The sequence below is a fragment of the Tenrec ecaudatus genome, chromosome 15 (assembly GCF_050624435.1).
Source record: "Tenrec ecaudatus isolate mTenEca1 chromosome 15, mTenEca1.hap1, whole genome shotgun sequence".
In the NCBI taxonomy this organism is placed as follows: domain Eukaryota; kingdom Metazoa; phylum Chordata; class Mammalia; order Afrosoricida; family Tenrecidae; genus Tenrec; species Tenrec ecaudatus.
The window spans coordinates 25,997,656-26,139,091 of NC_134544.1; the positions used below are offsets into that span (position 1 = coordinate 25,997,656).

General features: G+C 51.1%; 3 protein-coding genes across 9 annotated transcripts; all 3 read left to right on the forward strand.

Moving 5' to 3' along the window:
- The first annotated feature begins 6,919 nt into the window (after window positions 1–6,919).
- On the forward strand, window positions 6,920–12,849 carry CXXC1 (CXXC finger protein 1). Its single transcript, XM_075532907.1, has 15 exons — window positions 6,920–7,389; window positions 8,404–8,522; window positions 8,641–8,741; window positions 9,041–9,276; window positions 9,365–9,553; window positions 9,871–9,897; window positions 9,975–10,217; window positions 10,321–10,428; window positions 10,516–10,700; window positions 10,951–11,158; window positions 11,229–11,339; window positions 11,465–11,514; window positions 11,664–11,760; window positions 12,216–12,368; window positions 12,460–12,849. The coding sequence occupies exons 1-15, from the start codon at window positions 7,387–7,389 to the stop codon at window positions 12,604–12,606; spliced, it is 1,977 nt and encodes a 658-aa protein (XP_075389022.1). The 5' UTR covers window positions 6,920–7,386; the 3' UTR covers window positions 12,607–12,849.
- A 905-nt stretch (window positions 12,850–13,754) lies between these two features.
- Window positions 13,755–28,922, forward strand: MBD1 (methyl-CpG binding domain protein 1). 7 transcript variants are annotated; one of them, XR_012780130.1, is made up of 18 exons: window positions 13,755–13,948; window positions 15,224–15,358; window positions 19,461–19,575; window positions 19,672–19,850; window positions 19,936–20,018; window positions 20,217–20,257; window positions 20,584–20,730; window positions 20,861–20,989; window positions 21,155–21,229; window positions 21,332–21,442; window positions 21,525–21,593; window positions 22,089–22,256; window positions 22,541–22,837; window positions 23,005–23,097; window positions 23,425–23,556; window positions 23,644–23,705; window positions 26,481–26,708; window positions 28,065–28,922. XR_012780130.1 is itself a non-coding variant. In XM_075533151.1 (17 exons), exons 2-17 carry the CDS (start codon window positions 15,249–15,251, stop codon window positions 28,132–28,134), a joined length of 1,881 nt encoding a protein of 626 aa, XP_075389266.1. In that variant the 5' UTR covers window positions 13,755–13,948; window positions 15,224–15,248; the 3' UTR covers window positions 28,135–28,922. The 7 variants fall into 7 exon arrangements, 6 of the variants coding, with proteins under 6 accessions (XP_075389266.1, XP_075389263.1, XP_075389265.1 ...); XM_075533151.1 differs by lacking the exon at window positions 26,481–26,708; XM_075533148.1 differs by lacking the exon at window positions 28,065–28,922 and having other exon boundaries at window positions 26,481–27,343.
- Window positions 28,923–29,265: 343 nt separating this feature from the next.
- Window positions 29,266–65,944, forward strand: CFAP53 (cilia and flagella associated protein 53). The gene is made up of 8 exons (XM_075532637.1): window positions 29,266–29,431; window positions 40,421–40,650; window positions 43,363–43,536; window positions 47,848–48,151; window positions 51,717–51,935; window positions 59,221–59,437; window positions 62,720–62,822; window positions 65,554–65,944. The coding sequence occupies exons 1-8, from the start codon at window positions 29,363–29,365 to the stop codon at window positions 65,780–65,782; spliced, it is 1,545 nt and encodes a 514-aa protein (XP_075388752.1). The 5' UTR covers window positions 29,266–29,362; the 3' UTR covers window positions 65,783–65,944.
- The last annotated feature ends 75,492 nt before the right edge of the window (window positions 65,945–141,436 follow it).

Genomic DNA, 141,436 nt, shown 5'->3' on the forward strand with positions numbered 1-141,436 from the left:
GTGGTTTGTCAATCAGGAAGGTGAAGCAGAGAGAGTGTGGTCCTCCTCCCAGGAGGAAAAGAGGAAGTCCCCAGCATCCTCTTGGTGGGTATCACCTTGTGACCTGATTGACAGGCTAGACTCCACCCCTACATTCCATTTTAACAAGTTGACATGAAATTATGTAACTACCACAGGCTGCTAACTGCAAGGTCAGCAGTTTGAAGCTACCAGCTGCTCCATGGGAGAGAGAAGAGGCTTTCTACTTCCATAAAGATTGACAGTCTCGGAAACCCACAGGGGCAGTTCTACTCTGCCTTACAGAGTCACTATGATTTGGAATTGACTAGATGGCAATGAGTTGAGCTTTCATTTTGATAGCATATGCAAATGGAGTCCTATATTGCCTTTTGTGGCTGTTTAAACTGTTGTTCAGTTCTTTGATTTCTGAATTGATCTTCTGTCCAGTTGTTCGGAATTGAAAGCAAACTACTGAAGTCTCCAAGCATTATTGCTTTGAATTGTCATCGAGTTGCCTCTCACTCAGGGAAACCACATGGCCAACAGAATGAGCACTGTGCAGCTTCCTGAGAGTCGGTGTGCTCTTGGCCCTGTTGCACCCCCTGTGAGTTTGGAGTGACTTCCAAATCTAGGAGTTCAGCTTCCAGCACTGGACCAGACAGTATTCTGATGTGATCTACCATGTTTCTCAGATTAATTTTGGAAGGTAGATAACCAGACCTTTCTTCCTACTCTTAGTCTGGCAGCTCTGTTGAAGCCTGTTCGGTAGCATAGCAGCATGCATGCAAGCCTCTTCGACGCTTAGGCCAGCCCTGGCTGTGTTAATGAATGCAGTGGGTTCAAAGCGAGTCCTCTAGTTGAGAATAACTTAGAGTCGTGCAGGTGGTTCTAAAGTTTGGTGTAGATCTTTATTATTTGTGACCAATGAGGAGACGGGGAGAGAGCTCACCAACCATTGTCTCCCTGAGCCAAGGTTCAGGGCTCTTAGAGGGCTATGGAGAAAATGGAGGTACACCCTTTTGTTATGGTTTGGGGCAAGTGAACGCATGATTCATAAGGAGTTGAGTCATCTCTTGGCGTGGAAGCTGCTGGCGAACACCTCACTTCAGAAAGGTGTCCAGGCAGAAACCTGACAATGACCTTACCATGTGTCCGGTACCTGTTGGTTCCTTGCTATGAGTTCTTGTGTCCCGGGGTCAAGTTGAGGACAAGTAGCTCTTTGCTGCACATTCCCTTGCAGCTAATTTAAGCGGGTTCCTGGCAGGGGTTAGTAAAAACAACTTAAGAGGAAAAAGGAAGAGAAGCCAGGCAGATGTTCCCCGCCGTGGCGGGAATGGCAGCGAAGGTTAGCCGCTTTGTTTCCTGCACTGGCTATGTCTGCTATGCTCAGGACCTGAAAGTGAAGCTCTGCTGCTGCGGAGTCCTAGTGTAGCTCAGCGGCACGATTGTCCTGGCCAAGGATCCAAGCGGGGTCTCTTTCGCGGAAGGCGAGAATTCCACAGCTGCACGTCTGCTGCAGCCGCCCATGCATATAGCAAACACACTGCCTTGAAAGTACAAAACCGCAGAGAAACACTTGATTTACCACGTTTACAACCAGAAGACTTAACATAAATGGAAAAGAACAGAAGAGACAGAAATGCCACATGGTGATGATTGTGGCGTGAGCAGGGGTGTCCAGGTAAGAAGAGGGACCATCACGCAGCAGCCTTAAGTGGCTTCGCTCTGCTGGTGGGGACCACATCCTCTTTCCTATCCTGGTCCCCGAGGCCACAGGTGACACTGCCCTGCCCAGGGGACACTGACGGGCTGTTGGGTGGGCCACAGACTAGGGCTTGCCCACATGGTGTGTTTCCCCGGCCTGTGCTCCCAGTTGTGCCGCAGTCCCCTTAGGTTTGTGTCTTATCCCTGAGTTCAACTAGGGCCCACTTATGGCTCTTCACCCCACCTGTTCCGGACCTGAACCAGCAGGTGCTTGGCTCTGCAGTCTGCTTCTCCCACCATGGAGAGCAGAGGACAGTATATTTGGCAAGTGATGGGAATAGTTTTGCCTCAGACTTTTCTTATTGCAGATCTGGGGTTCCCGGATGAGGCTAAAGAGCCACCCCATGGCCAGCTGCAGATGTTGGTCAAGCCTCCTCCCCCAGACAGTGGTGGCTAAGGACAGCCTGTTTCCCTTGTTACTGGACCTGAGAATCCTGGTTCAGCTTGGGAGGAGAGACCCTGGTCTGGGGCATAGCGTTTCTATTATTGGAAACTCATCTTTCTGGAAGTGGGGTTTAGATTTGGCAAATGTCACAGGTCGATGGGCCCACGCAGGACCCAGCTTCTGGGTGGCTCCTTTCTGTGTGCTGAGCACTTGGAACCCTCGTGCTGTCTTGTTGGGCCCCCAGTTGATGCCCTGATGGAGTCAGAAAGGGCCAGGCGAGGCCCAGAGCTACCTCTGCTGTTGGACTTGTGTGGGAGGAAGGAGGGGATCTCCTGTCGTGTGACTGAGGTGCCTGTCGCCCATTGTGGTGACTCATGATGCCACACTCTCCATGGACCTCCTCTGGTACAAGACTATACAGAATCCTAAGTGTGATAGGTAGGTTTGTTGTGCCAACGTGGCCAATGAACACATGTGAGATTAGTTGAAGGGCGGAGAGATAAGTGGCTCGGTAAGCCTCGCCTTTCTTGTCTCTTGCTCTTTGATCATCGGACCAGTGTGCGGTTGCCTTGCTTGTTCTGTGCCTCCATTTGCAAGCTACGCTACCTGTGGGACACCTAACCCGTGGGCTGTGCTGCTGTAACTTGAGGTTCCTTTAAGACCTGCTTAGCCACGCTATTGGAATTTACATCTCTTAAGCTGGGGACTGTCAGACCCTGTCATCTGGCTGACTGTTGGTGACCTACCTGGCTGTTTGCTGCCTGTGCCCGGATAGCCTGAATTGCTCTACAGAGGACTACCCAGCGGCCCTCAAGACTTGGAGGACTGCCAGTGTCTCACAGCTATCTCACGGGAGTGAGTTGCACTGAGCCATTTGTACTGCTTTATAATTTAATTGTTTATTTCGTATGTTATTTATCTATATAAATATATATAATATTATTAGTGTTCTGGCTTTGTTTTTCTAGAGAACCCTGTCTAACACACTAAGTAATGTTGATTATACATAGACTAATATGCAATATAGTTACACGTTGCTTAAATGTAATGTTTCTTAGATTATATGAATACGAACAATAAAGTTGTTTTGTGAAATCCTTATTCACTGAATTTCCTTATTAGTTACAGCATTAGTAACTGAATGGAATCCCTTTTAAAAATCATACTATTTCTTTTCATCTAATTATTACTTTAGTCTCAATAAAGTTATGGAACTAGATTTAAAATGTTTAAAAATATATTTATGACCACAATATTATCCCTAAAAGAAAAGAAAATTTGACAAAATCTGCGACTGTAAAAACATAAACTACCTGAGAGGAAGCCTCACTGCACTTGGGCCATAGCGAGAGCTCTGACCAGGGCACATGACAAGGTTCAAAAAGTAAACTCCAACAGGGCTTCAGCCTCCTAGGAAGTTAGACAAACAACCCCTGAACTTAAGGAAGCACGTCCTGTTGTTATAACTTACTGCTGGGATGCCTCTATTAAAAAAAATAGTAGATTTCTGCCCATTTTATAGTCATTGTGGTGTCACCTTCTCTTACAGTGTCACCATCCTCCCTACCCACCACCCCTGTGACACCATTCCTATAACCCACACACACCATTCCTATAATCCACCAGCTACACAGGGGTTATTCTTCCCTCCCCCCTCCCCTATAAGCCAGCACAGTAGAGAGTAGAGCAGCTAACTAGGCCAGCCCCCAGAGTGTGCTGGTGAGCCAGAGATCTGCCTGGGAAGGTACCTTTCTTCAAAAGAGCCTGATGCTCAAGGCAAACATTCTTTACTCAATATTCTAGCGTACTGTTTGCTTTAACGGGATACTTTAGCGATGTCTTGGTTTAAAATGTAAAGATTATGGAAGTACCATTGTTTGGGATGCGCGTCAGGCCACAGTGGCTCCAGAAAGCCTGGATTCCATGAGAATTTGGAATTCTGTACTATGCTTCTTCCCCGTCTGAGGAGGATTTTTCTATGGAGTCTCTCATATTCAGAATGGTAGCAGGGCACTCTAGTTTTTCTGGTTTTATGGCAAAGAGAGCAATTGTTTTAGAGAAGTAAGCAGGCTCACATTCTTCTCCTATTCCCGACCCTCCCACCCCAGGGGCTGCTTACAAGCTTTTAAGGCCCCAGGCTCTATGCAACAAATTAGGAAATAGAATAGAAACACTAAACACTCTATTAAGCTAATTTAACTGGAATGTATAATGAAACCACAAACCTAAAGCTCATGGGATTTGGTTTTACATATTCAGTTTCTGCAGCTGCGCTTGCTTTTGTTTTTTCCTTTCCTACAAACATCCATCACACACCACCTGCGAATGCACCTTTTTACATGCGGATCACAGAGTGACATCAATGACAGTAACCAGCTGTACCACCATCACCCTGAATCAACGTGCACGTTCCATCACCACACACAGAAATCAGTGCTCTGGAAGCAATAGCGTCCCCTCGCCCCTCCCTCCTGCGTGAGTAAACTTTGATTTCTATACCTTTCCTTTTTCTTGAATCTTTTTTTTTAATCTAAGTGAGTTCATACAATGCTTTTCTTTTTTGTGATTAATTTATTTCCTCAACACAATGACCTTGAGTTTCAGTCATGTTTTAACTAACACGGATCAGGACAATTTTCTTTCTGGCTGGGTAGTGTTCATTCTATGTATGCCCTACGAAGGTATGCACTTACTGATTCATTCCTTGAACATGCAGGTTATTTCTATAAGGTTTACTTGGACACAAAAACAGAATCAAAGACCCAATTAACGGAGTTTTAGAAGCAGGCTTTATGGAGAAGCTGGCAGGCGGGTTCAGCAACTCAGGGTATTGAGCTATTGAAGATGCGCCTGGAAAAAATCCTGGCGGCGTTTTTATGCCCACTGCTGGCAGGCACAGCTGGGGAGGATCAAAGCTGGGGAGGATCTGCGCACACAGGTGCTTCAGAAGGTAAAAGGTCGTTAATCTTATCTATATGTCAGGGACGGGTAGAGTGGAGTGAACCTATCTTCAGAAAACATTCTGGCTCCGGGAGGAGCTGGTTCCAGGAATTTGGGGTTGAGCAGGGGAGGGGAGGTCGGTTAGGGGTCAGTCTTGAGAGCTAAGATGGAGGTGCAGGACTCAAAATGGAGTCTGTTGTGCCAAGACCGGACAATTTCCACATTTTGGCTGTTGTGAGTAACGTGGCAATGGACACTGGTTTACATATGTCTGTCTGTTTATATGGCTGTTTTCAAGACATTTGGGTTGGGTACATTCCTAGAACAATAAGAATTCTGATCAGATGATAGTTTTATTCTTTAGGACTACAAATGAAAAAAATAAAAACTTATCTTTACAGGAGAGAATATTGAGAAATATTATAAAATCAGAAAGTCAAAGTGGACCTCTGCACTCTGGCTGTTGAGGGTGGTGGGAAGTGGGTTGTCTATTTCCATCAAGGCTGTGATTGATCCTGAGGATGAGAAAAACCAGACCCAAACCATTGTAGGGCAGTGGAGTCTGACTCCAAATGGAGCACAACTCTGCTTTTCCCGTCTCCTGCCTCAATCTTTCTGGAATTTCAAGACTTTCTGTATTGATTAAGGCCATATATTGGATTCACATATCTTCTAGAAAGCCATCAAGATAGATCTGAAAATCATTAAAGAAAGTTGCTTCCGCGTGCTAAATGCCCCTCTTATTTGCCTCACTTGTTCCTTAGCGTTCCAAATAGTAATTCCTGTGACCTTGTTGGTCAACGGAGCCATCTTGAGATTGTCCTAAGATGTAAGGAACCTTGTTGTGTCTGCTTGTTCCATTGTCAACCGGTGGATCCCAATTCACAGTGACCCTACGTAGGGTTTCTGAGGAAACGTTCTCCCTGGCACAGCTGATGGGTTTGAAACGCCAGCAGTCCAACAGTGGGGCCAGGAGTCCTTGGTTGCTAATTGTCAACAATGGCATTCCCTATTATTCTGAAACCAGAGCTCATGTAAAACATCTGGGAAAATCAGGGATTGCCCAGAAGTGTGAATCTCATAATAATATATACCTTATTAGACCATATTATATAAAGGTGGTAAGGTGAGAGAGGGAGGGAGTAAAGAGGAGCTGATGTCGAAGGGCTCAAGTAGAAAGAAAATGGTTTTGAAAATGACGGTGGCAGCATCTGTACATGTTCGCTTGATGTCATTGATTTATGGATTGTTATAGTATCTGTAAGAGCAGCCAATAAAATGATTTTTTTTAAAGCATCATCTCTACGCATTTGAATTTCACATGGGATTCCTCTGACAGCTTGTGTTGCTGTCAGATTCCCTGCTGACGTCACCTTCTAGGAAAAGGTTTTCTCTCCAATTTGGGGTTGGTGAATGGGCTGGGCCACTCCAAGGCGCACACTTAAGAAAGGGACAACATTCATTGTGGTCACCCTACAACTCTGCACAGTAGAACTGGCCCAGGGGCGTTGGGAGGATGCGCATCTTTTGGAAGCCAACTGCTACAACGTCCTCCGGGGGTGGCCACGCTGACCCGCGCCCCCGGGGTACGGCCCTTTCCGTGGCTGTTGCGAAGGCATCTCGACATGTCACCAAAAGTGGTTCGTCGGAGCAGCGGCGGGCGGAGCGGCGCGAAGTCGGAGACGTCGTTCTTTTGGAACACCAGGCACCGAGCCTGCCGTCACTCCGTGCAGGCCGACGGACTGGAAAGCGACTGACTGGAGGAGGAATGAATGAAAGATGTGCCCTGGATAACGTTGCCAAAGCAACCGCTCGGCCGGAGCCCTTCCAGCAGCGTCGTACGGAACGCGCAAATATGGCGGCGCCCTTGCGTGAGGCGGGCGCGACCGGTGGCCCTGGGTCTCCTGACTGAACCCGGCTCCGAGGCGACAGCGTCTCCGGGGGGACCTCGCACAGCCGTGGCCGTATTACTTGTCGACGTCGGGCGGCCGGCGTGCGAACTCGACCGGGAAGGCGGCAGGCCCGGGCGCTGCCATGTGTCACCGGAACGTGTGGACTCGGCCGCCGTACGGACTCGGCAGTCAAGATGGTGGCCCCGAGGAACCCGGCGAGGTTGTAACCCGGAGCGCCGCGGGGCCGCCGTACGGCGCTTGCGCAACACGGTACGGTGCCCGACTGGCGCCATCCGAAGCGGAAGTGGCTGCAGGCGCCTTTGCAACGGCCGGGGTCGCCGAGTGGTTGGCGGAGCTTCTGGTGGCGCTGGCCTGGTCGCGAAGGGCTGGCCCGGGAGCGGAGCGATGGTGAGTGCGGGGCCCGGGGCGGGTTGCGGCGGCGGGGCCGGGCGGCGGGGCCGTCGGGCGCACGGGTGTCTGTGGAGAGCCGTCGCGGGGTCGGGGCCCGGGGTGGCGGGGTCTGTAGCGATCCCCCGCGGGGTTCTCGGGGCGGAACGACGTGCGTCTGAGGTGGGGTTCCTGAGGCGCGTCCGCCGCGGGTCGGTACCGGCAGGGAGGTTCGTGGGGTCCCTGCTGGTGGAGCGCCGGGATGGGGGAAGTTTGTGAGGAGCCGCGGGCCGGCCCGTCGACGGCGAGTCAAGTGCGGCCGGAGTGCTGCTCCGGGGCGAGCGCGGACTACTTTGGACAAGTTGTCAGGAGACACGGGTCCCCCAGAAGGTCGCCCTGCTCGCTCGGAGGGGCGGTGACAGACGGGGGGCGGGGGGTCCCTGGACCTGACGGGCCGACCCAGCGGCCGCATCTGGGCGTCGGGTCGCTGGGGGCAGAGGCGACTCGAGGGCACCGGGCCAGCACCGCGGCGTGTTAACGCGGCGTCGTGCGCTGCTCGAGGAGCGTCGGTCCGAGGGACCGCTGCCTGGGGCAGCGACCACGAGGGACGAGACCCTCCGTGACGCGGACGGACACCGTGGCCGCAGCAGTGGGCTCCAGCGGAACCGCAGTGGCGGGGTTGGCGCCGCAGGGTCTTTGGGTCGGAACCCGCTGGGTGGCACCTAACAATGACCAATAGCGGGGTGCTTGGGATGAGCCGTTATTGGGGGTGTGTCTGTGGATCAAGCCAGGGGGTGTCAATAGTAGGCGTGACGGGGGAGGAGGGCTGGCATAGAGGGAAGAGGGCTTTCCAGGGCTGCCGTGGAAATTCACGATGGGTCCGAACAGAGAGATCTGTGGAGCCACAGTACCGCCCCCCGCCCCCCGTGGGGAGGGATGCCCACCTGAGGACCCAGCATGGTGTGGACTGAGGGGGGCTGTGGTGCCCTGCGGGGCGTTCTCTGAGGAGCCCCGATGGGGGGGCGTGTCCCACAGGAAGGCGATGGTTCTGACCCAGAGCCACCAGATGCCGGGGAGGACAGCAGGTCGGAGAACGGGGAGAATGCGCCCATCTACTGCATCTGCCGCAAGCCCGACATCAACTGCTTCATGATGTGAGCCCGGGACAGGCGGGTGGGCTTGCCGCTGCTGCCCGGCTCGGTTAGGGTTAGGGTTAGCAGGTGGGCCGGGCCCTCACCCGCCCATCTCCACCACACGCCCCCTCCTCCGCAGCGGGTGTGACAACTGCAATGAGTGGTTCCATGGGGACTGCATCCGGATCACTGAGAAGATGGCCAAAGCCATCCGGGAGTGGTACTGTCGGGACTGCCGAGGTGAGGGCGGTGGGATGGACAGGGCAGGCAGCTGGGACTCTGAGGGGCCAGGAGGTGGGGGAGGGAGGCCACGGGGAATAATGTGTATGGGTCTGTAGTTAGTTGCAACTGGGTTTGTTGTGAGCACCGGTAAGGGGGTGTCTGGCAGGGGGACCAGCTCTGGCCCAGAACAGGAGGGTGTGGGAATGGGGCAGAAGAGAAGGAAGAGGAACCATGAGTTCTATGCCCATACAAACTTATCCCTCGCCCCCCCCACCCCGCCATGCCAAACTTCCCTGGCTCCACCCTCTACTCCACAGAGAAAGATCCCAAGCTGGAGATCCGTTACCGGCATAAGAAATCCCGGGAGCGGGACGGCAGTGAGCGAGACAGCAGTGAACCCCGGGACGAGGGTGGAGGGCGCAAGCGGCCTGCCCCAGATCCAGACCTGCAGCGCCGAGCAGGATCTGGGACAGGGGTCTCAGCCATCCTGGCTAGAGGTTCTGCATCACCCCACAAAGCCTCCCCTCAGCCTTTGGTGCCCACATCCAGCCAGGTGAGTGACTTTGGTAGTCAGGAGGGTGAGGTGTGCCCGTGAGCAGCCTTCCTGAGATCTGCTCTTGCTCCCACCCCCACCCCACCAGCATCACCAGCAGCAGCAGCAGCAGCAGCAGCAGATCAAGCGGTCAGCCCGAATGTGCGGTGAGTGCGAGGCCTGCCGGCGCACTGAGGACTGCGGCCACTGCGACTTCTGCCGGGACATGAAGAAGTTCGGGGGTCCAAACAAGATCCGGCAGAAGTGTCGGCTCCGCCAGTGCCAGCTTCGTGCCCGGGTGAGTATGGGCGCAGCTGGGCCAGATGGGTGGAGGCTTTGTGTCCAGGAGAAGTTGGCTAAGTTTAGGGATGGGTAATGCCCAAGCAGGTGGATTGGAGCCTGTCCTGTCCTGGTATTCGGGCTGGCAGGAGGTCCCCTTGGCCCTATACATTTGAGTGGGCAGGGCAAGGCCAGGTGTTTTCAGGTGGTCAGGCAGGTGGGGCAGGGCTGAACATATTTGGGTGGGTGGAATGGGGTCAGGGGAATCTGGGGGTTAGGGCAGGGCCAGCCCCCATCCACCTGGGGCTGACCTGGGCCTTCCTCCTGCCGGCACAGGAATCGTACAAGTACTTCCCTTCCTCGGTGAGTCCAGCCCCCCAGGGCGGGGTGGGGCATGTGGGCAGAGGGGTCAGGGCCAGTCCTGAGATTCTGCCCCGCAGCTCTCACCGGTGATGGCCTCAGAGTCCCTGCCACGGCCCCGCCGGCCACTGCCCACCCAACAGCAGACACAAGCGTCACAGAAGCTGGGGCGCCTCCGTGAGGATGAGGGGACTATGGTGTCATCAGTCAAGGAGCCGCCTGAAGCTATGGCCACGCCGGAGCCCCTCTCAGACGAGGACCTTCCAATGGACCCCGACCTGTACCAGGACTTCTGTGCAGCAGCCTTTGATGATCACGGCCTGGTGAGCCTGCTGGCAGGGTGGGCGTGACGGGGCAGAGAGAGGGGAGGTGGGTGGATGGAAGGAGAGTGTGGCGGACTGCTGAGCAGTGCCTGTCCGCTGGCAGCCCTGGATGAGTGACACGGAGGAGTCAGCGTTCCTGGACCCGGCCCTGCGGAAGAGGGCCGTAAAAGTGAAGCATGTCAAGCGCCGGGAGAAGAAGTCAGAGAAGAAGGTGATGGGTGAGGGGTGGGCTGGAGTCAGGGGAGACAGGGGTCAGGGACTTGGGGGGCCTCCCCCTGACACGCCTGCCGCACCACAGAAGGAGGAGCGATACAAGAGGCATCGGCAAAAGCAGAAGCACAAAGACAAATGGAAACACCCTGAGCGGCCTGATGCCAAGGACCCGGCGACGCTGCCGCAGTGCCTGGGGCCTGGCTGTGTGCGCCCTGCCCAGCCTGGCTCCAAGTACTGCTCAGATGACTGTGGCATGAAGCTGGCGGCCAAGTGAGTCATTTCAGGGGCTCAGGGGGTACAGGGAGGGGGCCCGGCCAGAGTCATCTGTTTGCCTTGCAGTCAGTGACCTACCCACCCTTAGTGTGCCCAAACGCCCGCCTGCCCATTCATCCACCACCCAGTCTCCTGTTCATTGTCCTGGCCAGTGCTCGTCGGTTGTGCCATTGAAGCACCCAGCACTCTCATTTTGTTACTTGCCACTTTCCTTGCCCACACTCCCTGGCTGCCTGGCTCTCTGCAGCCGCATCTACGAGATCCTCCCCCAGCGGATCCAGCAGTGGCAGCAGAGCCCCTGCATCGCTGAGGAGCATGGTAAGAAGCTCCTGGAGCGCATCCGCAGGGAGCAGCACAGCGCCCGCACCCGCCTGCAGGAGATGGAACGCAGGTTCCATGAGCTGGAAGCCATCATCCTACGGGCCAAGCAGCAGGCTGTGCGCGAGGATGAGGAGGTGAGCACGGCTGGACAGGTGGGCTGGGCCCGGCTTCCACCAGGCCTCATCGTCCCTTTCACCTGAACAGAGCAACGAGGGCGACAGTGATGACACTGACCTGCAGATCTTCTGTGTCTCCTGTGGGCACCCCATTAACCCGCGAGTGGCCTTGCGCCACATGGAACGCTGCTATGCCAAGGTTGGGGTGTCAGTCTGAGGGGTGGGTGTCCTGGGAACCTGGGGGGCCCGAGGGGACAGATTTGTCACCTGGTGAGAGGGCACACAGACACAACCAGGCCTTTCCTTTTGTGCTTGTCCCTCCAGTATGAGAGCCAGACGTCCTTTGGGTCCATGTACCCCACACGCATTGAGGGGTGAGTGTGGGTAACACATGGGGTCAGAGGAGGAGGGTGAAGTGGCGTCAGTGGTGGAATGTGAGTGGAGGTGGGGGGTATGTGCAGATTGGGTGGAACTGCCTCCCGAACCCCACTCCCTCCGTGTTCTCTTTCCTCCAACCTCCCAGGGCTACTCGGCTCTTCTGTGATGTCTACAATCCTCAGAGCAAGACGTACTGTAAACGGCTACAAGTGCTCTGTCCAGAACACTCACGGGACCCCAAAGTAAGGTTTCCTCTCAGTTGCCCTTGTCCTTCCCTCTTCCCTGCCTCGCTGGCCCCATTTGTTCTTTCCTTCCCATTTCCTGCCTGAACACCCTCCATTCATGCACATGTCTCCATTTTCCTGTCTCGGTGCTCCCTGCCCCTAACCTTTACCTCTTCCCCTTCTCAGACCACCCTCCCCTCCATTTTCCCTTCTCCAGTCCCACTCACCTTCTCCCTGCTCGACTTCACAGTCCCTCCCGCTGCCCCACTGAACCAGTTCTGGTCTTGCCCTCTGGTGATGGTCTTCCAGCCCTTCCTGTCTCCACCTGCATTTCTCCTTGTCCCTTTCCCCTCCATTTTCCTCCACTGCCTGCTGGCCTCCCTTCATCACTTCCCTCTCTGGACCTCCTTCACTACTCCCCTTCCCACCGTTCATGCAGCCTCGCCACCCTCCACCCCCTGGCCTTCCTGCAGGTGCCAGCCGATGAGGTATGTGGGTGCCCGCTGGTCCGAGATGTGTTTGAGCTCACCGGTGACTTCTGCCGCCTGCCCAAGCGGCAGTGCAATCGCCATTACTGCTGGGAGAAGCTGCGTCGTGCTGAAGTGGACCTGGAGCGAGTGCGCGTGGTGGGTCTCGACTTGGGGCGTGGCTATGGCAGTGGGCAGGCTGGGCTCCAGCGCTCCCACTCACGACCCCATCCATCTATTTCCTGGACAGTGGTACAAGCTGGATGAGCTGTTTGAGCAGGAGCGTAATGTCCGCACAGCCATGACAAACCGAGCAGGGCTGCTGGCCTTGATGCTGCACCAGACGATTCAGCACGACCCACTCACTACCGACCTGCGTTCCAGTGCTGACCGCTGAGCCACACCTGCCCAGGCCCCTCACACCTGCATTCCTCCTCCACTCAGCCGTTGGAGGGTTCCTCACGTTTCCTGTGCCCTGTGGCCAGCTATCATTGGGCCACCATTGGAGGGTCTCAGAATTTCCTTGTCCCTGTCTATCCCCTGGTCTCTCTGTCCTCTGCGCCTGGGTGGGACTGTAGAGTAAGGGGTTACCTCCTCCCTCCTTGGGTTTTGTTAATAAAATTTGGAGAAAAACAGACAATTTTGGATGACTGCCCCACTTGTCTTTCTGGCAACACCTGTGCTGTGAGCCACCTGGGAAGATGCACTTGGGAGGATGTAGTTGGCCTCCAGGCAGTGGGTTTCTGGTTTCACATCTGTGCTGTGAACATGTGACTCCACATGGCACCCAGCCTCTCGGTTGAGGACGGGGCATATAGTTGGCATGTGCTCCGTGTGGGAGTAAGAGTCTCCAGACCACAGGTATCTTGTAAGGGACACAGGCCTCCTTTTCGTTCTTGCAGCAGGTGCATGAAGCACGTTCCATCGGGGCTCCGAACCCCAGCCCTGCCCCAGGAGTTGTCGGGAATACTCAGCCCCACCACCACGGGGTGGATGCTTCCCTGCACAGTGACCCTGCTCTTCCCGCTATTACCTGCTGCCCCACACCACCCCTTTCCCAGCTGCCTTGGCTTCTGCTACTGAAGCCTGGAAGTGGAGTACAGGACACAAAGGCTCTGGGGCAGGTGGCCAGAGGGACACCAGCTTAGGCCCTGACACTGCCCTCCGCCCCATGTCTGCGGGAGCCGGACGAAGGGAGCTGAGAGCGGAGGCTCTAACAGGTCTGGCAAAGCCTCCTGAAAAGGAAGGTACGCAAGCGCATCCAGTGTTTGCTTATGCCCGCCCCCACGCCTTGGCCCTGGATTGCGCAGGCGTAACCCCACTTGCCCACGCCCCCCCTTAGTTTGAGCTCAGACTGCGCAGGTGCCCAGTAATTCCCTTAGGCTGAGCGCGCAGCGCTTCCTCGTCGGGGCGCAGGCGCAACTTGTTCTCGACCTGCGCGCGCAATGGTGGAGCCTAGACACGCAGGCGCGGGAGTTTTCCCACTAAGGGCACCCCGGCCGGAGCATTAATGCGCAGGCGCCCCGGCAGGGGCGGTGCCCAAGAGGGCAGGCAGCGGATTTCCGGTTCCGGAAGTAACGAACGGCTGCGGCGGCGGCGGCGGCGGCGGCGACAGCTCCCGCTTCGGAGGGGAGACTGCGGAGGAGGAAGAGTAGGACAAGGCAAAGGGGGCAGGCGGGCCACAAGTCATGGGTCCGCGTTTTTAGAGCGGCGGAAGCTATCGGCCCGTCGCGGAACAGGTGAGACTGCCCTGGGAATGGAAGTGGGGCGCGTCCAGGCGGGGACTGGAGAGGAACTGGGACTCCAGAGCTGACGGGGGAGAACGAAGGGCCCTCAGCTCAGACCGAAGATGAAGGAATGGCGGCGTCGGGATGCTCAGAGGCAGGACTAGGGCCGTTCAGGACGAGGACGGTGAGGGACGGACGGGGCTTGGAACCCTGGCAGGCAGGAGTGTCGTGATCTTAGCCGAGGAGCGAGAAGAATGGGGCGTTCAGAATGCTGAAGCGGAGAATGAGGGACCTTGAGGCCAACGACGGAGAGAAATGGGGGTGTTGACATGTTTGGAAAGGAAGAGTGGGTTGCTTGTCTGGAGGACGAGGAGGAACGGGGCGGGGGGGTCAGGCGCTGACGCACATGACATTTCTAGGTGAGGACAGAATGCTGAAGAGAGTAGTCAGTCTCTCAGGCTGAGAAGGGGAGGAATGGAAGATGGGTAGGTGGGAGAAGAGTCGAGTGATTTATTTTTGCAATGGAGATTGGGGGGAAACTGGGTCAGACACTGAGAGGGAAAATAGTGGGGTGGAGGGCCTCTTGGGCCGCAGAAGGGGAGGAATGGGGGCCGTGGATGTTCAGGGTGAGGATATGGAGGAATTAGGGGCACTGGGGAAGTAAAAGCTGTCACACAGGTTGCAGAATGTGAGGACAACAGGCAGAGGGAACAGCGGGAGACTTGAAACAACAAAGAACAAAAATTGAGGGCTCAGAAGTGGGCAAAGAGGAAGAGATGGTCAGAACAGTGAGGGGACTTGGTGCCAGCAGGAGGGGAGCGGGGCTTCAGTGGGCTGTGCACGGCCTGCTGGTTTGGAGGATTGGACTGCTGGAGGACTCCAACTGACAAAGGGAAGGAATGGGATCCTTAGGGCAACGCCAAGGAGTGTTTCCTGGGTCAGGAATTCGGAGGTGTGAGAAGCAGTGAGGGGAAAGATGGAAAAGTTGGTTGCCAGTGGAGAAAAACACTGGCCTCTCATGTTGAGACTAGGAAGCCATGCTTACAGGAATGGCCGTCTTTGGTCAACGATGACGAGAGGAGTAAGGGAAGCTAACAGGTCAGGAATGAGAATCGACAGGGAGCTCCTGGATTCAAGACGGACAGGGTGGGAGCGGGGTCAGGCTCATGGCAGGGTTGCCTGCGGCAGGTCCTGAGTGGTTTTCAAGAACATTGGGGCTGTGTGTGGCCCAGGGCATAACACCTCCTTCTAGTGCCTCAGTCACTCCAATTCCCCATTGTCTCACAGGCCACTGTCGGTGCCCGTGGCCCCCATGGCTGAGGAATGGCTGGACTGCCCAGCCCTGGGCCCTGGCTGGAAGCGGCGAGAGGTCTTTCGCAAGTCAGGGGCTACCTGTGGACGCTCAGACACTTACTACCAGAGGTACTGTGGGTGGGTTGTGGGCAGAGGCTGAGACGGAACGGAGCCTGGTGAGCAGTGGGGTGGGCTTAAAATCAGGCATGTAAAAAGGTGTGTATTTATTGTGTGTGTATTTTAGGATGTATGAGCGATATGGAAAATAAAGTATATGTAGTCTTTTTGAATCTTTTTGTCTCTAAGTTATGAGTTTTATAGAGGAATGTGGTAAGATTACAAATATGGTGTGCAGTATTTATTAATACTTCTATTTCTATATAAGGTTTTCTTTTACTTGCTTTTATGTTTATTTATAGCTAAGCCCTCATTTATATTTAGTTGCTCGTTTAGTCACATACTTAAGTATTCTTGAGGTACAATGATTAAGCCCTTCCTCTGCCACCAAAAGGTTAGTGGTTCAAACCTAGCGGTTGCTCTCTGGGAGAAAAAGAGGTGACAGTTTTCTCATGTGAGGATTATGGCCTAGGAAACCCTGTGAGGCAGTTCTCTGTCTTACAAGGTCATGGCACATAAGCCCACACAGATGGGTAAATACTTCACTATGAGCAAAACGTTGATAGTTTTAGTCACCAGAAAAAGTGGGCCTGGCGTCCTGCTTCTCCCACAAGCCCCAGCCTCGAAACCTGTGCAGAGGCTAGCATTGCTCTGCACACGTGGCGCTGCTATGAGTTGAACTGGACTCGATGGCAACGAACAGTAACACAGCTTCCAAAGATAGTAGACTGAAATGTGACTGTCAAGGACCACGGACATGTTGAGCCAACTGCCACGCTCACCAAAAAAATGATGTGACTTGACACAGGCACTGGCTAGATTAATGCATAGAGCACATAGAGAACAGACAGGGAATGATTGATCTCACAGGTGGGCACTGGTTTCCCTAAGGCCAGCGACTCTTACTCCACAGCTCCAGGGTTGGTGCTTTGCAAGCACCACTCTTCCAGGCTGCAAACAAGGGACTTCCTTCCCTGCCCAGCTCTCGCTGGCTGCCGCAGCGTTGACTGACACATGGTGATGCCAGCCACGTGCAACCGAATAGAATGTGGCCTCTTTGGGCCCGGTCTTCCTGGTGACTAGTCTACCACTGTGTACTGTGAGTGCCTCTGACCCAGGAGGCCTAGCTGTTAGCTCGCCATCTGTTGTGATTGGCAAATGGAATCTCCTTGACTAATGACTTTTTCACAGGGAGCCCTGATGCCGTAGTGGGTTTCCATAGTGGACTGCTACCCACAGGTCAGCAGTTTGAAACCACCAGCTGGGCCGCGAAAGGAAGGTGAAGCTTTCTTCTCCTGTAAAGACCCACGGGCTGATTCTGCTCTGCCCTCTAGGTTTCTGCAAATCAGAATGGACTCGATGACATTGGAGTTTGAGTAGAATGGAAATACTTGGAAGTAAATCACCTGACCACCTTGTGTGGCACGGCTGGTATTTGAAAACACGAGTGGCTGATGCTAGAACACACAAAGGACCACAGTGTAACAAACTGACAGATGGGTGGTCTGGGCGTGGACTGAAGTAGCCTGATGGTTGGCCCGGTGCCATCTGATGCACATAAGTACTGTCTTGAATGAGCGGTTTCCGTGATAAGGAAGGGGAAGGAGAAGGTGGGCTAGAGGAAGGCCTGGTATCTAACCTTATCAGAGAGATTCCAGACCCAGTCCTCTGCTTAGAGGCTCTCATCTTCCCAGGGATAGACTGCTCTCCCAAAGAGGAGGCATTGAGATTTCGCCCTTAGGGATAAGACAACAGGTGGGCGAAGAGCAGTTTTGTGAATGCTCTTAGAAGATGGGAGTCCTGCGTCTGACATAGATAATCTCCTTTTTGCAACAATAGCAGTTCCAGAATCATGTCATTTCTGTGCTGGTTCTCCTCATGCTGGCTCCCACAGAGTAGGCTAAATGGCCCCTGCATGTGCAGCGGGTGTGCTACAGAAGAAGCCTCAGTGTAGGGCGACCCATCTTCCATCGTACGCAGCATCTGTGCCTTCCCTGTCTGGAAGGAGAGCCTGCACACAATCCAAAGGCTCACAGACATGATATTGTCCATTACAAGTACTGCACTGTTCCCATATCAATGTGTTATTTAAGTCTGTGTTCCTGTTTATTTACATGTCACACCTTTTCGTATCGTGTCTTGTACCAATGGGGTCTGTTCTGACTTCTGAAGCCCGTGCTGACATAAGGCAGATTCCTTTCTTTCCCCTCATGTCATTGCCTTTTATTATCACTATTTTTGTAAATCCATCTTAATCCGTCTTTGGGGTTGGAAGCATTACATCCGAATTGACAGGAGGATTTCAGTGTGTACATCAGAGTACACAGAAGTCTCTCCTGACACTGCCGGAGAGTTGGTTGATCTTGACATTTTCCCAGTTGCAGTCATAACCACTTGTGGAAGGGTCTGGGCCATGCGAATTACCCTGGGGCATGGGGATGGCCTTTCTAGTCAGAAAGTTATTAAGAGTTCTCTGCACAGTCCTTTCTTCTTATCCAGTGATACCTAGGTTGTTGAACGGCTCCCAGCTCTTAACTCTACTCCTGGAACAGCAACGTTAAAAAAAAAAAATCTACGTGGTGTTCCTAACGTTGTTTGATAGTTTAACCGAAAAGCCAACTTGAAAACACCTGTGCGGGCCGAGGGTGAAAACACCTGTGGAGGCTGAGCTTGAGGCACGCGTCTCGCTTTGCAGTGGACACAGGGGATGCTTCAGTCTCAGCGTCGCTCTCGCTCAGGCGACAGATAGATGCTTGTGTTCATGTACTGAAACATTGGTCGTACTTGATTTGCATCAAATATCAAGTGTGGCCCAAAGAAAGTGATACCACCAGTACAGCTATGAGAAAAACTGAACCGCAGCAGAGTTAAAGAAGGCACCGCGAAATGTTATTCAAGCCACTGCTTGCCTGCTGATCTGGTGATTGAACGCTACATGGCTAAGTTGACATTAATGTATTAGGGGGGGGGGCGGCTATTAAAGCAGCTAATGTACCAAAAGGTGTGAAATTGTTAACCACAACACAAAACCCAAACCACCTAAGAAGTTGAAAAGTTGTTATACTATCTGTAAGAACTTCTAATAAAATGATTTTAAAAAGAGAAGTTACTGTTAGTTGGGATAAAGCAGAAACAGCTCCATGGAGAGCGTGTATCTGAGTCAGTGGTCTGTGCCGGAAGGCCAAAAGCCTCCACAGTGACTGAAAGTCCTGGAAAAATGAATTTGTAAGTGTAATTGTTGAGGCTCAGAACCAATTTGCTTTTCCATTTCTTATGGGGGAAAATGTGTTCAGTTCTAGAATTTTTTGGTATTTTGAACCCAAATTTGGAACAAACTTGAGTTCAACAACCAAGGTATCACTGTCTCACACTAACCGCTTCCTGCTTCCATAATCTGCTTATTCACATAAGTAAAGCAGTCAGTGTTTGAGTCTGTTTGACTATTTAAAAAAACCCCAATTCTTTTACTGTAATTTAAAAAAACTTTTCTCCTTCATCTTCCATATCACATTCTTCACCATTTCCTCCTCCAAAATCTCTGAAATCCTGATCTGTCAGTTCCTCTCTCTGGTGATTTAGAAGCCGTTCCACACTGAAGTTGACTTCTGAATTCAGTATTCCTCCCCGTGGATGGTTTTCCCCCCACTGTTTCCTTTATCATACCATCCCAGGCAAGTGCTTGGAATGTGTTTGTGTGACTCGGCATGTCTTTCCCACAGTGCCTTCGCTTCCTCCCAGGGAGCACCCCCGTTCCAGAGACACTGAGCATCTGCACATGGACGTATAGGGCAGGTGATAACGTGGCACACAGCACTGTGATAAGGATGTCAGAGAACGGGTGGTCACCCGTGCAGCCAGTGGGAGCTTGACTGCACTACGGGGGGGCTGCTCGCCCGTGTATTCACGTCCAGAACCTGCTTATTCCTCTGTAGATACTGGTACTTGTGTTCACATTCCATGTTCCGACTACTCGGGATTATTGAGAGCTGGGCCCCAGGATGCCTCCTGTATCCAGCCAGCTCTGCAGGCCTGTGCTCCAACCCTTGTGGAACGTTGTCTGGGTGGAGTGGTGGTGGGTCACTTTGGGTGGTAACCCTCTCTGGTCCAACCCCAGCCCCACAGGAGACCGGATCCGGAGCAAAGTTGAGCTGACTCGTTACCTGGGCCCCGCATGTGATCTCACCCTCTTCGACTTCAAGCGAGGGGTCCTATGCTATCTGAACCCCAAGGTACTGCCATGATGCGAAGTGTGTAGGCAGGAGGGGCTGTGCCGGCTACCTCCCCTCCCACTCGCTAACCTACAATCTGTCTTCCCTCCTTTCCAGGCCCAGGCTCTGGCTGCTCCTGGCAGAAAGCGGAAGAAGCCTGTGAGGCCAGTCAAAGCTCAGCCGTGTCCCTTGGTGCCCGATAGGGCTGAGGCTACCAAGGAGACCCCTCGGGAAGAGACCAAGACCAAGACGCACACTGACACTGATGCAGCCCCAGCGTCACTCCCTGCACCTGGGTGAGTGTCAGCCTGGGGCGAGCCAAGGGGGAGGGGAGTGGACTGGGACCCATTCCAGGCCCCAGGCCCACTTTTCTTGTTCCAGGTGCTGCGAGAACTGTGGCATCCGCTTCTCAGTAGATGTTACCAGGAGGCAGCGGCTCAAAACACTGTGCAAGGACTGTCGAGGTGAGCAGTGCCCAGGAGGACAGGAGCTGCTGCAGGCCAGTGTCAGGCAACGGGGGCTGCACTTCTGTCCTTGGAGGTTGAGGGGCTAGTCTGAAGTACAGCCCGAGGCAGGGTGTGGGGGTTTTGATGCCACGGCGGTGGGTGAGGTCAGGTGTTTGATGTTCCCTGTCTACTCTCTGCCCTTCCTCCTCCCTGCAGCTCGGAGAATCGCCTTCAACCGAGAGCAGAGAATGTTTAAAGTAAGCACAACCCCTCCTCACTGGCATGTGGTGGGGGGAGCAAAATGGGATGATGGGTCCACAGAGGGGGTCCCTTTATTAGGGAACAAGCTCTGGGCCAGCAGAGCAGGTGGCGGTGTGTCAGCAGATGAAGTGGTGGCATCCAGTTAGGAATGAGTAAATGGAGCGAGGAGGCTAATTGGTGGGGGGACGGGGCGTGGAGGGGTGGTTGGCGCTGCAGGCACGCTGGTGGAGGCTAAAGTGGGGTCAGCAGATGTCCTGTATGAGCAGGGCTCCTTGGCACTCTGCCTGGATCCATGATCTCATCCCTACCCCTGTGCTGGCAGCGTGTGGGCTGTGGGGAGTGCACGGCCTGCCAGGTGACCGAGGACTGCGGGACCTGCTCCACCTGCCTCCTCCAGTTGCCCCACGAAGTGGCCTCTGGGCTGTTCTGCAAATGTGAGCAGAGACGCTGCCTCCGGATTGTGGAAAAGGTGAGTTGGGCACAGGCTGGTAGGGTGGACCTAAGGCTGGCCGGTGCCCATCTCAGCCCTGGTCCTTCGACCCCCGCCTGGGCCCCTGCCCTCGTGCTCCTGGCCCTCACGCCTGCGGCCCAACCCACAGAGCCGAGGGTGTGGAGTGTGCCGGGGCTGTCAGACCCGAGAAGACTGTGGCCGCTGCCAAGTCTGCCTCCGCCCACCCCGCCCAGGGCTCCGGCGCCAGTGGCGGTGTGTCCAGCGGCGCTGCCTGCGGGTGAGTGAGCCAGCGGGGCGGGCCAGGTGGGAGCTTAGTCCACAGGTAAAGCTGGTGCTGGTGCTGGTACTGCTGCCTCCCTCTCTGGTCTTGCCCACCTCATGTCTCCTTTCTCTCCCACCCCATGCTCACCTCCCGGCCCTACCTACCGCCCCTTTCTGCCAGCACCTTGCTCACCGCCTCCGGCGCCACCATCAGCGAGGTCAGCGACGGGCTCCCTTGGCTGTGGCTCCCCCTACTGTGAGTGTCCACCCTTGTTCCACCCTCTGCCACTGTGCCCCGTGCATACTTTGTGTAATCCCCACCACCAAGCCCAAATCACTCTCTCTGGTTCTCTTTCAGGGCAAGCTTGCTCGTCGCAAAGGAGGCCGTGATCCCAAGATAGCAGCAGCCCGGCGGCGCCCCCAAACCCAGCCATTGCCACCGCCACCCCTCCTGCAGGCCATAGAGCTGGTGAGCCTCTGAGGGGCAGGGGAAAGACCTGACAGGAACCTTACTCAGTACAACCCTGACCCCACCCCATTTGCCTCTGCAGCACCCCAGAGCCCTGGCCCCCTCGTCACCTGCTGAGTTCATCTATTACTGTGTAGACGAGGACGAGCTAGTGAGTGGCCCTGCCCCACCCAGACCCGCTAAGCCTAGGCTCGTCCAGGGGACTCGTTAACCCCAAAGAAACTCAACCAGGGGGCACCAAGGCATAGTGCAAGGGCCTGTGTGGAGTGAGCTGAGTGGGGCACTGACCTGGGACAGCAGGCAGGGAGAGTGCCAAGGACTGATGTGCCAGTGCAGACTGGGCGACTGCGGGAGCAGCCGACACTGGGATGGGGCTCTTGGCTGAGCAGGCACAGTGGTGGGAGCCCAGAGGGGCAGCAGAGTCGCAGGGGCGTTCAGGGAGACTGGCGGAGCAGATGCAGTTCTGGTGGTGGCTAGCCTGGCCCGGCTAGAACCCTGCTGGAGTGCTGCTGTGACTGGGCTGCGGGCGCAGGCTGGATTGATTGCTCTTCCAGAGGTTTCGTGGGAGACCCTGGGAGCAGGCCTATCACCAGGTACTGAGTGTGTTCTCTGCGAGGCCTACTGACGGCTCCACTTCCCCCTCCAGCAGCCTTACACGAACCGGCGGCAGAACCGCAAGTGTGGGTCCTGTACAGCCTGCTTGAGGCGGACAGATTGTGGCCGCTGCGACTTCTGCTGTGACAAACCCAAATTCGGAGGCAGCAACCAGAAGCGCCAGAAGTGCCGTTGGCGCCAGTGCCTGCAGTTTGCCATGGTGGGTGGAACCAGCGGGGGCTGCTGGGCAGGAGGAGGGCTGGATCTTCTGTGCCTGGGGGTTGGGTAGCCTGCTGCTGCGGGGAGGGGGCTGGGCAGGTAAAGTGTGGCTGCAGGCCCACAGATCAAGTGCTGGGGCATGTGGGCGCTAGGTGACGCTGGCAGAGACTAGCAGACTTGTAGGTAAGCTGAGGCTGCACTGAAATTAATGGGGTTCACTTGAGACCTTGTGCTGGGCAGCATAGGTGTGACCAGGTTGCCACAGTACCCTATCTTTGCATGCAGAAGCGACTGCTGCCCAGTGTCTGCGCAGGCCCCGAGGAAGGAGCCGAGCTGCTCCCACCCTGCCGTCGTCGCAGAAAGCCAGTCTCTGCCCGCCGGCCCCGGCTAGGGCCCACTCTGAAGTCCCCCTTGACCATGGCCATGTCCTGCCCAGGCCAGGCCCAGGCACCAGTGAAGCAGGAGGCAGGCGGTAGCTTTGTGCTGCCCCCACCTGGCACAGACCTTGTGTTCCTGCGGGAGGGCGCAGGCAGCCCTGTGCCAGTGCCTGGCCCTGCCTCTTCCACGGAAGCCCCCTTGCAGGTGAGCACTTCCATCACCTTACCCTGCCTTTCAGGACCCCATGCTGCCTTTTGTCATGTAGCTGGGGCCAAGGCAACTGCACAGCCTTCCCCCCCGCCCCCCACAGTGCCTGGGGGTGAGGGGACGGGTCCTGGGCTCTGCCTAAGTTGATTGTGGTCTCGCCACAGGTGAAGCAGGAAAAGGTAGATGCCCAAGACGACTGGACTTCGGGCCCCGCTGTTCTGATTTCACCTGTCCTTCGGCCTGGCTGTCCCAGCAAGGTGGGGGGTCAGTGTGGGTGGTGGGTGAACGTACTAATGGGAGCTGGGTGGAGTGGGGATTGAGTGGAGCCCCGCTGCAGAACTCTCCCACCTGTCTGACAGACGCCCCCCCCCCCCTTCCCAGACAACTAGCCTTGCCCGCTTTGCTGCCTGCTGAGAGCAATGGAGATCTTTGAGGAATGGTAATGAGGGCGGTGTATAGGCAGAGAGCTGGCCTGTCTGCTGCACGGTGATGGCGGCGGGATCAGTGGGCATGTGGACGGTTGGCTGACGGCGACTATGAGCCAGCCCTGCCCATCTGACTCCATCCGTTTCCCACTTTCCTAGACAGGAGACCCAATCCTGCAGCGGGTCAAGCAGGAGCCACGTGACCCGGAAGAAGACAGGGAAGAGAGCCGGAATGACTCTGCCTCCGACTCGGCCATAGAGGAGGAGGCAGGAGGGGCTGGCACGCCCGTGGTCAGTGCTGGGGAGCCCCCACCTTGCCCTAGTCCTGCCCGAGCCCCACACCAGCCTCACTGACCCATGCTGCTAATTCTTCCCCAGATCACGGAGATTTTCAGCCTGGGTGGAAGCCGCTTCCGGGATACAGCGGTCTGGTTGCCAAGGTGTGCTCCGCACAGTGAGGGGTGGGGTGGGGTGGGTGCCCGCCAGACATGGGCCCTGGCTCAGATATAGCAGGGTACAGTGGGCGGTAGGGGCCCCTCAGGCTGGTCATGAACATTGAGGGGGCTCTCCAGAATCCTAGAACCTTCTCCTGGGGCCCAGCCTAAGAGACTCCAGGTGGGAGGGGTGGGAGGACTTGGTGCCCTGCTATGAGATCGGAAAGAAAAAGGAAGGTTCGGCAAGCTCGAGCCCCAGCCATAAGAACACGCCCAGGGCTCGGGCCTCTCACATTTTTACTGGAGTCAGTGTCTTTGGGTGAGATGCCCCTTGGTGGTGGTGGGAGTGGGTGGGGGAGCTGTCACAGGAAAAGTACAAGGCCAAGAGGTGGGATGGGCAGAAGCACTAGGTCCCAAGCTGGACAGGCAGCCTGGGACCTGCCAGCTGGGCCTGTCGGGGGTGGTGCCTCCTACAGGCTGCTCACAGGCCCTGCCCTACACCTTCGACTCAAATCAGCATGGACGGTCGGCTTGTGCAGGTGGCTTCCTTTGAGAGCCCATAAACTAGTTTGTACAGCCCTCCTCTCCCCGCCTCCCCGTGGACCCAGCAGTGACGGTGGTCAACCCTGTTAGGTGCAACCTTTATAGGACATAAGATTCCCACTCACAGGGAGCTTGTCATCTAGTGTGGGACAGACACACTGCCTATGCATGATATGTACTGCACATACCAGTGGAGGTGGTGGTGGTGTATCCTACATTGGCTGCAGAACAGAAAGCAGAGCGAGCAAGGAGCCCTAGCAGAAGGACGGGGTTTGTGTGGCTCCATTTTGCGTATAGTAACCCTCATTCAGTTTGCAGACCCACCCCCGTCTCCAGGCCCAGCAGTTTAAAAGTCTGAAGCTAGAAAGCAGTAGACTAGAGGCCTCTGCGGACTAGGGCTGAGAGGTACCTTTTCTGACTGCCTTTATGAGCCAAGAAACATCTGGTGAGGTGCTAGGCCAGAGGGTGGCTTCCAGAGTTTATGGGGGAGTCAGTGGGAATGGGGGAGCCCTGCCAGTAAACTAGAGGGGCAGGGCTCGGCCTTGTGGACGAAGGAAGTGGTGGTGGTGGGTAGGTGGGACAGAAGGTGTTCGCTTCCTCTAGAGCCGAGTCTGCTCACAAGGTATGTACCTAGGGGTTGGGGAAGGTGACAGAGTCCAAGCCTCCACAAAACTGTTCAGACCCGGTAGCCAGTTGGAGGATTTGATAAGACTTCTGGAGCCAACTGGGTCATGTCACACAATTGTTTCCTTAGGGAGCTGGCAGCTGAAAATGTCAGCCAGGAAAGAATGACTTTGGTGGACTCCGCCTTTGGGTCTGTTCCACCTCTGGTCCCAATTTGGTTCATCTGCAAAAGAGTCTTCTAGGAGGTCTTTGATTTTGCCCAGTTTTACAGATGACAGCTGACAGAGAATCACGTGTTCAGTGTCTAACAGCTAATGATGGTAGAGCCTCTACTCACACCCAAGCTGTTGATACCTGGTTGTCAGCAACTCTGCTCCATTGTGATCCCATCCCCAGTACAGTATTGGTCTCATAGTAGGACAGCAACGGAAGTCCTCAGTGACCTTGAAAGCACCGGGAAAGTCACAGGGAGGCCCAAACAGATTTGGTCCAAAGCTGTTCACCCACCTCAAGGAAAAGCAAAAACTCAGGGAAAGCAAAAACTCAGCACCCCCAGTGAGGACAAACTTTCATTCTCTAGTCTTGTCTAGGGTGAGGTATAGCGCCCCTCGATCATTCCAGTGTGCCCGGCACTGTCACCCACTGTGTGTGATGAGCCCTTGCACTGCCTTCCGCTCCTCTCAGGGTTTGGGTGGGATGGCAAGACTGTGGTCACCTTGTCGGAGCAGCTGTGTGACCAGAGGTGGGGGCCTTCCTCATCTGGTGGTGGTAGACAGCAGTCCTCTGACCCTGAAGGGCAACCATCCTTACTGGCTGCTGCCTGGTTTGCTGTCCCCTCTTCCCCCCTCCTGACTCTCAGTAGTCTTCAGAGCCAAGACTTGCATCCTGTGGACCCTGTGTCCCAATCACTTGCCCACTGTTCCCCTAAGACCTTCAAGTTTGGTTTCTGTTCACAGCTTACATGTTTACTGGAAGGCTGGCTTTTCTGCTTTGAGTCCTTGCCCTACGGCCTGTCTTGGCACTGCCTTGTCTCACTTAATTGCTTCATTCCTAAAAAGCCAAGGCCTGCCCTTGTTACTCAGCCAACTTTATGGTGCTGGTGCCCAGAGGAATGCTGTGTATGATTCTGCGTCCAGGCTGTGCCCTGACTCATGCAGTGGGGACCAGCATTTCCTAGGTTGCATTCACACGGCCCAGTTCTTGCCACCCTCTGCTCCTGCCCCTGCCCAACTAACCTAGTTCAGCCCAGCTCTAGACTGCTTAATCTGATACTGCTTTGCTCACCTAAGGATCTGACCCCAGCACTGGCATTCAGGTAACCTTGACATCTCTGTTCTAAATTACAATCTCTTGATGGGTCCTGACCTAAGAGCTACAAGTCTGGTCACCATGTGTCATTCACGGTGCAACCGAAAAGGCAGAACCCATGTATTCTAAGGGACTTCATATAGGGTTGACCACAGGCAACGTATTGACCATAGGCAGTTATGGAAACGGGTAGAAAGGCTGTGGTCTCCGAGTCTAGTGCTGCAGCTCGAAGCCTGCCGGGCAGGGAGTTGGGAAGGGAAGATGGATATAAAGTGTGGGCAAGCAAGAACATACTGGAGTTCCCAGGCAGGAGATGGAGGCCCCGGGCTGGAGCTGGAGCCCCCGAGGATGGCCTGGAGCCCGTGGCGGCCTTCCACCACCCCCAGCTTCGATGATCCGACTGTCCTGCAGAAGCACCTGGTGCCCTTCATCACAGACCTAGCCGTGCAACTGGCCCTGGAAGTGGAGCAGCGGAAGCAAGACCCAGGACTGATGGAGCAGCTGCAGGCCTGGCTGCTGCTCCGAGGCACCAAGGTGAGCCAGCGGATGCATGACCACCTGTGTGAACGGCAGCCATGCCTAGTGCCTGCAGCCCTCTGGGGCTAAAAACAGTACACCGCTGTGGCGCTCCCACCCACCTGCCACTGTCTTGTGGCCAGTCCTGGCTGGAAGCATGTAGGGAAAGGAGTTCTGGTGACTTGTGCCCAAGCCACCCACCTGCCATGCATCCGCACCCCAGGGTCACACTGCTCACCTGCGGACCACTGGATCAAACTCCGTTGCTGCAAATTCGAACGTGAAGACCACAGGCTTCATGGTGGGGCCAGCGAGTACTGATTTTCTGCCAAGCCCACCCACCCCGAAAAACCTGCTGGTTGGTCTCTGCCCCTGTCACGCCGTTGATGGAATATTGAGGACCTGGCCCGAGGTAGACTGCACTCAATACTGGGAGAAGAGAGCCGCCTTACCCAGGCCCCTTCATTAAAGGCATCGGGATGTAACTCCAACGAATGGATTTTCAACTTTCTCATGGAATTGAGTGGTGAAGATTTTGAATTCAGGAAATTCAGAAGGATGATGTGAACCTTGCTGGGGAACAACAGGGATTGGGAATCGTTTAAACCGTTTCTGTCTCTAGCTGTTCTATTTTTAAATCATTTAAAACCGCGTTTTGTTGTCCCCGTCCTGATTTATATACTTAGTGCTTTCTCTGAGCGGGTGTTGGTGACCGCCTCTGAGAGCCGGGGTCTGGCGGCGAGGCCCAAGCCCCATTCTCTGCTGACCCTCGGACTTGGGGAAGGACCTCGGGGCAGTCGCTCCTCCCGCCTCCCGGATTGGCTGCGGCTGCGGCTGCGAGGGCGCCTCCTCCCTGGGCCCTTGTGCCTTCCGGGGCGCCCGCCAGGGGGCGCCCGCGGGACCTGCCGGGAGTCCGGCCGGGCTCAGGCCCCTGGCCTCCGCTGCCCTGCCCTGCCCTGCCCTGCGCTGCCCTGCCCGGGGTGTGGCCTGAGCGCCTGCCTGTGACGTTTGTCCTGGGCCGCCCAAGGGAAGGCGGCCACTTGGAAGAGCAAGAAACAGGTTGAACCGAAGTTCAGCTCCCAGCCACGCCCAGGGCGACACAGGGACGTCCGGGTGCTGCCTCCAAAACCGACACCACCTTCCGGGATGCGAGCACTCGACCCCAAGTTCACTCGGCTCCCTAGCCAAGCACTAGGTGGAAGGCATTAGTCCTGGCTCTGCTTTGCCCCAGGGGGGGTGGCTCCGCCCCACACCAGCCACCCCGGGCGCCCCAGGGACGCCAAAATCCTGGAGCTGCCCCCCCCCCGCGCCCCCTCAGGACTGCGTCGGGGACCAGGGCGACAGTCTAACGGCTTTCTCTCTTGTTTGTTTCAGGCTACGTAAATTCTTAGCAGTAAATGAGAAGGAGTATTTTACCGAACTGCAATTGAAAGAAGAAGCATAGGAGAGGGGGGAAAATAACACAAAATGAGAGAATTATTAAGAGAGATTATTAGAAGAGAAGACATTATCTTATGGCTCAAACGCTGAACCAGCCATTCAGGAAATGGAATTTAAATCCCGAAAGGAACCACTTAAAAAAAATCGGAAGTGGACGGAGTACCGATTACCAAGGAAAGCCCCTTCACAGTAAATGGCAGCCTTAAGTGGGTCTTCACACCGGGTCTTTATTTCACGTCAGTGGTTGATGTAATGCTGTTGGTTTGGTTTCGGTTATTTTTCCTTGTTTTCTGTGCCCTGGTGCCCTCTGCCCGCCCCTCCTTTAGAATGGGAGTACCAAAGTTAGGTGTTAACTGCCACCTTGCTCTTGACTGGAAATACAGGTGTACTGAGGGCCCTACCTGCGTCCCCCGATCCGTGTTGGCGACCCCCTGCCTAGGATCCTAGTCCTCAGGGCCCGTTTGCCTGGACTTTGTTGTGCCCTGCTCCTGGTCCACGGTGGCCCTCAGCTTTCAGACCCTGGGTCTTGTCTGTGCCCCGTGGTCGGATGACTGCCCCATCTGCCCTTTTGCTATGCCCTCTCATCCCGAGGCTGAGCTCTGCATCCTGCCCAGCGCTGTAGAAAGAATTCCTACCAATTAAACTTATTGTTGCTGGGCTGGGCTGGGCTGCAAAGCACTTAAGCACTCAGCCTTGTCTTAGCTGTACACTGAAGACCTGCTGTTCCTTGTCCCCGAAGCGCTTGTGAGGCTCCAAGATTTTATGTATGAAAATACCTGGTAAATGGTAAAGAACTACACAAACAAGGTTGTCCTGTGCAGATTATTGCCGGCATCGAGATCAACCTGCTACACGCCACCCGTTTAACCTTCCTACAGAACGTCCATGAAGCTATTAGGATCCAAGTACGAAGTACAAAGTCAATCGGAACTAAGTAGACCTCCGCCTTCTCTTCGGGTTAAGGGAGCTGGGGCTTTCGCTTTGTTGTCCTGCCATGGTGGGTGGACAGGCGAGGGCAGCCCAGGCTTGGCAATGGGCCAGGCGAGGCCCCTGCAGATCTCTGCTCCCCTCCAGAGGAAGTCGCCCTCCCAGGCAACTCTGGTCCCCATGGTGACGGAATCAACTTCCGCCCAGCCTCCCGCCTTGGCCCCTCACCCCGCGAAGCGCACCCGGCTAGGCCTCAGGGCAGGTCTTCGCGGTGGACGCTGTCCCCATCCTGAGCGGATTTGAGAATGTACAGCCAGCGGTTTGGCGTTGTGCCTCGGGAGATTAAGGGCCCCACCCCCAGAGTATTGCTCGTGGTAAGCGGCTGGGGGTGGGGTGGACCGGGGGTGTGGGGAGAGGCCACCGCTCCCCCCAACACCGTTCCCCCAGGGCCCCTTACGGGAAGCGGTGCCTGATGCCATCGGGTGGCCGTTTTAAAAATGTCTTTTTTGGCCGGTTTTCACTTTTTTGTATGAATCAGGTGAGGGGTGCAGAACAGATCATTTTTATATTCAATAATTTATCAGACATCCCAATAGGGCAAGGGTTGACTTTTGAAAGGAGCAAAGATGAGGACCGCCGGTCACCTTTCTTTCCCACCCCACTGGGACCTGCCCGCCAGCCGTGTATTTAGATCCTGTTTTGGGGAAACGACCAACTTGGGATCATGGAGGCTCTGAGTTTCCTAGACACAGACCGGTTTGTCTCCTCATACTGTGTGCCCTCCTTAAGGGCACTGGGGCGGGAGGCAGGCTGGCAACTGCAGCTGTGATCCAGCTGCGAGGCTGGCGGCACATCTGGTCTGTGGAAAGCGGGCTGGGCTGGTAAAGGGGCTGTGGGTTTTCTGTTTGGTGCCTGCTTCACTCAATCAAGAGGGTGACAGGGCAGCAATGGCCTCACAGGCAGGCCTGGAAAGAACACTCTTGGTTGCTGGGAAGGCAGGGCCCGAATAGGGATAGGGAAGAGACTTCTTGCTGCAAAATTTGAGGATTCCACGAATCCTGCCTAGAACGCCAGACATAGGTAGAGGCAGGTCTTCCCACAGTTTGGAATGCCTTCATACCTCCAAAGCCGTCCCGAGGGGCCAGGAAGACCCCCTTGCATCCCAGGTGTTTGCAGAGGTACTGTGCAAAGCACCGGGAAGACATGGCAGTGGGGGTATGCGGAGCTTATGGTCTAAGTGCAGAGGCAACCTCCTCATGCATAAAACCAGCAAAAGTTAGCACCATAGATTGAGGCCAAACTGCACCATTGTGGTTGAGCCAATTCTGACAGTGCATGGCAGCCTCTCATGCTTCAGAGCAGAGCTCCGAGGTCACTGGGGTTTCTCGGCTGTCATCTACACACATACAGCCAGGCCCTGCTTCCGTGGCTGTCCTGGTTCCACCTCCAAGCTTTGGATTAGTAACTGGGCCACCCAGGGACCCAGCACAGCAGGTAGTGGTGCCCTGTACTGCCTGTGAAGGAGCGCCTCCTCACTGAGCAGCTAACTCCAAGGTCCGCAGTTAAACCCATGGGGGAAAGGAATGCAGAGAGACTGGAGGGACAGCTACGGGCTGCTTGGGGTTTTGTATCCAAACACAAGGGTTGAGGGGCTGGGCCACTGATTGAGTTCCAATACTTGTGATGGGCTCATATAGAAATGGAAGAAAACAAAATTGCTAGCGGGACAGCAGGCCTATGCGTGGCTTTGAATAGGAGAGAAGCGGGTGCAGATGTGGAGCCTGGATACTTCTTCCAGGTTAAGGACATTCAGAGTGTTCTATCTGGAGGTGTGGGAAACCAGAGGAGCAGCTGGTGGGGAACTGCTGAGGACTCCAATTAGTTAAACGCACACACAGTCCTGTTAGAAGGACATTGACTCTGCTTGTTCTTCATTGTCTCCAAAAGACGACGGAACCTGCTCAAGGTCACACAGTTATTAAGGCGGAGAGGTCAGAATCAAAACCAGGTTGTTAGACATAGGCTCCCAAAACGATTTGGCCATCAAGCAGTCAATAATATAACTATATCGCCACACCCCTTAAGCAATTAAAAGCTCTTGTGCTCTAGCCCATAAGCCAGGATAAAGTGTAGGTATCTGCCCTAGTAGCGCCCCACTGGATGGTTCCAGGACCCCCTCACCCCGGGCCCCTCCCTCCCACCCCCACCCCAGGGGAACGGTATCACCCACTGTGGGTGACTATGTAATATATGTAAGGCATTGTTCTTCAGTGTATTAAACAGTGGCCCTAGCAGCGAGAACGTGACACAATGCAGTAACAAACCCTTTGAAGACACAAGGTAGTTCCTCCATTCCTTGTTGTGGAGTGGCAGTGTCTGCTGAGGCAGCCACGCCGTGCCTGGCTTTGGAATCCTTGAAAGCTGCCTAGAACCCTGCGTTGAGGTGACGATATTTTGGATACCTTAACCGATAATATCTTCTAAAATTAATTTCCTGTGTTTTACTTTTCTTAAGGTAGCTGTTAGAAAATTCTCAGTGACCTTATTAGGCAATGCCTTGATGGCTTCACCCAGATCATAGCGGCACCTCCCAAACTCAAAGGGCCACAGCGGGATGCCCCAAACCTCACAGCACTTCCTGGCTCCCTGGATATTCCTGACTATGCTGTTTCCTTCTCTCTCCCAACCTCGTGCCATTTGTAAAACATGGTGTTGCAGAGACAACTGACTTCCAAGTCTCTAAGTGCACCAAGGGGAGGGAGAATCACGATCAGCAGCCTCCAACTTTACCAGCTCTGCCACCAGCCACCAGCGGCCCCTCCCACAGCGCTCTCTACTTCTCTGCTAGGTTGGGCCATTTGTTCCTGTGACCACACAGAACTCACAGACTACACTCATAGTTACGGGGTTTATGAGGAAAGTCACAGTTTACACTTCAGGTCCAGCAAGGCTCAGGGCACCGTTCTTGAATCAGGGCAGCGTCTTCTCAATGGTGCCCCACAAGCAGGCCCCCGTTAGCTTTCTACTCCTTGGCCTGGCCTCTGCTCAGTTTAAACTCTTTGAGCTCTGCAGACAAAAGCCCAGAAGCACTCCACTGCATCAGGACGCCTTAGCACAAAGCCACTCAACTCTAGCGCCGTGGGTTGGCAAGCTCCAGGAATAAGCTTCCTGTCACCAACAAACCTCCTACCTGAAGACAGTCAACTTCTTGTTCCATGGGTTGGCAATCCTAGTTCCACCAAGAAGCGCCCAGAGGCACCGTACTCCCCCAACCACCCTCCTGCCCCAAGGCACGCAGCTTTCTCACTTTGTGGGCTGGGAAGCTCACTGCTCTGTCTCTTGCTGGTCTCTTGGTTCAGGGCTGCTACCCTTAATCTGCTGCTGCTGCTGCTGCTGCTGCTGCTGCTGCTGCTGCTGCTGCTGTTTGCCAGCTCTCAGGCCCCAGTGTTACAGCTCTCTGCCTGCTGCATCTAGAAGGTTACCATCACAGGGCCCTTGGACCCAAAGGACACACTGCACTCAAGCAAGGATGTGATTTCAGGAAGGCAGTGACTTGAGTCCCAACCTCTAGTAAGATTGTGATTCAGATACCTCTGCCCTGAATTCTGCCTTATTAACACAACACAGACAACTCATTCCAAAATGGCAGTATGACTACAAGCATGCTGCTGTGGTCACACACCACCGTGTCAGTGACGGACGGCTCATAACAACCTTGTGTACAAGAGAGCGCAACGCAGTCTGGTCCTGCCCCTTCATCACAGTGGTAATGTTGGAGCCGCTGTGGCAATCCATCTCATCGAGGATCTACCTGTTTTTCACGGACCCTTTACCAAGCGTGCCGTCCTTTTTGCAGGCCCTGGTCTCTCCTGGTAGCATGTCCAAAGTAGGCGAGACAAAGTCTTGCCTCGCTTCTGAGGAGCATTCTGGCTGTACTTCTTCCAAGACAGAATTGTTTGTTCTCTTGGCAGGCCAAGGTACTTTCAATATTCTTCTCCAGCCCCATAACTCTAATGCTTCGATTCTCCTTCCGTCTTTCTTAGTCAAGGCCCAGCTTTTCAAGGGCATGTGAGGTCACTGAAAATACCAGGGCTTGAGTCGGGGGCACCAGAGGCCTCAAGGTAACGTCTTTGCTTTTCAACACTCCAAAGAGGTCTTCTGCAGCAGATCTTCCCAGTGCAACACACATTTTGATCTCCTGACTGCTGCTTCCACAAGCACGGGCTGTGGCTGCAAGCTAGATGAAAACCTTGACAACATCAATCTTTGCTCCATCTGTCCTAATGTCTCCTAGTGGTCCAGTTGTGGGGGTTTCTTTTCATTGACTTGTAGCGCCTACTAAAGGCTGCAGTCCTTGAACTTCATCAGCAAGTACTTCAAGTTCTCCCCACTTGCAGCAAGCAAGGTGGGGCCATCTGCATGTTGAAGGTTGTTGTTGATAAGCTCTCTTCCCAGCGTGATGCCTCATTCATCTCCATATAAGCCAATTTCTTGAATTATTTTCGCAGCACACGTATTGGATACTCCGGTGAGGAGACACAACCCGCGGGCACACCTTTCTTGAGTTTAAACCATGCAGTATTCCCCTGTTCTGCTCACCCAGCTGCCTCTCGAGGTTGCAAATGAACACATGAAGGGTTCTGGAAGTCCCATTCTTCCCAAGGCTGTCCAGTCTGTTGTGGTCCACACAGCTGAATCCCTTTGCATAATCAATAAAAACACCTGTAAACCGCTCTGTGGTACTTTCTGCTTTCAGGCAAGGTCCACCTGCCTCAGCAAAGGCATCCTTGTTCCAAGTCCTCTTCTGCATCTGACCTGAACCTCTGGCAGCGCCTTGTCAATGTCCTGCTGTAACCTTTGTTGGTTACGGCGAAATTTTACTTGCGTGTGGTATTACTGATACTAATGGTATTGTTCTCTGATCTGAGCATTCTGTTGGGTCATCTTTCTTTGGAATGGATACAGATATAGAATCTCTAACCATCAGTCGGCCAAACAACTGTCTTCCAAATTTTCTGGGCACAGATGAGTGAATACTTCGAGTGCTTCATCAGCTTGTTGAAACATGTCAAATGGCGTTCCATCAATTCCTGAAGACGTAGGTTTTTTTGGACTAATGCCTCCAGTCCAGCTTGGACTTGGTAGTTCCTCCCGTGCCATTGGTTCTTAGCAGCATAGAAATTAGGATTTACAACATAGAGTACTGACAGCAAACACAACTGGAGGATAATCTCATGACACTGAGAACTGGAGCTTATCCAAATGGACTTTGTGTGTGTGTGTGGGGGGGGGGGAGCAATATCATCCATAGCTGCGACCTTATGTTTAAAAGAATGAAACATCCCCATCATCATCATCAATAGTACGTTTGACTCCTTTATTGCAGCTACCGTGTGACAGTCACCTCATTGAGTGTGTTCCTCAGTTTCATTGGCGCGCTACCCTAGCAAACATGACATCCTTTTGTAGTGGTTGTTCTATTGGGATGATGGGTCTCATCAAGTCCCAGTCTCACCTCATTTGCTTCTAAGTAACATCATGCTTGTGCTTTTTAAAGACTGATCTCTTCGTGGGTTTGGTAGCCCACAGTATGCATATTCTGTACTCTGTGCCGGAACCACGGTCTGGACACAGTCATTTTTCATCATTTATCCGTCTTCCGAATGCACCCGGGGCCATTGAAAAGACCATGGCTTCGATCAGATGTGCCTGAGTCACCATAGTGATGTATTTGCTTTTTTGAAACTTTTAAAGGTCTTTTGCAGCAGATTTGCCTCATGCAATATACATCATTTGATTTCATGACTGCTTCCTTTGTGGAGTTTGATTGTTGATCCAAGCAGCATGAAATCGCTGACAATTTCAATTTCCCGCCATTTATTGCGATGTGTATTGGTACAGGTGTGAGCATTATCCCTTCTTTCAGTCATGTGTGGTTCACATCGAAGGTTGAAGTCTTTGATCTTCAAGCGTTAAGCGCTTCGAGTCATCTTCACTCTTGACAAGCACGGTAGTGTCTTCTGTATGCCACACGCTATGAATGAGCTTTCCGCCAATCCTGACGCCTTGCTCTTCTTCAGAGTCTGGTTTCTTGGATAATTAAGACTGATTAAGTGGGCAGAAAAGGTGCAACCTTGCCACCGATTTTTCCAGTTTTGAACCACCCAGTAGCCCCTGGTTCTTTTTAAATGACTTTCTCTTGGTCTAGGTACAGCTTCCAAATGAGCCCAATTATTGTGCTGAAAACTCCCATTCTTTGCCATGTTATCCGTAATTTGTTATGATCCACACAGCTGAACACCCCCAAGACCTGACTGATAAAACCCGGGTTAACTTCTTTGCGGTACTCTCTGCTTTTTTACAAAGATACGTCAAATCATAGCAACGAGTCTCTCATGACACGTGTCTTCATGAATCCAGATGGCGCTTTTGACAGTTCTTTGTTAATGTAGAGTTGCAGCCACTGAAAGATTATCTTCAGAATTTTGCTAGCATAGGATATTACTGATAATTAATGATTTCCGCATCTCTCTTTATCACCTTTCATTGGACTAGACAAAGCGATGGGTTTCTTTCAGTTCATGGATCAGGTAGGTAGCTGTCTTCCAAAAGCCTTGATAAATACATGTAAATGTTTTCAGCGTTACCTTTGTTGGTTGGAGCATCTCAGGTGCTGTCTCACCCGTTTCTGGAGACTTGTTTTTCTCTGGGGCCTTTTGTGAAATTTGAGTGTTTTCCTTTGGTAGCAGCTGTACTTGACCGTGTGCTACCTTTTGAAGTGGTTGAACGCTGACCAGTTCTCATTAGTACTGTGACTCTCTTTTGATGCCTGCATCAGGGAGCTTTTAACCCCATAGACTCTCAGTATTGCAACATCTGTCAGGCTTGGGCTTTCTGTTCTCTTGGCATGAGGAATGCCGATCGATCGTGTGCCTTCCTTTTGCTTTCAGACTCCAGGTCTTTGTCACCTTTTATCAAAGTACTTCACCTTGTAGTCTTCTCAAGCCATCCTTGGAAAGCTGCTGTTCAGCTAGTTTACGTTGTCATTCCTTTGGCTGGATTTTTCCATCTGTGTTTGAGCACAAGTTTCGGAGTCTCTTATGGCATCTACTTTGGTATTTTCCTTCCTTCCCGTCATTTTAATGATTTCTCTGATATGTCCTTTATGCCATCCCACAGTTATTCTGGATTTTCATCAGTGTGGTTTGGGGTGTCAACTCTATTTTTGAAATGGTCTTTAAATCCAGGGGAGATGTATTCAAGGTTGCAATCTGGCCCATGGAGATTTGCTTTGAATTTTTTCAGCTTCAACTTTAACTTGTTCACGAGCAGTTGGTCCCTGACTTTGTCTTGATGAATGCTTTTGAGCATCTCTGTGGTCTCCTTCTTGACTTGAACTTACCTATGAGCAGGAGCGTTGTTTTACTTATTGTCTGCTTCCAAAAAATGTAGCTTTTATTACAGAGGGAGGTCAACATGTAGTCATCAATCATGCTGTTTGGGAAAGAAATGCATTTCTGATGACTAAGAATCCAATCATGTAGTCTTGGGTAGTGGTTATCCATCACTAAGGCTTTATTTTCCAACTACTGATCCCTCTTCTTTGTTTCCAACTTTGCATCCTGGTTCCCAGGAGTTATTAATAAATCTCGATGCAGGGTCCATCCATTTCAGACTACAGCATTTTAAAAATACCTTCAGTGACTTCATCTTCGGCATTGGGGGTTGACGCATGAATTTGAATAGCTGTAATTTTGGCTGGTCTTCCTTGTAGGTGCATGGGCATTAAGCATGGCATTTCAGGAGAGCTCTTGAAATACTTTTTTGAATGTTGAACTCAATGCTGTCCATCCTCAAATGTCTGTTCCCAGCACAGTAGACCATACGATTGTTGGATTCAAAATGCTAAATTCCTATCCACTTCAGCACACTAATACCTAGGCTATTGATCTTCACGTGTTCCATTTCACTTTTGATCACTTCCAGTCTTCCTCAATTCCTACTTTGTATATTCCATGTTCTGGTTATTACTGGATGCTTGCTTCTCCTTTTAAGTGATCCACATCAGCAAACTGAAGCATCATTCGCGTTGACTCTACTTTGAGGAGACAGCTCTTCCCAGTTGTATTTTACGTGTCTTTTAACCTGAGGGGCTTACCTGCAGTACCATCTTGAAGTACTATGCTGGTCATGATAAATTAATATCTATACGTCTGCAAGGAAATCCAGTCAATACAACTACTATTCAAATTTATGTGTCAACCACTAAAACTAGTGATGAAGGACTTGAAGAACTCTGCCAATGTCTTCAGTCTGAAATTGATCAAACATGAAACCAAGCTGTATTGATAATTATTGTCCATTGGAAAGGTGGGAACAGGAAGGGATTCGCCGATCGAAATCACTTCCATTGAGTCAATTCTGACTCATCATGATCCTATAGGACAGAGCAGAACTGCCTCTGTGGGTTTTAAGACTATAACTTTTTATGGGAGTAGAAAACCTTATCTTTCTCCCTCTGGATGGCTGTTGGTTTTGCACTGCCAACCTTGTGATTAGTTGCACAATGTGTGACCACTACACCACCAGGACTCCAGAGGAAGGGACAGTAGCTGGGAAATCTGACCTTGGTCACAGAAATGACACTGGAGAGCACGTGATAGAATTTTGAAAGACCAACAATGTATGCATAGTAAATACATTTTTTAACCATACAAGCAGTGATTACATATGTCAACTTCACCAGATGGGATACCCAGGAATCAAATTGACTCTTATCTGTGGAAAGAGATGATGGAGAAGCTCAATTTAACAGCAAAAATTAGGCTAGAGGCTGACTGGAACAGACCATCAACTGCTCATACGTAAGTTGAAGTTGAAGAAGAGTCCATCTCAATGATAGTTTTGACTCACTGACCATTCATGACAGATGGCATGATCAGCTGTGTGATTATCGACATTATACAAATAGCAAGGTGTATGTCAGAAAAGATTCAAACTTACTCTTGGCTGAAGAATAGCTAAAGCAGCTGTAAGAAATGATGAGGTCAAGAGAGAGCCGAAGAGAAGATGTCACAGGACAGCTCAAAAGACAAAGTCGGGGAGTAATAGTGAAAGATGCAGACCTGGAGTTAGAAAACCAGAAAGCAAGAGCATGTTCAGCGTATCTCAAGCTGAAAAAACTGAGGGGAGAAAATCCAAGCTTTGAGTTGTAATATTGAAATATCTTATGGGGCAAAATATTGAATTGCGTCATCAAAAGAAGATGGAAGGAATACACAGAGTCACTACATGCAAAAGAACTAGTCTACATTCCACTATTTCAGAAGGCAGCATAGGAGCACGAACCAATTGTAGTAAAGGAAGGAGTTCAAGCAGCACTCAGTGCAGCTTCAAGCCGCAGGAATTGATGTAACACCAATGGAAATGTTTCAGTAAACTGGAAACACCCATTCATCTATGCCTAACCTATTGAAAGAGATCCTTAATTGTATCCATTCCAAAGAAAGGTGGCCCAGCAGAATGCTCGAATTATGCAGTCAAATATCACATGCAAGTAAAATTTTGCTGAATATCATCCAGCAATGGTTGCAGCAGTACACTGACAGAGAGCAGACAGAAAGTCAAGCCAGATTCAGAAGAGGCTGTCGAATGAGAGATATCATTGCTAAGATCAAAGAAAGCATCGTTTGCCTCCGAGTAGCACAAACCAGAATGACGTTTACTTGTGTTTTATTGACGATGCAAAGATGTTTGACTGTGTGGAGTATAACAAACCAGGGACAGCAATGAGAAGAATGGGAATTCCAGAATATTTCATTGTGCTTCTGTAAAACTTGTACGTGGGCCAGGACACAGTCATTCAAATAGAACGAGGACATAATGAGTAGTCTAAAATCAGGAAAGGCATGTATCAGGGTGTATCATTGCACTAATTCAATCTAATAAGGTGAGGAGGTGTTCTACATGGAAAAGAAAGAGAAAGGCACCAGGATTGGAGAAAGGCTGATTAACAACCTGCAGTGTGCAGATGACACAACCCTGTAAGGAGGGCTTGAAGGTACTTGCTGATGAAGATCAAGGATTGCAGCCTTCTGTATAGACTACCATTCAAAGTAAGAAAACCAAGATTCCCGCAACGGGACCAATAGATAAAACTATGATAAATGGAGAAAAGATTGAAGATGTCAAGGATTTCAACGTGGTTAGATCTCCGGTCACCGGTCACTGCTCATGGAAGCAGCAGGTAAGAGGTCAAAAGACGCATTAAAGTGCTGGTGAGCAAGGATGTCCCTTTGAGCAGTCCGGTGCGCTTGACAAACACATGACAAGCCATGGTATCTTGGACCACCTCTTATGCATGTGGAAGTTGGGCATGGAATAAGGAAGACTGAAGAAGGCGGAGAATATTGAAGGTACCATCTACAGACAAACACGTCTGGCTTGGAAGAAGTACAGCCAGAATTCTCCTTAGAAACAAGGATGGTAAGATTATCTCATATAATTTGGACATGTTATTAGGAGAGACCAATCTCTGGAAATGATGTCACGCTTGGTCAAGTAGAAAGGCAGAGTGACACAGAGGAAGACCCTTGATGAGATGGGGTGACACGGTGGCTGAAACATCAGGCTCAAGCATGACAATTGTGGGGATGGCACGAGACTGGGCAGTGTTTTCATTCTGTTGTACACGGGTCACTATGAGTTAAAAAAAAGAGAGATTTGACATCCCCTATCAACAATATATATACATGTTTGTCTATATTATGTATATATACAAAATATATTGCATACATAATACATATTACACATATGCACACACTGATGGGGCCATGGTTAAAGTACTTGGCTGGTAACTAAAAGGTCACACCCTTCAAACCCACTAGCTGCTTGGCTGGAGAGAGCTATGTCAACGTGCTTCCGTGTTCACAGCCGTGAAAACCTTTGGGGGCAGTTCTACCCTATCTTCCAAGGATGCTTTGAGTTGGAGTCGATTCAATGGCAGTGGTTTAATTTGGAGGGGTGTGTGTGTATACAGATATACACACACATTTGCGCACATATGCACACATGAATGGGGCTTCAAAAAGTTCATGGAAAAACGGACTTAAAAGATAAGTGAATTTCCCACAAAATCTTAGACACCCCCATGTACTACGTACTTAGATAGTATTTCCTTTTCCTGAAAGTATTTTGATGAGGGCTGTTATGTTGTCTACACCTGACAAAGAGTATTTAGTTTGAAGGTGACAAGTTCAAGGTCAGGATCCAGAAGACCTCTGCTTTACTTAAGAGTATCGGTGGAGGTCATGTTGAATTGAAAATATACAATTGATTTGCGGCTTGTGATTCTCTTTTTTCAGAGAGCCAAGCCACCCAGACGCCAAGGGCTTGACCGACGTCTGGAGAAAATTCGACAGAGCCACGCAGAGCATCAGGCTATCCTCGCTTCCTTGAAGACAACTGAGCAGAATTGCTTGAAAGCTGAGTGGAACCATCACAATGACCGCAAGTTTTTCAACAGCCTTGTGCGGGCCAAAATCAAGGATGCCATGCAAGAGTGTGTCATCGACACGGAAGCACGGCGGAATAAGTAAGACTCAAACACCTGGCAACCCAGACTGTTGAAAGCGTCCAAAAGAGATGAGTCCTTCCAAGGTCAAGTGAATTTCTCTAGGAGGAACCATGGCTGAGACAGGTGTTCCTACCAAATCAGTGTTGGTTTCAGCTGCCATCAAGTCAGCTCCCATGCTCGCCTGCCCAGCCCTGCGCCATCCCCGAGGTCAATTGTGGGTTGGACCATTGGGTCCCATTAGGTTTTCATTGGCTGATCTTCAGAAGTAGATTGCTAGACTTTCCTCCTAGTCCACCTTAGCTATCAGTGTCCCTGAAACCTGCTCGGCATCACAGCTACATGACAGGCAGGTGGTGGGGCCTTGTCCAGGAACCAAACCCAGGTCACCCATGTAAAAGGAAACGATGCTGCTGCTAGACTCCCAGTGACACATACCAAATAAATAGCTATTGCTTGATATTTGTACTCGTGTTCTGTTGGCAAACTTAAGTATCCATTGATTCATAATCTGTTCAATTAAATCTATATGCTTCACTTATGTTTAGACGATCCTACGAAAGCATGCATGGCTAAAATCAGGCTCTTCATCGCTATTAATGACAGTCACTGTCTTTTTAAAGTACTTCTTTGTTGCTTTAAAACAACAACAAAAACCCCTCTTGACCATGAATCGAATGAAGGCGGCTTATGGGGCACCCAGATGACCGGCTTTACAGCCAACAATTCTTACCCATTTGATTGCACTGCTTCAGACCGCTTACCTCCCGTCCTTCCTGCTCCCATTCCTCCTCCGCTTTTATGGCCTCTTCTGAGCTCCGCCCGCCCTCGGGTCAGCGCTGTCCGTTTCATCTCGAATGGCTGATTAGTCTAACCTCAGGAGTGTCATTGGTCTCCGGAGAGACATAAAAAACCCAAACCAAACTCACTGCCATCGAGTCGACGCCGACTCATGACGACTCTACAGGACAGGTGCAATTGCCCCAATGCATTTCTGAGACTAGTTCTCACTTTGTAGCCACCACCACTCCACCCCCCAAAAAACATTATCAGGAGCTCTCCCAGATATCACACCATTCCATAGTTCAATCACATCAAGCAGAATTGCACAATTACTGCGACAGTAATCAGCTTCAAGCATTTCCTTCCTTCTTGAGCCCCTTGATAATCAGCAGCCATCCTCCCCAGAAACCCTGATTCTGCTTATTGTTTCTGTAGGCTCATCAGTCCTGGGAGGCTGGAATTCTTAATGGGAGTAGAAGCCGTCATTCTCCCGTGGAAAGGCTGGTGATTTCAAACTGCTTGCAGTTAATTAGCATCCCAACTCGTAACCACTGTGCTGCCAGGGCCCCTTGTTGACTAGTGTCAATTATAGTTGAGTGTTTGGCTTAAAAATTGAGCTCGGGGGAACAGCTCACTTCCAGACCTGAAGGATGACTAAGGGCCATACATACATTGTCTTGGGGTCCTCACCAGTCTCTAACCCACCGGGAAGCCTGGTCATTGTTATGATTTTGAGTTTTGGTTTACATTTTTCTCCACTCTGCCCTGGAACTCCTAATGTGATCCCTTTGGGGAAGTGGTAGCCGGGCACCATCTAGTTCTTCTGGTCTCAGGGTCCTGAAGACTGATGTATGCACGGGCCCTCAGGCCATGGAACTGATTAATTGCTTCCGCATGCCTTGGATTTTGATCAGTTGTCTTCCCTCTGGATGGTGGCACTTTAGACGGCTGCTCTCATGCTTTAAGACCCCAGCGGCTACTCACCAACGTAGGATGGAGCACACCGTCTTTATGAGCATGTTGTGCCAGCTGACATTAGGGCCCCCCGAGGCCATGATCCTGAGCTCCCCAGGCCCTGTGGCCCTCCCCTCGTGTTTGGTAATGCTAAGAAATTCCCATAACTTGGTCCCAGGAGCTCCACTACATTCATGGATATATTTACAGCAAAGGTAAATACACATGTCAAGCCTATGTGTGTGTGTGTGTGTGTGTGTAATCCCGCCCTTCTGTGCTCATACAGTCTACGTACACATCAACTTCTATTTCGTGGTTGCTGCCGGGTGGCGTATATCACAGTGCTTGCCACTGTTGCCCTGGCCTCATGCACTCCTCCAGTGTTTCCCGCTCCCTCCATTATTTTTTCCTCCCTTCCAGTGGCTTTACACTTCCTTCCCTTTTACCCCATTTATCTGCCCTCAAGGCAAAGACTTACCTTACTTTTCCTTCCACCCCTGGTAGCCATTCTAGAATTTTTGGAGGGGAAGGGGGGTCTGAATATCCTTTCTTAACGCTTTATAACAGCGGTCTCATGCATTATTTTTGTTTTTGTGATTGACTAATTTCACTCCGCGTAAGGTCCCCCGGGGTCATCCGGGCTGCACCGTGTCCCACAGATTCACCCCTGCCCTTCAACACTGCACAGAGTTGCGCTGGATGTACACCCTCTCGCTGGGGTTACCATCCCCCCGACTGATGGGCGTTTTAGGTAGTCGATCCCAAAATTTCAGACCCCCAACACTATTCAACAAGTAGCATGTAGAACGTGGTCTTTGTGGACTGAGTTCCCGATGGCAACTTGTCTTCTTTTACACGGAACTGAAGTGCATCTCCTCCTCCTCATGGACTTTATGCTTAGATGTATCGGAGGGGGAATCGGACAGAATCGAAGCCAGCTAGTGACCTGGGCCCGTGGCTGCACGGCTCCAGTTTCTCATCCTCTTTCTGCTGCAGGCTCCGAGAACTTCTGGCCTGCGAAGAGAACGAGTACGCGATGGAAATGCGATCGAGAGAGGAAACCGTCGAGGCGAAGAAAGAGAGGATGAGAGAGCAAACCAGACTGCTGAAAGAGCAGAAAGAGAAAGAGAAGGAGAAGTTTGTGGCTGAGAAGCTTGACCAGCAGTTCAGGTAACGAAGTCAGAAACACACAGAATCTGACAGGGAACTGGTGGTCTAAAATGAATGTAAAACACTAATTTATAGGGAATGTTCTCCTCAAGTGGAGGAGGGGTGTTCGTCTGAGCTTTCTAGAGAAACGAAACCAGGGACACGTTATGTATTAGAAAATGCTTTCTATCAAGAAAGGAGTTCCTATCAAAAAGCCTACCAGGAGAGTCCAATTCAAGGCCTTAGTTCTGATGCTAAGCCAGAGTCCTCTTCAGACACACACAGGTGTTGCTGGACGAAGCAGAAAGGAAGAGCAGTCAGAGGAAACCAGCCTCTGACAACCACAGGGTCTGTAGGTGCAATTGAACAGCAATGATATATAAAGATCATAGTAAAATCATAGACAGTAGGAGGGATAGGAGAGAGAGTAAATTTAAGGAGTCAGGCACATTTCCCGGTAGCTTGCTCACCTCAGCCCCTGTTGGTGGTCCCCGTGGAGTTGGGAGAAGAGAGGAGGAGAGAGAGTGGGTATATTTCTAATCAAGGCTTATATACACTTAGGGGCATGCAAGCCCCCCCCCCCAACTCTGATTATAGGTAACCCCACCTCTGTCACAGGAAGGGGCTGTCCAATAGGTATGCACGTGACAGGGAGGGGATGAGTTAGGGTGTACACGCAATAGGAAGGGGAGGGACATGTGACAAGATGGACGGATCCTAGATTCAAGATGGCAGACTAACTTTGGTCATCCTTGAGTTGGCTTGACCTTGTCTCTGGACTCTCCTTCAGGGAAACAATCCATCATCCTTATCAGCAGGGAGTGGGCCGCACATATGGTGGGAGAGACAATAGGGTCTGATTGCCCCAGATGGCTGATACCCTCTGATGGCTAATACCTCTAAGCAGCTGACCTCCCGTGCGTTAGCAAGCAGCTTCCTAGGCGAGACATACAATATGGGGGACAACCTGGGGAAAAACATTTCTGTATCCCACAAAATGGTATACTGGAAGATCACAGGCCAGTGGGCGCAGAGTCCTGTGGATCCAAGGTCCGCAGGAAAGTCGCAGGGCACCACAGCGCCCAGGGTCAGCAGGCCGCATGAGCTGTCAACCCCACAGCCAGACATGTGGTCTCTCTTACAAAAAGGCCACACCTCCAGAGGCATCACCAGGTTACCACCTGATTGATGAGATAGGCTCCACCCTTACCTCCACACAAGCACCACTAAGTTGACATAAAAATCTAAGCGTCACCAAGGGAATAAGTATGTAGTAGGTGGAGGTTTAAGTCGTAGTAATTGGACATGTTTTGAAGCGTGCAAATGCTTCATGGGTCATGCTCTATCTAGTGTTCTGGACTTGCCTACTAATTAGAAGGACAGGACCAAGGGGGATTTGGCTCCTGAATTCTGAGGCTCAACTTCCAGTCTTGCTGTGTCCCGGAAGTGACTTGAGAGCTCCGCCCCAGGGAGTTTTGGGTAGAGTGGGGCTCTCCTCTCCTGCTGCTGTGGTCCCCACCTGGCCCTGCAGGACCTGCGCTAGGGTCCTGGTTCTTCATCCTGGCCTGCTGTTCTTATCCTTGGTTCCTGATCACCGAGGTTGAGATGCCTCTTTGCTTCCGTAGAGAAGCCAACCCAACCCCCAGGCCCATGGTGACCTTCCGGTTGGTTTCAGATCCTTGGGCTTCAACGAGTTCCGACAAATCCCTGGTTGTCTCCATCAGTGCTTTTCCTCTTGATTGTGCCTTCCTGGGACACCTGATCTCAACCTGATGCCCTGAAAAGCTGTGTTGAGGGACCCAAGGAGGGGGGGGGTCCTCTGTGGTTGAGTTCCCAGCTGCTTAACTGAAAAGTCAGCAACTCACACTCACCAGCTGCCTCACGGAAGAAAGATGTGGCCATCGGATCCCAGCCTTGAAACCCCAGGGGCGGTTCTCCTCCACCATCGGGGTGGCCACAGGTCAGAACACACCGGAATGCCACGGGCTTGCTTTGGGTGCATTATTATGACTGCAGAGGAGACAGGAGCCCCTGGCGATGTAGTGGTCACGCACAGGGCTGTGATCCTCAAGGCCCAGCTGTTCCGAGGGAGAAAGACGGGGCTTTCTACACCCGTCAACAGTGTCATCTCGGAAGCTCCTAGGGGCAGTTCCACCTTGTCCTGTAGGTCTCTGTGTGTCGGCACGGACATTGTGGCAGTGAGTGAAAGGAGGCAGAAGAAAGAGGAATGGGTCCCCGACATTTTACAAGGGGATTAAGGATTCGGTGGGAATGGACCCCACATGCACAACCAAAGAGGGCTCCTAGTGACGCCACGGTTAAAGTGCTAGGCAGCGATCGGAAAATTTCCAACCTCCAGCTGCTTCTGGGAGAAACGATGTGGCAGCCCGCCTCCCTCCGGTTTACAGCCTGGGGACCTTGATGAGGTGGCTCTGTCTGTCCTCCTGGGTCGTTATGAGTTGAAAACAACTCAGCAACAGTGTATTTTGGTTTGGGCGTGATCAAGGAAACTTCCAAGGGGACCTCACTGAACAAGCCCTGAACGAGGGTGCCCGTGTTGAGTGTTTTTTGAGGTCAGCAGGTCTTCAACTCTTGTTGATAAAACCCTGTCTGTTAAAAAAAAGTCAAAGTACCTATCCAGCAATATGACCCATCATGAAATCTATGCCATTTCTACCATAGCCTGTAAATTATGAAATATTATAAAAATTAAAATCAAAAGGGGATGAGGTAAGAAATAAACATCAAATATTTTCTCCCGACTCCCCCCCCCCCAAAGCCTAGACAAGCCCATGGAGCAGTTCTGCACTGAGTCAAATGGACCCCATGCCCCTCCGCACCCCGCAACCTCCTCCCTGCACCCTAATGAGTGACCTGCGTGCTCAACCTTGGGGACTGGTGATTTAGGGGTGCTCACTGTAATCAGGAAGCATGAAGAGACATAAAAAGGTGGGTGGAGTGATTGGAGGCAAGCCAAATGCGGTGGCAACTTGGCAATAAAAGAAATGTGCTTCAGCATGACAAACCAAAGCATTTCTCTGCTTGTTTTCAAATAAAATCCTTACAGAGCACCTGTGTCCCAGCTGCTAGAGTGGCATCTGACAAATGCCTCAGAGGAATTAAAACTTAGGTTCACACAAAAACCTGGACCCAAATGATGAGCTCTAATTTAGATCTGATAACCCCCAAACTAGAAGCACCCCAAATGCACTTCCATAAGTGGATGGTTTAAACAAACTGGCATGTGTACGCACGGCATGGGATGTCACTCAGCATGGAATCAAAGGGAAGGACGATGGATGGTCCTGGAGGGCATACCAAAGGCTATAACCCACCTCCAAAGAGCCCTCCGATTCCATGTCGACCGCATTCTCCAAATGGCCAACTTCTAGAACCAGAGAAGCGAGCAGTGGTTGCCAGGCGTTAGGAAGAATAATAGTTGCCATTTACTGAACCCTGGTGGCAAATTGGTCATGTATTGGATTGCATTCACATGGTTGGCTCTTCTAAACCACCAGCCCGCTCCTTGGGAGAAAGATGAGGCTTTCTGCGCCTGTAAACGTTACTGTCTCAGAAACTCAGATGGGCAGTGCTACCCAGTTTTCAAGTGTGATTAGCTCTCAAAGGAGCATTGGTGGGTGCAGTGGTTAAGGCTCCTGGTTCCGAACCCAAAGGTGTGGAGCCACTCCAGGGAGAAAGGAGTGGCGGTTCGCTTCATAAATATTTCTCTGGAAAAACAAGCAAACCAACCAACCTCAAACTAGCAAAAAATCAACTCACAGCCATGAGTCGTCAATGCTGACTCCTGGCGACCCCGTGAGACAGGGCAGAACTGCTCCGGTGGGTTTCTGAGACTGTGGCTCTTCATGGGATTGTAAAGAGCCTTATCTTTCTCCCACTTGGCAGTTTCAAACTGTTGACCTTGCATTTAGCAGCAAGATCGCCTGATGCATCACCGGCCTCCACCACCGGGGCCCCTGGGCAGTCCTGTGGAGATGGTTCTACTCTCTAGGGCCCCTCCGCATCAGAATCCACTCGATGGCAGTGTACCAGAATTTACTCGGCCGGAACGTTCTCTCTGATCTCCACCAGGACCTTGACGGGCCTTGGCAAGGAAACGGGCTCACAGAGGGTGAGACCTTGACCCAAGGTCCCACAGGAAACCGCCAAGGAGGACAGGAAGCTCCCTCTCTGCTCAGGCGTTGCACCTGGCAACTGCGGATGATGGGCAGATCTGTGACCAAGAGCCGTGTCTCCGGGAAGCCTGGGTTTGCATTTTTTATTATTATTATTTTTTCGGCCTTCTGCTGAGTTCAGGTCCTTCCCTTCCAGGGAGAGCTGCGAAGAGCTCCGCGCGCAGTTGTTCAGGCGCCACCAGAAGCAGGTGTGTGAGGAGCGGCAAGCGCAGGTGGCTTTGAACCAGGAGAGGCGGCGGCGGGAGCTAGTGGAGGAGCAGATGTTCGCCAGGCTCTGGGAGGAGGACCGGCTGGCCAAGGAGCAGCGCGCGGCGCAGGAGGCGCAGCGGCACCGGGAGCGGGTGGACGGCACGCGCCTGGGGCTCCACGCGCAGATCAGCGCCCTGCAGGCGCAGCGGCAGGCGGAGCGGCGGCTGCAGGAGGAAGAGGCGCGCCAATTGGTGGGCCTCCCCAAATCTGTTCCCGGTCCCCGCCCCCCGCCCCCGCCCCGCGTTTCCACGCCTGACAGCAACCCCCAGACTGGATTTCTCACCATTCTCCCCCAGGGCACCTCTCAAGCACACGCCTCAATAATTGCCTGCCTAAGGACGGTTCTTTAAATAATGCATTTGTTAGGCGTGGGGTGGACCCAGAGAGGTTCTCTTTCTCATCTAAACTCAGCGTCAAATTTCCATCAGTGCCAAAATTATTGTATTTTTACATCAGGACCCAAACTTGGACTGATGGCTGATAAGTCTGTTGGGGCGTGGGGGTGGGGGTGGGGTCTCACTGCCACCGTCAATTCGGACTCAGAGTGACCCTGCAGGACAGGGTAGAACTAACTGCCCCTGCGGGTTTCCAGACTGACTCTTGAGAGGGTAGAGAGCCCCTTCTTTCTCCGAAGTGGGGCTGGTTAAGTGCCACGACTTCTTTTTTAACGTTAAGTGGGCGAAGGTTTATTTACAGAGCAGATCTGTTTTCCATCAGCGATCGGTACACATTTTGTTACCGCTCCCTGATGGCAGGCCCCACACTGCCACATCACGATCCCACTTCCACTCTGGGTTTCCAGTCTCATCCCTCCGTCTCCCCTAACCTTCCTGCACTTGGCCCGTGGGTAAATGCCACCCCTTCCGATCAAGCCGACATTTGATGGCAGCAGCCCCGTGTGACAGCCTACAACGGCCTCACAGTGTCTTCTAGGCGGTCATCTTGTCTTCACGGATATACTGACTTTTGTTGTTTGAAGTACAGACAGCATACCATAGACCAACTCAACAGTTTCTACATGTGTGACTGAGCCACACCGACCACATCCTCTGATTGTCCCTTTCCCTGAGCTGCTCCTGCCCAGTCGCCAGTCCCGGCAATTTTCTCCCACGGAGCCAGTGGGGTTGGGGAGCTTAGCAATGAGTGCTTAACTGGGGTGTCCCAGGGTGCCTTCTTGTGGGAATAAACCAAACCCATGGCTGCTGAGTCAGTTCTGACTCAGAACAAGCTGATACAGCACAGACCCGACCCCTAGCCTTTCCAAGGCTGCCACCTGCCCGTGAACAGACAGTCTCATTTTTCTGCCAATGACCGGCTGGTGCGTATGAAACATTACCTTCTGGTGAGTGGCTGAGTGCTTAAATCATTGAACCACCAGGCCCCCTTCTTTTAGAAGTCTAAACTCCCACTGCCATCCCGTCACTTCTGACTCAGAGCAGTAGGGTAGGACTGCTCCCTTTGAGTTTCTGAGACTAACTCTTTGCAGGATGATGTGGTAGACTGGGTGGGCTAGAGAAACAAATCCAGGGAGACTCGTGTGTGGATAAGAGAGAGCTTTATAGACAAGAGCAATTGAATATTGAGAAAACATCCCAGCCCAGTCCAGATCAAGCCCATAAGCCCGATATTTGTCCCTATGTCTGATACCAATCTATAAAGTCTTCTTCAGACTCATGAAACACATGCAATAACACTGAATGCAGGAAGATCACAGACCAGTGGGTGGTGAGACTTGTGGATCCAGTGGTAAGTATCGCAGTGCTGGCAGGGGTCTCCACGTGGTTCCTCCAGCTCTGAGGTTTCTGTCTGCATCAGGGAAGCTTCATGTGGCTTCTTGTTAGAAATGCCTTGCAGGGAGTAAGCCTTGTCAGTAGTCTCTAAGGGAGTGAACAGCGAGAGAGTGTGTGTCTCCCTCCTGCAGGGAGGAATTACAGGAGTTCCCAGAATCCTCAGGAGAAGGCCACGCCCACACAGAGGCCTCACTGGCTATATCCTGACTGACAGGCTAGACTCCACCCCTACACTCTTAATCCTCAAATTGACCCCAGATTACATAACTACCACATGGGAGTAGAAATCCTCCTCTTTCCCCCAAAGAGAGGCTGATGGTTTTGAACTACTGACCTCATGGTTAGCAGCCCAACCACCTGCATTCCAAGGGTTCCTCTTTTAGGGGCAGTGGCTGTTTAACTCATCACTCAAACCCGGGCACGTTTGAAAGTTAAAGAGGTGAGCCCTGTTGGCTTTGTGGGTTAAGAGTTGGACTGCTAACCTCAGATAGGACAGAAGTTCAAACCCACCAGCCTCTCCTTGAGAAAATGACGAGGCTAACTGCTCCCGTAAAGATTCGGTTTCAGAAAACATCACGGAGTAGTTCTACTCTGTCACTTACTGTCACTGTGAGTCAGAATTGATTTGAGAGTAGCATTTTTTTTCCCTATGACTTAATTCATCATGTCAGCAGCAAAGCAGACTTGACGTCATCAATTTGATTCTGACTCATAACGGGTATGAAATCAGAGCTGTCCTGGCCAAATCAAGAATGTAGGCCTCTGCTTTGAACAGTTCTCCTCCACGCCCCCGCCCCGCCCGTTTCAGATCCGTGGCTGTAGTCAGCCCTACAGTAAGGAGCCCTGCTGGTATAGTGAGCTACGTCTTGGGTTGCAAACTTCAAGGTAAGCAGTTCAAACCTACCAGCAGCTCCACAAGAGAAAGATGAGGCTTTCTGTTCCCTGAAAGAGTTACAGCGTCAAAATCCCAAGGGGGCAGCTCTGCTCTATCCTGCAGGGTTGCCGAGTCAGAATCCACTGAGTAGTAATGAGTTAGATGAGCTGCTGTTGTCAGCCTCGTATGTAAGAGTCCAGCCAGGGCCACGGCCCTACCACTTTGAATACGCGCAGCCTGTGGATGGCAACTGCTCTCATGCTTGATCCCCACGGCTTTTCCTTACATACTGAAGCACGCTCTCACCTGTAGGATCCCACTTGGTCAGGTAGACCCTCAAGGAAGGATTTCCTGCCCCAGGGCATGAATGCAAAAAGCCAGCAGGTCACTTCCCTCTCACCAGCCAGCAATCACGGTCACCACGGCTATGGTGCATCTCAGTGAAACCAAGTCACATGGGGGAGTGTGTCCCTGTCTCACTGGGCCTGAGCCATCGGGTCCCCTGACTGGGAAAGCACTCTGCACCCACAAGGACTCAGCTGCCCCCGGGAGGAGATCTAATGCCTGTCCTTACACCACACTCAGATTTCCCACCAGACCTATAATATCCAGGAGTCTTGGCACCCCAGTTGACGCTGCCAAGGAATTAAGCTAGCCAGGAGGGTCAGGAAGAAAACAAAACGGAAGGAGTGGTGGACTATTCTTAAAGAAAAGTGCACATTTCCAATGTTAAACTCTTATAAAATCTGGGAGGCCAGTGCCCCCAAGTGTTGAGAGTAGTGGGAGGTAATGAGGACAGGGACTAAAGGTGATTCCTCTCTGTACTTTTCTGCATTTTTGAACTCACAAGTATTAATGACTTTATCAACACAAGCACACAAGCAAGAGAACCGTTTCCACATTGCCTTAATCGCTGACTTGGCAATAAAGTCAAGATTTATGAATCTTCTTAATAGCCTCTCTAAATCCAGCTTTGGGTGTGCGCGCACGCAAGCAGCTTTTTTCCCCATCTCTTAAATGAGATACTTTAACCTACTTGTTTTATCTACTTGTTCTGAGGCCTGATCTTCATTCATTTTGGTTCTGCCTCAGGAAATCGATACCGCGGAGGCGAAACTTGAGAAAGAGCAGGAGAAACTAAAGAAACTGGAGTCAAGGCGGGAGATGAGGAACCTTCTGCAGAAAGCCCTTCAGGAGAAGGCGGGGCACATGCAGCAGGAGGAGAGAGCAGAGCAGGACTTGAACATGAAGCTCATGCAAAGGGCCCTGCAAGGCTTACAGGGAGAGATTGAGAAAAAGAAGCAAAAGAAGGTAAGCAAAAGAAGCAAAAAATAAACTCACTTGGCAGAAGGAAAAAAAAAAGAAGGCAGGCATTTCGTGGTGTCCAAGATGCCTTGTGGGAGACAGCTGCAGGTGGAGTGAGCTGGGGTGGCGACAGCAGCCCAGCAAACTTAGCATCGGCATTGTCTGGGAGGTGACCAGGAACAGAGCGCATGGACTTCAACCCAGGTGCAGAATCTCCTCACCTCCTCACCTCCTTGCCAGGGCTTGTTAGGACAAGCTCCCCCAGGCGATTCTGATGCGCTGCTGTTCCCTAAACTGGTTGGTGCCAACACTGTAACAGCACAGTGGGTCACACCACGGGGAGCGATTCAGAATGCCTGGCTGTTGGGGAGACACCCTTGGCATTTGAGTTGCATCTTGAAAGATATGTAAACGTTGGTAAGGCAAAGGGAGTAGAAGGAGTCTTTCCCTCCAGTCAGCTGCGTTGCCTTGGGATTTCTGTGGGATGTTAAAAGAGTTGTGCTTCCCTAAAAAAGCTTTCTTAAAATACTCCTCCTCTCTAAGGTAATTATAGATCCACACACAACTGTCAGCAGTAAGACAGAGCAATCCCATGTAGCCTGTGTTCCGCCTGTTTCTCCCCATGGCAACACTTTGCAAGCCTGTAGTCCCCAGCACCACCAGACCATTGGCGTGGAGACAGTCGAGATACAGGACATGCCATCTCCTTTTCATCACCACAAGGACCCTCTCAGCGCCCTCTCGTAGCCACACCCACCCCGTCCTGCCCTCTTCCTCTCCTAAGGAGACACTGGCTTTTTTGTTAGTCCAGTCATCAGTTGATGTTTATTTCCATTGGTTTCCTCCTTCTGACTGACATGAGTAATGCTGCTATAAATATTCATGTACGTTTTGTGTGGGCCTGTGTCCTTATTTCTCCTGACTATATACCTAGGAATGGGATCTGGCATATGGTAGCTGTATGCTTATGCTTTTATGGAATTTTCACACTGTTTGTCCAAATGGCTGAACCGCTTCACATTCTCACTTGCAGTGTGTGAGAATTCCGATTTCTCCACATGCTCACCATCCCTTGTCATAATTGGTCTTTTAAAAAAAAAATTTTTTTCTTTTTAATCCTTTTATTGGGAGCTCTTACAGATAAAACAGTTCATAGTTCCATCACCTCAAGCAGTATTGTACAATTGCTACCACAATCAGTTTCAAAACATTTTCTTTCTTCTTGATATCAACTCCCCTTTAGCCCTTCCCACCCACCCCCAGGAACCCTTATTTATTTTTTCATATCTCACATATCCAGTATATCCCATAGAGTGGGGTTATACCATCATCAATGTTATCAGCTGCCTATATCCTCCTCCCTCCCCTCTTCCTGTACCCTCAGGGAGCCATTACTCCTGTTACTGTTTGTGAAGGGTTATCTATCTCTGTTTTCATGTACCAAATAATTTTAAATATACAAATGAACATATGCAAATCTAACATGATTAATGAGGTAAAACAAATAAATACCATAATAGGAGAACTAGAGGATAATTATGTGTTTCAACAGTGCGATGCCACATCCCTGATGTATCATTCCTTCTGTGTGGCCCTTCTGAGAGGGACTGCCCAATTATTTTTCAGCTGGGTTTTTGGGTCTTCACTACATCCACGCCCATCACACCGATTTGGTTGCTTGCTTTTGAATGTCTGATACCTCTTCCCATTGACACTCCATGATCACACAGGCTGGTGTGTGTCTTCCACGTGGGCTTTGTTGCTTCTCTTCTAGATGGCTGCTTGTTTAATTATAAGCCTTTAAGACCCCAGATGGTGTATCTTTTAATAGCCTGGCACCATCAGCTTTCTCCCCACATTTGCTTATGCACCCATTTTGTCTTGAGCAATCGTGACAGAAGGTGAGTATCATACAATGCCATATTATAAGAACAAACCATCTTGTACTGAGGTAAGATTTAAGTAGAGGTCCAAAGTCCATCTGCTTCCTTGTTCCAATTATATATATATATATATATATATACAAAATCACATAAATGTATATATTTACATGTATGCACATGTATTCTTCTTTCCTCTTTTTCTTTTTTCCCTCCTGTCCCACTATCATGTTTACCCATCGGTCACCTCTATGTAATTCTCTCAAATACAATTAGTTTGATCAAACATGCCCAGAAAAGCTACATCCTCCTCACCATCAATTCTAGTACCCTTACTATTCCCCTGTACCAGACGTCATTGGCTCACCGCTCCCCTCCCTCCGCCTCCTCCCCTCCCATGCCACCCCCAGTCATTGTCTCCGTGAGATGGCCTATCTCGTAGAGATGAGCCCCATGAAGGAACCCACAGATAGTCACCAGTCTAACTGGGATCCGACAGAGCAGATGGCTCTCTCTGTGAAACAGTGAGAGGGACATGTTACGAGCCATCAGTCCAGCCCCCATTTCTTTCGGTCCCTGTTTCTATCCTGGTCCTGCTTACCCAGCAACCCGTACTCCCTTTGAGATCCTGGTCTTCCTGGAGGGTGTGAAGTGTGTCTTGGGGAGGTTTGGCTGTCTCCCCCAACCCCTGCCAATGACTAATAACATGGGGGCATCTTTTCATGTGCTTATTAACCCTTTGCATATCTGTTGGGGTGGGAGGGTCCCCAACACTTAAATGGGTCCTCAGGAGTGACTTCATGATTGAAGAAAATGTTAGACAGACAGACAGCGGGGCACAGGGGTTCCTTGCCCCATGTTAGGACTGAGAGCGGAACGTGGGTCTGTATAGTGGGGATTATAGAGCTTCCATAAGGCATGTATGTCATACAGCTAATATCAGACATACTCAATAGGCAATATCATACGCAGGTAACATAAGATGAGGAAGCAATAAGATGAGTCAGTGTCTTGATCTAGTGCTAGTTGACGTCAAACCCCCCCCCCTGCCCCGAGCCCTCCCCAGGAGGCTGGTACGTTTATTATGGTGGGTTGGCTATAGAACCTGATTGCTTTTATCTACAGAAAACATTTAGGTATTGTGAAGTAGCCAGACACGGAAATGATTCATCTTACATGGTAGCTCCTTTATGGGGGGATTATTGGAGGGACTGTGTCCAGTCATGAGAATGTATATTAAGATTTACTTACGTATATCTCATATGAGAGTCTTCCCCCACCAGCACTGGCTTTCCAGACCCATGACTGCATGGATGATTTAGCTGTGTTACACTCTCATCCAGTTCCTCAGTTTATCACACATGTTGTTCTTGGAGAATGTCTAGTGAAATCCTTTGCCATGTAAAGACTGGATTGGAGGCCTTTTTATTACTGAGTGATGAATTCTTTATAGATTACCGTATATACTCGAGTATAAGCCGACCCGAATATCAGCCGAGGCACCTACTTTTACCACAAAAAACTGCATTAAAAATGTGCTGGAAAAAACTTGGCTTATCCTTGAGTATATATGGTGTATATATAGGTAGATACCTTATTGGTTGTATGATTTGACAATATTTCCTTCCATTTTTGTCTTAGTTATCTAGTGTTCTATAGCAGACATACCACAAGTGGGTACTTTGTGGGAGGATTGATGTCTGAATTCAGGGTGTGGAACCTAGGGGAGGGCTTTCATCGCTGGCTCTGGAGGATGGGTTTTACCTTGTGTGAGCCTCTGCACCTGGGCAGTCTTCATAGATCTGGCATCTCTCCTCTTCGTTTTCTTTTTGCCAGTTGGCCTTGATCTCGTATACCCCAAAGGAGATTGACTCAAGGGACACCCTACACTCACTCTCCCTCATTGACATCCAAAGACAACCCTTTCCCCAGCAGGACCCTCCCCACAGGCACAGAGGGGAGGCTTTAAAGCATGTGTTTTAGTGGGGGAAACAATTTCAATCCATGACACATCCCGGATTGTGGGGTGTCTCTTCACTTTCTTGTGGGTGTCCTTCAGAGCATCCCTTACTTTTTCATTTTCCGTAGTTTTATTGACATGTCACTCACATCTCATGGGACTCAATAGTCCGATCGTCTTCAAAGGAGCTGTACAGCCATGGCCACCATCACTCTTAGACCATGTTCCTCTTCCTCCTTGAAGGATCTCCTTTTGTTGGTGAAGTCCATCTGATCTCCTTGTTCCTTTCTTTTTTGTTTTGTTACAGTTATTGATCTTTTTTCTTTTGTTGCTCATGCTTCTGGTACCTTATGTAAGAAATCAATGTCCACTCCAAGGACATGAAGATGTTTTCCTATGTTTTCTTGTTAGAGTTTTCACAGTTCTGTCTCTTACACTCAAGAGCAGGGGTCCTCAAACTTTTTAAACAGGGGGCTAGGTCACTGTCCCTCAGACCTGTTGGAGGGTCGGACTGTAGTTAAAAAACAAAAACAAAAAACTATGAACAAATTCCTATGCACACTGCACATATCTTATTTTGAAGTAAAAAAACAAAACTGGGCAAAAACACCCGGCAGGCTTGATAAATGTCCTTGGTGGGCCGCATGTGGCCCGCGGGCCGTAGTTTGAGGACGCCTGCTCAAGAGAGTTGGTCCATATTGAAATACTTTTGTATGTGATTAGGAGGGAAGGGCTCAGCTTCATGCTTTTGCATGTGGTTCTCGAGTAGTTTCAACACCGTTTGTTGAAGAGCTTAACATTTCCAAATTGAATTGCCTTGGCATTCTCCTCCCCAGAAACCCAGCCTGCCAGGCCCCTTAATATATAAGACCAGACAGTGGTCGGTGCGAGATATGAAAATAATACTAATTTATAATCTACAAGGGGTCATGCGGGTTGGGGGGAGGGGGAAGAGGAGCTGATACCAAGGGCTCAATAGAAAGTAACTGTCTAGAAAAGAATGATGGCAACATATGTACAAATATGCCTGACGCAATTGATGTATGGATTGTAATAAGCATTGTAAGAGTCCTCAATAAAATGATAAAAAAGGACTCACCCTTGTCATATATATATGACTAAAGGATTCGTCTGTGTACACTCTCTTACCATCCTCTGCTCCCCGCAGGTTAATCTACTACATTTTCTGTCTCAGAATTGGACTTAGTCATTTCCCCCCAGGAGTCCTGGTTCTTTTTAGGTGGAAATGACATTTAATAAAAACTACAACCTGTGTCTTAGGTGTTAGATTGCTACTGAGTCTCTACTGCTCTTAGATAGAATTACAGAATCTTTTCCCAATCCCCTAAAGAGGAAAGTCATTAGTTTATATTGATATTTTAAATCAAACGAAAGATTATAGGGGTATGTTTTCCAGTTAATTTCCCCCTCTTTTACTGTATTGAGAAATCAATGTTAACCATATTAACATTAGCGCTTATTAGCTCTGTCTGGTTTAACAGTCCCAGCAGTCCCCTGGTAAGGACGATGGCTTATATACTGTGCATAGTTATGAAGCCGCCCTGTGTACACTGTGGTATTCCAAATTCAAATACAGCGGCTTGTAATAACAAGGGAACACCCCTTTGCAATGGTCACTACTCAGTGTCATGGTCACTACTGGATTACTATCGAGCCCTGGGGACATCGTGGGCTATGTGCTTACCCAAGGTCAGCACTTTGAAACCACCAGCTGCCCCTGGGGAGACAGAGAAGTCTCTCTACTCCCGTGAAGAGTTTAGTCTCCGAAACCCACAGGGGCAGTTCTGCCCTGTCCTACAGGGCTGCTGTGAGTGGAGAGTGGAATGGTCTCGATGGCGGTGACAGGGGCGATGATTCTAGTGCCTTCTGGCCACAGGGGAGAGCAGGCACCAGCACACGTTTTGTGAGGGCCCAGATGGCGAGTGTCTTAGGTATCTCGGGCCAGGTGATCCCTGCTGTAACTGCTCAGTTCACCACAGTGGCAGGAGAGCCAAACGAGTTGGGGACCTTTCCTTCAAACTTCATGCACAAGAAGGACAGGCGATCAGCCAGACGGGCTCCCATGTTGGAGGCTCATGCTGTCTAGAAGCCATTCTGGGGGTGCAGCTACCCCCGCAGACTTTACTAGATCCACCTCAAATCTATGATGGCTCAGAAGAGCTCTGATTAAACAAAAAAAAAGGACCAGAACAAACAAACCCAATACCATGAAGGACAGAGAACCAACTAAACACACCTGTGCTTCAAAGCAGCCACCCTCAACCCTAGCTGCCCACTGGAATGACCTGGGGAACGGAACCCCAACACCGAACCCGGTGACATCCTTTCTAACCCGCAGTGGCCCCTACGACACAGCAGCGTCGTCCCTGGGATTTCCACGGCTGGACAGCTTTCTCTCACAGAGAGGCTTCCAACTGCTTTCAGCTAGCAGCCGAGTGCTTAATCACGGTGCCACCAGGGCTCTGGGGAAGCCAGGAAGTAGAATTTCAGGGGACAGGCCCAGCCAGCAGTACTTTTTAAAGCTCCCCAGGTGATTCTGAAACGTAGCTAAGATTAAGAATCGCTGTTACAAGACACAGTAATGATTTACAAGCCATCCAGGTTACAAATCCGAGGTGTCTAACTGTGTCTCCAGGAATGTGTAGGGTAGGCAGGGCAGGCGCACATGATACCAAACCTAATTTCCATGCCGGACGTGGCTCAACGAGTCTCGATGATTCCAAAGATGCACGTGCAGCACACAAAGGTGGAAGTGAGAGAATTTGTGGAGAGTAGGCGTTGGCTCCACGCTGGCAAATGTCTGTCTCATGAAAGGGCAAGGATGGTGTGGTGGATGTGCATTGAGTTGCTCACGGCCAGGCCAGCAGTTTGAAACCACCAGCTGCTCCAGGAGGAGAAAACCGCGGCTTTCTACTTATATAAAGAGTTACAATCTCAGAAACCCACAGGGTCTCTGTGGGTCGGGAGTGAGTTTTGGGTGAAGAGTTGTCCGTGAAGTCAGAGGTAAGCGGAGACTGCTTTAATTTTGTGTGATCTAGTATTTCGTCCACCTAAGTTAAAATCCACAAAAAGAAAGCTATACAACTACAGGTTATCTGGGAACTGCTTTGAGATGCATCTTGAGAAAGTGTTGGAATTAGTTTATTTGTAACATGCACTAGAGAACATTTCAAACAGAAACAAAGACGAGTACAGCACACCCCCTTTCAGCCCCCAATATGCCCATAACCTAGCTTGAAAGACCATCATTAGCTTATGGCGAATCTTGTTTCATCTGTAGCCTCACCCATTCCCCACCCCCATATGAATCATCGTATTTCACATGCAAATGTTATAGCACAAAAAGGTTAAGACTTGTTTTAAAACTTGCCCTCCATTCATGATCACACTTAAAATGTTAACGCTGTGAATTCATCTTTGCATTCTCTAGAAAGAGATGATAAGGGAGCAGAAGATGTACAAGGAGTATTTGGCACAGCGACGTGAGGAAGAGAAAGCTCAAGAGAAAGAACTGGACCGACTGGTAGAGGAAGAGAAAGCAAAGAAGTTGATGGAGAGGGACAAGGAGCTGAAACTCGAAAAGGAAGCCAGGCAACAACTTGCGGATGAGGTCATGTGTACCAGAAAACTCCAAGTTCAAGAGAAATGTAAGGAACGCAATACAGTTTTACTACTGTCTGGTCTTCAATCCATTTAAAGAGCAACCGCAACATGCCTTAGTTATCCAGGGCTGCGGTGACACCAATACCACCACTGGTGACTTTCACAAACACATTTCGATTCTCCCAGTTAGGAGGCCAGCAGTTCAAACTCGGGGCCCAGCTCTGTGGTGGGGGTTGCTAGGAGCTATCGAGTCTGTTCCAACTCAGACACAACAGAATGAACACTGCTTGGCCCTGCCCCATCCTCACCATGATTCTTAGACTTGAGCCTGTGGTTGCAACCACCGTGTCAGTCCATCTTGTCCACAACCTTTCTCAGTTCCCACTGCCTCTTGACTTTACCCAGCATGCAGTCCTTCTCCAGGGACTGGTCTCTCCTGACAGCATGTCCAAATTATATGAGTCGAAGTCTTGTCATCCTTGCGTCTAAGGATCATTATGGCTGTACTTCTTCCAAGACAGATTTGTTTGAGCCTTAGGCAGTCTACAGCACTTTCAATATTCTGGACCAGCATCATAATTCAAACGCACCAATTCTTCTTCAGTCTTCCTTATACAGTGTCCAACATACCTATGAGGTGATTGAAAATACCATGGTGTGGGTCAGGCGCACCTTCCCCCTCAAAGTAACCCGCCCCAGGGCAAAGCTGGAGGAGGGTCCTTGCCTTTTATGAGCTTCTCCTCCTAGGTGGTCTTCACAGGGCTTGCCATCTCTCTCCACCTCTGCTTGCTTGTTCAATCTCTTTCATGTCTCAATGGAGATGAACCTTGACACACCTTCATGAACCCTGTCCATTAACATAACAAAAACCCACTCCCCAATGGGGTTATAGCCAAGGGCCCAGGGGTCATTATTTTAGGGGATACAATTGAAGCCATCTTAGCCCTACATGTGAAACACCATGAGGGATCCCAGGGACAAGCTCTCTGCTTTTGAAGATCGCGACTCAGCACCTGAAGATGTTCCTATCCCAGTAGGTCCTGAGCAGCCAAAAGGGCATGTTCCCAAGGCTAAAGGGACAGGTTTCCTTTGAATTGTCTTCATGCCTTAATGGCTACAAGAGAAAATGAGAAGAGGAGGCACAAACTCTCACTCCTCCCTCCTCCCTGTTACCTGTCCCTCATCCACAGGCTGCTTCATACCTTTGCTCAGGTGGTATTCTCTGCTTATGATGCTCATGACACTTTAGACATTCTTGGGAAGCCCTCAGAGCTCCCCCAACTCAAAGTCAATCCTTGATCCAGAGCTTCCAGGGGTCTGGCTCACATCTCTGTCTTAGCACACCATTGGACTTCCTCAGCCTCCCACAGAGCTGGGTGATACAAGGAAATGTTTGCTAAGTGTGTGAACTGCCACCTTCTGACTCCTACCATTTCCATGAACTAGAGAGGCAATGGATGGATAGACAGATAGACATACTGTCCATCTCACCAGGTCCCATGAGATTTTATCCACATCCTGACATTCCATTGGCTAATTCTCTCCCCCAAGAATCATAACAGCCACTAAAACTCTCGAGCCACTGTTAGGCAAAATGATTAGAAACTGTGAAGATAGTAATTGGCTGAAAAGTGAGAAAAATGTTGAGAAATTAGAAATATATTAAACCATTTATTATTAAGAAAACTACTTCGACCGCACTAGCACTACCCAGGAATAACTACTATTCACAACTTGGTGTGTTTCCTGTGTGTATATACATAGACGGGAGAAAGACAAGGCTTTATCTTTCAGTCAACAGTCTCAGAAACCCACAGGCACAGTTCTACTGTCCTACAGGGTGGCTATGAGTCAGAATCGACTCAACGGCAGTGAATTTGTTTATATATATGAAATTATACATATATAAATTTTCCTCACCAATTAGGATTATGTTGTATATTATTTCATAGTTCTCTTTTTCATTTGTCATAAGCATTTTCTTGAGTTATTTGGTTTTAATGGGAATCCATTATAAAAATAGATGATCATTTATTCTATTTAAATACTATGAATGGGCCTTCAGATTACAGGAGTCCTTGTTGAAGGACAGGATTCCAAGTCAATGGCTCCATCATAAGTCGGTTCTGATGTCCATTGGACACCTTTGAAGTTGTCTTGATTTTTGCATTCCTTGTAAGTATCTTTAGAAATGTGGTCTTTCTTAGTCTCTGGGGTTAGAAACCTTACCTGTAGACACCTGAGGATGAGGCCGTCAGCATGTTGCATGTCGTACAAGTTCACAAACAAAAGGTGGTTGCAAACACAGTTCAACATCACTTGACTACAGTATACGCTGGGGACAACCTAGATTTCCAATAAGTCCACTATAATTTGATGACAAAAAAGGTTTATTGGCATATAACTCACATATGAAATTTATTATTATTATTTTAGCATTACAGATTAATATCACTGCTCATAGATTCTTATTTCCAGACTCATCTCTGGCTCAAAAAAGAAGAAAAGTCACTGCCACTCAGCTGATTTTGACTCCCATCCCTGGGTGTTTCAGATAAATTCCTATAAATGGATCTGGGGACCAATGCTATGTATATTTCAAGTGGATATTTGGCCCATGGTATTCTTTGGTATACTTTCTGTTTCATGCCTGTGCCTTTTGTTTTGATACTTAAGGAACCACAAGGTCAGTAGTTTGAAGCCATCAGCCACTCTAAGGGAGAAAGATAAGGCTTTCTAATCCCACAAAGAATGACAGTCTCAGAAACCCACAGGGGCAGTTCTACCCTGTCCTATAAGGTCGCCATAAGTTGGAAATGACTCCGTGGCCGTGAGCTGACTTTGTTTGGTTTTGAGCTTTGTTTCACAATAAATAAACTCTTGTATTGACCTGACCAGCAGCAGAACTGTTGAGCCCAAGGAAGGGGAAGGTGAGTCCTGTTTGAACAGCACAGTGATGACGTGGTATTAAAAGGCTGACTGTAGATTTTCAGTTACACAATGGATATATGTATGGCTTGTGATAAGAGCTGTAAGAGTTCCCAATAGAACTAAACCAAAAAAAAGTTGGAAATAGAAAAAACAAAAGAGCCACATCAGTGTAGATCTACATAAGCAAGCCGGAGCCCCTCCTCGAGGATGACAACCCCTTCTATGTGACTGACGTGCATACGAATCAGCCCAGGGAGTCCCAGCCCTGCCTTTCTAAGGACAATATGGCTTTGCTGCCCACACGGTGCTAGCAAGTCCTATATAAAGGCAGAACGAGTCCGCCATGATTAAAACAGATGGGATATTTGGCAAGTGATTGGCTTTACCTTCCTCAGTGCAACGGCAAGAAAAGGAGCAGGAGGAGCGGGCCCTGGAGCTGGAGCGCATCAAGGAGGGCCTCCGAGAGCTGAACCGGGAGGACCGGGAGAACTTTGCCAGGTAAGGTTTGACTCTCTGCATCATCATGCGCTGCCGAACTAAAGGGAGCTCTATGGCTTGTTGCCATCTCCAGAGACGGCGTGCGCTGATTCGTGCCTCGTGCACATTCATTGGCATCCACATTGCTCTCTTCCTTCTGGACCTTCAAAGCGGCCTATAAAATTCCATATAAAATAGGCAGCGACCCTACGTGCTAACGAAATGACAAGAAGAGCTTTTTTTTTTAATTGCAAAAAAGGTAGGGTGGACAGTTGGTTAGATGAGCTTATCAGTACTGAATTCCATGCACATGTCCCCAAGAGGACTGTCCCTTTGCTGGGAAATGTGAATGCTCTGGACACTAGGAAATAAACACCAGCACTTTCACCTGACAGACCCCTGGGCTGGGATCAGCAAGGGCCCCCTGGGGCATCCTGCTCAGGTGCAGGTGGACAAAGCAGGCTGAGACAGCATCCCTGCAGTTTTTCATGGCCGCTAACGGGGCCTTCTCATAGACGCTCACGGCTCCCCGTTCAGGTGGCCAGGGCAATGGAGAGAGAGGGCCTGGCTCCTCTAGTGGCCAGCCCATCCCCTGAGTCACCCAGACGAGAGCTCTTTTTTTTCTAGAATGTGTACTGTTTATGTGCCTGAGCCTGCTGTCAACCTGGAGGCACTGCCAGGGACATCTGGCCTGCCCGACTTGCTCTCTGCTCTGACCTCTGCTCCAGACGTCCGAGGTCTTCCCCACAATGAAGGCCTTTCCTTCTCCTGGGTCTTGTGTTTTCAGTGACAGCCTACCCAGCCGCGTGCCCATGCAATGGCTTCTACACAAATCACTCAGTGGCACGGCCTGCGACCTCCTTCGCAATGCGGGGACCTTCTACTTGTTTTGTTCTGGACGATCCACTTCCAGTCAGCTAGTTTCCTGGCCCTTCCTTGTCATGTTCCCAATGGTCCGTTGTTGGGTATTTGAAGAGGACCTAACTAGCAACCGCTCTTTCTTGCCCCACTACTCAGTCATCTGAGAAATCAGAAGCTTAAAAGGGTTACTTATTGCTGGCTCATCAAAGAGCCCGCAACTTATGACTGAAGACACTGTCCCGTGGGTCTGCGGACAGACAGAGCTGAGCCGGACAGCTCTTCCTTGGAGGAATCTCTGTGGTGGTTGAGGTCAGATGTGGGCTCGGGGCTAGAGAACTAAGATACTTAGTCACACAGCGGGCAGTTCATGCTGGCGGTGGCCAGGGATCTCTCTGGTATTGTCGACTGAAACTCCTACACATTGCCTCTCCACATGGCTTGGGCTTCACACGGTATGGTGGCTGTTTCTCAATAGGACGCTTTCTAAGAAACAGGAAGAAGCTGCCAGGCCTAAGAGCTACATCCAGTACTGGGCATAGAATCACTGCCGCCACCTTCTATTGTGCATGAAACAGTCACAAGGCCTGTCCAGGGGCAAGGGCGAAATAAGCCCCTGCTCTTGATGGGGTTGGAAGGGAAGGAGCCATGGTTGTGCTCTCAGGCAAGTGCTGAACTGCTAACCACAAGATCAGAGGTTCAAACTCATCTCCCACTCCAAGGGAGAAAAGGAGTCAAGTGCGAAAAAGAGACTACCTGAAAAAGAGACTACCTGCCCCCAGGAAGATTCACAGCCTCAGAAGCCCTCCCGAGGCACTATGAATTGGAATTGATTTGACGGTAGTGGATTTCGGAGGTCTGTATCGGAGGGGAGCAAGTTCATTTTGCAGAAACATATATGAGAAGGGAGATATTGTGGGGACCATCTTTGGAAAACACCGTCTGCTATGGAGGGGTAGCCACACCTTCGTCTTTATTTCTGATAAAAGTTGAAATTAAAATGTGGCCCGTGTCTTAAAAATGTGGTTTATATATGTGCAGGAGGCTGGGCGTGTTAAGACTGAGCAGAACGTAACAAACTGATCCCCCAAGTCACCGTAGTACCCCACCGCTGTAGACCTCCCCTGCGGGGTCATGGCCCTTGGGTTGAGAGCGGAGGGGGAAACGGGCATGTTTTTGCCAAGAGGGAAAACGAAACTAGACTGGCCAGGCCTGTTCATTCTTTTCAGTTTTACCAAAGACCCGCCCCTTCTTCCTTCCCTGGGGCAGTGGGCAGGGAACGGAGCGAGGCCAAGGGTACCCATCATGAATACCACGAGCAGGAAAGATGGACTCCCGCATTTGCTCTAAGATTGTCTTAATTATTACTGTGTAAGAAGCACATGTGACAGAAAGATAGGGCTTTCTACTCCCACAACGGGTGCCAGGCTCGGAAACTCAGGAGGGTGAGGGCAGCTCTACCCTGTCCTTTAGGGTCGCTATGAGTTGTCATTGACTCGAGGGTAGTGAGTTTGGAATTAGTTGGAGGAAACACAGATTTGGATTTTTCACCCATTTTGTTTCCAGGACTCCTTCCAATTTTGAATTTGACTTTAAAAGTATATATGCAAACCATCATACCTTCCCTCTCCTCCACCCCACTGCATGTCCAGGCAATCCTGACTCATAGCAAGGATATGGACAAAGTAGAGCTGTCCCTGTGGGTTTCTGAGCCTGTAACTCTTTATGGAAGCCTCCTCTTTCTCTCTGTGGAGCAGCTGGTGGTTATGAACCCCCAACCCTGTGGTTAGCAGACCAACGCATAACCCACTGCGCCACCTGGGGTCCTTGTGCCACTCTGTGTAAATCTGACGTCTTGGCTCACTTTGCACTTTGCCCTTCTCTGCTGCCGCAGGCGCTGCTGTTTAGCGCAGGAGTACAGGGAGCAGCTGCGCATGCAGATGGAGGCCCAGCAGCGGGCCCGGGAAGCCCAGAAGGAAGAGGAGCGCCGAGAGTTTGAAGCCGGCGTCCAGGCCAACCAGGCGTGCAAGGACAAGATCCAGGAGCTCCTGACCAGCCAGCCGGCGGCGCCGACGAACGTTCACCCCATGCGCAGAAGGTGCCCTGCTAAGCTTCCGCCATAGCCGCTCCTTGCTCCCCAAGCGGGGTGCTCCGACTGGTCCCCGTGAACTGCGACCGACTTCCTGCTCCGCGTGCGCCTCCGGACCCGCTCAGCGTTTGCATGCTGTCTGTGTCTTTGTGAAAACACGAGACTGGCGTGCCCTTGGAAAATAAAAGAGTATTTTGTTGAAGGAATCACTGGAAATAAAACAAAGTATTTTTGTTGAAGGAATCACTGCGCTTTGTGAAATGGAGTCCGCCTGGCCTCTCGTGGGAAAATAAGCAGCAGACACAGCTGTTTTAGTAATCTGGTAAAGGAAGGACAGGGCAGTCATTTCACACCCAGGAGAGGGGTGCTGGGAAAGGGAGGGGGATTGAGGCGTGTTGGGCTCCTAACAACGAAGTCAGCAGTTCGAAACCACCAGCTACACCGTAGGAGAACAACTAGGCTTTCTACTCCCGTGAAGAGTGACCGCCGGGGAAACCGTGGGGGCAGTTCTTCACTGGCCTCTGTGGTCCAGATGAGTGGGAGCCCACTCAGTGGCCTCCAGTCTGCATTTGCAGTCCCATCATGCATTGCCCGGTCTACCATTCTTAGCCACGCCTGCCTGCCTTGTCTCCCAATGCACCTCAACTGAAACCACACTAAGTCAGCATTTTGATGGGCATGGGGGCTGGGGTGAAAGTAGGGCTGGAGGAGTTGGGGTCTTCTTGTGATTGAAAGTCAAACCCCAAACCACACTCACTGCCATCAAGTCGGTCTGGCTCATGGGGACCCCACAGAGGCAGAACTTCTGCCCCCTTTCCTCCTTCTGAGTCTGGTCTAAAACTCACTTCCATTGGGTTGATTTCAACTCACAGCAACCCTATAGGACTAGACAGGAGTAGAAGCCTCATCTTTCTCCCGAGGAGCGGTTGGTGGTTTGAAACTGCTGATCTTGTGGTTAGCAGCCCAACTGGCAATCCACTACACCACCTGGGCTTCCTTAGCAGCTCTGCAGCAAACTTACTGCCATCGAGTTGATGCTGACTCATGGCAACCCTGCAGGACAGGGTAGAAACTTCCCTTGTGGGTTTCTCAGACTTGTAACTATTTACTGGAGTAGAAGCTTCTTCCTCCCGAGGATCGGCTGGTAGTTTTGAACTGGTGACCTTGCAATTAGCAGCCCAACAAGTAACCCCCACACTACCAGGGATCCTTCAGCAGCCCAGTCCCTTGCAAAACACAAACTTATTTTCCTCATGTCGATTCCAACTCACAGTCACCCTATAGGGCAGGGTATAACTGCCCCTGTGTGGGGGCTCCAGCCCCACCGTCTAACGGAACTGTGGAGCGACACAGGCAATGAAAGAAGACAGAAAGGGGGGGGGGGCTCAGGGATTGACAGAGCGGCTGCAGCAATGGCCTCAAGCATGGAAGCAATAGCGAGGAATGCGCAGGGCGGGCAGTGTTTCCTTCTGTTGTGCATAAGGTCGCTATGGGTCAGAACCAACTCGATGGCACCTAACAACAACAACAACAACAACAACAACAGAAACAGGCCAAGCTAACTTTTGGTGTTAGAAATCAGGTGAGAGATTACCCTTGGATGAGCCCTGGTAGCATAATGGTTACATGTTAGGTTGCTAGCTGCAAGCTCAGCAGTTCAAAACCACCAGCCACTCTGTGGGAGAAATATGGGGCCTTCTACTCCCTTAAAAATTTAGTCTCACAACGCAGATGCATCAGAAAATGTGGCGAAGAAAGCTGATGGTGCCCGGCTATCAAAAGATATAGCATCTTGGGTCTTAAAGGCTTGAAGGTAAACAAATGGCTATCTAGCTTACAAGCAACAAAGCCCACATGGAAGAAGCACACCAGCCTGTGATCACGAAGTGTCAAAGGGACCAGGTATCAGGCATCATCAGAGCAAAAAATCATATCATTGTGAAAGAGGGGGAGTGTGGAGTGGGGACCCAAAGCCCATCTGTAGGCAATTGGACATCCCCTTACCGAAGGGTCCAGGGGAGGAGATGGAGCCAGTCAGAGTGCAGTGTAGCAACGATGAAACATAAAACTTTCCTCTAGTTCCTAAATGCTTCTGTCCCCCTACCCCTACTATCAAGATCCCAATTCTACCTTACAAATCTGGCTAGACCAGAGGATGTACACTGGTACAGATAGGAACTGGAAACACAGGGAATCCAGGGCGGATGATCCCTTCAGGACCAGTGGTGAGAGTGGCGATACAGGTAGGGTTGAGGAAGGGTGGGGTGGAAAGGGGGAACGGATTATAAGTATCTACATATAACCTTTTCCCTCAGGGATGGACAACAGAAAAGTGGGTGACGGGAGATGTCGGACAGGGCAAGATATGACAATAATAATTTATAAATTATCAAGGGTTCATGAGAGGGGAGAGTGTGGAGGGAGGGGAAAAATGAGGAGTTGATGCCAGGGACTTAAGTGGAGAGCAAATGCTTTGAAAATGATTAGGGCAATGAATGTACAAATGTGCCTCAGTCAATTGATGTATGTATGGATTGTGATAAGAGTATGAGCCCTTAATAAAATGATTAAAAAATTAGTCTAAAAAAATTACTCTCAGGAACTCAACAGGGGCAGTTAGACCCTGTCCTACAGAGTCACTATTAGTCAAAATCTTCTAGATGGCAATGATTTTTTGTTTTGTTTTTGGTTGATAGGGAGGGTGACTAGGAATGGGGTTGTGTGACAATTATAGTATCAACTTGGCTGGACCAGGATCGACAGCGGTTTGGCAGCTGAGGCCTTGTAATCGCCCAAGATGTGATTTACTGTGGGTGGCCAGTCCGTTGTAAGATTAGGGTAGCGTGCAACTCCCTGACTGCAGTCTTAGCTCTGCTGCAATTGAACATTCTCCTCAGGGGGTGGCCCAGTTCCTATATAAATAGATGATGTGGAAAAGCTTTGCGTTTGCGAAACCTGGCTCTGGTGTGTGGCTTGTTGATCTCCAGTTCTTTGAACTTGAGCCAGCAGCCTGCCGCAGTTCTGGCTGATCCCAGGATCCATCTGTGGCCCGCCATCTGCCATCTGATCTGTTGACCTTGGATGTATTCACCCCTCCAGTTACAAACCTGACCAGCTGACTGTAGATTTATCCACCCCCGTAGCCTGTGTAGTTCCTCAGCCCCCAAAGCTGAGTCAGGAGAAGCCTCCAGCTTAACATCTGATCTGTGGGCTCGAGACGGGCTTGGACTTTGCTGTTGCTACAGCTGCGTGAGCCGTTTTCTTGATAGGACTTCCTTCCTGTTCGTTTTCAAATTGTTGACACCAGCTCAGGCGTCCCTGGTCAGCTCCAAGTGTACTTTTCCTCCTTGGATGACTTCTCAGAACAGTGTTTAGATCTGAGGGGTAAGGAAACGAGGGTTTTCCAGGCCGCGACCCTTCTGTGTCTCTTCATTTAATTTTCTTCGTTTCCTTGGTTTGGGGTTGTTGTTGTTTTTGCAGAATGTAACACATACGAAGAAAGCATGCCTACATATCATAGGCACGCAGCCCATTGCATCAGCACTGTCAGCATTGTCATGGTGTCCCCGTAAGCCCCGGGTAAGTGGCTCTCTCTTCTTCTCACCCCTAGCCTATTTCCTTCCGTGTGCCCCCACTCCCCTTCCCACCGACCCCTAACACCGGGGACAAGGAGCCTTCTGAGTGCTGACACTGCTCTGTTCTCTTGAATTGAGCGGTGATTATTTAGTGTGCTCACTTTGTAAAAATTCCTCAAGCTGTGACCGTAGGATTTGTGTATTTTTCTGTGCATGTACTCCCATTAAGAATTTCCTTAAAAAAAAAAATCAACCTTCCAGGAATAGCTACCCATTGGTCAACACTCTGGCTTTGTCCATTAAGTCTAGTACTTGGAGGCCACTGGTGGCATTGTGGTTAAAGGCCGGGCTGCCAACCACAAGGTCAGCAGTTTGAAATCCGTAGGGGGCAGTCCTACTCTGCCTTCTAGGGTCCCTGTGAGTCAAGAGTAACCCACTGGCAGTGCCCTGGCCATTGTGTGTTTCTCATGTCTAAGGAGCCCTGAAGGTAAGTGCTGAACTGCTAACTGCAAGGCTGGAGGTTCATACCCCCCTGCCACTTCTTAGGAGACAGATGAGGGTGTCTGTTCCCATGAAGAGTACAGCCTGGGAAACCCTGTGTAACAGCGGTTCTCAACCTGTGGGTCGAGACCCCTTTGGGGGTCGAATGTCCCTTTCACAGGGATTGCCTGATTCAAAACAGTAGCCAAATTACAGTGATGTGGCAGCAACGAAAATAATTTTATGGTTGCAGGGGGGCGGGGGGGGGCAGTCACCACAACATGAGGAACTGTATTAAAGGGTCTTGGCATTAGGAAGGTGGAGAAGCGCTGTGTATAGGGTCTCCAAGAATTGGGAGGATTTTTAACAATTTGTCCCGCGGCATTTTTAAAAAGTCCCGAATTTTGGAAAGACTGCACGACAAGCTAGGGTATACGTTTTTCAGCTACCATGTGGGTATTTTGCCAGGATATGAGTTTTATCAACGGTGTCCCGCTGGTGTCCCGCTTTACCAATGTTAAAATCTGGTCACCGCACGCAGGGGGCTTGCTGGCGGTCTGCTGTCATGCTGTTTGTTATCGGGGTACACACCACCCACGTGCCCAGCAAACACTCCAGAACCTGCGTCCTCGCTCTCCCTCTAGCGGCCACGCCCCGCATCGCCCGGTTGGTATTAAAGCCGGGAGCTCAGGACAGAATGGGCGCGGACCGGACGGGGCGCACAGCGCCAGAGCGGTGCGCTTCATGGGATGCTGATCCCACGGGAGGATGCGCTGTGCCAGTGTGTCACGTGGGCACAGTGATGAAGTCAGCAAGGCTTGTCCTCCTCCAGCCCGACCTGCTGGCTACAGTTTCAGCAAGGCAATGCTAGTCTGCAGTCCCTGGTGGTATAAAAAGGGTTAACCCGGTCAGCAGTTAGCCAAAGGGTTGAAGATCTGAGCTCATCCTGAGGTGCCTCGGGAGAAAAGTCTGGCAATTGACTTCCAAATGATCAGGCCTTGGAAACCTTAGGGCCGCAGCTCTGCTACAGCAGCTGGGCATTGGTTGGCCATTTCCATTCACTCAGAGAACAAGGCGCTCTCTCTTTCTCACCTGTGCGCTATAAGACATGACCGACTACGGGGTGCTATTAACGGAAACCTGACAAGGCCTCTACTTGGTCAACGCTTCGTTGGCAGTTCATGTGAACGGCCTCGTCTCCACAGAACGAGCCCAGGTGGCTCACTGAGTAAGCGCTCGGTGCTATCAGAATGGTGGGCAGGTTGAACACAGCACTGGCTTCAAGGGCGAGGAGACATGGAGTTTGCCTAATTAATTACAGCCAAGAAAGCCCCAGGGGGCCCTGCTGCTATGTCGGGCAGGGTTGCTATGAGTCCGAATGGGCTCGAAGGAGCGGTGTGACAACATCCATTCAGAAGCCTCCGGAGAGTCCCCTCCGACATCGACCAGGGATCAGGCCGAGTGGATGGCAACGTATGTACAAACATGGCCGATACAATTGATGTGTGGGATGTTATCAGAGCTGTAAGAGCCCCAGATAAAATGATTAAAAAAACCAAAGTGGACCAATGCAGATGGAGTTAGGCTAAAATTCAACACCTCATCATTTTGTTCTCCCTTTCGATCCATTTTAAGGTTGTCTTACATTTTATCATTTTTTCTACTATCTTTTCCACTGCTTTATTTTGTCGGGTTTTTTTGTTTTGCATTTTCTTTTTTGTATGTTTTGTTCTATATGAAATCCAGGGTAGGTAAATCTATACAGACAGTAACTAGATACATAGTGATTAATCCAGTTGTTTGTTTGTTTTTTTGAGAGTGAGTCAGTGAGAGTGAGAGAGTGAGTCAGTGAGAGAGTGAGTGAGTGAGTGAGAGAGTGAGTGAGAAAGTGAGTGAGAGTGAGTCAGTGAGAGTGAGAGAATGAGTCAGTGAGAGAGTGAGTGAGTGAGAAAGTGAGCCAGTGAGAGAGTGGATGAGTGAGTGAGAGAGTGAGTGAGAAAGTGAGTGAGAGTGAGTCAGTGAGAGTGAGAGAGTGAGCCAGTGAGAGAGTGGGTGAGTGAGTGAGAGAGTGAGTGAGAAAGTGAGTGAGAGTGAGTCAGTGAGAGTGAGAGAGTGAGCCAGTGAGAGAGTGGGTGAGTGAGTGAGAGTGAGTGAGAGAGAAAGTAATCCAGTTATTTATTATGATTAGCTCCCCATTTTCAATGGGGAGGTTGGGGGAAATGGGCAGCTGATAATGATGAGTGAAAGAAAGAAGGCAACATTCCAAACTGCATCTTGGTGATGACGGCACAACTCTCTTGAGTATGTTTCCAGCACTGGGCCATATGATGTGTCAATAAAACGATTAAAATCGTGTGTTCTTTTAGTCAATCTGACTTTTTCCTTATTTCAGGCGGACCCTTTTCTTTCAGTCATTATTAAAAGGAGAAATACCCACTATACCTTGTATAGTGCTTACCCCACGGAGCGTGACCGCTGTCCTTTGACTACTTATGTGTCATTTACTCATTCAGTCCTTATGGCAACTGTCTGAGGGAAATACTGGTAACATCGCATCCATTTCTCAGCTGAGGAAACTGAGGCGGGGAAGGTTAAAATGCTAAGGCCTGGCGCTGGTATTTGAGCCCAGTCAGGGCTTACACGTGTAGTCATCTGCTCTGCTACCTCTCTCCCCAAGTACTAAAGGTACGATAAATGAATTATTGACTTAAAATAAACACCCATATTTTACTCTGTTTTCCAAATGAAGGCACGGAAACTCTAAACTCAGTGCCATGGAGGCCATTCTGACTCGTGGGGACTCTGTGGGGCAGAGTAGAACTGCCCCTGTGCCGCTGCCAGGGCGACAGGGGCCCACAGTCTCACAGTTCTCCTGCAGAGCGCTTGACGGATTTGAACCAATGACCTTGCTCAAGGCATAGTCCACCGGGGTTCCCTGAAGAAATGGAAACCCCTCAAAATGTACTTCTTGGTCTAGCACATCACTCTTGCTTACCAAAATCAAATTTGTTATGTAAACGCTCAGTTAACCAGCATGCCCTTTAAGGCTTGCTCTTCAGGCAACGCATAAAACCCAAACCAAACCCATTGCCGTCGGGTCGATTTGACTCCTAACGAGCTCATAGCACAGGGCAGGGTTTCCAATGCCACCTTCTCTATGGAGCAAACTGCACATTCCCTCCCGTGGAGGGGCTGGCGGGTTCTTACTGCGAGCCTTTTGGGTGAGCGACTGAGCACTTTAACCACTGTGCCACCAAGACTCTTAGGATATCTGTATCCTAAGCTATATGATGATGCTGTTTTCACTTCATTCCTATCACGTTATAGTCTCCGCCCAAACCTTTCTGTCTGCTAGCATCACATTTTGGCATAAATTCATCAAGTACACTTACACATGTGCATTTCATAAGTTACACACGGGCACGGATGCTTCTCCTATAAATCATCCTTCTAATATTTTGAGTACCCTGGACATGCTGGGCAAACAGCTTCCGAGACTACAGATGACTATTTCATCTGATAAAAGATTTTCTCCTTATGCAGGAAAGCTCAGGCGACCCCTGGAAAGCATCTTTTATCACACGGAGTGCAGGGCACAATAAAAAGGCTTGCCTCCATGTATGACCCCTGGGCAAGGACGCCGGGGCCTCCCAGTGCCTGCAAATGCCAATTATTTTCCAGAACATTCTTCTCTATAGAAGATCCGGTTAGAGGCTGAGGGCTGTTGGCCTAGTGCTCCCGAGCAGGGTGATGAGGGACTCTGATTTGGAATGACTTGGTGCATGTAGTTCTTGGACAGTTCTGTGCTTGGTTCTTGCCCCATGCTCCCATGAGCAGCCGTGTGACCTTGGGAAGGACTCTTTCGGATTCAGCTTTCTTGTCTAACACTTGAGAGGGCATCTCGTCTGTTTTGAGTCCCCTGAATTCATTGATGTGAGAGCAGGAAGAGTGGGTGGGAAATGTAGCACAGGGAGGAGGACCCAACATAAGAATGTGTTCTATGGAGTGGTCGCCCCTGTGGGCGAATGGGCTTCATTCCACTGGAAGGTCCCTGAGGAACTTGTAGGACGCCTGTCCGGTCTGCACAGATGGACCTCAGAGCTCGTCCGCGCTCCCTCCAGACCACTGTGGTAAAGGGAGACACCTCCTCCCAAGGAGTGACTCATGGATTCGAACGGCTGACCTTTTTGTGAGCAGCACTCTTTTCCTGGCACTTCCGACTTCCCGGTTGGGTTCTTAGTTCATTCCCAAGGCCACAGAGAACTCAGAGAGAGTACTCTAGATCAGTGGTTCTCAACCTTTACAATGCCGCCACCCTTTCATACAGTTCCTCATGTTGTGGTGACCCCCCCTCCCCCCAACCATAAAGTTATTTTCATTGCTACTTCATCACTGTCATTTTGCTACTGTTATGAATCAGGCAGCCCCTGTGAAAGGGTCATTTGACCCCCAAATGGGTCTCGGCCCACAGGTTGAGAACTGCTGCTCCAGATTATAGAGGTAACTAGCAGGCTATTTCAGGTTCAAACTAGCCCATGCAACTTTTGGCAAAATTGAATATCAAATGAAAACATCTGGAGAAGTGAACTGAGAAACTGCTTTCTGTCCCTTTTGGTGACTTCCATCCAGGCTGAAGTTTAGCAGAGGCTTGGCAATAGTTTTCCATGTGGTGATGGTATAGGTTGGTCTGAGGAGTAATTAAACCAAAGAGACCATTATCCCAAAGTAAAATTGTGACTTACCCTTCATGGATCTCCAAGTTGAACAGTTTTGCCTGGAAGATTTATATCCTCCCTCAAGGTGGGTCAATTGTCCTTTCCGTCCATTCTTCAGGATCCCTTTCACTGTAGGATACTATCACGTCTCTCTTTGGCCTTCACCATGGTCTGATGTCAGACTCATTGCTATCTCCCGAGGGTGTATCATCTTCCAGCTGACTACTAGATAGCTGAAAGTCACTAGGACAATCAGACAATATACCTGCTCATAATTCATGCAAACGTTCTGCACTGCAGAGATGCGGCATTTTTCAAACTTGTGCCGTGCTTATAGGGGCAGAGAAAGTCAGAAGTTGCTCAGGTCACATCTCTGGGGATGCAGCTCAGGTAAAAGGCACATCGAGCAGAGAGGAGAAGTGGGGAGAGCTGAATTCAGAGACAGGCATTGAAGTGCCTTGGCTCATTTTGAGCCTGTGCGCTTCTTGGATTCTTAGCTTAAACTAAGAGAACCAAGAATCTGACCTAAAATGCTCCTATAAAGACCTATATTGCTTTCAGGATTGAAAAACTGCATAAACAAATATAAGCACAACAGGTGTTAACTAGTATTCAGTCAGCAAATTGTTAAGGTTTTGTGTCAATTTGGCTGGGCCAGGATTTTCAGTGGTTTTCCAGGTAACACCTAGTAATCTCCCATGACCTGACTTGAATAATTTAATCACACCACTCCATTGCAAGAAGATTGTGATGGGATTCAAAATCCCTACTCATATGGAATCCCAGATGCAGTCAATTAAAAGGAAGTTTCCTTGGGGGTGTGTCTTACTTCCTGTGATAGTTAGGTTTATTGGGCCAACTGGGCTTCCATAGGAACATGTGGGTGGGGTTTAATCAGGGCTCAGCTTCTTCAGAGGGCAAAGAGATAAATGGCTTTCCAAGGTGGTACCCTTATGGCGTTCTCTCTGGTCATTGGACCAGTGTGCTGCTGCTTGAACTAGTTCTTTGCCTCAACCGTGTGCTGCACTGCTTTGGGCTGAGCCAACCTGTGGATCGTGTTGCTCCTTTGAGACCTGCGTCACCACACTGCTGGTGGATCTTGTTGACGTGGTACATTGCTGGACTGGAGCTTGAGACTATCGGGGCTGCTTCGCTAAGCTCCTTCACTACTAACTTGCTGCCCCACCCTGCTGTCTGCTGCCTAAAAGCTGACTCTACCCATCTTGCCTGACTCTGCTGTCTGCTTCCTTGAGTGTCAGCCCAAGTGAGTTAAAGGACCTTCAGTATATTAACGGTTTCACAAAAGTAAGTTGATCTGAGACCTCTGTACTGCTGTGTGGACTAATTATTCCTTCTCCCTGTATAAATATGACACATATATATACATACATACATACATATATACATAAGTGTTCTAGTTTTGTTTCTCTAGAGAACCCTGCCTATCACATTTCTGATATAAGTAGACTCTGGGGAAATGCTTGGTTGCCTTTTTTCTTTTTTGTCATTGATATATACTTCTAAAAATTATTCTTAATCATTTTATTGGGGGGGTTCTTACAAATCTTATAACAATCCATCATTCAATTATACTAAGCACACTTGGCTTGGTAGCTTTTTGCTAAGTCTGGACCAGCATCTGGCTCAATGACCATTTGAACCAATGGCCTGCCATATTGCCTGCCAATCCTAGCAGTTATCAGTGACCTTCACCTAAAGTGCTAAATTTGGATTCATGTATCTGCAGGTACAAACCTGACCTGTGAACTTGGAGCCTGCCTGAGCTTGTGCCTGTCCATCTCTACAATATTATGAGCCATTTCTTGATATAAATTTATCTCTGTGTATGCATATGTAAGCATTGCTGGTTTAGTTTTCTAGAGAACCCAGTGTAAGACAATTAGGGAATTAACAGCTTACAACTCAGATCTGGAAGGACTCAAGATATAGTTATTTAATTGGGGATGCTTCTTTTTAGCCATGGCCTCAGGTTAGCTTCTCTTTGGCCCTCAGCCTGGCCTCTCTCCTGCTGAAATTAGTGTTACAAAGCTCTTTAACTCTACCAGTAGTGGCCGAGAGGCACCCTGCTCCACCTGAAAGCCTTCTGCACTAAGATTTTCCACTCCATGGACTGGGAAGCTCACTAGATAATCTCTTATGGAGCCCCTGGTTCCGCTGCCTCTGCTGCCACTCTTTCTCTGCCTCTGTTTCCTGTCTCTCCTCCTCTCTCTGGTGTTACTGCTCTCTTGTTCTGTGTTCTAGGTGTAGGAGTCTTCCGGCACAGGGGCCCTGGCTCCAAAGTATGTGCTTCCCGCCTGACTCTTCTCCTCGATGGTAGCCCCATTCTTCTCCCATTTCACCTCTGGTATGGTTCGTTTCCAGCCTAGAAGCTTGGCACAACTGACAAATCCCCTCATTAGGGCTTCATCTACCTTATTTGCATGGCTCCATCCTCACAAGGATACCAGGAGCCCTAGTTGCATGATCAGTAGCTGTCCAATCTCCTTGGTGGGCTACACAAACTTCATTTGCATACTTCCACCGAATCGCTTAGTGGTATTTACAAGACTGTGGCTGGAGAGTTGTATGAAGGACTCCACTGCACTATGAGCCACAGCATAAAGACACTTTACATGTAGTCACAACCTGGTGGTTCAATGGTGACGGCTTACAGTGCCCTTGTATGCCATGGGGAAAAAGATGGGGCTTTCTACTCCCATGAAGAGTTACAGTCTTGAAAACCCTCAGGGGCAGTTCTACCCTGCACTATAGGGTCGCTGTGAGTCGGCATTGAGTCAGTGGCACTGAGTTTGGTTTTGACCATGGTTGTGATCCATGGAATTTTAGGGACCACAGACTCTACATCCCAGCAGCCCCTAGGCTAAGGTGACCAGATTTTAACATTGCTAAAGTGGGACACCATTGGCCGGACTGGAGGTCAGGGGGTGGTTCTTGATAAAAAATTTGGTCTATATGGAACAACAAAAATTTTCATAGAATGCAAAAACAGTATTGTAATATTTTAAAAATTTCAACTAAGTACAATGTACAAATATAATACATTAAATTTATGTATAGTATTATTTTATTCTTTGGCATATTTCTCATCTGAGTGAATATTTTTAGTAGTTTGCTGTCGTTGTTTAAAAGGTCATGAAAATTTTCACAAGAATTTGTTAAATTATATTTCACACATAAAATGGCTTCAAAAGTCTCAACACTTACTTGTGATTTTTCTGATGTCCACACTTTATTTACCATAGAAAAAAACGCATTCAGTCCCAGCATTAGTTCCTGCTAAGAACAGAACGTATTCCACAATGTTTAGTGAATTATAGTATGGAACATGATTTGTTTCAAAATAATGAAATATTTCTAACCATTTGTTCTCTATTGTGATTTTTGCTGATGCCCAAGATTTAACCCTTTCCTTATCAATATATATTTTAAATAATGATACCTCATTAAAAAGATCATTTTCAGAAATATTACTACATGGGAAATTTTGAGTAATATGATTGAATGATTTTTGCACATCATTCCAATTAAGTTCTTGTTTTAATGTAACCCAATGAAAATGTTCAATATCATTGTAATGTACTGTCCACTCTTCTAAGTAATCTATACAGTTACTATAGAACTTTTTAATGTGATTCGTGATATATGCACAATTTACTGCACCTTGTTCTTCTAGCTGGCTTATACTATTACGGATAGTTAACGGAAGAAAATTATTTTCTATCTGCTCTTGACACTGAATTGTTAAATTATTAACTTCATTTGCTATTTCGATTACTGAAATTTTGTTACCTTCAATATGTTTTATAACATTTTGAAAACGAGCTGCTTGATTGTGTACAAACTCTAGCCAAATTTTTGAAGATTCTTTTTCAAAAAACTCTTCGAAAATTCTAGGATACTTATCCTGTGATAGAAAGTAGGATTTCAAAGGATTGTATATTTTCAAAATTCTTTCCATAGTTGCCAAAAGAGCTAACCAGCGCATTTTACTATATCTAAGTATTTTCTGATATTTGACTTCCGCAGTTTCATAAAATTCTTTAAGCATTTCAACGCGCACAGTGTATATATAGAAATAAGAATATATTTTAATAACAATATTTTCCACATCTACGGACAACAAATCCGCAGCTGTTTGGATGGCGTTATGTATTATGTAGATTCCCTTCCCATTCTCCCGCCATTCCCTAGCTTGTTGTGCATTCTTTCCAAAAATCGGGACTTTTTAAAAACGCCACTGGGCACGGGACAAATTGTTCAAAATCAGGACTGTCCCGCCAAAAGTGGGACGTCTGGTCACCTTACCCTCGGCCCAAACAGGACGTTTGGGAAGGTCCTATGACAGGACCTGAAAGGTGAGCAAATCCCAGGAGTAGAATCTGACAGCCAAGCATAGGCAGGTCCAGAGCTGAAAGAACAGGCTTTCTCCTCCCTGGTGCCAGCCTCGGGCTGCACGGAGCAGTTCTGCTGTGTGATCGGGTTGCGATGAGGCAGAAGAGACTCAGTGACAATGAGTGAGTTGGGACAAAGCCATGGAGTCTGGCCTTAATGGTGGGATCATAGACCAAGAGCCCACTGTGCTCAGTAATGATGGTTCTGGCCCCAAGGGAACCTGGAGTGAGCCTGCACCCTGCCTCCAGTGAGCTATTTGTCTCCTTAGCGCCTCCAAATGATGTCATCAAGTTGAGACCTGATAGGCTAAACTCCACCCCTTTACTCTTAATCCTCTCAAGTTGACAACAGATTATATAATTACCACACTGAGCAAGACTGTGTCCTTATTAATGACAGCAGCTCCACTCCATGTCTTTGTCTTTGCCTTTGTCTATCTCTTTGTCTTTGTCTTTGTGGGGCAGAAGTGCCACTGGATGAGGAAATTCTGAGATGGCACTCAGACCACCACTTCTCGCTGGAAAGAACCAGCTTCATGCCGAGCAAGTCACTAAAAATCAGTGAACAAAATAGAGAGCATACATTCTAGAAAAGGGTAGGAGAACAATAGGCATTGTGATCATGGAGCAGAGAAAATCTAGTGACTGGCACCTTGGATGACTCCAGAGAGCGTATGCTACCAATGCAGTTTGTTGTGAATGCCTCTTTTGCTCACCTGGGGTGGTGGCCCAGGATGTCTCGGTTTCTCTTGAGTAGTTAAGGTAAGGTCAATCACCCAAGCACTCGATACCTACGTGACTGACGCCAACGAAAGCCCTGTCGTCACCCATCATAGCAGGCCTGTCCGTAGGACTCCACAGGAAATGGACCATTGGAAGCTCGTGCTTTGTCTCTGCTGGTCTCCACCCTCTGGGCCCATTTCCTCTGCTGACTTTTACTATGTAGTCTTTCAGTGTGGTTAACTATAACTCTGAGTATGACAACTTTCCTACATTTTCTCAGACTTTCTAGCAACTTATGGAACTGAGATAAGTACAAGTAGAATGCTTATACTTGACATTGTGAGGTTTAATATAGCTTTCATGTTCGGGGAACAAACCAAAAAATACCCTTTTAAAATAATACGTCACAGCAAGTACACAGGAAGAGGCTTCAAAAAGTTCAAGGAAAAATGGAAGAAAAGTTTTCCACAAATCTTCTGAGGTCCTCTTGTAGGTGAAGACCTTTCCCCCTTTGCCTCACGGCACTGACAAAGCCTTTCTCTGTTTACACTTTTGCCATTTTGTTCATTGTGGACTTTTTTTGAATTCATGTGGTTGGCTTGTGCGATAGTTTATTGTGCCAGTCTGGCCGATAAACACAAGTAGGATTAACTGAAGGGCAGAGGGATAAATGGCTTGGTGAGCCTCACATTGGTTGTTCTGTGCCTCAGTTTAAAGGGGTACACTACCTGTGGGGTGCCTAGCCTGTGGACTGTGTCGCTGTAAGTTGAGGTCCCTTTAGGCCCACATGATTGGAATGTTCATCTCTGGAGCCAGGGACCGACAGTTGGTGACAGTTGGTGACCTGCCTTGCTGTTTGCTGCCTGGGTATATATAGCCCAGCTCTCTCTACAGAAGGGGACTGGCAACTGGCGGCTCTCAAGCCTTAAAGGACTGCTAGTGTCTCACTGCTTTATAATTTAACTGTTAATTTCTTGTATTATCTATCTGTATATAATTTAACGGTTCATTTCTTGTATTATATATCTATCTTTATAAATATATTTGTATATAATTACTAGCAATCTGGTCTTGTCACTCTAGAGAACCCTGTCCAACACAGCTTGTTTCCTGTTTGAGGAAATGGTAGGTGAGATGGCTCTGACCTGCTTTCGCTTCACAAGGCACAGGGAGAGCCCACCTCTACCCAAACCCAAGGTCAGACATGTTTCTATCCGCCATCTTCCTTTTATTCTTGTCTGACACCCATGGTTCCCCCCATGGCACACGACTGTTCTTTTGGGCTTGATAATCCGCTACAATGGTCACACAGAACTCACAGACAACACTCGAAATTCGGGGGCTTATTAAGACAGGTAACAGGTGACCACGACTCAGGATCAGTGAATAGTTCTGGTGCACCCAGGGTCTCTAAGAGTCGGACCCAAGTGAATGGCCTCCAACAGCGATAGCAACTAAAATTCTGACTTGAAGTGGCTGTCTCCTGCCTCCCTGCGGCTCTCGGTGGAGCGCAAGGACAGCACACTGGACACGTTTAGTGTTGCTGTGACAGTGAGTGGCTTTAAAACCCAGACACGTAGAGCACACAGACAAGGCTCACGAATTATCAGGTTTATTATGGAAGTTAACAAGTTACAAGTTACAGTGAGAAATGTTCAGGATGCAGTTGTTCAACCAGGACAGGTCACAGAGTCCTGTAAAGGCTGCTAATAAATGCCCAAACAGCACGCTACCCTACTCCAAGCTTCAGACCAAAGATGCTCGGTTCCAGTTCCACGGATCAGCAAATGCAGGTCCCTGCATTACGTGCCCAGAGGCAACCCCCTCTCCAAGTGACCCTCCCACCCGAAAGCACTCTGCTTTACTTGTTCGCTGGGTTGGCAAGTCCACCTCTGTCTCTCATGCTCTGACTCCTGGTTCCGCTGCTGCTGCTGCTCCCCTGTCACCCCTCTGGTGTCAGAGATGTCTCCTGGACCAAGGCGGTTCACGAAACAAGGATCTTGGAATCCGGAGGATGTGCTCTGCGCCTGGCTCTTGCTAGTGGTGAGATTCTGCCTGCTCGGTTTCTGAGCTGGTGGATACCTAGCAGGATGGCGGTCACAATGCACCCTGTTGAGAAACGCCCACAATGGAATCCAATTACTCTCTTCCTCCACCTTCTCTCACCCAGATGCATCGGGAAAAGGTCTTTAGGCGTGACAAGACTATGGCTACAAGAGCCCCATTCAGTAATCCACTGCACTGCCGGTCTGCTAATGAGTCAAAACCCGGTTATGGGTTGGGCTATGAATGACAGAAGGACTTGCAGTGGCTCTACCTGGACTGTGGCCTTTGCTGATATGCTAGCTGATCATCCTATGATTTTTTAATAGCCCCTTTGCTGGCCCAACCTAGCATTAAATTTTTAACTGCGTGTACAGAAGGACTTCAAAGTACATTATAGACCTTGTAAATCTCAGGTCGTAAGTAGAGTAGAAAATCTATCCAGGTAGCACAAATGGTTAAGTACTTGGCGGTTGATGGGAAGGTTGGCTATTTGAACTCACCCAGCAGCTCTGAGGGGCAAAAGACCTGACAGGCTGTGAACCTTGAAGGAAACAAACAGCCTTGTCTTTCTGCTTCTGTAGAGCGTTACCCAAGGCAGCTCCAAGGGGCAGTTCTACTGTCACCGGGGGTCTCTATGAGTCAGGACAATAACAGCGTGACGGGGCGTGGTGGTGATGGGGGGACGTGGGGGACTCAGAAAGCAGTGCTTCTTACCTGGCCTCTACTCTAGAATGATAAACTCTTGATATTCAAGCCAAACCCCAGATAAATGATTTGGGGGCCTCTGGGGTGAGACACAGGAATTAGCAATGATTCTGAAAGGAGCCCTGGTGGGGTCGTGGGTTGTGTGCTGAGCTGTTAACTGCAAGGTCAGCAGTTCAAACCCACCGACTGCCGCGAGGGAGAAAGACGAGGCCTTCTGCTTCCATACAGATTTGCAGCCTTAGACACCCAAAGGGCCAGTTCTCGCCTACAGGGTTACTATGAAACAGAGTCCACTTGATGGTGGTGAGTTTGGGAGGATTGGGGTAAATAGTTCTGGTGTGGAGCCAAGCCTAAGGATCACTGCCCTATAGCACAAGTCAGCTTTGGAGACAGACAGCATCTCCAGGCAAGGCTTTTCCACATCCTGAAAGGAAATGGCAGGCACCTGGAACCAGAGGCCAGTCTAGAAATCATCAGTACACACATCCTGAGACCCATCCTCTCAGGACAAGAGAAAGTCTTACCTGGAATCCGGTCCTGTTCCCACATTGCTTTATTAACTGCTGGCATGTGGTGGCAGTAAAGGCTCTGAGGAAGGTGAGGGGGATGGGGGGGGGATTGTAAGGGGACGTCTCTGCTGTTCTGGCATGTAAGCTCTGTGCAGTTTCATCTCTCCTGGAAATGCTCAGCCCAAGAGCAAGGACACACCAAGTCGCTCCGCCGCCGACTGCTGCGTGACTTTGGGCAGGTTCTGTGTCTCTCAGAGCCTTCGTTTTGTTGTTCATAAAATGGGAGGGTTGGACATGGGTCTCAGAGGCCCTTTAGTGGATGGTGGAACATTGCCCATGCGAGGAAAAAGAAAACTAGAACCAGCTGTTGACCAAAGTGTCCAGAAGAGGGCACAAGATGCTGTGGATAAGATATACTGTGGACTAGGCAGGTCTCAGCAAGTGGTCCTGCAGTTTCTCACGTGAATGCCAGAGCCCGTGTGCTTACTGGCTGCTGGTGAGGGAAACCCAAACTATTGAACGAATTTTGACGGAGACCTACTTTGCCGGACAGAGTACAGCTGCTCCACTGGGTCTGAGGCTGTGTGAGTTTCAGAAGTCCACTGCCTTATTGTTCTCTCACAGAGGCTGGGGGGTTCAAATCATAGAACTTTTGGTTTGCAGTCCAATGGTTAACTCACTGATCCGGCAGGGGTGGATGATCGGGAGACTTCACCCACTGATCCGGCAGGGGTGGATGATCGGGAGACTTCACCCACTGATCCGGCAGGGGTGGATGATCGGGAGACTTCACCCACTGATCCGACAGGGGTGGATGATCAGGAGACTTAAGGAAAACAAGACAAAGAGAAACCAGTTGCCATCAACTCCATTTGAACTCATGGTGGTCCTTGAGTGTCAGAGTAGAGCTGTGCTCTGTAGGGGTTCCAATGGCTACTTTGGGGGGGCAGTAGATCACCAGACCTTTCTTTAGGGGTGCCTCTGGGTAGATTAGAAGCTCATACTTCACTCACTCACTGTGTCCATTGGGGATGAGCCAGCCGCTTCATCTGTACATACCAGGCAATCTCTCCCGTGTTCACTCCTCTCCACCTCAAACCCTGGGAGACTGGTCCTTCCATTCGGACAGTCCCTGAGTTATGATGTTTGACTCCAGGACAATTGCTTCTTGTCTAATGTTGTTGTTGTTCGATGCTGTCAAGTTGGCTGTGACTCATAGGGACCTTATGTACAACCGAATGAGACACCTCCCAGGCCCCACACAGGTCTCACAGCCAGTTCTGAGGTGTGAGCCCATTGTTGCAGCCACTGTGTCTACCCATCTCTCCTTGGACCTTCCTACCTTTCGCTGCCCCTTCACTTTACCAAGCATGGTGTCCTCCTCCAGGGACTGGTCTCCCCAACATGTCAACATGTCCAAAGTACATGAAGAAGAAACCTCACCATCCTTGCCTCTAAGGAGCACAAAGGCTGTACTTCTTCCAAGACTGAATTGTCGTTTCTTCTGGCAGTCTGTCCATGGGCCTGTCAATATTCTGCACTAGCACATCATTCAAATGCAGTGATTCTTTTTTGACCTTCCCCGTTCACCGTGCAACTTTCACATGCCTATGAGGTGATTGCCCACACCAGGGCTTAGATCAAGTGCACCTTAGTCCTCAAGTTAACCTCCTTGCTTTGGAGAGGTCTTGTGCAGCAGATCTACCAGAGGCAACGCTTCATCTGAGCTCTTGACTGCTGCTTCCATGAGCACCGATTGTGGCTTCATGCAAGATGAAATCTTGGACGACTTCCATCTTTCCTCCGTTCATCATGATGCTGTTACCTATTGGTCCAGTTGTGAGGCTTTGGGTTGTCCTATAGTGTGATGCCAACGTACTCTCACGTTGACATGACGGAACCAACCCCTCACTCCAAGCCCAAACCCACTGCCACGGAGCTGATTCTGACTCCTGGTGACCGTACAGAGCAGGGCAGAACTGCCCCCTGGAGGCTCCGAGGTTATCCATTTGTATGGGAGCAGACCACCTCCTCTTCCTCCCAACAAGCAGCCGGTGGGTTCTCACTGCTGACCTTTCAGTTTGCAGCCCAACAAGTACCTCACTACACCAGCAGATGGCAAAACAGCCAACCTCCGGAGTCAGCCCTTGCTTGCGGGACATTCTTCATCAGCGTCACCCCCTTGCCTGCAGTGGCAGCTTGGAGAGCGTCAGCACGTGTTCCTGTGACTGATGCGAAATAAGCCCTGACTGCATGCACCTGTTCAGACACAGCTCCCAAACCACTGAGAGACGGGAGACCCAGGCACAGGGTTTGCTGAGACCTCGAGGGCTGCCTGTGAGCAGACTATGGATGGCAACTTGGAGGCGCTGGAAAACTCTAACCTCCACCCGTTCCTTCTCCTCCTGGCACCAAGCAAAGGACAACCCCACCACCATCCATTCTACTTAGGAGAGAGGGCACGTTTCAGGCAAACACCCCTTAGAGGCATGCGTAGTTTACCATCTTACTGTGTGATCAATGACTGGTATCAGACCAAAGTATCGGACCAGTTCAGTTGTGGCAGATGATACGAAACCAGAATGGACTTGAATTTTTAAAATGGAGTGACATGGAATGATAACAGGAGAAATTACCAGTGGCAGCCCGGGGATGGGAGACTGGGAAGGGGTACAGCGAGGCCCCCAGGAGCCTGCCGAGGGCGCTAGCATGGCCACTCGGACTGTAAGGAGCAGCACACATGGGGGTGGCACAGTTGGCCCCCATCTTTGAGCGGGGTGCGTGCTTCCGGCCCTGTGTGGTTTGCCATTCAGCACTTGCTTACTAAGGCAGGGGGGATGAAGGTGTGAATAGGGCATTGACTCGCCATTTTTCTCCTCCTTAGGGTTCTGGTTCACCCACATTTGATAAATTTTGGTCCACTCCAGTTTTGCTTCATCAGCCATGACTGAACTCAGCAGAATTGGATCAATGACGTGTAATAAACCTTCCCGGGGTGTGGGTTTTGGGAAGGTTGTGTGTGTGTTGCGTGCGCGCGCACCATTGAGGACATCATTCTAAGCATTTGTGACAACAGCCCTAAATCTGGACTCTGACTTTCATTGGTGTCATAAGCCAAGGGTAGGGAAGTAAGACACCGGGTCTGACCACTGACTCTGGGAGGTGCCACAGAAGCTACAGCCGTCTGTCTGGCTGCGAGTTTCTCGGGGACCACAAGCTTACTTCTTCAAGAGATACCTGTTCCATTCCTCAAAAGCTTCTCCTAGTCCAATGCACCGATTTCCAGATGCCTATCAGGGCTTGGCAGCTGTGGCACTCGCCTTTGGTGCCGCTTGAAGGGAGGGGCCACTCAGAAGCAGCTTTTATTAGCCATCTCTATTTCCTAATATTATCACCTGGGAGATCTTGCAGCGGTTTAAGCTAATACTAATTGCCCAGGGGGAGGACAGAGGGCAATAGTGAGCTAACGACAGAGTCGGGGGGCATGCGTATGTTCTGAGTTCGATTGTAGTGATGATTGTATCAATCTTCCTAATGATGATGGAATGATTCAATCGTAGGTAAAGCATAGGCCACAAACGGATTTAAAAGAAAAACCGTAATTACCATTGGCACGATTTTCCGTAGCTACACCTCTGTTTATTCCTCCTGGTCACCCAATAGCGATCATCCCGAAGCTGCTTCCTAAGCCCTTGGTGTGGGTCTGCCTACAGGAAGCAGGACCAGTCTAATCTGGCCCTCTGTTCCGACAAACATGAAATATTCATGAGTCATCAACTCAATAGCAACTGGTTGCATTTTGTTTGGGTTGGGGGCTTGGGTAAGTAGAGGCAGCTAGGAAAAGCTACCACTTCAAGAAGTTTAGGGAGAAAAGAAAAAGGCACAGAAAAACCAAGAGCCACACGATCTTCTGAAGCCACCGAGGCTGGGCGAGTCCCTGCAAGGATTGCTACATCATTTTTAGACTTCAAGCCTTACACCCAAACTATCCCCCCATGTCTTTTCTGAATCAAAACTAGCTTAATTAGGAAAGTGTGTCTGCTTTGAGCATTATGTTCGTCTAAGAATGATCTTTACGGGAGCAAGTTTATAACGGCAGCTCGCAAGACTCGATGGACTCTTCACAGGCCAGTGAGCTCAAGACCATGGTGGCGGAACAGTGTGGAAAAGGACAGAGGTTTGGTGGCATAGCTTGAAGAATGTAACTAACTTCAGCGATTGCTGAAATGGACTATCTTTGGCTGTGTGTAGTTTCACCACACACACACACACACACACACACACACACACACACACACCATAGCAATGGAACCACTGAGAGAGCATTTCTCCATGGGAGAAAGGGGGGCATGGGAAGAGGCCAGGAGAGGGATGTAGGGGAGAGTTGAAGGTGAGACTCTGGAGGTGAGGTGGGACTGGTGATCCAGGGAAGAGGAGTGGGTGGAGACTTGGCAAGGAGGCTCTTATCCAGAGAAGGGAGAGCCCCGTGGAGCAGGAACTGAGGGCAGATTAGAAAGAACTGCACCCCAACTCCCCTTTGTGGATTTCTGAGAAGGAAGCCTCATTTTACACCAGAATTGCTGCTGAGGGTTTCAAACTGCTGACCTATGGTTAGCGGTCCAACATGTAACCCATTGTGCTACAAGAGCACCTCTCCTCTCATGGAAGTACAATTCTTAAGGAATTTCAGAGGCGCTCAGAAAATTGTGCCAGCCCAGTCTTACGCTGACCAATCAATCAGGATGCCTGAGGGTGGGGTCCTCCGTCAGTGCTTGGAAAGCACACAAGATTTTCACTATGGAAATAAAGGTGGTGCAGAATTCTTTCCAGGTGAATGCAATAGGGCTCCTGCATTCCAGGTGGAAGGCTTTCAATAGGAGTGCATTGAGAGGTGGGGGTGGCGGAGAAGAGGGACGAAGCTACTAATGCAGCTGGCTGAGAACACCCCAAGAACCACACCAAAGGCCCTTACTGACCCATCTACTGAAACCACGCAAGGTGTCCTCCTACACTCCTGCAGCACTCCCCTCCTTCTCCCACCACTGACTCATACCAATTATTTTCCCCTTTGGCTACATTTCAACTTTCTTCCCCCCTGGAAGTGGATGAGGGAGCGAAACTGCTGCTGGCAGCCAAGTGCCATTGGCAGAAGGGACAAAACAAACGAGGTAGCCTGCAGCACAGCGTGGGAGAAGGGGAGAAAATGGGAAAACTCCCCAGAAAAGCACACATGCTTCCACAGGGCTGGCCTGGAGCAGACTTGGAAGCTGAATGAAAGGGACAAACAGTCTTCCAGTGGTATGGCTGGAGTGTTTATAGTAGGGGGTCTTGCAGCCCCTCTTGTTACCTCTCTGCCCCAAAGCGAAGATCGCGCCTCTGTAACGATTTCGGGCACCATCGGATTTGCGTTGTTAAACTATTGTTGAGCGTATACACAGAACAGACCCGAAGAAACATTCTCCACGTACACTTTTGTGACAGATTACATTATCCTCATTTTCCCCAGTTGTCTCTCCTGCATTAACAGAAACTCACTGGCCCCTGAGTTTCCTATCCAACCTTTCGAGTTGCCAATTCTCCTAGGGTTCAGAACAGAGACGACATAGCTGGATTTGAATAAGCCCCAACGTGGTGTACACAGCCACGTTTCTAAAAGAGTCCAGAAAAATGTATGGGGCCTTCCAGCCCCAGCGCCTCCTTGTCCCCTTTCTGGACTCCGCCTGGGACCCGGTGGCGCGGCAGCCAGGTGCGGGCCGGCGCGCACCTGTCCCCACCTGCGGCCCGTGTCCAGCAGAGGGCGGCCGGCGCCGGCGCTCCGCTTGCGCTCCCGGTGCGGCCCCGCCTCCGGCCCGAGGCCCCGGCGGCGGGGGCGGCGGAGGGCGCGCCCAGTGGGCACCGCGGGGCTGGCAGGCGGTGCCCGGGCAGCGGCGTGGACACGCCCGCGCGCTCGGCCCGCTGGCTCGCCGGCTCGCGGCGCCCGCACCTCGGGCACCTCCTCCCCATACCTGAGCGGGGAGCGGCGCCGCGGCCTCCTCCCCGCCCCGCGCCCGCGCGCAACTCCGCCGGCCGCCCTGCGCCGCCGCCCGGAGTAAAGGTCGACCGGGCCGGGCCAGCTGGCAGGACGCCTCCGGGAGGCGGCGGGGCAGGTGGGAAGGGCAAGAGGCGGCGAAACTCCGGGCCAGCCGGGAAGATGGCGCCAGGCCGGCCGGCAGTGGACTGAGCCGCCGGGGCCGCGAGGAGCGCGCGGGCCGCGGGCAGAGCGAGAGCCGCCGGGGAGACCGGGCCGCGCGGTCATGTCGGTCAGCGAGCTTTACAGCCAGGTGAGTCCGGCCGCGCGCCGCGCCCGCCCGCCGGGGGCTCCGGGGCCGCGGGTCGCCTGTCCTGCCGTGCCCGCGGCCGGGGACCTCCCCCTAGACGCCTCCCCTCGCCGGTGTCTCCGCGCTCCGAACTTCGGGTGGCGGAGAAAGTTTGGCGGTTGCGGGAGCGCCCTGCACTGCCCGCCGCGGCGCCAGGGCCGGCTGGCCACCCCCGCGGCTGTCCATCGCTGAACTGTCGCTTCTTCTCCCTCCTCCGCCTGCCCCTCGCGGACTGGACTCGGGCCCAGCTCCCCGCACCGCGGGGCGTCCCCGCAGCTCGGAGAGGGTGCGGGAGGACAGCCCCCCAGGTGGGACTCTACCGCCCCTCCCCTTCCTGGGGGACCCGGCCGGGCGCTCGGTCGCGCGCGGCCCCAGGACGCTCCTTCCCGGCGGCTCTCCCATCCAGGGGCCACTTTAGACCTGGTGCGGATGGGCGCGCTTGGGAGACCGAAAGGGGCCTGACCCGTGTGACTGTGGGCGGTCCTGGGGTCCGCGAGGGGGAGCGGAGAGGTGCTCGAGGGGTCTGTTGGGTCTGACTGGGTTGGGAGAGGGAGCTTTGGAGGTGGATTCCCAGCTGGTTTCGGGGGCTGCGGGGCCACCTTGAACCCGGGGATGAGTGGGTTACCAGGGTGCTCTCAAGGTCAGAGTACACGTGCGGGGCTCGCCGCGGCGAGCGAGCCGGGAAGGACCGCGGCAGGGCTGTGGGGCTCCCGGCTTCCGCGACACCTACGGTTAAAGTTAGGGCCCCACCACCGCCTCCCAAGCGCCCTTGACTGTGCTCCAGCCGCTCGGCGCCCTGGGGTTCCTGAGGCGCCGCGGGGGAGGGTGGGGGGGAGGCTGAGATTTAAGTCAGAGCGTCTCCATCCTCCTTCTCTTTGCTTTTAAAAGTAAGTGTGGATGTCCCCACGCCACTCGCGCCTGCGTCTTCGACCCCTCTGATGCCGGCACAGGTTCGCGGTGGCTGTGCGCACGCCTCGGGGCAGAGAGGGGTGGGGTGGGTGGGCGTGCGACTCCAGGGACACCGGCGGCCTGGGCCAACAGGTCTGGGCGGGGAAGAAGAGCTACTTCCGCAGCTCACCTGGCGGGGCGCACCTGGCGATCACTCGCGGCTGTGCGGCGCGCTGGGGCGCCCTTCGACCAGGTGGACGGGTCACCCCTCTGTGTCTACGGAACGTTCTCAGCTCGCCCTCCTGCCGAAAAGGGAGAGAGAGGGCCGAGAGGGAATGACGCTTTCCAGGAGGCCATGAAGGCTGTAGCCCCTCTGAGGGCGGGGCCACAACTGGCTAGGACGCCGGTTTAGTCCCTTCTCCCCTCCCCCGCCTCCCCCGGGTCCCGGGCCCGCGGTTACATTGCACCTCTTCTGATAGTAGAGCCTTGGCTGTTTGAGTGGGGGGTGAATTCTCTGGCGGTGCGGTCTTGGCTTTGGAAAAGCGCCCCTGGAAATCTTGGGAGCATCCACACCTTTCTGACCCTGAAGGGAGTCCTGGGGTACTGGAACTGGCCCCCAGGCGGGGAGGAATCTGAGGTAGAATATGGGCAGCGCTGAGTTTTGTTGCACTCCCCGTGGGCATCTCCGTCTTGGTAACTGAGTGACTCACCTGCAATGTATAACTGAGTCTGTTATCAGATAACTAAAAAACAAGCACTACATTATGTGAAGCTGGTGGACGGTGGAATAAACCCTCACTTTCGGAAGCTGTGGCACTCTAGGTCCCTGTGGGTCAGAAGCGAGCTTGAGCAACTGAGAGTTGGAATTGACGGAGTGGCCACTGGCTTTGCCTATGTTTGGAAATGAAAGGCCACCCCCATTGTCTTTAAAGTTATGGGGGTTGGGGGAATCTTATTTTATTTGTAGTTGATAGTGAATGTCTTACATGCTAATTCCTCTATTGCAGGGGTACTCAACCTGTGGGTTGTGACCCCTTTGGGGGGTCGAATGACCTTTTCACGGGGTCGCCCGATTGAGAACAGTAGCAAAATGACAGTGATGAAGTAGCAATGAAAATAATTTTATGGTTGGGTGTCTCCACACATGAGGAAGGTGGAGAGCCACTGCTCTATGGCCACCAGGGGATCTAGTGGATCATGACCCGTGGCTCCCCACCTGCGTCAGCAGAACTGTGCTCCAGGGGGTTTTCATGTCTGATTTTTCGGAAGTAGCTCACTCAGCCTTCCTTCCCTGGTACCCATTGATGACCCCACCCTTTCTGTAAGCAGCTGAATGCTCATGGGCACAGCACAGTGAATGGCTGATGGGTTAAGCTGCTGACCAACACACACCCAGAGAGCCAGTAAGGACTCCTTTCAACTCACTCACTCACTCACACACCAGTGAGTTGATACCGACTCAGAGTGTCCCCTATAGGATGGGGTAGAACTGCCCCATGTGTGTTTCTAGAGCTTCTTCCTTCTTCCACAGAGTGGCTGGTGGTTTCGAACTGCTGACCTTAGGGTGAGCGGCTCAATGTGCAACCACTACATATCGAGGACTCCTTGTAATTATTAAAACCCACGGTCATCTAATGGATTCTTTTAATTAAAACCCACAGCCATCTAGTGGATTCTGACCCTATGGGACAGGGAAGGGCTGCCTTGTGATGCATAGAGTTTTCATTGGCTGATTTGGGGTGGGGGCAGCTTAGATCCCTAGGCCTTTCCTTTTTGTTTGTCTTCACCCGGAAGCTCCAGCTTCTGCCTAAACCTGTTTAGCAGCGTGGCAACAGACGAGCCACCACAGACAGATGGGTGAGGGCTGGGCATGAGGTGCATTGGCTGGCGATGGAACCTGAATCTCCTGCATCTCACAGCCATCAAGTCAATTTGTGACTCATAGCGACCCTGTACCAAAAAACCAGACTCACTGCCATGGAGTCGATTTGGACACTTGACCCTTATAGACAAGGCAGAACTGCTCCTGTGGGTTTCCGAGACTGTACTTCTTTATGGGAGTAGAGAGCTTTTATCGCTCTCCCTCGGAGGTGCTGGTGATTTCGAACTGCTGACCTTGTGGTGAGCAGCTGGACTTGCAATCACCACACCACCAGAGCTTAGAAGCGGAAAGTCTCATCTTTCTCTCGAGGATACCACTGGTGGTTTTAAACTGCTGACCTTTTAATGAGTCCCCAACATGTAACCTGTCACTTCCCCAGGACTCCAGTGACCCTGTAGGACAGAGTAAAATCACCTCTTTGGATTTCTAAGACTTGTCAATCTTTAAGGGAACAGAAAGCCTTGCCTATCTTCTGCAGAGTGGCTGGAGGTGGGTGTGAATGGCCAGCCTTGGTCACCCCACGGCCAGGGCTTCTGATAGCGACCCTATAGCTGCTCCACTAGGGCTACTCTGCACTTAGGGAGTTTCGGAGTTGTTTTCTGGAGATTGGAGGATGTGGAGCGGACTGGCACTGCCAGGGAAATCCTGGAAAAGAAACCTCCGTAGCTTTGGTGGCATGAGTCTCAGGGCTCTCTAGGGGTTGGCGCTGAAGTGCGCATTCCCTTAGGCCTGGGCGTCGTAGTGCCTCAGAGCAGCAGCCCAGCCAAACACACATCCCTCCCTGTGAGAAGCACTGTCATCGTTCTTTGCCCCGCTTGCCTGGCCGGGTTTCTCAGCGCACCCATGACTCACACACAACGCAGAAAGATCATGCTGCTGCCCGGTCACCTCGGTTCGTGGAGAGAGGGTTTGTTCACTTGGGTCTGTTAGCAAACTCGCCCGCGTTCTCTTATTTTCACCCACCCACGGGCTTTTCTGATGTGGCCAGTGCTGGGCCCAGCCCGGACTTGGCTTCTGACCCATTGTGTGCCACACCGATAACGGCGTTTGCAAGTGTTTGGGAGCATTTTCCATCTCCTGGATCCGTACGTGCGACTTCAGTGACAGCACTGCAAAGTGATGGTGGCTGTGATGGAAGGCTGGAAGTACAGAAATCAGCCTGTAAGGCTCCCAGTCGGGAAAGAACACACTGCACTCCAGTTACCCACAAAGAGATGCATTTTCCCTCCTTCTGGTTTCTGTCTCCTCACGTCCCTTTCGATCTTTCCCCCTTTCATGGGAGATACGTTTCCAATGTGATTGCTTTTGTTTTCTGGGTGGGCATCCGCGCACGCGTGCACGAGTGTGTGTGCATGCGTACTCGTGTGCGTGCATGTGTTGATTTTCCCACTGTGGTTGAGTTGATTGACTCATAGTGACCGTATAGGACAAGGTGGAGCTGCCCCACAAGGTGCGCGAGGCCGTGAATCCTGGTGAAAGCAGAGACTGGCAAACGATATTTGCCATTAACAAGGCAAGACCCACCACCTCACCTCTGAGATGGCTGTGCTGGTCGTGAGGTTTCTCTGGGCGGGGAAAGGGGAGCCAAGTGGACATCAGACACTTGGCGGGTGAGGTCAAGGTGAGTCAGCCTCATCCACCCTTCCAGAGGAGTGGAGCAATGCTGGGCTCGGTCCTCCCTGTGGGCTGTTTGTGGCAATTGTTAGTGTTTCGGTTCCGACCCACCAGAAGAGTCAGAGAAGGGCTCTTCAAGGTGGAACATGGAAATGGGCGGCTCAGGTAGGTGACATTGAACACAGCTGGCAGAGGGTCTGGGAGATCTCCAGATTGACCAGTGTCTTGAATTATCCCATTTCCTGTTTGACTTTAAGACATCAGCAGGACGCGGGGCCGGTGGACGCCCCCTGAGCATGGGCTTTGGAGCATGGGTGCCTTTGCTAAGGGCCCTGATGGGGAGAGTTGACCTTGGGGAACTAATGGCTTGCTACTGTGCTCCCCGACCTGGCTGTGGACAACTCACTTGTCCCTCTGCCTGTGTGGGCAGCAGGTAATGCGGGTTCCAGCAAGGACCACGTTTCCCTCCCTTCACCCCACCACCATTGCAGGGGTGGGGTGTGTGTGGCACAGGTGTTTTAGCCTTTTGCTGCTGGCTCCTGAGGGATGAGGTGGGGATGGCATTAGGGAAAGATGTGAGTATCTGATGGGGGGAACAGGTGATGCTGGTCCCCTTTACCCCTTCCTGCCCATGGTCTCTGTGTTCTCACCCCTAACAGCCCACAGCTGGGCAGTACTAGCCAACCCCCCTCCCCACCAGTATAATACTTCTGCCTTTACTCTTGAAGACAGCGACATCTGAGATGTGGCCCATACCTGCTCTAGAGAACTTGTGCAGGTTGGAGACAGACTTTTCTGTGATTGTAATTTGCTTCTTCCCATCCCTCATTGGCTGGCATCCTGTCCAGACCTCCACTCCCTAGCCAGTCTTTTCCTAGTAGCACCACGGAGCGTGAGTCCTCACCTCCAGGCCTGACACTGGGAGGGGGAGACGTGATATCACCCCTGGTGGCCGGCCTGAGTGGGTGGGGAGAAGTCCGGGGTTCCCTCTCTGGTTGGTAGTTTTGCTTTTGTTTTTATTGAAACAGACCAGGCTTGGCAGTTCGAGGTTTCCAGGTGTGCAGGTAACTGAATGACACCCACGCCCTCGATCATGTTGTGCACCCACCGCCCCACATCGAGGCCAGTGTCCCCAATGTTGTTCTATGGCATCGTGCCTCCCCAGTTAGTCTCAGCTCCTGGGGGGGAGGGGGCAAAGGCTCCTGGGAGGGGGGGATTGGGCCCCAGGGAAGCAGAAAACCCTCTGAAGTCCTGCTGGCTCTGAGCTGCTGTTGGCAGTTTGCTCTGGGGAAAGTTGGCTTTCTCCGATGGCCTTGTGTGTTCTTAAATACCTCCTCCTGCACCCAGTGGTCCCCGAGTCTCGGGGGTGGGGGTGGGGGTGGCAGTGGCGGTGGTGGGAGTTCAAGTTGTGGCAGTCTCCCATGGGCAGAGTAGAACCACTCCATGAGGCTGTCTTTTCAGAAATGGGTTGCCAGCCCTCTCTGCCAAGGCACTGGTGGGTGGGTTTCTACCGCCAGCCTGCTCCCTTGGTTGAGCGCTTAGCTGTTGGCTCTGTGTTGGGACGCTGTTGCCCCGCCCCCACCCTGGTGTTTTGACAGCTCCCAGAGTGATCTTGCACTTTGCTGTTGTTGAACAGGTTCACCGACACACAGTTCATTCACACATTTTAATAGTTTGGTCACACCCAAAAGAGTTTGAAGAACTGATTTTGTTCAACAGAGAGATGGCTCCCTGTTGCTGGAGGGAGGGCCAGGGCCCCTCCACATGGAAATCTGAACAGACGTTGTAACTTCTGGAGTGTGTTTGTATGTGAGTGTGTGTGTGTGTGTGTGTGTATAAAACACACTCAAGGCTTGCTCACCTGCCTGCTCTGCAGTAAGCATCAGCAGTAGACTGCCCTGCTCCCAACCGTAGAATTCCAAATACCGTATATACCGAATTGTCAGGGACAACTTGTACGCCTTTGAAATAGCAGTTGACCTGTCTTGTAAGGAGTAGTGGGTTACATGTTGGGTGGCGCTACCCACAAGGTCAACAGTTGAACAATACGGCTGTCTGCTGCTGTAAACGATTTACAGCCCCGGGAACCCCTGGGTCCGTTCTCTGTCGTGTAGGGTTGCTATGGGGGAAATAAACTCCATGGCAGTAAGTTTGGTCCTGGGCTCGTCTCTGTTTTGGAACTTCAGTGGGTTCCAGCTCCTCTCTAAGTGAGCTGAGCCTGTGCGCTCTGGGGTTCTGGTCTACAGAACCAGGCTTGGCAGCATCTTGCGGGACAGCGACAGGAACTCCCAGTCAGTCAGCGTGTGTGGAGAGAATCGTCTGGGGCACTCCCAGTAGCGATTGTAGACCCAGTCAGGTGCCTGCGGTCATGGGCCACGGCCGGGCCCTGAAGGAAGAGGAGGACCTGAATCCTCAGGCGACTAGGTTACAGATAGCCCTGCTGAGCCCTTGTTCATTTGCCTGGGGGACTGATCACATTCAGATAATGGGATCATAATCCCCCTCCTCAAATCAACTAGCAACCTCTTTCGAAAGAGTCTGGGGGTGCCGCTGACCCTGTGGTCCTTCTTTTTGCCTGCTGGATTTGAGGAGGCCTGAAGAGGCCGGTCCCGACCCGACGAGGCTCTGAATGACTTCCCCAGGGGGCTTTGGCCATTACAGAGCACCGTGACCTAGATTCTTGGGAGGAAGGGGAACCTGCAGACGCCTTCTGTGTGGAATCTGTCTCAAGGGCGGGTGTGTGGTCTCTTCCGTAGAAGGGAATCACACTGGGCAAAGAAAGGTGACACATGCAAAGTCGTCAATGGGGCTACATGCAAAGATCTACTGTCAGTCTCTGGTTCGGCTTCCTTTTGGAAACAGCTCACCCAGAGCCCAGCACAGCCCGCCAGCCAAACAACGCCAGCCCCAAGCATGCTGCCCTGTTTGATGTGATGCCAGTCCTGGTGGCATTCAAGGTCCGTCTGTCAGAGAGGAAGGACTATAGAACACCATTTCTTTTTTTAAAAAAAATTATTTTATTGGGGGCGCGTACAATTCTTAGGGCAATCCATCCATCCCCTGTGTCAAACACATTTGTGCATATGTTGCCATCATCATTCTCAAAGCATTTTCTTTCTACTTGAGCCCTTGGTATCCAGAATACCGTGTCTGTACGTTTCTGCAGGTAGCACACTGAACAGTGTGAGCGGTGACAAGATGATGAGGGTCAGCTGGGGCATGGGGCAGGGTGGAACCACCTGGAAGGGCAGCTGGGAGGAGCGAGGGGAGAGGGGGGTCAGGCTGGGGAATGAATGATCTTGGTAAGTCCCACCCAGGTAGATGGTGAGTTTGCCCGAGTTTTTGGTTCTGTGGCGCACATATCCCATTGCCTCATACAGCAGTAGTTTTGAAAATATACCGCGATGGATGGCAGAGCCTGTGTTCAAAATCTCTAAGCTGATGGTGGTCCCAGACTCTCTGTCTCACTGCTTATGAGGTTGACTTTTGAGAGTTGAGGTGGTCTGTGAGATCGGAGATGCCGGTTGACACCGCACAGCTCCGGAAACCAGGTGTGCATACTGCCTCCTTCAAAACCTTCACTGGCTGCCATCAAGTCGGTGCTGCCTCCTAGCCACCCTGTGAGTCCCAAGACTTACTCTCCACAGGAGTAGACAGCCTCATCTTTCTCCCACCAGTGGCTGGTGGTTTTGAACTGCTAACTGCAGCCCCTCTCATAGGGAACCCACCACACCACCCTGGCTCCTGCATACAGTAGGGGCTCAAATGGAATTGGCTCGATTCACACGCTGTGGCTGCTTCCCCCCAGGGCGCTTGACTACAGATGGTCTTCCTATTAGGGAGCACCTGACTGCCACGTTTTCTCCCCCGGCCACTTTGGCCCAGCTTTGAGCATGGAACGCCCAGCAAAGAGCCCATCTGCTTCTTGTGGCTCTGGACTGGTTATGTGGAACGTGGAGCCCCCGTCAGGAGATAATTAAGTGTTGTTTTTCATTTTCATGACTGTGGCCAAAGGCCCAGCACATGGCGTGCCTGTGGACCAACAGTGAAGAGAGAGCGTTGGTTTGTGATGTGTGGGTGTCGGAGTTGATATCGCTGCTTGCTCCTCCACAGCCTAATTCCATAGAATTCCGATGATGGGAATGGTGAATTTCCCCCCTGCTTCCTGAGGCGACCATGTACATCACAAGCACATCTCTTCCCCTGCTTGCCCCCGCCCCACCCCCAGCAAACTCATAGGGTTTTAGTAGGGATCTCATCAGTATGCATGGATATTTGCATGATTGTGTCATTGCTGTCAGGCACTGATGTGTCAGTTCCAGCTCCTAGTGGCTCCATGGTACAACAGAAGGAAACGCTGCTGGGTCCTGTGACACACCACCACCACCAACCACCACCACCACCAACCACCAACCACCACCAACCACCAACCACAAACCACCACCAACCACCAACCAACTACCAACCAACCAACCACCAGCCAACCACCACCAACCACCACCAACCACCACAACCACCACCAACCACCACAACCACCACCAACCACCACCAACCACCACAACCACCAACCACCACAACCACCAACCACCACCCACCACAACCACCAACCACCACAACCACCAACCACCACCAACCAACCACCACCAAATCCACGATTTGACTTACCACGATGATTCCGACGTACCATGACGATTCCGACATACCACGACCTTGTTTAGGGTTTCTGAGGCTTTGTAATCTTTATAGGAGCAGACAGCCTCATCTTTAGCCCATTGAGCAGCTGGTAGATTTGAACCAGAGAATTTGCAGTTAGCAGTCTAATGACTTAGCCAACAGTGCCACTAGGGCTCCTTGGGATGAGTTTCCACCCTTCATAGGAGATCTGCTTGGCTGTTAGAAGTGTTACCAGTGGGTCCAGAGTGTCTGGAGAGAGGAGCAGACAGGGTAGTCGGCTCTCCTAGGGGCTGTACAGTACTCATGACGGCTTCACCCGAGGGTTCAGACTATCGCTGCTAGTCACTGTTCATCAAAGACTGAAAACCAAACCCAGCCTCACTGAGCCGATTCTCTTGCACAGGGCCACCCTGTAGAGGGCTTCGGAGGCTGCAGATCTTTATGGGAAGCAGACAGCCTCTTTCTCCCAAGGAGCAGCTGGTGGGTTTGAATGACCAACCTGCCGTTAGCATTCCAGTTTAGCTGACAGTGCCATTAGGACTCCAGTCTATGTCTGTAAGCGCTGTGGCTAGGAGTCAGAAGGGACCTGAGAGCTGTTTGTTTGGGTTTGCCTCCCAGTCCATTCTGGCTCACAGAGACCCTATCAGTCCACTTACACCACAGTGCATCCCCGGCTCCTTTTAAATGTGTGATAGCCGCTGTGTGAGGCGAGAAGACCAACTGGTCCCTGCAAGTAGGTCATTTGACCTTGCGTTCTTAGGAACCACTGGCTCATTTGTCCTATGAATAAGCATTCGGGAGGTATTAGGGCTTTGAAGGGAAATAAATTGCTTTATCTCGTCTCATGATCAGATCTAATCACTTCCTTCATTTGCGTGCACTCCCTAATGAGGGCTGATGTTTGTAAAATAAGGCAAGGGAAGGGCTCCTCAGTCAGAAGCCGGTCTTCCTGTGCCACCAGGCTGCTGGCTCTCTTGCTGTGTCACTGTGGACACACACACACACACACACGTGTGTGTGACAAGACAAGCCGTGTGCACCGCTGCGGTAAGAACACCCGCAGGATGGGGTTGGTTGGTGACCCCACACCAGCTCCGGCCCCTCTGGAGGATGCCTTTCTGCAGCGTGGCCTCTCTGCAGGAGGGCTGAGATTCTGGAGCTCATCAAGACCCCCTTTGAAATTGGCTCCCGGTCTGAGGATGCATCCTTGTTGCTGCTCTGTGGTGGCGGAATTGGTGGGCTGGGAAGCTCGGCTTTCTGCTCTGGAGAGAGCCCAAAGTTTTTAAAAACCAAACGACCACAAGCAGCAAAGCTGGTTGGGTCAGACTGATAGCTTATGCTACAGTGTGACTCTCAGGCTCTGATTTGTGTTGTGCTGCTGCCACCCCTGGGGCACTGCTGTTTAGGCACGGGGCTGCCAGTCCCAAAGTGGGCATTTCACACCCACTAGCCATTCCATGGGAGAAAGTTGAGGCGTTCTCCTCCTGTAAAGATTTATAGGCTCAGAAACTGTATACAGGATCACTGGGAGACAGGATGGCCCTCGGGTTGTTTGGGTGGGTGGTGGCTTCCTGGTTTGTTTTTGGTAGCTAGTTAGAGGGGGGATTGCAGTTAGGGTTTGAATGTCACATCGACCAGTAGAGGCCTCCCAGGCTTTCAGGGAAGTGCTCATTTGGATACAGCAGCTCTGGTCTGTTTGGTTCAAAATGCGAAGACTCACAATTTTTTCTAAGTCATTTTATTAGAGGCATATATAACTCTTACCATAATCCATACACACACCAATTGTGTAAAGCACATTTGGACATTCATTGCCCTCATCGTTTTCAAAACATTTGCTCTCCACCTAAGCCCCTGGCATCAACTCCTCATTTTCCTCCCTCCTTCCCCACTTCCCCTTCCCTCATAAACCCTTGATAATTTATAAATTATTATTTTGTCATGTCTTACACTATCTGATGTCTCCCTTCACCCACTTTTCTGTTGTCCATCCCCCAGGGAGGAGGTTATATGTAGATCCTTGTAATCCATTACTCCTCGCGACCCCACCCTCCCTCCAACCTCCTGTCATTGCCACCCTCACCACTGGTCCTGAAGGGATCCCCTGGATTCCCTGTGTTTCCAGTTCCCATCTGTACCAGTGTACATTCCCTGGTGTAGCCAGATTTGTAAGGTAGAATTAGGATCATGATAGTGGGGAAGAGGAAGCATTCAAGAACTAGAGGAAAGTTGTGTGTTTCATCATTGCTACACTGCCCCCTGACTGGCTCGTCTCCTCCCTGCGACCCTTCTGTAAGTGGATGGGAGACTCAGATTTGTACAGCAACTCTGATTTAGAATTCCTCTTCAGTATGTGTTGTGGGTGTCAATATAATTACCCAAAGACATGGGTGTGTAATTACCTCGGTGTTTTAACAAGCTGAATGGCCTTAGTGGATGCTTATTAAGGTAAAAGGAGCCCGGATGGTACGTGATTAAGTGCCTGCCTGCCAACCAGGAGGCTGGCTGCTGGAGCCCTCCTCTGCTCCTCGGGAGAGAGGTGTGGCTCTCTCTGTACAGACGCACAGCGTTGAAACCCACAGGGCCAGTGCCACTTTGTCCTGTAAGGTCGTTAGGAGTTGGAATTCGACTTGATGAATATGGGGCTTGGGTTTTGATTTGTTGACTTGAAAGTCAAATCTAAACTTATGTTCTCCAACAGCTCCTTTGAAGGTAGATGGGAAGGATGCTCTTTCCCATGCTGTGCACCAACCAGGGAGCTTTGGTGTTGGACTGGTGATGTGGTGGGCTGCCAACCACAAAGTCAGCAGTTTGAAACCACCAGCCAGCTCCACCAAAGGGAGATGAGGGTTCCTACTCCCATAAGGAGTTACAGTCTCAGAAACTCACAGGAGTGACTCCACCCTGCCCCATGGGATCTCTATGAGAAGGAATGGACAGGATGGCAGCGAGTTTGTCTTTTGGGCATGCCAGGTCATGTTTGGCCCCCTTAGTAGAAGAGGTGAAGGTGGAGACCAGAGAGAGTAGCAGCACTGCCTTCAGATGAGACAGACGTGAACTCAGAACTGGTTCTTCATCCCCCGTGGGACCTGTGGTGATGGAGGCTTGGGCAGTTGCCTAACTTCCAGACTTGTCAGTTACCGTATCTGCAGAGAATGGAGTGCGGCCCGTAGGCACCTGCTGAGGCCGTAACAGAGAAGCCTGCTCTGGATTAGTAGTTGCTGACAGTCCTGTTGGAGGAGAAGCCCTTGTCCTCAGGGAGTCCTGGGCCAGGCAGTGGGAGAGGGAGGATGCAAAGGGTGCTGTTCACTGGCTCCAACTCCTCAGTGTGGCTGGCCAGCCTAGGGGGTTGGGTCCTATCACCAAGCCAAGCACCAGTGTTGATAGGAAACTCCAGGGTCACGCCCATGCAGGGTAGGAACCGAGGAAGCCTTATGGTGCTGGGACCCCTATATCCTAAAGCAGAATGCCCGTTGGGCTGCTAAACTGTGAAGCCAGCAGTCTGAACCCACCAAACCGCTCTACAGAAGGAAGATGAGGCTATGCACTCCCCTAAACATGCGTGACCTTGGACACGGTGGGGGGGGGGAGGGAAGGGCAGCTCTCCTCTGTTCTACAGCGTCACTCACTGGGAGTCAGAACAGACTCCATGGCAGTACTTGGCCCCCACCCCCAGTCTCCCCTGATATGTGAAATCTTCTTCTCTGGAGCTTAACGATTCCACCACTTCCCATTGTGAGCTGCTCCCGCTTTGTCCCAAGAAGAACATCCTTCCCCCGCCCCCCCCCTCATTTGAAGCCACAAGCAGGCTGCCTGTGTCTGGCTTTATTTCCTCTTGGCACCGGGCATACTTGGCCTTTCAGGTCACTCCAGGACACAGACTGTCAGCTAAGGATGCTGTAGGCACTAAGGGAGACTGGTCCCAGCAGCGTGACCTGGGGCGCTGGACGGGCAGAAGGATGCATATACCCTCTACAGCTTTGAGGACCAGGCTGTCCTGTCACCACCAGCAAGGAAGCACCACCTTCCATGCCAGGGCCCCTGGCATGACTCAGCTACTCCTTCCTGTCTTCTCACTTCTGCTATGGATTAAATCCCTTGCAGGGTCAGCAGTTCAAAACCACCAACCGCTCCACAGAAGAGACGAGCCTCAGAAACCATAGGGGGCAGTTTGACCCTGTCCTTTAGGGGTCCAGTGGGCCAGAGTTGAGCATTTGCTAGTTGGGGCGATGGTAGTCTCTGAATCTCTCGCTCAGGTGGGTTCCCGAGCAGTCTCCTGACTGACAGCCCCTGGATAGCTTCCTCTGCCAGATGGCTTTGAGCACCTGGGCCCAGGGACCTTCCCCAGATGGTTGTGTCCCTGGTGTCCCCTGCAAACAGACTGTGATATAGTAGGTGCTAGGGCATGTGAGGGGTACCCAGAGAGCTGGTGGAACTAGAGGTGCTTGTGGTTAACCCCACAGGAGAGGGCTTGGGAGACCCGTCCTGGGGCCACTCTCATGTCTGGTGATAGCCTGGCTGTTTAGGGTCCTTGCTTCCCCACACCTGAGTTTCTAGTCTGGTTTCTGGCTGTCATTAGGCCCTGCCGTGAATTCTGGTGCATGGCGGGGGGTCGGGGGGAGTCTTTATCTGTGGGAGAGTTCTCACCTCTGCACTTCCTGGTGTTTGCAGCCATTAGGTTGACTCCTGGAGACCCATGCCCAGTGGAGCCAAGCCAAGCCTGGTCCTGGGGCATCCCCGGGAAGGTTGTGGGTCAGCCCATTGGGAACACTGGTTTTTCACTGGTTGAGTTTTGGAAGCAGAGATCCAGGTCTTGCTTCCTCATTTGTTTTGGTCTGGAAACTGCTGAGACCTGGTCAGCATCCTTGTGGTCCACAGACTACCCTGATGGTAGATCGAGGGTGGCTATGCGGTGTGCGAGGGGCATGGGCTTGGAGGGGGTGGGTGGAGCCCTGTCGCCTGCCGGGAGGACCCGTGCCCAGAGAAGGGACCTCATGCTTGGTGGGAAAGTAGAGGGTCAGCCAGAGAGAGGAAGCTCCTCGATGGGGTGGATTGGCACTGTGGCTATGCCAGTGTTACAGAAATGACAGATAGAGTGGCACGGTGGCGACAACAGTAACGTGGTAACCGAATGTGAGGATGGTGCCGGCCAGACAGCATTTTGTTTTGCTATTAGGACTGACCGGACGGCATCCTAGAACCTCCCAACCCCTTCTCCATGGAATCCTACCCCCAACCACCGAAGCCTTCCTCACTTGCTCTCAGGCCTGAAGCCACGCTGGAAGATGGACCATGGCACCTGCCATCTGAGAGCCAGCTAAGAACATTCCCCCCCATCTTGGCTTTTGCCTATCTCCTTCTCTACAGTTTTCAATTCTCTCCATTTGTCTCCCACTTGCTTCCTCTTTCTCCCTCTTCCTCCAGCTCACATTCCGTAACCTTCTGTAACCGTCCTTAATAAAGGCTCTAGGGACCGCCCTGGGTGTAATGTCCCTGTCCATCTGACGGGCAGTGTGAAACTCGACTCCGTGCAGCAGGCTGCTGGGCTTACGCAGCACCCCGCCATGCAGCGAGTGGGGCAGATGCTCCGGGGATTGGCCTGCACTGTGCTCAGGTGCCACCATGAGCCATCTCAGAAACGCCTGAATGCTGGCTCGAGGATGGTGATGGCAATGGGCAATAAGTAACTCCGGCAGCCTGGGCACAGGAGCCAGGCTCGGAAGGATGTCACCAGATGCCAGCCAAGTAGTTATTTGGGCTTCAATTGTTCTCAGTTTTATCTCAAGCAACCAGCAGACCCTTGTCTTAAACTGGGGACTTAAAACCTCACCCTCTGCTTTGCCTGAGGTCAGTCTGTGTTTGCATTGCCCCGCTGAGCTGTGATTATGCACCGCGGGTTTTCTCCAAGTCTCTGAGAAGTAGACCCCGGAGAAACCTTCATTTTCACCTAGTTATCCCTGCTTGTGATTGTTCTGATTGACTACGCATGGTGACCCCATGTGTAACGAACCCAAACATGCCCTGCCCTGCGCCAGTCCCACGGCAGGGTGTGGCTCGGCCCCTGTGATGATAGAGGTCTCATTAGCTGATTTAGAGGTTAGATCTCCTGGCCTTTCTTTTTTATTTGTTTTCATCCAGAAGCTCCAGCTTCCCCCAGAACCTCTTTAGCAGCATGGCAACAGGCAAGCCATCACTGACAGGTGGGGGCTGGGCATGAGGTGCGATGGCTGGGGATGGAACTCAGATCCTCAAATCTCCTGCATCGCTCTGCCATCGAGCCCGTTTCCAACTCCTCGTGACCCTGCCGGACAAAGAGAACTGCTGGGTGGGTTTCTGAGGCTGTAACTCTTTACGGAGCAGAAGAAGCCTCATCTTTCTCCCGAGGGGCAGCTGGGAGTTTTGAACTGCCCTCCTTGGGGTTAGTAGCCCAATCCCTAACACACTGTCCCACCAGGTCTCTTAGTCTCCTGCGTAGGAGGCAAGAATTCTCCCCCGGACCCACAGTTGCCCCAGTCACCGTGCTAAACAATGGTTAATGCTTAGCCAGATTCGCAGCACTCTGGCAGGGAAGTGTTTGGGTCTTTGGCGCGTTCAATGAAGTATCATAGACGGTATCCTGTGCCCGTCTGGGCTGTGAGATTGGTGGCATGCTGGGGTGAATTGGAAGCTCTGCCATCTGTACTGCTGTATCGTGTACCCAGCGCTGCTAGGCCCAGGGCCAGGGTGTCTTCTAGCCTCAGCCTCAAATGGGTGTAACAAAGACTTGTGACTCTCTAAATGCCGTGCAAAGTGCTGGGGCAAGCCAAACACAATCACATTCGTGAGATCGCTCACAGCGATATTAGTGTAATAAGTGTTGGCCAGGAACAGGATGTTTTACCAAGGAGCATTTTGCCAGTATTCCTGCTGTTTGGAGAAACTACGAGGTATGTGGTACCGGACTGTGGAAGAGCGTTACTGAGTTCCCTTGGTTGGCCTGGCCACTCTTAAGTCTCATCTCTCACCATTCTCCTGCCTGGCCTAGTGAGACCAGCCATAGCTGATCCTGTAAGGTAGACTCCTGAGTCTGAGTGGGTAGAGGGCCCTGAGTTTCCCAGTGTTCCCCTAATGCAGATGCCACAAGGGGGTCGTTTTAAAGAACAGAACACGATCTTCTCACAATTGTAGAGGCTAACAGTCCAAGCCTCGGGGTCTTGACTGTGTTGGATCCTTCCTTGTTGGTTGGTAGCTCATGTGCTCCCTGATGTTTTTGTAGATGATGTAAATGCGGCATCCGTCTGTGTGTGTGTGTGTTTGTGTGTGTGTGTGTGTGTGTCCTGGTCTTTTTATAATCTACAAGTGATTAGGTTTAGTACCCGCCCCTAACTGGCATGACCATATCAACATACAAAAAGAAGCTCATTTCCAAAAGGATCGTGTTTATGGGTACGGAGACTAGGATTTGAGTACTTTTCTTTTGCGGGGTTGGGGAAGGAAGTTCATCGTTCAGTTCATAGCAGGAGCGTGGGCTCCCTGTCTGTAACGCAGTTCAGTGGGTGCTGATGTAGCTCCGAATCTCCCGGGGGCTCCCAGTGTTCAGAGGTGCTCGAGCTCGGTAGACGAGGAGCTCCGGGCACTGCTCGGTTCACCCACCGCTGCTCCTCCGGTCCCAGATGGCCAGCCACATGCTGCAGAGGGGCGCTTCACAGAGACCATGGGGGGGGGGGCGGCACAGATACTGATAGCTACAAATGCTTTTCATGTGACCATGCCAATATCGTCCCCATTTAAGAAGTAAGGAGAAGATGCAAGTACATAAAAACCCTAACATGAGAAAATGTCTACGAGCTATTGCGAGTTTATTTACTCCATCTTTGCGTGGGTGGGGGGAAGATACACAGTATATGCCAATCCAACAGCTGAAACGTGTAATGCAGTGTCATGGATCATGTTCATGCTGTGCAAACATTCTTACCGTCCTTTGCCAAGCCATGCCACCACCACGAGTCCTTTGCCAAGCAAGGCCAGCGCCACTGAATGCCCTGTGAGCAAAAGCTCCATCCCACCCTGTGTCCTTCTTTCAGAGTTTGGTTCTGCTGAGGACGCAGTGACGTTTGAAACGCGAAGGTCTCTTTCTTTCCGCCGTCTCAGGATCCCGATGCAGTGGCTCACAGTGTCAGCTCCGTGGGTGCCTGTTCTCGGCACCGACTGCCCCTTCGGCTCTGGGTGCCCGCTCTCGAGAAGCGGGGGAACCCAGCGGCAGCCCTTTCTTCCTGCTTTGAGTACGGTGGCCTTGTGGTTCCTCCAACCTATTTTCACAAAGTAGGTCGTCATGTCGTGGTGTTTCTGTCTTCGTGTGGCTTTGAGCAGGCGTGCCACGAGGTTCTCTCACAGCTAGGTGCTTACAGTCTCTCAGAAGAGCTTGTTTTCATTCCACGTGGCTGACCGTGAGTGGTGACTTGTATGGTGCTGGTGTGTGAGGTCGACGCACGGCTACTTCGTGCCCAGTGGTGGGCATACACGAGCAAGACACCTCCGTCGGATGCTTCACCGGGAATGATAAGCGATAATCTTGAGTGTGTAGTTGTCTTCAGAAGGCGGTTTGGCTGGGAGCTTACACTGTTTGCAGCTTGTAGGAAAGGCTGGGGGTACGGATTTTACATTCCGAGGAGATCAAGATCCATGGGCACAGGGCTTCAGAAAGCAAGCGTTGCAGGGCACTCAGGTGAGCTGGGTGAGGGACAGCTGTCTGCTGGTCATGGGGTGGCAACAGCTGATTGAAGGGGGGATGAACTGGACGTCCGCAAGAAAAAGAATATTCTCCAGAAGGGGGGAGGGGTGGCAAGGGGTTCCCATGAGTCGTGTCCTACAGCTTGTCACTCTAGGCCCCGGGTGCATTTGAAGGTGAAGATCACAACTCCATGTGCTAGAAAGAAGCAAAGACAAAGCTTCCCCCACCCCAAACAAGCCAAACCCCCCTGGAAAAAATAAGTTCCATTATTTTGTTCGTGATTGCTTACTGAGAGTGGGCCTCCAGGACTGAGGGGGTGAGGAAGCAGGGGGAGATAGCGGAGTGGAGCTGCTCAGTTTCAGGGGATGGGGAGGGTGCTAAAGGGAAATTTGGGTGCTATGTGACCTTTGCTTTATTATCGGTTTTAGAACGAATCCCCCTTCTTCCCCTCTCCCCCTCCCTGCTTCCATAAGATGTGATTCCACTGTGCCAGGTCTGGTCCTGACATCGCACTCTAAGTCACTGTCAGTTAACAGAACCATCTATCTCGGTGGTTCTCAACCTGTGCGTCTCGACCCCTTTGGGGGTCATAACCCCTTTGGGGGTCGAATGACCCTTTCATAGGGGTCACCTGATTCATAACAGTAGCAAAATTACAGTTATGGAGTAGCAACAAAAATAATTTTATGGTTTGCGGGGGGGACACCACTACATGAGAAACCATATGTATGAAAGGGTCGCGGCCTGAGGAAGGTCGAGAACCACTGCCCTACGTAGACGTGGTTGCTCAGAGCAGCCAAGTGCCTGGAATCATAACATGAGGAACAGTTGGGAACCAGGCCTTTTCAGTCTAGGGACAGGGAGCTCTCAGTCTCCCGAAATAGCTCAAGGGCTTCAACGTGGAATTGAAGTGTGTCCTGTCTGATTGCCCTGAAGAGCAGGATGACCAACCAGGGGGCGGACTGGAGGGGACACATTTAGCTTGGTGTTGGCCATGTGCTCATCCGGAGCCCCGATGGGTGGAAGTGAGGGCTTCATCCCCAAAGGCTGTCAAAGCAGGTTGGGGACCAGCCGCCCTGCAAGGATGCGCGGGCTCGGGGCGAAGCACCTTTGAGTGGACATTGGACCTCTTTGCCCTTCAAACTTCTTTGTTACCTAAAAGGTGGCCAGAAACGGCAACTGCTTATTGGGAAGCGGAAAACAGAAAATTCAAGTGAAAAAGAAAAGAATTTCAACTAAACATAGATTGAAGTGGGGAAAGGAGTCAATCATTTTGTTCCCGAGACTGGGCTCATACATAAAAATAAGCCTCGAGAAATTTAATTTATGGTTTTTGTTTCTCTGAGGGAGACTGGCTTTCTACTTGATTTTATTTTAAGTGTGGAAACGGTAAAGCTTTATTGATTCGGGATAAAATGGGTTAGAATGTCCCACATCGTGGTGGCTGTTTATTGAGTGGGGCCAGCAGGGAGGCACCGTGAAAGGCCCACCTGTCATCCTCTGTTGAGGACGGATTCCTGTGTGGGCTGCGGGCTGGGGTGGAGATAGGAAAGGGGCGAGAACTCAGGAAGGAAATCAGAGAGAGGAAGCCAGGGTCGAGGTGTGGAGGAGGAAAAGGAGAAGAAAGGGGGCCCTGGTGGGGGTGGGCCACCTGTCAGACTGGTTCTCCATGGGCCCACCTGCGTAGGCAGAGCTCGGCTAGGCTCAGCTGGCAAAGGAAGGCAATGGGCGTGCCATGGGCACCCTCCCCTCGAGCCAGGACCCTGCCTTGTCTTCTTCCAATGCCTATTCCCCATCATGTTCGGGGGGTTGGTGCCTTAGCTCAGATCGAGCCTCTAATGAGTTGAAAGATCCAAGATGGGCTGATTTCCTGGCATGGCTGGCGGTCCTGAGTCCCTGGCCATCGCTCTGCTTGTCACTCGATAGGAGATCTGGCCTGGGGCATGTTCTTTGAGGAAGGGCGAGGCATATTGGCTGAAGTCAGACACTTTGCTCAGGGAGATTGGTAGCAGCCAGTGTAAGGATTGCGTGCAGTAGAATACAAGCAGCAACTGTGTCTTCTTTGTGCATGTGCGTCCATGGCAAAGAGGTGGATAGTGGCCACATGGCCCCTTCCCCTAATGCTGGTCATGTGGGGAAGGACAGGCAGCCTGGCAGGAACCCACATAGGCTTGACTCTTACCACCAAGGTGATCTTCAGTCTACACTCAGACACCTGCCGCTTTCCCAGCCACGATCCCAGGAGTTGTATATGCCCCTGTGTGAGAGGGAAGGAGGAGAGAAGACGCTGGGCCATGAAAGATGTATTCAAACTCCCTCCACAGTTTGAACTTGAGTGTGCAGGGCTCCAGACCCAGACCCCAGGGTACCTTAGGGTGGCTGCTGAAGCTTGGGCTGCCATCTCCTGAGTACTTTCTCTCTCTCTCTCTCTCTGTGTATTTTCCTGGAGACACCGCATTTGTTTCTATCTACAGTTTCAGGTCACTATTTACATGCCTGTGTTTGCTTTTCCAATGTGTGCTACCTTTGTGCGGGCAGGCCGTGTGACCCCTCCGGGAAACCCGGTGTTGGCTCACAGGTTATTCAGAGCACAGGGCCCGAGTGCAGTGACCGAGGATGAGCACTGAGCTCTCCGTCACCAGGTTTGATCCAGCGCCTGGCTGGACCTTGGGCAAGTCACGGTTTCTCTCTGGGCCGTGGTTTCCCCTTTTGCCAAACGAAGGAGTGGGGCTGGCTCTCTCAGGCAGACCTTCCACCTCCCCTTTCTGGGGAAGGATGTCAGTCCCTCTCGGGCACAGTTTGGACATTGGAAAATGACAACCGTGCAGCGGGGAGAATGGTGTGGCCATTTGACAAGAACAACAAGAACAACAACAACAGCACATCTATGGCAGCAGAGAGCTTCAGCTTTCTTCCCCAGAGCAGCTGATGGGTCTGACCTGCCAACGTTGTGGTCAACAGTTGAATGTGCCCCTGACATCATTTACTCAGGCCTTCCCCAGGGCTCCTTCAGACTAAACAGAGAGCTGTCATGTGACCCAGCAGTGCCATCCCAGGTGTATACCCCACAGCCCTGGAAGCAGAGCCAGGCAGCGACTTGGCTCCCACGGTTCACAGCAGCCGACAGGTGGAAACAACTTCACTGCCCACCACAGAGAAGTGGGTAGATGTACAATGATGGTGCATGCACAAAATGGAATACTCCTCAGTCAGTAAGAGGGTTCGTGAATTCTTGGTATAAGCCACCATATGGATGGAGCTTGACGGCATTATATTGAGCCAAACCAGCCAATCGCAAAAAGATAACTATGGTACGATCTCGCATGGGCACAATGACAGGAAAGGGCAGCTATATAGAGACCAGAGTTGGTTGATTTGTTTGTTAGCAGTTACTGGGCTCGGTGGGGAGGAGGAAAGAGGGTTCGCAGTGAGAGAAACATCTCACAAAGGATAAGCTTGCATGGCTAGTGATTATAATTGCCACCAATAAGTGTACACTTCTAAAAAATTGAACTCCCCCCCACCCTCCCAAAAAAGGACCATTCCAAAAGTTGTCACCTTACACTAACAGATGCTTAGAAACAACGCTGATGAGACAGGCAGCCTCTGCTTACCAGTCAGATCAGCCAGTTGTTAAGGGAGTTGAATTCATAGGTGCATTTGGAACAGGCCAGAACCACCAGCACTCTGGGCTTTGGGGCCCTCGAGAGAAACTGCTTCTCAGCCAGTCTGAGGCCTGGACTGAAGCCAGAGCTCCATGGCCGAGAGAGGGTCCCCGCTGATTGTTGCCTGGTGTGAAGAAAGCCGCCTTCTTACTGGCAGAACCAGGCCACGCGGTAACCAGCTCACTAGCCTCCTTCTAGCCTTCCTGCCTCTCTCCGGTCTCTACCTGGAGCGGCTCTTTCCTCTTCTCTATCTAAATTCGTTTTCCCAAGACCAAGATCAAATCTCACCTTTCCCACAAAACCCTTCTCTGCACTGTGAGGCAGTTACTGTGAATACTGCTGACTATGACCTGGCCGTGGCACTGAGTCAAACCCCTACAGCTCCACTCCATCATTGGCCTGCGCTGTTGTTTATCTCTTGGTGATTGCTTAAAAAATTTTTTAAAATCATTTTATTGGGGGCTCGTACAACTCTTATCACAATCCATACGTCCATCCATTGCGTCAAGCACATTTGTACATCTGTGGCCATCATCATTCTCAAAACATTTGCCTTCTGCTTGAGCCCTTGCTATCAGCTCCTCATTTTTCCTCTCCCTTCCCACTCTCTCCTCCCTCATGAACCCTTGATAATTTATAAATTATTATTTGGACATATCTTACACTGTCAGATGTCACCCACTTTTCTCTTGTCCGACCCCCAGAGAGGAGGTTATATGTCGACCTTGTAATCGGTTCCCCATTTCCACCCCACCCTCCCTGTATCGCCACTCTCAGCACTGGTCTTGAAGGGGCCATTGAGTGATTGCTGGTGACATGTTGGCCTTGTCTCCTTGACTTAACCCGAGAGGGCAGAGACCACATGAAACGTGAAGCCCAGTGCCTGACCTAACAGACCAGTACCTGGTACTGACGGGATTTGTGGGGGAGGGCAGGTAGACAAGCATGGGAAATGTGGGTCCTCAGGTGTTCGGAAGAGCCAGGAAATTGCTAGGTGAGGGGATGCTAACTGCAAAGAGACCTTCAGGGAGGCAGACGTGTGGTCCAACCAGGGAAGGATGTTTGAAACTCTTCTTTACTCCCGGAGGCCATGGGAAGAGGGGGAGGTGGAGGATGGAGGGGTGTTGATACCCGGGGCATGTGTCCTGCTTTGTTGGGGTAAACTGCATGGACTTCTTTCCAGCTGCTACATTCTGACTTGCACGGGGCGAACGTCCCCTCTAACCGGAATCCTTCTGTGACCCGTGGGACATGTGTTGCCCACTGCCATGTTCATCTTCTCCCGTTTCTTGGGAAGTTGCTATCCCAGCTGTAGTACTAAGAGGCTTGGCTTCAGAGTTTGTGGGAATGTGGAATTAAAAGGCAATGGGATTTCCCCAGGAACTTTTATTTTTTTAAAATTTATTGGGGGCTCTTACATCTCTTATCATAATCCATACATTCCTCCAATGTGTCAAGCACATTTGCACATATGCTGCCATCATCATTTTCAAAGCATTCTCTTCCCATTTGAACCCCTAATATCAGCTCCCCATTTCTTTCCCCACCCACCCTTCCTCACAAACCCTTGATAATTTATAGATTATTTTTTCCATATTTTACATCGTCCTCCATCGCCCCTCACTCACTTTTCCTTTATTCGTCCCCCTGGTAGAGGGTTCTAGGTTGATCCTTGTGATTGACTCTCCCTTTCTTCCCCCATCATCCCCTAATCCTCTCGGTATCTCTACTCTCCTTGTTGGCCCTGAGGGGTTTATCTGCCTGGATTCCCTGTATTGTGGGCTCTTGTCTGTAGTAGTGTGCATATTCTGGTCTAATCCGATTTTTAAGGTAGAATTGAGGTCATGATAGTGGGGGGAAGGAAGCACCAAAGAGCTAGAAGAAAGTTGTGTGTTTCATCGGTGCTATACTGCACCCTGACTGGCTCATCTCTTCCCTTTGACCCCTCTGTGAGGGGATGTTCAATTATCTACAGATGGGCATTGGGTCTCCACTCCATGCCCCCTCCCCCACATTCACCTTGGGTATAGTTTTACTCTGGGTCTTAGATGCCTGATATCTGATCCCATCGACACCTCATGATCACACAGGCTGGTGTGCTTCTTCCACGTGGGCTTTGTTGCTTCTCAGCGAGATGGCTGCTTGTTTATCTTCAAGCCTTTAAGACCCCAGATGCTATATCTTTTGTTGGCTGGGCACCATCAGCTTTCTTCACCACATTTGCTTATGTACCCATTTTGTCTTTAATGAGTATGTCAGGAAGGTGAACAGCATGAAATGCCAGGTTATTAGAACAAAGTGTTCTTGTATTGAGGCCCAATGTCCATCTGCAACTTTAATTCTTAACATATAGATATGAGTACATAGTTATATTCCTCTCTCTCTCTCTGCCTCTATAAATTTCCTTTGCCTCCTGGTTCTTTCCTCTATTTCCTTTTACTTCCATCTCCCCAGGAACTTTTTAAAAGCCTCTCTCCTCCCTGCTTATGTCCTGCCACCAGGTGGGGGCCTGGATGGCTGTGACTCTGAAGAAACAGGCATCCCCCCCCCCCCAAATGCATGCATTTCAACATGGGAGTCCTCTTGGGACACATGTGTCCCACATAATTGTGTGAAAAATCTTTATTACCTTAAAAAACAACAAAAAAGTTCCCCTTTGATTTTAGAATGTCTTCCATCACAGAAAACATGGTATCAGCAAAAAATAAATTTAAAAAATCAGAAGCAGAAACTACTTCGGGTCACTACCGTACCTGGGTTGTCACGGATCAGCATCAACTGTATGGCAATGGGTCTGGTGCCCTTAGGAGGAGCCCTGGTGGGTTAAGTGTTGGACTGCTAACATCACCAGTTCAACACCACCACCCCCCCCAGCAGTCTGCTCCTATAAAGATGTATGATCTCTCAGACCATATGGAGGGTCACTATGAGTCAGAATCAGTTCTGTGGCACTGGGTGGCTGCTGTCAGGAAAAGGAACCCTGGGTGGGGAGTGGCTAACTATGTGCAGTCCACACTGGGAGTCTTGCAGAATTTACTCCTTGAGGGTGGAGATCCTACAGAAATTATTTGGAGTTCTTCTGCACCAGCCATCTGTGTCTCTCCACACAGTCATTCATTCTGTCCTATAGAGCAACATCATCCAATACCAGGCTTGGCTGCCCACACAGCCGTTGATTCTGTTATATAGAGCAACATCACCCCATAGTAGGCTTGTCCACTGGGAGCTCTTTCAGTTGGCTCTCCTGTGTGCCCTGGGGCATAACCCACCCACCCTGCTGTCTGTGTGCTTCTTTTTAGCACTTCCCAATTTGGTGGTGCTCCACAGCAACAACTCACTGCCACAGAGTGACGTTGAAGCAACAGTGACCCTACAGGACTGGGTAGAACTGCCCTGCGAGTTGCCGACACTGTAACTCTCTACAGGGTTAGAGAGCCCCATCTTTCTCCCTCAGAGTGGCTGGCGGTTTCTAACAGCTGGCCTTTTGGGTAGCAGCCTAGGGTGTAACCACAGCACCACCGGAACTCTTATGACAGTGCAAGATGCTCACAACTCCCCTTGTACACTTGCTTCCTGCCCTCATCCAAAAATTGGCCATTTCTCCATGGTGCCCCGGGCCTTTATAGAGGAGATTTGTGTTAGAAACCAAGAACCAGGCAGCAGGTGTGCTGGCGTGTTCCTGCTTCTCCTGCCTCAGCTGGCAGAGCAAGGACATACACGTGTGTACAGACCTGGGCACTTCACATCTGTTTACAGGTAGCCACGTGTATCTACATTCCGCTAAACCCGAGTTCACGTCGTTGTCTCCAACTTGAATCCCGTCATCACACGGATCGTTCTAGCTTCCTCCATTATCTGTACACCTGGTGGCTTTGCGGCTCTTTGATGAAGGAAGGAGACCAGGCTTTTGTTTGTTTGTTTCAAAGAGGAGGGAAGGAAGGAACGAGTCTGTGGCTTTTCAGAAAGGGTTGGATGTCAGACCCAACAACATTTGATTCTTCGCCGTGTCCGGGCCTCAGGAGGCACTGAGTTCGTCTTCATCCACTCTCCTCCCATCTCATTCCATGTCCGTTCCCTGATCTCCGCCTTTCTCAGACTTGGTAGGAAGACAGCACTCGGAAGCGGTAGCTGCTCCCAGGGTTGTCCAGCTCTTCGCTTACATTGTAGCTAGAGCACCATTGTCATTGTTGGCTGTCACCGCGTCGGCTCTGACCCACAGTGAGCCACATACAACCCAAAGACACACTGCCCAGGGCTGCCCCATCCTCACGGTCATTATGTTGGGGCCCGTCCACCTCGTGGAGGGTCTGTGCTGTTGGGGCTACAGGTGAGAGGGGCCTCTGGGATGCTGGCAATGGACGGACCCTCCCTCTGAGTGCTGACTACACTGGTTTGAAAGCCTATGGGGTGAATTCATGGTGTGCATGCTCTTCTGGTCTCTACGTCATGTTTTAAAACGTTTTATCACAAAATTAAGGTCAAGAGTCCTGGTGGCAGAGCGGTTAAGCGTGGGGCTGCTAACTACAAGGTCAGCCGTTCCCAAACCACCACAGCTGCTCTGTGGGAGAAAGATGGGGCTTTCTACTCCCATAAAAGAGTTCTCTCTCAAAGAACCCCCGGGGGCAGTTGTGCCCACCCTGTAGAGTCACTATGAGTCAGAATCCTCTGGATGGCAGAGAGCTGAGTTTGAGTGAGCATGCCCTGTGGTCCCCTCAGGCTTGGAGGAGTCACGGGGTACAGTCTGGGTGGTTTTCAAAGGGCCTCCCTTCTCATTCCTCATCTTCTCTCACCTGCGCACCTGGCACCTGCCCTTGGCTAGTCCTGCTGCCGCTGAGGTTCTGGGGCAGGGAGTGGGGTGGCCCAGGTTTTCGTGCGGCCTGTAGTGCAAAGGAGAGTTCTACAGGGGTTCGGCCCCCTGGCAGGAGCAGCTGCTCCCCGGGAACCCTGCCTAGGAGATTTGCACCAAGAGACTGCTTCTGTGCATTCTAAAATGCCCAGGCATCAGAAGCATCCTTCCTCCACGCGTCTTCCAGAACTTACTTACGGGCCTCCTGAAAGGTGCCCAAGAACTCACCCTGTCACCAGACCCTCCCCCCCCCAGGCTTCCTTAGCTGTCCAGCAAGTGTGGCTCACAGGGATGCAGGTAGGTGGTGGGTGGCAGTCTGTGGGGGAGGGAGGTGAGTGAAGGAGAGGGAGAGGCCAAGGATGCCGTGCATGCTGGCAGTGGTGAAGCCAAGCGCATCGCTCTCAGCTGGGCCGGAGCCCGAGCCTGACGGGTTCGTGGTCTAATTAGCAATCTATCCATGTAGTGATGAATAATTTAAGATTAACCAGGAAAAGAGGCAGCCAAGGCCCCATGTGGTGCTTGGTGTTAGTGCAACGCAGCTGCCGCCGCAGAGCCTCGCCCTTGTGGCATTTCACCGCGCTCTCTAATGGCATATTTATTTCCGGGGGTTTGCCTAACGGATGACTGGCAGCCCCCAGGGCACCAACAGCCTTTATGCTGAATACGTACTTTCTGCAAAAGACAATCAAGCAGTTTTGCCTCATACATGGGGCCAGCTGGCACACGGGCTTGGTGTTATTTATTTTAAGTGACTTGAGCATTCGAGTTTCTATATATTGCTTTTAAAAAATTGACGGAAGGCACCGTCATGGTCGGCGCAGGAGGTGATCTCCCGACTCGGGATGGGTGCTGGTCTCAGCTGGGGAGGCAGGTCCGCGAGGGGAGACGGGGCCTTCTACCACCTCCGATGGGGTGGGGGGTGCAGGTCAATGGCTCCTCAGGGAGTTGTCTCATTCTGATTTTCAAAACTGCGTTCTTCACCTGCTTGAAATTGAGTCTCTAGAGGCAAGGACAGAGGGTCAGTCACCTCGGGGAGGGAAGTGGGAGGACTGCCCAGCCGTGTGGACTGAACATGGAGCGAGGGACCAGGAAGGGAAACCGGTTCTGGAGTGCCTACATGTGGCTTTATTTCGAGGGCCGATGCAGAAAGACTCACCTCACAGAGCAGCCTGGGTACCTGCAGAGGTGCCGCAATCGTCCCATATCACACACAGAAGGTGCTCAGTGATTGTGGCTGGATTTTCAGGCGCCGAATGCTCGGGAAGGAGGCAGCAGTGGAGACCACCTTGTTGCTGCACCCGGCACTGAGGGCTTTCCGAAGGAAGGGCAGAGGGCCTTTTGCCTTATCGTGAACCCTGGGCCCCGGCTGGGCATGGCTGGCGATGCCCGTCAGGGTGGCAGCCACTGGAGTGTGACTTTGAAAGGGACTGGGGCTACAGTGTCTAGGTTTCTCATATCCTCTCCAGGGAAGGTCTTTTCTTTCAGACTTTCTAGGCAGCTTTTCTGCTCGCTTAGAACAGTGGTTCTCAGCCCTCCTCATGCCGCGACCCTTTCATACAGTCCCTCGTGTGGTGGTGACCCCCCAACCATAAAATGATTTCGTTGCTACTTCATCACTGTCATTTTGCTACTGTGATGAATCGGGCGACCCCCGTGAATGGGTCTGCACCCATGACTGTATATAGGCTTGAGAGAGGGTTTTTCTACACACACCGTCATCTGTGCTGCAAACAACCATGTACATAAGCAATCAAGTCATGACGACTTCTTGTCTGTCACCAAGTACTTTGAAGGGAACACATCGCTGGACTTGGGGGCTTAGGACCACAGTCTTCGGCAACGTCTCCATCCTACTGTGGGGTCAAAAGGGACGGGGTCTTGAAAGCTGGTGAGTGGCCTTCTAAGGTGCAGCTGCTGGTCTCTCTCTGTCCAAAGCAGGGCAGAGTGAAGGGACTCAGAGACACAAATAGTCCAAAAGAGTAACGGGCCCAGAGCTCCTAGGCCTCCAAGACACCAGACCAGGAGAATTAGCTGGTGCCCGGCTACAGAGCACGCTGAAAGGGGTCACAATAGAAGGTCCTGGGAGAGTCGGAGACAGAGAGGATGCCCCACCATAAAGGCCAGACTTACTGGTTGGATAGAGATTGGTGGACCCCCAAGACGGTGGCACTTTGTCATGCTTCAAGCCTGAGTGGGGCCCCTGTGAGTGGTCCCCTGGGTGGGGGTGGGGGTGCCCCTCTGCCCTGTGCAGGGGCAATGTGCTGTGCCCCCCTTCAGGCTTGACATCAGGGCATGCTCACTCTCAGGGTTCCTTTCCTCTTGGGGAGAGAAGCAAGGTGGCCCGGAGAGAAAAGGAATGGGTGTTTGCAGGTTTGGCCTGACTTTTCCAAATCACTGGAGATGGGGGACAAAGTCTGGAGCCTTTCATGTCTCAGAAAGTCGACAGGCTGGGTTGCCGTGCACGTCAGAGTGCGTGCTGATGGCTCTGGGCTCCGTGAACCTGGCTCTGTGGTTAGTTACAGCTGTCGGAAGCTCAGAGAGCTGTACACCACGGTAGCCTCAACCAGCTTGTGAAAGGAAGGCTCAGCTCCCGAAATGGGTGGGAGACACTGTCCTCACAGGCTGGCTCGGACAAGTGCAGGGGTACCGCCAGCTGCTGCGGGTTGCTGAGCAGCCAAGGAAATGAGCGCCCCAAATCCTTTGGGCTGTGCTGCCTCAGAGAGTGGACACAGTACAGCCCCAGAGTGTGGACACTGCTGTTTCAGCTGATGCTGACTCAGCCCGTCGCCTGGCCATCCCGTGCCCAACGGAATGCTGCCCGGCCTTGTGCCAGCTCTGCCGCCAGCCTGGTGGACCAGATTGTTGGGATCTGGAGTGTGTTGGCGAGGGGCTTGCCAGCCCTTTGTCTCTAGTCTGGCTTAGCCCAGAAGCCCCACGCCTGCTCAGCACCATAGCAACCTGAGGCAGGTGCGTGGGGTCTGCAGGAGGTGCCTTTGGCCAGGAATCCAACCTAGAATTCGGCAGGAGTTCCGCGGCAGAACCAGCACTGCCTTCCCCTCGGATGGCTGCGCACACCTGATGCTCTTCAGCCTCAGGACCTGGAAAGGAGGTGTGTGCCTTGGGAGCGAGTGTGATGTGCTCATGGGCTTCAGGGTCCTGAGTTGGCTTTCAGTTGAAGCCACGGGTCTGATGGCCGGGCAGCCTGGCCTCTCCCTCCCTCTCCCCTGGCTCCGTGAGGCTTTACTGCTGGCGAGCGTGTAGAAAGAAGCTCTTTCCAGGCAAATCCTGGTCCGTAGACAGGCTGATCCCCCTGCTAGATCAGCGCTGTTGAACACATACTAGGAATTCTTCTGCTTCCCTTAACTCGCTCTGCACAGGGACCCCTGTTTTGGGTGGTTACAACATTTGGACCACACCCGTACAGTCGGCAGGTACTAGCTTGGGAGGTAGGAGGTGAGGGGTCGGGAGGGTGGTTCCGTGATCTGAAGAAAGATTTATATGTTCCTCCCACTGCCCATGCATCTTGGAGAGCATCAACGTGCAGAAGCATGTGTTAGAATCTGGTTTTAAGGAAGCACTTGGGCAGCAGAGAACCAGCGTGAGAAAGGGCCACCTTCCCTGCCAGCCTGAAGCTCAGAGGACCTTGAGGATGTAGGGACACTTGCTCCAGAGGCCATGTCTCTGCCCTCCACGGGGGAATCTGACCTAGTCTCCTCATCTGTGTTGCATTCAGGCACAGCCATTTCCAAAACACCAGGTGAAGGCCAGACCAGCTTGGCAAAAAGCTGGGGGCTCTGCCCTGTGCTAGGTTTTTCAGGCTCTCTAGATTCCTGAGTGTGGGCCCCTCCAACCCAATGCCTCAGGCTGCGATATGCAAGGTCGGCAGTTCACAACCACCTATGGCTCTGCAGGAGAAAGGGCTTTCTATGCCAGTAGGAAAAGCTACAGTCTCAGAAATTCTCAGGGGCTCTCTACCCTGTCCAGTAGAGTTGCTGTCAGTCAATATTAGTGACAAGGATTTTGGTTGAAACCCAACCTAACCCAGCTGTCCTTGAGTCAGTTCTAATTCACAAGTCACCTCCCCGGGCAGTTGCAGGGGGAGACTTCTCCCCAGAGAGCAGGGTTTTTCAGAGCTCAGCATCCTTTGCCTCTTGGTTGCCCCTCGACAGGGACTCTGGCTAAAATCGGATTGTCTCTATGCATGCCTTCCAGGGATCCTCGGCGCCCTTGTTTCTGGAGCAGAGTGGGGCAGGCAGGGTTGGGGTCGCTGTGTGCTCAGTCTAGAGGCAATCTAATCTTTGGGGATGAGATGCGCGTGAAGGGGACCAGGCTTTCTCCTGCCCAAGCCATCTTGGCTGCTTTAAAAACTGGTCACGTCAGATCCATTCCCACACTCAGCCCAGTGATGTTCATCCCCGGCATGCATTCTGCTGGGGTGAACAAGGGTGAAGAGGGAAGCATTCCTGTCTTCTGAAGCCCAGTCTTGATGATGCCACCAGCCCCTAACTGTACCAGGGAGACTATGCAGTAGGAAGGGCGTGTCCTTGTTAAGGAGGACACAGACAGAGGTCATGACTGCTATGTAAGCATGACCTCAAGTCTTCCCAACTGGGAGGCTCAAGACCACCTTGAAAATTGGTCAATGGGAGAGGAGAGGTTGTGTAGGGGGCGCGAAAGTAGATGTGGCCGTCTGCTTTGGGAGAGGTCGGCAGCCTTGGAAACCCCGTGGGTCAGTTCTCTGTGTCCTGTTTGGTCACTATGTTTTGGACTTCACTTGTCAGCAGTGGGTTTGATTTACTGGGTTTGGAGTGTCATGAAGACCTGGAGTAAGAGGACAAGGAAAAGTCTTTTTTTTTTTTCTAAAGTCATATATTTAATGAGTTTTAGAGAGGAAAAACATCATAGGAAATAAAACTCAAGTTTCACAACTATTAATATTCAGAATGCAAAAGACTATTAAGCCTAGGAAATGGAGTCATTTCAAGGCACCTTAAAAATGTTGACGTACAAATGGATGAATGCTGACTGGACAAAAATGGTAGTGCTGATAGACGACTGAAGCTTGGAAACCCTAATGTGGAAGGTCAAAGTTAAAACTTCTTACTTTGATCGGAACATCAACTCTCTGAGTCAGTCTCCACTGGCTGCTAAAAGAGAAACTTCCTGTTTGGGCTTAGAAGATTCCTGTTGGGGAATAGTTGGGAGAGGAATCTGATGGGTGTGGTATTGATTGGGGGTTGGGATTGGGTGGGTTCTGGGCAGAGGAGGAAGCCACTGGGTATGAGAAACAAGGTAGGTGTGGTGTGGTGTGGTGTGGTGTGGTGTTTGTGGGCATGCTGTGCTGGGAAAGTGCCCCAGCTGGCTGATTTTGGATGCCACTTAACTTCTCTCACGTGAGTTTCTTAGGTTTTAAGTATCAGTTCAGCCTCTGAAGATTGGGGTGGTGGTGGGGGGGGGGTGGTGGTGGTGGTGGGGGGGGTGGTGGTGGTGGGGGGGGGGTGGTGGTGGTGGGGGGGGGTGGTGGTGGTGGTGGTGGTGGTGGTGGTGGTGTGTGTGAAAGAACATAATAAACTTGTGGTGAAAGCCCCTTGGAAATGAGCCTTGAAAATGCAAAGGCGTTGGAATGGCCATGAGAAGGCTTCTGCTGTGATTGGAAGGAGGGATTAACCACCGGTCAGAAAGGGAGGGAAGCAGCTTCTTTTTGACGGGACAGAGACAGGCATCAGTTGACCACAGCCGAGGCCTGGTTTCTCAGGAGGCTTCTTTGAGGGCCAGGAGAGATACCGCCTCATGGTTAGGTATGACTTTGATAAACCCAACTCCCAGGCCAGCTATATACCCACCTGGCTCATTTCTTCCCTGAAGCGACAGTCAGCTGCAGACAAACCTGTCTGACTTCTCTGGGCCTCTTCTGTGAGGGTGGGGGTTTCAACCTCCTTAGTCTTCACGCATGAGAGGCACGGTAGAACTCACAGTGCCTCCTGCAGCCCTGTCTTACGTGGGAATGCCCGGTAGAGACGACAGCAGCAAAGGGTGCTGGCAGTAGGTGCTGGCTCATGCTCAATCTGGAAGATTTCAAGACCGGTCATTTCAGACCAATTATGAGTCACCGGGCCTTCAACAAGTTTATTCGGGTGCAGGGAAGCCAGTAAGCGTAGCCCCTTCCTCAGAGAATTCCAGCTGCTCAGGGAGAGATGGGTTTTCGATTGGGCACCAGGGATCTGGCATTCTCATTTTAGGGTGCTCAACATCTACCCCCTACCCCTCCCTTGGACACATCATGTCACCTTGCTGGGCCTCAGGATTTTCACTCAAAAGTCTGGACTTCTGAATTAAATGATCTGGACAATTCTTTTGGGGGTACTCTCACTGTTATAGGAGTCTGTCTGTGTCTAACAGCATTTCATGATTAAGTTGTTGATCCTAGGACAGCCCAGACAGGCCTAGGGATGGACACAGCAGAGACACAGTTGTGGGACAGGAGGATCAGAAGCGGTTGTAGCAAGAAGGTAGGAAGGTGTGCAAAAACTCTGTGTCAGAATAAGAAATGGAAGTTCACACGACAAACTCTCAGGTGTCAGGTGTTTGAAAAGGGAAACTCCGTTGGGGGTCTGGAACTGGGGTACCCAGCCACAGACTGTCCTCCCCGGTTTCCCTTCTTGGTGCCACAAACATTGTCCAGGCCGGAAACCGTCCTCCGCCCCAAGAGGATCCTGTCCCTTAAAATTAGTGCAGCTGCCCCATGGATGATTTTGAGTTCATTACATACTGGTGCTTTGCCTCCTGGCTGCTATCACCAGGGATGTCCTCAGGGAAGGGAATGCCTGAGCCCACTTTGGTCCGAGGTGGACAGGCCTTCTCTCCTCTGCTCCCATCTCCGAAAGCACCAGCCTTTAGCTGGGGGAGCGTCTTCTGCTATGCAGGGTACAGCCTTCAGAGTTTTACTGTTGCGTTCTAGTGAATTTTGTTATAAAGTTAAAAAAAATTCCATACTTGTTTAACCAATCCCACCATTATTTCACTGTTTCTACCAGGCATGGGGTGTACAGTTATCGCCAAGCAGACGTGGTGTCTGCCCCCAACACTACATCCCTGCGCACATCGATGTAACAGCATCCGTGGGCGGGGCTGTGGCGAGGAGCGAGAACTGGCTGGCATATGAAAGCCGTGGTGTCTCTTTCTGCTGGGACTCAGGAGTGGCCTCTGAGAAAGTGAACCATGACGAGAAGCTAGCAAGGGGGAAGCTGGGGGAAGAGACCTTTGCTTCCAGCAGAGGGCAAACCCCAGGGGCAGAGCCCAGGGGCAGGGAAGGGTTTGGCCTGTTGGGGAACTATTAGAAAGAAAGGTCAGAGGGGGATATTTGAGTGACGGTAAAGGGAGATGGGCAGGGGTCAGATCACCCACTGCTTCTGGTGAAGCAAGATATTTGGAATTATCCTACATGCTAACATTCTGTTGTTAGGATTTTTAGAGAGGAGAGTGACAGAACCCAGTGCAGATTTATTTAAACTGATCTGAACGACTACTTTGTGGAGACTGGTTTGGGAGGGGTGCCGGAGGAGAGGGGCTGAGACCAGTTGTAGGAGATTGTTGTGGCTCAGGTGTAGGTTCTTGGACTTGGGTGGCTATAGTGTTGGAAACCACTGGATGGATTTCAGATGTGTAGTAGAGGTAGACTTGATAGGCCTTGGGGATGGATGGATGGATGGATGGGAGAAGCAACGGGGACAGGTGTCCACGTTGACTCTTAACTTTCCGTTCTCTCATCAAAATGGAAGTAGGATTTACTAAGATGCAATACTGAATATGGTTCTTAGAATGTATCAGCCACTTCAATAGGAAGTAGCAATTTGAATGTCGCTCCTAACATTCAGAAACAGTGTTTGCTTCTGAGGTGACTGCTGGGACCTCGGAACCTTTGCAGATAAAGACAGGATAAGGAGATTGTACTGAGTATATGGTGAGACTAGATGTCTCCCGAAGTTGATTTTAAATGCAAATGCACGTTTCTTTTCATTCCTATTTCTTGAAGTTTGTTGGGGGGACTGATTCTTGCTAGTTGGGTTCTGATTGATGGACGTTTATGCAATACCATTGGACAGCACGGTATGGTGGCCCCATGAAGGCTGTGGCCTCCCTGGAGTGCCAGTGTGCGTGGCCACAGTGGGGGCCCCTTCTCAGGATCCTAGGAACGAGAAAAAATGGAAGGGTTTTCCGTCTCATCCTCTGACCTATGAGCGTCTAAGAACTCGCAGTGAATCGAAAATCAAAATGAAACAAAACACCTTTAAAGTTCCCCGGAAGGCAGGGCTCTTGGGGACGCCAGTATCTTTCATGCCACATACAGCTCTTGGTGTGGGAGGGTCGCTGAGACCCTCTGGCTGTTGCTGTTGGTGCCAGCAGGCAGATCTTTGACTCTGACCTTCGAGGGCCGAGTGGAACTGCCTGCCCCATGGGGGTTCTCTGTGGAGCAGAGAGCCAGGCCGTCTCTCTGGAGGTAGGTTTGAATCGCCAGGCTGTGGGTTCGCAATAGAGTGCTTTAATCACCGCACCACCAGGTTCTTCTTGAATGTGCAGTAACCCTTGGTTCTCACCAGTGTTCCAATGGAGACGGACTTCTCTGGTGGTAGAGACGTTTGCCAAGCCCAACATGAGCGCACTCTGGTTTTCCCTCCTCCTTCTTTTGCATCAGCTTTGCTAGAGGAAATACGGGGGGAACGATTCATTGTGCTCAGCAGCAGGGCCGGGCAAAGCAACTGAGTGACTCTTCCCGAATTAATTTGGGAGCAGTCAAGTTGCTTTCATCAGCATGTGGATCAACTGCTGGAAGATAGCTGACGGCTGATAGGGACATCACAGGTGGCAGAAAGCGACAAGGGATGTACAAACCCTTGGACAGTTTTTAGCTCAACACGTTGAAGAGGGGAGATGAAAGCAATGTTTTCCTCTAGGATGGCCAAGACATGTACCTGGTTGGAGTAAGGACTTGGCCTTCAAGTCTTGTCCGGATGTGGGACACATTTTGGAAGACAGTGGTAAGAATACTGGCTAAAGTTACGTCACTTTCTGCAAATGGAGAGCTGTATGCGAAAGGCACTATAATCACGGACCGATTGCTGTCTTGGGTCGCTAGGTTGATGAGACTGAAGCTCACCTGCAATCCTTTCAGCGAGGGTTTGTGTCGGCCACTCTACGTACAACCATGCAGCATGCCTCTGAAGAAAAGGTTCATTGCTTAGAATTTTGGATGCATCCCTGCTAAAACTGTTTGACAGGTTGTAATTGAGATCACGACCTATTTGCTCTAATGCAAACTTTATTTGTAGTAACCTTTTACTTTGGAACATGCTTTCTGTGAAAATCGTGATGAAAGTTCAGAGCTCCCAGCCCTCCTATACCCAGTTCCCCCGGGACTCAGGTCTTACCTTCACACGATCCGCGTGTTACCGTTAGTGAGCCACTGATGATGAATCGCAATATCATAAAGCCACGCTTTGCTCAGTGCTTGCGTTTTTCTGCTCCCAGCGGTCCTCATTCAAGACACTGCATGACATTGCTCATCATCTTTCTGGGCTCCTCTTGGCAGTGACAGGCTCTCAGATGTAGTTTGGATGACCATGACAGTTTCGTTTTTATTTATTTTTTAATTGTGAAATGGGAAGGCTGACAGAGCAAGTCAATTTCCTATTCAATGATCTAGACACATTTTGTTTCATCTCATGGGCCGCAATTCCCACAATGCAACGTCACTCACCCTGCTTCCTCTCTGTTTCCCTAACCTTCCTGCATCTCTCCCTGGCTCTGTGACCTCAAAGGGGTGACCATTCTAAGGTGTGGGTGTCTCCACATTCTCTTACAAGGAAAGTACCCCAAAGGAGAATAGGCTTTGGGATGCAGGCCTTGTAAAACCGAACCTATAACGCAACGCTCCCATTAGGGAGAACTCTCATGGCAGTGCCTTGCTTGGGTGACAAGTGTCCCGATGGGTAGGATCTTTCAGTAAAGCAAACATCTACCCCATTCACCCCATGGCCATGGCCCTTGCTGTTGGGGAAGTGTTAACCCTATGACTAATTCCAGTCCCTCCCGCCCAATTATCAGCATTTGTTGAATAAGCTCTTAAAGGATGATTAAGATGCATTCCTGCTTGCTAAGCACACTGTACCCAACAGCCGGGTGCTTCCAGGTAGCAAATGTGAGCTCCGACTGATGACTTCCTGTGGGATAGAAACAATGCAGGTAGTCTGCCCAAGCTCTCTGCTCATCTGTTGATGGTTACGTTGCTTGTATAATGAAGCTGGGGAAACTTGGGTCCGCAAGCCTGAGGGCTGTCATCTTGTATGTAACCAGGAGAGTGGACTGTGAGATGTGAGTGGCAGGCTGCCATGTGGCCTAAAAGCTGCCCAAACGTTGTCTTTTAGGACCATACTGAAATCAGTGGCCTCTCCTTTCCTAGAGACGTCTGTCATCGCCGGTCTCTCTTAATATAGGAGGGACGCTTGTCCTTTCTGCAAGGAACTGATGCGAGGGAGGGGAGCGTCTGACCACCTCGGACTTCACAGGGTGGAGGGAGAATCACACTGGAAACCAGCCCGAGCCGAGGTCAGGCAAGCCTCCACCCGCCAGCCATCCCTCCCAAGGAGCCCTTTCCCTCTCAGCTGGTGTGCTTCCATGCATTGTAGTGGCCCCACAGAACTCACTGACCATCCTCATGATTATGATGTGTATTAGGGGTGAGAACAGGCTACAATTCAGGAGCAGAAAAGCTGAGGGTACAGTTCTTCCCGTCAGAACTGCCTCTTCTCAGCTGGTGCCTGAAGGAATACTTCTCTCGGATTCTTGACCTCTCAGTCACACGGCCCCTTGGCCTCTGTCCTGTCTGGGCGCTTGTTACCGAAATACCCAAAGGGCACTCCACTCTGCCATCAGCCCCAGCCAGAAGGTGGTCAGCTCTAGCTCAGGGGGCCCACAAATCTAGCTCCCCAATTAAGTGCCTGCAGGCATCCTGCTTGCTGTAGGCACTCGACTCTCCTCGACCCATTCCCAAGTTAGAGCTCCATCAAAGTTTTTACCATCAACATTAGCCCCGTGAGCCATCACAAGTGATTTAATTTCATCCTCGCAGCCCCTCCCCCTCACCACCTTTTACCCCGAGCCATCAGGAAAAGGGGGTTTGGTGGGAGTCAGGAAGACCCTGGCTAGGGGAGCCGTATCAGGGAATTCGCTGACCCCCAGTTTCTTCATCTAAATGCGCCATCCCAGGATGTTCTGCTAGATCCCACGGAAGGGTGCCTTCTCTGTGGGTCAAGGCCATAAATGGCCACGGGAGCCGATGAAATCTATGAAACCGCTTGTGCTGCGTGCTTAGGCAGGTGGCTGAAATGAATTGCCTGCAGCCTCAGCAGGAAGCCCCAGGGGCTCGGCTGGGACAGGGAAACGGCAGGCCCTGCTTTCCACTCGTGCCTGTAAATCGAACTCTTGTATAATGTACTGGTCTCCGGCTGAGGAATCGTGACCCAGAGAGGATTTCCTCTTTGTGATGACTCAGCATTCTGTTTGTGGCATTCGTGACTGCTTCCTGCTGCCACCCTGCCCCCAGCGGACTCGGACCCAAGGCAGGGTGCAGCTGAACCAGGTAGCTCTTCTTTGGGACACAGGATCTCTGAGTGCTGCTGGCTCTGCTTCCTGGAGCTGGATCCAGGGGTTGGTGTGACTCAAGGTGGGTCCTGCCCCCAAAGAACCTGCGCAGGTCACCGTGAGTCCAAGTGGCCAGGTTGGAGCTCCGATGGCCCTTACACACTTGGAAAAGTACTTACACTTGGAGGCGCCACGCAGAGCGCGCACGTGCTGTTCAATCCTAGCTCGCTCCCAGGTGTTTAGAGGTGATGGGAAACGAGCAGAGGTGGAAGCTGTACTAGAACATCTAATGTAATTCGCAGAACCATGCAGCTGGGCGGGCGGAGGGCGTGTTCTTATATTAGAGGTGATAAAACACAGCTGGGCCATTAGAAAGTGATTTTAACCCATATTTAAACCCAGATTTCTCCCACACCCAAGCCCACCGATGCCCAAGAAGGCTGGAAGGTCAACTTTTAAGATCACTGCCTTGGAATCGTGATCTGTGCTGAGAAGGTGGAGCTCCTGAAGGGGAGGGCCTGAGAGTGGCATGGCCTCAGGTCGATAGCCTCCTCTCATTGGTCACAGGGTTGGAGGAGAGTCTGGCAGCCACTAGCTCACTGTGCCAGGAGGAACTCATGGTGGGCCTGGCTTTTTCATCATTGGGATATCAGACTGAGGTGTTAATCTTGGGCTCTGAAGCCTTGCTGTTAAGCGTCGGTTCTGACCGATAGCGACCCCATGTGCTATGGACGGAAACACTACCTGGTCCCGTGCCACCTGCACAATTGTTGTGTTTGGCCTGTTGCTGCAGTCACTGTGTCTGTGCATCTCACCAATGCTCTTGCTCTTTCCCGTGGCCCCACTCCATGGAAGCCTTAGCACCTTTATTTTTGCAGAGCTACTGTTTCTCTCTCTCTCTCTCTGAGTGTGTGTGTGTGTGTGTGTGTGTGTGTGTGTGTGTGTGAGAGAGAGAGAGAGAGAGAGAGAGAGATATTGATTGATGGATTGTGATTAACACTGATTATAAGAAGAGCAATAAAGCAAAAGCACCACTGACCCTGGAGTCAAAGGAGTCCCAGGTCTCTGTTAGTCACATGCAGGGAAAAGACCAGGGTGCGTCCTAAGAGAGGGCACCCAAGGCAGGCCACCAGGAGGACAGAAGTAGGCTCCTGAAAGTTGACTTTGCACATTAACCTTGAGAACCAATGTGCAGGAAACGGGGCGGCTGCCTCCCGGGACCGGAGTCCCTGTCCGGGAGAAGGAAGGGTGTTGGGAATGCTCGCAGCGACGACAGTTTCACAGCCTCATGAATGTCCCGACGGCCACAGAATTGCACATTTGAGACTGGTCAGCCTGGCCACCTTTAGGGCGTGTGCACTGGGACCCAATCAAGTAGTCTGTGTAAAGACCGGGGATGGTGGGGGGGGGGGAGTTGTTAGGTGCGCCGGCCTCACAGGTGTTGTGCTGAGACCATTGTGGCAGCCACTCTCCCCTTCCCCTTTTTGGCTGCTCCCCTACTTTACTAAGCATGATGTCCTCCGGGGGGCACTGGTCTCTCCTGACATGTCCAGAGGATGCGAGACAGTCTCCCCATGCTTTCAACCCACTCACCCTCTCCCCTCCAAGACAGGCCTGGTTTGCTCTTTTGGCAGTCCATGGTAGAGATGCTCTTTCTGAAGCTTTTATTAAGTTTGGAATTGTATGACGTGTAAAGTCGGCCTCTCCCTTTTCCACTCACCCTTCCTGGGAAGTGGCAACAGAAACCCCTTTGCCTTGTGCCCGTCCAGCCGTTGTTCGTGTCGGAGCAGCCTGAGCACACATACACTGATCTTAACCCATTGGATTGGACTTTATCACGGTCACATACAAACGTCCCCTTCGACACTTAAGAGCCTGTGATTTACATAGAGGAACCTTTAAAGAGAACCCATAACAATACAGGTTGAGGCTTAGGGATGAGTTAATTCACATTGAGTAGCCTTTGATGAAAGTATATCATCTAAAGATGCTCATCAAAACAGCAAGGAGGACTAGATGATTTGTTGGTGGTGGTGACTTTTGAGAATGGGGAAGTGGCCACAGGTGATGGGGTGGTGAGCTCCTCCGCCCTGCTGTCTGCTCCCTGGCTCCTTCCTGCCTGTGAGTCTGGCCATCTGTTTTTAGTGTTTATGTTGTGAGTTTCTTCACCTGAGTCTCTAGACAAGCCCAGTGCCCTGCTGTCCAGATCGGAAGGTGGCCCATGCAGGCAACCTTCTACTTGAGGGCAGGCTCCAGACTCCTCTTCTCTGAGACCAGCTTATCTCCTGTAGGAAGTTGTCGGTGTTGAGTGAATCCTGACTCAGGAGGGGGAACCCACGGGTGCAGAGAACTGCTCTATTTCAAGATCCCAACCTTTCAGTAGCAAATACTGCAACCTATCATCCAAGGTGTGTGTGTGGGTTTGAACCGATAACCTCTGGACTAATAGTTCAGTGCTTAACCATTTGGACCACACAGAGGCTCCCTTTGGATCTTCGTAAATGGTAAGCCTTCTTTCATCTGCCATTGTAGATATATGCTCCTTAGGCAATTTGTACTCAAGACCCTCATTCATTCCCACTGTAGTCAGACAAATGTTCGTGATTACCTGGTCAACGTTTGGCCTCCTTACTACCCTGTCACTTCCATAAGCCAGAAGTCCTTTCCAAAGACGTGCTGTGTGTTTCTAGGCTTCCGTTTCCCCATCTCTCCAGGGACACACTTGGGCTGTGACCTTGAAGGCTGTGTTCAGTACAGGTATTTTGAGAGCCCTGGCCCTGTACTTCCTAGGGTTAGACTGAGTGAAGATGTTACATACTCTCTAATTTGCCCTCCATAAATGATGATTAAGGGGACCGGTAGTCATCAATCACCTTTTCTAATTTCTAGGGAAGTGCTCTGGTAACTTATGAGTTGGGCAGGAGAGCACGTTCTTTAATTAGCAAAGAAAAAGCTAAGAAACAAGAAACCGACAGAAAGAATTCTGAAGTTGATCCGTTTTGGGGTAAATGGTTTCTTTCATCAACTAGGCACCAGTGAGGATCAAGTTTGCAAATAGAGTATCCTTTGCGTTTCTTTTTTTAACGTTTTATTAGGGGCTCATACAACTCTTATCACAATCCATACATACATCAATTGTGTAAAGCACAGCTGAACATTCATTGCCCTCAAAGCATTTGCTCTCCACATAAGCCCTTTGCATCGGGTCCTCTTTTTTTCCCCTCCCTCCCTGCTCCTCCCTCCCTCATGAGCCCTTGATAATTTATAAATCATTATTTTATCATATCTTGCCTTGTTCGACGTCTCCCTTCACCCCCTTTTCTGTTTTCCGTCCCTCAGGGAGGAGGTCACATGTAGATCCTTGTAATCAGTTCCCTCTTTTCAACCCACTCACCCTCTCCCCTCCCAGTATCACCACTCACACCCCTGGTCCTGAAGGGATCATCCGCCCTGGATTCCCTGTACCTCCAGCTCCTATCTGCACCAGTGTATATCCTCTGCTCTATCCAGACTTGCAAGGTAGAATTTGGATCATGATAGTAGGGGGGAGGGGAGGAGGAGGAAGCATTTAGGAACTAAAGGAAAGCTGTATTCTTCATTGGTGCTACATTGCTCCCCGACGGACTCATCTCCTCCCCTAGACCCCTCTGCAAGGGGATCTCCAGTGGCTGACAAATGTGCTTTTGGTCTCCACTCTGCACTTCCCCCTTCATTCACTATGGTAAGATTTTTAAATTTTTGTTCTGATGATGCCTGCTACCTGATCCCTTCGACACCTCGTGATTGCACAGGCTGGTGTGCTTCTTCCATGTTGGGTCCTTTGCGTTTCTAAAGCACGTCCTTAAGTAGAAAACCATTCCTCCGATCCCCCAGATGCTTCAGTATCCATGAAATGATATATTTTTTTCTTTGTAAAAATCTTTTCTGGGACAGTTACGTGGTAGGTTCTGGCTCTACCTCCTTAGAATTGGTAGAGAGATCTGCTTAAAAACTCTGTAATGCGTGGTGGTGGTGCTGTTAGACTATATTTTAGTGCACATGCACATCTTTTTTGATGAATGAGCTAAAAATTGAAGACTCTCCCATCAGCATTTTTTCCTTAAATGCCTCACTTTTGGGGGTGGTCCTGAGGGGATCGCTGCTCTTAAAATGTTTAAAGACACCGAGAGGAGGCCGCTTACTGCAGTCATCCTAATTGTTGTCGCCTGCTGGGGGTGTCCTTATTGCCAGTTTCTGTTTGATTCCATTGGGGAAGGAGGCGCTTCTGCTTTTGTTTCTTGGCCAGGAAGCTCTTGATTCTGAAAGTCTTAGGAGAAGCCATTGCGAGGACAGAAGGCAACCACGCTTTCAGGATGGTGGGGATGTGGGGAGGGTTTCTGTAGACTTTCAATGGTGCTCAGTGACATTTTCCCTGCGTCTGAGTACCTGTATTTCCCAGTCGCGCTTTCTGTCTCTGAAGAGCCCATATGTCTTCCCTAAACATCTCTTTGTGGTCGCTTTGGGTTTGCTACTATTTTGCGTTGCACATAGCTCATGGAGAACACCCCCAAAGCTTCTGTTTTCCATTGAAGTCCTTTCCTGAAGGAGCGAGAACAAAACCAAAAGCCACTCCCAGGGAGTCTATTGCAACTCGTCAGCAGCCCTCTGGGAAAGGGGAGAGCTGCCTGTGGGTTTCCCACGCTGCCGGTCTTAGAGAGGCAGAGCGAGCAGCGCATGTCACCAAGGCCTGCGGTCTCAAGCTCCCTTCAGCTTCCTCACCTTGAGCAAGGACAGGGGTGATGATACAGGATTGGCGGCCTCAAGCAGATGTTTCCTGACTGCCTTCTGTGTGCTCAGCACTGAAATGGAAATATATGTGTCACACATTACCAGCTGCGGTTGTTAGGTGCCGTTCTGTCGGTGTCGACCCATAGCGACCCCGTGCACAACAGAAGGAAACACGGCCCAGTTCTGAGCCAATCCTCACAAGCCTATTGCTGCAGCTACTGCGCCCATGCAGCTCCTTGAGGACCTTCCACTCATTCGCTGCCCCTCTACTATACCAAGCATGATGTCCTTCTCCAGGGACTGGTGTCTCCTGGCAACGTGTCCAACGCGTGTAAGAGGAAGTCTCGCCATCCTTGCCTCTAAGGAGCACTCTGGCCGTACTTCATCCGAGACAGATTTGTTTGTCCCTGTGGCTGTCCCTGGTACTTGGAATAATAGGTAGAGGCTTGGCACAGCCCCTGTGGGAGCAGTGGAAGGCCAGGCTGTTCTGTGCAGAGATCCCTGGAGGCACGAAGATAGGCTTGTGCAAAACAGTTGAACACTCTGCATTGTGTTTCTGATGTTCTGCCATGCACTTTCCTGGTGTCCATCAACAATTGATCTTCCTGGCTGTGGTTACAGACACGTCCCCTATTGAAGACATTCTTCTACTCTTCTGAATGACTTGCAGACGAGCCGTCCGCATCTAGTGCTGATATTCCCACTCGTCCTCATCCCTAGCCTTCACGTATCTACGTCCCTATGAGTGTAAGGAGAATCGCCAAAGAATCAGACGTGGTTCTAATCACATTAATATGTATCCGGATCCCTCTAACGAGCAGTGTGAAACCACCAGGCGCTCTGTGGGAGACAGACGAGGCTTTCTGCTCCTGTACCGATTGATCACCTCGGACACCCACCGGCATTGTCCTGCTCTCTCTTCCAGGGTCACTGTGAGTCGGAATTGATTTGATTGCACTGAGTTTTAAAATATATATAATTCTCGGGGACTCGATATGCCGGCCATCTCCTTTGCATGCTTCTCGTGTCGTTCAGTGTTTTGCCCACATAATCTGTCCCTCAACGTGGCAACTTCAGGTTTGACTTTTTCTTCAGTTCCTTCAGCTCGAGACATGCCGATCATGGGCTTCCTGTTGGTTTTCTAACTTCAGGTCTTTGCGTCCATCAAAACTGATCTTTGAAATTTTCTCTTCAGATCTTTTATTATATCATTTCTTCTGTTTGCTTTAGCTACGCCATTCGAGCCCACGTTTTGGAGTCTCTTCTGAAATTAATTTTAGCCTTTTCTTTCTTTCCTGACCTCTTAATGACCTTTAACTGTCTTTATGTGTGATGCTGTCGATGTCATCTCACTTGCCTGGTCTTTGATCACCAGTACTCAGAGCTTCTAATCTGTTCTTGAGAGGGTATCTAAAGTCGGGTGGGATATACTCAATGCACCCCGGTAGTGCTATGGGTTAGGCATTGGGCCGCAAACTAGAAGGTTAGTGGTTCAAAGCGATCAGCTGCTGTGAGGGGGAGAGATGAGACTGCTGACTTCCTCCGGGATTTGTAGGTTCGGAAACCTTATGTAGGATTGCAATGAGCTGCAACAGACGCCATGGCAGTGGGTTTGGGTTGTGGACACTTGATGTTGTGAACTTGTTTGAATTCTTAAAATCTTCATCTTGAACTCGCAGAGGAGCAGTGGGCTGTTTTTCAGTTGGCCTCTGGCTGATGATACTGAGCTTTTCCTGTGCCTCTTCCCAACTCTCCCACTCACAGCCCATCGAATCCGTGTGACTCAGAGCGACCCTGTGCACAAGGAGCTACTGACCACAAGGTCAGGGATTTGAACCCCCCAGATCCTCCGTGGGAAAGAGAGGAGGCTGTCTGCTCTCAGAATGATGTGAAGTCTCAGAAACTCAAAGGCGCAGTCTGTCTCGTAGGGTTTGTGAGTCTCTTCCCACAGATGGTGTCAGTTTGGTCCCTGCATGTGCCATCTGGTGAGGTCCCCATGTCTGTCCACTGTTGATAGGGTTGACAACAGGTGTTTCAAATGAATAGGTCATTGACCTTACAAGATTCAGTGGTTACAGTAAAATGTGCAAAGACTTGGAATTAGAAAACCAAAAGGGAAGAACACGCAGCATTTCTCAAGCTGAAAAACGGATGGAAAATCCAAGCACCAGGTTGCCATAGAAAAGGATTCTATTGGCAAGAAATGGAACGATCGCAGTCATTGAAGAGGAGCTGGAGGGAACACGGAGTCCCTGGACGAGAAAGAAGGTAGTGTGTGATCAGAACAGAAGGTAGTGTGTGATCAGAACAGGTGGCATTGCAGAACGAAGCCAAAGCCCACTGAAGGCATTTCAAGAAAGAAATGTCCAGGACTTGATGGAATCCCACCTGAGGTGTTAATACTGGAAATGCTCACTTAACCAAAGAAGTTGGAAAGACAGCTACCAGAACAACACACTAGGAGAGATCTATATTTGTGTCCAGTCCAAAGATGGATGGATGATCCAATAAAATTGTGGACATTGAGCAATATCATGAACAGCACAGGCATGTAAAAAATTTTGAAGAGAGTTCAAGTGGGTGCAGCAGGAAGGACAAGCAGTCCCTGGATGGCAAATGAGTTCCGTTCCTGAATCTATCTCTCATTTGTAGGGAAGTCAGTACAGTTTGGATCTCATCTCAGGCAAATGTTTGCCTAAGTGTATAGGGATACCATGCTGTGCATAAAAACAAATCTAAGCTCTTTCAGATACAGTAAAATGTCCTTAATAGAATAAGATTGTGCGGTAATGATATTTTGATGGGCATTACAAAGTAGTGCCCATTTGCGAAGAACTACTGGATGTACCTCAGCATGTTAATAGAAGAGACTTTCATGGGGTTGGTTAGTGACTGGTCATAGGAGAGTTGATTGGTCACGATCCTGGGGACAGGGCCTGCCCTGTGTCCCCAGCACCAAGTGCCGGGCATCGGGGTCTCTCCCAAGTCCTTGGACAGCATATTCAGGTGGCCCAATAACCATTTCCAACTAGATCCATGAATGGATCTCGACATTTAAGTCTGGTTTTAAAACCATAAGATGATAGCATGCAGCAGATCTTGTGATTATTTCTAACATCCCCGTTTTTATTTGCGGCGCATGGAAAATGATCAGACTCAGCAGTTCACATAGAGGCAATTTCTACTCTTTGGGAATAGTTATTCAAAGGAAATGTTTAACCCTGTCAGCCAAGGGAATTGGCTTTGGGTCAGCTGGGGATTCCTGTTCCGTTACTTCGTGGGGTCCAGCCCTCCAGAGAAAGGGGTGTGTGTCTGTACACAAGTGGGAGTGCACAGTAAGCTTTAAGGGGTGGCGGTGGTGGTGAGTGTGTCTTCGCCTCAGGTGGGGACAGATAAGATTGACTCCTGGTTTTGTCAAAGTACTCACTCTCCTGTATTACACAGTCAGTAGCTTTTAGCTTCTCCCCAAGCTCTGGAGCCCTGGAGTGATGTTGGAGGAATCCCGCGTGGTCGTCCTTACGCAGTATCAACAGTCACACCTGGTCAGCAATCAGGACCCACCACGTGCTCCGAGGGGCACTGCCTGCCCCCGTGAAGATGCGGGGTCTTGGAAGACACCCAAAGGCGGAAGGGGCAGTTCCACCCTCTCCTAGAGGATGGGGAGGGGTCGGCATCGACTGGAGGGTAGCGGCTCTGGATGCTTTGAGGTAGTTAAGTGCTAGGCTGCTAATAGAAAGGTTGAAGGTTCAAAACCCAACCCTGACTCCACAGAAGAAGCGCCTCGGAGACCTGAGCCTGGAAAGATGGCAGCCTGGGATGACTGACTTCTGGAGCCAGTTCCAGCCTGTGCAGCAGGGATGCGGAGAGTGGGAATGGGTTTGATGCCATGCGAGCACGGTGAACCTGGTGGGGGGTGACTGTGTGTGGCACGGACAGTGAACCAGAAGGTCAGGGAGCGCACCTTGAAAGAGTGGCCTGACTGTCTGTTTCCTCGGAAGTCTCCCAGAGCACAGTTTTACCTGGGCACACTCACAGGGCCCCCAGCGTTGGCATCCATGTGACAGTCGCTGATGGGGAAGCGCTCTCTAGACGGGATCTTGCAAAGCCCCGGGCTCTGCCCCCTGCAGCCCCTCTGCTGGGAGTCTGAAGAAGCCTCAGGTGCCCTTGAAGGAGAGAGAGGCCCAGACCTAGGAGGAAATGTGGCTGTTTTTCTGTCCACAAGCAGTGGCGGGAAGGAGAAGCCAGCCGGGAGATGGCTTACCTGGGAGCAGAAGACAGTGTGAGAGCCCATTTTGCTGGAGACTGGGTCAGGAGGACCAAAGACGGGGCATCCCTTGGGTGTTTCCAGGGTGATGCGTGCATTTAAAAAGGAGAGGGAAAGGGTGTTTTGTTCTCAGAGGGATGATCTCTTATAGTCAAGCAGAACAACCCCCAAACAGCGTTTAGAACAGCTGCTAGGAACTGAATTCCGAACAGCAACCTTAATCCATCTCTAAGTGATTGTTTTATATCATGCAAAGTAAGCTCCCTCCTCTGCTATGGGCACCGAAGGCCCGGCTCTGGGCATCCAGGCTGCTTGAGTGTTTGTTTTGTTTCAGAAGAGCCAGCAGTCTGCTTGGACTCTCGAGCAGGCCCTCAGCAGATGGTTGGTCTGTGTCCACCTTGACTTCTGGAAGTGGGCAGCAGCCCTGGGCATGGGAAGCCCGGCTGAGGGTGCAGGAGAGTGTGGAAACCCTGGAGCACCCCCCTCCAAGATGGCTACTTTCACCTACCTCTCCATCGCCGCCTCCACTCGTGGGTGCTGATGTGCCTACTGCCCCAGCACAGACATTCTGTGAAGGACCCCAACAAGGATTCACTCAATCGTGCCGTCCCACAGTTCCCAGTGAAGAAGGGGGGAGAGGGACATGGTGTGATTTGGGACCATCCAGAGTGAACAGTTCCTTGTGGGTTTTTTTCTAAATTTATTTTTGAGAGCAATTAATTTTTTTAGAACGAGTCTATTTTTTGTCCGCAGTTGCACATAACTCCTCCCAAATCATTTAAAACGATTTATTCCTTCCTATGTTTTCTCCATCCTTTATTTTTAGACCCACTCTTCGGCCCCGGCCTCTCCCTTCACAGTGCCTGTGGAGGACGGTCCCCTTCGAGAGCTGCACATTTCTGCTGGCCTGTTTGTCTTACTGGCCGTGTGGCAGTGAGTCTCAAACTTTGGTGCGTGCCGAACCATCCAGAGACCCCATAACTGCGAGAGGCAGCCACCTTGACAGGTGGCTGGGGCTCGAGCACTTGGGTTTTAGACTGCATTCCCCGGGAGTCTGATACGGGTCCGAGTTTGAGACTCACTGCCCTATCATTGCTCTTGTATGACTGGCCCCATAACTCATGTACACAGCCCCCGCTGAAGAATAACCAGGCTCTCTAACTTCTTGTGGGAACGGCCTCTTGTTCCCCAGGACAGAGTTGTGGGAAGGGATGGGGATAAGCGCCTTCGTTCTTCTTGATTGAGGTCTCCTCTCCCATTGCAGGGCACCATGCGATTGTTTGCGACTCCTAGTGACCCCATGCGGCACGGGAGGACGGCTCCGCAGGATGTCCTCAGCTGTCATCTTTACGGAAGCCGGCCACCACCTTTGTCCTCTGCAGAGGCTCTGGGTGGTGCGTGCAAACCCCCGGCCTTCCCCCCCCCTGACCCCCCCGCGCAGATCACTTGTTCCCCTGGGGCTGCTTCCAGCTGCCGTGCTCAGGGCTCTACAGCTGTGTTTGCACCTACCTATACCTTCCATCGGGGTGGGGGGAGGGGGGCATGGTGCTGATGGTGTCTCCACCAGGGACCATCCACCGAGTCCTTGGGCCGTCAGCTCCCGTGGAGGCTGACAGTCTCGGGAACCCTCGGCGGATCAGAATGGACTCAATGGCAGCGCATTGGCTTTGGTTCTTGGTTCCTGGCTCCTGTCCCCCTTTCCCTCTTTCCTCCGGCCTCTCTCACCATGGCCGGAGGAGACTGCTCTTCCCCCCTCCTTCCACCACTCATGCCCCGAAACCTTCATTCATTCCCACGGTGGCATCCTGAGGGCATTGAAATCTAAACGAGGACCTTTGCAGGGCTGCAGGGCGTAGCACGCAGCTATTATGTAAAAGTGAAGCGTGGGAAATGGATCGACTTTGGGGGGATTTCCTAAAGTGAACATTCCACCTGTGTACATATTCCCAATTTATAGCCAGGGGGTGTGATTACCACTGGAGTGGGGTGTCCCAGACTCCCTCATTTCACTCCGGGATGCTCCTGACTCTCCTCACACACCCAGATGCCTCTGCAGAGAGGGCAGGCTGGCTCTGGGTCCCGTGCCTTTCCAGTTACCATCAAGTTGTAGGCTTGGAGGGGGAGGGTGGTGAATGACTTCATGTGGGTCTTCTAGCCCCCGTTTCTCAACCCTCGCCAAGTGTCCTCTTCCTGTGTGTGTCTGGCAAGGTGATGTGGGAAGTTACTGATCGGATGCACCTCGAGTAACTGGGAAGAGGATTCCCTGCATTGCCATCCAGCTCTGCCGAGAAGTAAGCGGGGCATATCATTACCGGCAAGTGCCTGGAGTGAGTGTGTACTCTGGACCTGAGATCTCTATTCAGTGTTCCGTCCCGGGTCCAGAAGACAGCTATGACACCAGAGCAGCAGCAGCAGAACCAGGAGCCGGAGCCTGAAACAGCGTGGTGCACTTCCAGCCCAGGGAGCAAGTAAGGCTGAGGGCTACAGGTCAGGAGGCTGGCTTATGGAGTCAAGTGCCTCTGGACACTGAATTGGGGGAAGCTGGGCTTGCTGACCCACGGAAGTGGAACATGTCCCAATGAATAGCCCTGTCCTGAGAAATTTCTCCTTTGAATCCTGGATGCTATCTTAGTTCTGTGTGGACAGTGCAATTGATATTCAGAACTAGATATAGAGATAGAGAGGATTGTTTTCTCAACAAGGGAGGGTGGGTCCTCAAATAGTAGCAGTGGCCGTGGCCGTGGCCATGGCCGTGGTTTCCAAGCAGAGAGGAGGATGGTTTGGCGTCTCTTGCTTGCATTCTGCCTCCAGAACTCAGGTCTTTGAGGTTTCTTTTTCTATGAGATTGGCGAACAAATCTCTCCAATAGCTGGTGCAGGCCAATCTTCTCCAAGGTTCATTCCAAACCAACCCCCAGATGATAAAGCCGGGTCTGCATAAATGAGTAGAGACTATAACTCACTCTCATCGGTTGAGGTTAAGAAAACTTCTCCAGAAATCTAGGTGGTCGCAGTTGTGGGTGTAACAGGGAGGCTGGAGGAAAGAGGCGAACAATTTCAAGGATAAAGGGTGTTTGGTCTACAGCATTCACCTGCTTTTCACACTTGGCTATAGACATGTAGAGACTCAGATTCAAACCCCACTGAACTGCCTGCTTTTCAACCCTGGAACTCCAAACCGTGCTGGTTTCCCCAGGCATTTGCTCAGACCCAACCGCTGCCATTTTTTTCAGTTCCTAGAACAAACTCGGAGCAGAATGTTCTTGTTCTAAGGAGAGTGAGGGTGGAGGAAGAGGGGAGTAGGGTAGGGAACATGGCAGAGAAGCAGTGGGCACAGTAATGGCACCTGCTTTCCGTCCTACCCCCTACCCCAGCCTCTGGCAGTCGGTGACTGGCACGTCTTGCCAGTCCTTGGAAGGGCTAAGGCGGTTGGCTACCCGGTACCATGAAGTGGTATTGAGCAGTTAGGATTCTGACAGTGCTGCTGGCCTAGGGGGCTGTGCTTTGGGCTGCTGCCTAACTCAGGGCCAACAGTCAAAGTACCAAGTCCTCTGCTGGAGACAGAGAGGGTTCCCGCTCTCATCAAGAGCTGCAGTCTTGGCCAGGCACAGGGGCAGGTCTGTCCTGTCCGGAGGGTCACTATGAGTCGGAACTACTACTCTAGGGCATTGCCAGAGTGAGTGGGTGACTGATGACATGCGTACTAATCTCATTCGATTCTTACAACCATGTAAGGAGGCGATCTCTATCTTTTTCTAATCATTTTATTGGGGGTTCTTACAGCTCTTATAACATTCCATACATGAATTGTATCAAACGTATTTGTACATATGTTGCCATCATCATTATCTAAACATTTACTTTCTATTTGAGCTCTTGGTATCAGCTCTTCTTTCTTCCCCTCCCTCTCCACCTTGTGACCCCTTGATAAATTATAAATTATTATTGTCTTCATAGCTTACACCAGTCACTGTCTCCCTATTTTTGTTGTTTGTTCACTCCCCTAGGGGATGAGTCGATCCTTACAAGCAGTTTCCCTCTTCCCTGCCTTCTGTCCCCACCTTCCTCCTACACTCCAGGTATGGCTACTCCCGTTTCTATTCCTGAGGGGTTTATCTGACCCGGATACCGTGTGTTGTGAGCTTTTATCTGTACCGGAGTACAAGATCTAGTCTAGCCAGAACTGAAAGACAAGACAAGGGTCATTAGAGTGAGGCGAGGAAGCCTCGAAGGACCAGAGGAATATTGTGTAGAAGATTTCTCTTTCCTCTTTTACATACGAGAAAGTGGAAACCCAGAGAGGCTTAGTAAACTGGCCAAGGTCACACAGCGAGGAAGCCCCAGAGCCAGGATTTGAGCCTCTGGCACCCTCTGTGACCCAGAATGCCTTCTGATGTTTCTGGGGGATCCCAGAGGGGCCACAGTGACCAGTGGTTCAAAGTCAAGAGCAGGTGGTGGCCCCAGGGACAAATGCTTGGATTCTCCCCTCCTCAGAGCTGTCCTCCAGGGAGAGGAGAGGTATTGGTACCCTTGAGAAGGGGAGAAAACAAGGACACGTGGGATGTTTGGCCAGGGGAAGCAGTAGCTGCTTTCAATGACAACTCCTGCAAATTTCTCTTCTGTTGGGGGACGCAGCGGCAAGATGGAGGAAGCCACAGGTACAGGAGCTGGAAGCTCTCTCCACAAAAGGCTCCGGCACAGATCTGATTGTGGACCGGAGCTGGCTGGCCTTTTGCCGGCTGGATAATTGAAATAGCTCATTGTTCATGCTGAGTGTGCGCTTGGAAGGCCAGCATGGTTACAAATAATAGAGGGGAGGCTGATGTCCCCTGCTGTCTGTGACACTTGTGAAATGTCACTTTATCACCTCCTGTCATGGTGACAAATCGGGTTTTGTCCTGATCTCAGTATCCAGCTAACTGCTTTCAAGCTGCCTGTTGCCCCATAGGCTTTTGAGCTAAAAATGCCTTTAAAGCTTCAAAGAATAGTCATAATTATGATGATAATTTAGCTCTAGGGCTTGGGAAGCGTGGTGCTAAGTGCTGCCCACCAGTACTGAAAGGCTTGGCCCAGTGGGCTGGCTTCCTGTCTGAAGGAAGTCTTGTTTATGGGAGAAATGGCAGGTGGGGACGGGAGCCTGGCTCCTTCCCACCGACTCCAATTTTAGCTGTGACTTGGGAAGGCCGTTTCAAATAAGGATTTTTGCCTTCATGTCCTAGAG

Bases quoted from the DNA above. Each gene is read 5' to 3' on its own strand.
- CXXC1 (XM_075532907.1), top strand. The intron at 8,742-9,040 runs GTGAGGGCGGTG...TCTACTCCACAG, and splicing joins GTACTGTCGGGACTGCCGAG to AGAAAGATCCCAAGCTGGAG. The intron at 9,898-9,974 runs GTGAGTCCAGCC...TCTGCCCCGCAG, and splicing joins ACAAGTACTTCCCTTCCTCG to CTCTCACCGGTGATGGCCTC.
- MBD1 (XM_075533148.1), top strand. From the start codon at position 15,249: ATGGCTGAGGAATGGCTGGACTGCCCAGCCCTGGGCCCTGGCTGGAAG. The intron at 20,019-20,216 runs GTGAGCAGTGCC...TCCTCCCTGCAG, and splicing joins ACTGTGCAAGGACTGTCGAG to CTCGGAGAATCGCCTTCAAC. The intron at 22,257-22,540 runs GTGGGTGGAACC...CTTTGCATGCAG, and splicing joins AGTGCCTGCAGTTTGCCATG to AAGCGACTGCTGCCCAGTGT.
- CFAP53 (XM_075532637.1), top strand. From the start codon at position 29,363: ATGTACAGCCAGCGGTTTGGCGTTGTGCCTCGGGAGATTAAGGGCCCC. The intron at 29,432-40,420 runs GTAAGCGGCTGG...CTCTTTTTTCAG, and splicing joins CCCCCAGAGTATTGCTCGTG to AGAGCCAAGCCACCCAGACG. The intron at 48,152-51,716 runs GTGGGCCTCCCC...GTTCTGCCTCAG, and splicing joins AGGAAGAGGCGCGCCAATTG to GAAATCGATACCGCGGAGGC.